This window comes from Vespula pensylvanica, chromosome 4, assembly GCF_014466175.1.
Source record: "Vespula pensylvanica isolate Volc-1 chromosome 4, ASM1446617v1, whole genome shotgun sequence".
Taxonomy (NCBI): domain Eukaryota; kingdom Metazoa; phylum Arthropoda; class Insecta; order Hymenoptera; family Vespidae; genus Vespula; species Vespula pensylvanica.
Window position 1 is genome coordinate 2,690,545 of NC_057688.1, and position 144,179 is coordinate 2,834,723.

The 144,179-nt window shown below is 30.8% G+C and overlaps 10 protein-coding genes and 1 long non-coding RNA gene across 24 annotated transcripts in view; 6 read left to right on the forward strand and 5 right to left on the reverse strand.

Annotated features, from left to right (window-relative positions):
- Positions 1 to 3,931: 3,931 nt before the first annotated feature.
- Positions 3,932 to 5,068, forward strand: LOC122628439 (uncharacterized protein DDB_G0290685-like). The gene is made up of 3 exons (XM_043810744.1): positions 3,932 to 4,151; positions 4,210 to 4,443; positions 4,522 to 5,068. Exons 1-3 carry the CDS (start codon positions 3,954 to 3,956, stop codon positions 4,906 to 4,908), a joined length of 819 nt encoding a protein of 272 aa, XP_043666679.1. The 5' UTR covers positions 3,932 to 3,953; the 3' UTR covers positions 4,909 to 5,068.
- A 7,976-nt stretch (positions 5,069 to 13,044) lies between these two features.
- Positions 13,045 to 31,055, forward strand: LOC122628614 (allatostatins). 3 transcript variants are annotated; one of them, XM_043811057.1, is made up of 4 exons: positions 13,045 to 13,131; positions 13,497 to 13,502; positions 29,584 to 29,846; positions 30,327 to 31,055. In XM_043811057.1, exons 3-4 carry the CDS (start codon positions 29,604 to 29,606, stop codon positions 30,684 to 30,686), a joined length of 603 nt encoding a protein of 200 aa, XP_043666992.1. In that variant the 5' UTR covers positions 13,045 to 13,131; positions 13,497 to 13,502; positions 29,584 to 29,603; the 3' UTR covers positions 30,687 to 31,055. The 3 variants fall into 3 exon arrangements, with proteins under 3 accessions (XP_043666992.1, XP_043666991.1, XP_043666990.1); XM_043811056.1 differs by having other exon boundaries at positions 13,053 to 13,131; positions 13,452 to 13,502; XM_043811055.1 differs by having other exon boundaries at positions 13,073 to 13,131; positions 13,436 to 13,502.
- Positions 31,056 to 32,074: 1,019 nt separating this feature from the next.
- LOC122628563 (protein amnionless-like) lies at positions 32,075 to 35,708 on the forward strand. Its single transcript, XM_043810971.1, has 6 exons — positions 32,075 to 32,535; positions 32,940 to 33,244; positions 33,338 to 33,461; positions 33,656 to 33,890; positions 34,191 to 34,344; positions 35,310 to 35,708. Exons 1-6 carry the CDS (start codon positions 32,272 to 32,274, stop codon positions 35,677 to 35,679), a joined length of 1,452 nt encoding a protein of 483 aa, XP_043666906.1. The 5' UTR covers positions 32,075 to 32,271; the 3' UTR covers positions 35,680 to 35,708.
- Positions 35,709 to 38,715: 3,007 nt separating this feature from the next.
- LOC122628806 (cyclic AMP response element-binding protein A) lies at positions 38,716 to 59,515 on the reverse strand. 4 transcript variants are annotated; one of them, XM_043811473.1, is made up of 7 exons: positions 59,077 to 59,515; positions 56,532 to 56,759; positions 41,311 to 41,650; positions 40,541 to 40,866; positions 39,889 to 40,158; positions 39,665 to 39,808; positions 38,716 to 39,581 (listed from the first exon to the last, which is right to left on the reverse strand). In XM_043811473.1, the coding sequence occupies exons 2-7, from the start codon at positions 56,595 to 56,597 to the stop codon at positions 39,396 to 39,398; spliced, it is 1,332 nt and encodes a 443-aa protein (XP_043667408.1). In that variant the 5' UTR covers positions 56,598 to 56,759; positions 59,077 to 59,515; the 3' UTR covers positions 38,716 to 39,395. The 4 variants fall into 4 exon arrangements, with proteins under 4 accessions (XP_043667408.1, XP_043667410.1, XP_043667409.1 ...); XM_043811475.1 differs by lacking the exon at positions 59,077 to 59,515 and adding an exon at positions 58,470 to 58,819; XM_043811474.1 differs by lacking the exon at positions 59,077 to 59,515 and adding an exon at positions 58,158 to 58,381.
- A 1,571-nt stretch (positions 59,516 to 61,086) lies between these two features.
- On the reverse strand, positions 61,087 to 64,678 carry LOC122628807. Of its 2 annotated transcripts, XM_043811478.1 has the most exons (6): positions 64,419 to 64,678; positions 64,150 to 64,281; positions 63,345 to 63,419; positions 62,905 to 63,223; positions 62,378 to 62,823; positions 61,087 to 62,292 (listed from the first exon to the last, which is right to left on the reverse strand). In XM_043811478.1, the coding sequence occupies exons 4-6, from the start codon at positions 63,095 to 63,097 to the stop codon at positions 61,759 to 61,761; spliced, it is 1,173 nt and encodes a 390-aa protein (XP_043667413.1). In that variant the 5' UTR covers positions 63,098 to 63,223; positions 63,345 to 63,419; positions 64,150 to 64,281; positions 64,419 to 64,678; the 3' UTR covers positions 61,087 to 61,758. The 2 variants fall into 2 exon arrangements, with proteins under 2 accessions (XP_043667413.1, XP_043667412.1); XM_043811477.1 differs by lacking the exon at positions 64,150 to 64,281.
- Positions 64,679 to 65,018: 340 nt separating this feature from the next.
- Positions 65,019 to 73,013, forward strand: LOC122628808. 3 transcript variants are annotated; one of them, XR_006327116.1, is made up of 7 exons: positions 65,019 to 66,132; positions 66,315 to 66,372; positions 66,506 to 66,571; positions 70,236 to 70,389; positions 70,477 to 70,655; positions 70,744 to 71,102; positions 72,433 to 73,013. XR_006327116.1 is itself a non-coding variant. In XM_043811479.1 (4 exons), exons 1-4 carry the CDS (start codon positions 66,091 to 66,093, stop codon positions 68,065 to 68,067), a joined length of 477 nt encoding a protein of 158 aa, XP_043667414.1. In that variant the 5' UTR covers positions 65,027 to 66,090; the 3' UTR covers positions 68,068 to 69,167. The 3 variants fall into 3 exon arrangements, 1 of the variants encoding a protein (XP_043667414.1); XR_006327115.1 differs by having other exon boundaries at positions 66,315 to 66,571; positions 67,757 to 70,389; positions 72,433 to 73,009; XM_043811479.1 differs by lacking the exons at positions 70,236 to 70,389; positions 70,477 to 70,655; positions 70,744 to 71,102; positions 72,433 to 73,013 and adding an exon at positions 67,757 to 69,167 and having other exon boundaries at positions 65,027 to 66,132.
- LOC122628805 (sushi, von Willebrand factor type A, EGF and pentraxin domain-containing protein 1) lies at positions 68,867 to 101,933 on the reverse strand. Of its 4 annotated transcripts, none has more exons than XM_043811468.1 (37): positions 101,410 to 101,933; positions 93,204 to 93,279; positions 90,829 to 90,862; positions 86,557 to 86,638; positions 86,238 to 86,404; positions 85,130 to 85,270; positions 84,550 to 84,779; positions 83,815 to 84,168; positions 83,313 to 83,687; positions 83,075 to 83,243; positions 82,570 to 82,932; positions 82,306 to 82,488; positions 82,052 to 82,228; positions 81,776 to 81,978; positions 81,069 to 81,692; positions 80,847 to 80,970; positions 79,451 to 80,773; positions 78,915 to 79,367; positions 78,616 to 78,833; positions 78,278 to 78,530; positions 77,356 to 78,197; positions 76,384 to 77,267; positions 76,055 to 76,302; positions 75,841 to 75,972; positions 75,592 to 75,757; positions 75,251 to 75,502; positions 74,621 to 75,162; positions 74,332 to 74,544; positions 74,104 to 74,259; positions 73,662 to 73,785; positions 73,339 to 73,401; positions 72,120 to 72,310; positions 71,347 to 71,984; positions 70,726 to 71,075; positions 70,436 to 70,638; positions 70,205 to 70,321; positions 68,867 to 69,893 (listed from the first exon to the last, which is right to left on the reverse strand). In XM_043811468.1, the coding sequence occupies exons 2-37, from the start codon at positions 93,273 to 93,275 to the stop codon at positions 69,862 to 69,864; spliced, it is 10,698 nt and encodes a 3,565-aa protein (XP_043667403.1). In that variant the 5' UTR covers positions 93,276 to 93,279; positions 101,410 to 101,933; the 3' UTR covers positions 68,867 to 69,861. The 4 variants fall into 4 exon arrangements, with proteins under 4 accessions (XP_043667403.1, XP_043667405.1, XP_043667404.1 ...); XM_043811470.1 differs by having other exon boundaries at positions 70,147 to 70,321; XM_043811469.1 differs by having other exon boundaries at positions 70,139 to 70,321.
- LOC122628809 lies at positions 90,834 to 100,045 on the forward strand. The gene is made up of 3 exons (XR_006327117.1): positions 90,834 to 90,883; positions 99,565 to 99,769; positions 99,845 to 100,045. It is a non-coding gene; the product is annotated as an uncharacterized LOC122628809 (long non-coding RNA).
- A 7,970-nt stretch (positions 101,934 to 109,903) lies between the features above and the next one.
- Positions 109,904 to 118,543, reverse strand: LOC122628615 (serine protease nudel). Its single transcript, XM_043811058.1, has 24 exons — positions 118,512 to 118,543; positions 118,319 to 118,439; positions 118,106 to 118,252; positions 116,841 to 118,025; positions 116,535 to 116,747; positions 116,278 to 116,441; positions 116,070 to 116,197; positions 115,531 to 115,965; positions 115,149 to 115,444; positions 114,897 to 115,041; positions 114,667 to 114,797; positions 114,317 to 114,601; positions 113,900 to 114,059; positions 113,279 to 113,448; positions 113,091 to 113,204; positions 112,828 to 113,014; positions 112,429 to 112,761; positions 112,125 to 112,313; positions 111,904 to 112,051; positions 111,642 to 111,807; positions 111,387 to 111,566; positions 111,056 to 111,293; positions 110,721 to 110,837; positions 109,904 to 110,598 (listed from the first exon to the last, which is right to left on the reverse strand). The coding sequence occupies exons 2-24, from the start codon at positions 118,419 to 118,421 to the stop codon at positions 110,298 to 110,300; spliced, it is 5,535 nt and encodes a 1,844-aa protein (XP_043666993.1). The 5' UTR covers positions 118,422 to 118,439; positions 118,512 to 118,543; the 3' UTR covers positions 109,904 to 110,297.
- Positions 118,544 to 125,353: 6,810 nt separating this feature from the next.
- LOC122628982 (neutral ceramidase) overlaps positions 125,354 to 144,179 on the forward strand; it is a 36,604-nt gene continuing 17,778 nt past the window's right edge. The window contains exons 1-7 of one of the 3 annotated variants that reach the window (XM_043811935.1): positions 125,354 to 125,583; positions 127,437 to 127,613; positions 127,812 to 127,955; positions 128,051 to 128,227; positions 128,502 to 128,629; positions 128,914 to 129,112; positions 129,483 to 129,689. In XM_043811935.1, coding sequence (XP_043667870.1) covers positions 127,467 to 127,613; positions 127,812 to 127,955; positions 128,051 to 128,227; positions 128,502 to 128,629; positions 128,914 to 129,112; positions 129,483 to 129,689 — 1,002 coding nt within the window. In that variant the 5' untranslated portion in view covers positions 125,354 to 125,583; positions 127,437 to 127,466. Of the gene's footprint in view, positions 125,584 to 125,605; positions 125,852 to 126,726; positions 126,857 to 127,436; positions 127,614 to 127,811; positions 127,956 to 128,050; positions 128,228 to 128,501; positions 128,630 to 128,913; positions 129,113 to 129,482; positions 129,690 to 144,179 lie in introns of those variants that run through there. The other 2 variants (XM_043811936.1, XM_043811937.1) reach the window with 2 other exon arrangements.
- Positions 134,824 to 139,249, reverse strand: LOC122628988 (cuticle protein 19-like). Its single transcript, XM_043811945.1, has 3 exons — positions 139,104 to 139,249; positions 136,660 to 136,932; positions 134,824 to 135,208 (listed from the first exon to the last, which is right to left on the reverse strand). Exons 1-3 carry the CDS (start codon positions 139,110 to 139,112, stop codon positions 134,939 to 134,941), a joined length of 552 nt encoding a protein of 183 aa, XP_043667880.1. The 5' UTR covers positions 139,113 to 139,249; the 3' UTR covers positions 134,824 to 134,938.

Sequence of the window (144,179 nt, forward strand, 5' to 3'; positions counted from 1 at the left end):
ACTGTAATGATATAAAATAAATTAAAGATTATACATTTGAAGTGCCCGTAGTGATTAGAGAACGCAATATGTTTTTTTCTATAAAATCGATATTTATTCAATTTTAATTTAATATATATTTCATATAAATAAGTTAAATACGTGCTATAAATAACCTATTTATATCTTATAATTTATTTACGAAAAATATTATTTAAAAATATAATAATTATATATCATATTATATATAATTATTATTATATAACATATATTCTCTACATCAAATATTATAAATAAGATAAATATTTTATAAATAAGCGTACATTTAAAAGTTTATTTATAAAATATTTCATGCTAATTTTTTACATAAGTATTTAAACGGTATCAATCAAAACTGTGTTAATACAGTTTTTTTTCCTTTTTTCTTTTTTTCATAGAACGAAGATTAAACAATGCTCGATATTATAATAAATAATATTTAACATTTCTCGTTGTAACAAACGTAATATTTATATCTAATATCTATAAATCGTAATATTTATATATAACATTTATTCAGAATAATACTCACATTAGATATCATATGTAATAAATAATGTTACGCGATCAAATCCATTTTCCCTTTTTTTTCTATTTACAATTTCGCGAGCGTTATTAAACAGACACTACAGCAACGTTCGTTCTTCTAATCTATTATTTAGTCATAAAGCTATTCCTTATATTATTATTTAAAATATATTATATTCGAAAGTAGAGATTGAATATCAAAGAAGAAAATGAGATTTATATAATGAAAAATAACAATTTAATGATCTATATAAATTATTTTAAATTATTTTCTTTCGAGCTTTAATCAATTTTTAAAGAATTATAAAAAGTATAAGAGGTAAATAAGTAAAGATAAATAATAAATAAGTAAATTTTAAAGAATTATAAAAAGTAAAGAGGTAAATAAAATTATTCAACTTTAAATAAAATAATCGAAACAAATTTAAAATTAAAAAAATCTAATCAATTAATAAAAATATTGAATTCTTATGTTTCGCATTTCCGTATATAATTGAAAAGTCTTCAGATCGATCGAAATAATTCTTGTGTAACGACAAGAGAAAGGAGGAAGCCAAATTGATCGATGAATTTGATCAAGCGCAAGATCCTCTGATCGCCGCCACGATCTGCGAAGCTGCGAAGCGATAAATCGCTGTGAAATTGTCGAATCATTCGCGAACGATTTTCTAATAGGTGAAACCAGTTGATATAATCGGCCGGTTACTTCAGGTTCACAGTTCAGTCTTCATTGTGGACTCGGAGGTGGAGTCATGGGAACTTATAGAAGGTCGATGGCCATTTGGCTGTCGCTGTTTCTTTACCTGGTAATATGATTATCGATTATTTTCCGTAACTAATTTCAAATCATCCCTAGTTATTTATTAAATACATGATTTACTATAAAAAATGAAATAATGTTACTTCTACAAGACAGGTCAAATTTACACAATGGCCAGTTAAAGTTTGCCACACAAAATTATAAATCAATTATTAGAGAAAGATTTGTCATCTTTTTTTTTATTACTGAATGTAAACGATTTCTAATGGTAAATATATAAAATAAATGATTATTGAAATATACAGAAAAAAATCTATAGGATTAATTTGGTTTTCAGTGTTACAAACATTTTTAAATATTAGATATGATTGATATAATTTGTTAGTTTATTTTATATATCTCATAATAATTTAATGTTTATTCAAAATTTTCGTGTTTGGCAGCAATTTATGTGCAAATACGTATTAAAATTTAAATTATTATTTTCTTTTAAATCTAATACAAATGTAAATTTTTTAGACAAGAAAAAAGAACAGAACATCTCTGAAAATTTTTCCCCTATAGAGATCCGTGATCTATCAAAAATGTCATTTAACTTTTGAAAAATATTTCTCGCCATCGGCAAGGTAGGATATTCAAATCGTCTGTCAAATAATCCTTGAGTATTCCCACAACGACGAAGTGATTGCAGTCTCGTTGGAGAAAATTATTATTTACTTGTTCCTTGTTTACACAATATGTGTTTATTCAGATAGAAAAATAATCTAAAATTTTTATAGCTGGAGCAATCAAGAACATCAAAAGCAGGACTGCAGAGAAATTCGAAAAACGGCGTAGAAAATATCTTACTGGAGGAGATTGTTCTTGCTAGAAGAAACAACACGACGAAACTTCTCGGTGCAGCTGCCATTGAAAACCCCATCAAAGCAAATGAACGAATCCTCTCTTTGATCAACGGCAAAAGCGACCTTGTTTTCCCGAATTATAATCCAGTTCAAGATCAAAGTATAGCACAATCTCAAGCCATGATCGTTAGCTTGAATGACACAAAGGATTTGGAAAATCTCGATCATGTTTTGGCTTTTAGTGGATATGAACCTCAAAAAGTAAACCTTAGGAAGGACAAACGTAAAATTTTGGACAGCAATGATCAAGGTATCATACCTACTGTATTTAATATTACATTTAAATATAATAAATATATTCAATATTAATATTCAATAAATATTTAAATATTTATTTTTTTAATGTAATTTTTTATTCATTCGAATTAATCATTAAAGAGATTTTAATAGAAAATAATTCATTTTACTTGAGTAACGTAAATTTTCTTTTTGATTTTATAGCCACATCAAGTAGACAACTTAAAACTACAGATTCAACTACGGTCTTACCTTATATGAAAATACAGTACAGTGTTCCTCGAAGGTTACAATCGAATAGAAGAAATTCTAACGAAGGAAATCATCCTTCCACGGCTTTCTACCAGAAAGTGTCACAACCTATCACCCAAACAGATTCTAATGTTATTGTTGTTAATACGGAAACATCGAGCAAAAAGTTCGCAATTAAGAATCCCGCATTGCCTAGAATGTATAAATCTGAAGAAGAATTGAGTAATATCGAAGTAACAAAGCCAACGTACCACGTACCAACGCGTAAAATAAAGAATGATGAAACGAAGATTAAAAAAGATATCGAAGAAAACGTGAGTGTTCGTCCAAAGTTAAAAAAAATCAGAAAGAAAGTGAAAATTTTTAACGTCGTGACATTACCGCTTGTCACAACGCCTTTGAGTGTTTATAATTATACAGTATTAAACAGAATGGTCAATAATCATAAATCATTGTTAGAAAGTCCAATAGTGCAACCTATCGCTTCTCAAAAAATTAATGATATTGTTTATCAAAACGATTCACTAGCGAGCGATAACCAACCTGATTTAAAACGACAAGAATCAGCCTCAAAGTCGGATAGTGAGCTCGGTATATCGAAAAAGTATAACGCTATACCAAGACCTTTTTCCTATTCAACAAAACATTCTGGAAATGTTAAAAAAGTTCAAACCACGTCGATTAATTCTGTAACTCCGAAAAACATTATTGGAACGAAAGAAAGTCTCATAGCAAATGATTCGAAAGTAAATCCTGTGTCAAATTATGAAGATAAAATAAATCTTCTCGATGCTAACCAGGAAACTAGATATAATTACAAGAAGGAAAGTCCAACCGAGAACCAAAGAAAAAATTATGAGAAATTTGAGTCGAATATCAATGATGCGTCATCTTCGAGATCTAACTTAATGAGTGAGGAATCAATTGACAGTGATGAAAATATCGAAAAATCTAACAAACGTACTCAACGCAGAAATGATTTGTACGAAATATCAGAATCGGCATCGTTAGAAGATGACTCTGAGTTTAACTCTGAGAATGCAGATTCTGATCATTCTGAATCGTACGAATTTCCTGAAACATCTAAAAAGAAAGATGATTACTACGATAGTCCCAACAAAAAATATGTAGATCATTCACATGAAGGTGATCAAAATTATGAAACCAGCAATTTAAAAAAAATTGATCGTGATAATAATTATGAAGAAACCAAACATGAAGAAAATCTGGATCACGTTAGTGAGAAATATCAAATGAAAAATAATGACCAAGATGATGATCAAGATGAAAATAGTGCTCATAATTATAAATATGTAAAAAAAAGTGAAGGTAGTGCTGATAATAATGATGGTGGAGGAGGTGATGGTGAAGGAGAAAAAGAATTTACAAAAGGTGGTGAAGTTGAACAAAATGAAGATTATTATAAGAAGCAAGGAAACAAGGAAGAAAAGGTAAGAAAATCATTTAAAACTAAAAAATAGATTTGTTACTATCAGAATATTTTTATAGGCCTACAAGATCTGGCACGAACATGACAAAACCAAGAAAGGTTATCACGACAAAGAACAGCATAATAAGGAGTACGAAGAAAAGGATGGAGAAAAAAAAGAACACGGAGAAGATGGCGAATACTATCAAGACCACTATCAAGACGAGAAGGGTAAAAAGGAAGTAGAATTTAATGAAAAAGGCGAACACAAGAAAGGTCACAATACCAAAGGCGAACATTCGGTACACAAAAAGGTAAGAAAGAATGATATATTATTTTTAAACGATAGAAAATCTGGAATTTTTCACTTACCCATATATGTATTTTTTTAGGATGAGTACGAAAAAAAAACCGAATTCTTTGATGAGTTTCACGAAGATGGCGACAGCGAGAAAGATGGAGGATATTATAACAAGCATGAAGCTGAAAAAGGTGGTAAAATGAAATCCGGCCATTATGACGAAGCTTTCAAAGAAGATAAGTATGGAAACTCGAAAGAATACAAAGAGAGTGAATATCATGATGAAGAGAAGGGCAAGGGCAGTAAGGAAGGCCAGGAAAGTCGCTATGATCACGAAAAGAAGTATAAGGAAAAAAGTGCTCATGAAAGTGGAAAGAAGTGGATGATGGACAGTGGCAACGGTGGTAATGGAAAAGATGATGGTGACGGAGATAGTGGTAATGAAAAAGCTGGTGATGATCATAATCATAGGCGCTAATCATATAAAGATCATAGGCAAATAGTTAACGCGAAGTGATCAATAGAATAAAATATGATTATCGTGATTCTCGATAAATTTGAAATATTTTCACGAACGATCCACATTTATTTTTCTACGTTGAGTGATAAATTTTATTATTATATTTCTTTTTAAATCATACAGACATATATCAGTAATTATGAAATTGATCGAAAGTGAAAAAAAATTAAAAAAAGAAACAAAAATTAAATTTATCACTCATCAATGTTATATTGATCTACATTATAATACCTATAATGTGGAATTATTAAACGAAATATAAATTATTAAATGAAGTATATTACTCAGGCCATTTTCATAATCACTATTTATCATACGTTATAATCGTTGATAACGTTTACCTTAATATCGCATTCTCAGTGCCAAGAGTGACGTAAATTTAATCGAGAAGTTTGAATTTTTTCTATCGCTCTAGAAAATTGTCGTCCGCCGACGGTTAAAATATCCATAACGTCCGTAGTGACTCGTTAACCTGAAACTTTATTCTCCTTGGACGTATTCATTCCATGGATTGCCATCGACTTTTGTTTCAACACACACACTTTTGACGATTCTACGAATATGCATGGAAATAGACATAGTGCTCTCCTTATGACGCTTCTATACTTTCAAAGAAAGTTATTTCGAAATTTTATCAAAGCAAACGCAAAAATAAATATAGTTACATACCCACGTACACATATGATTTTAAGATCTTTTATTAATTGCTAATAAGTTAATAAAGCTATTACTGTTGATCGTTAAATTTGCTCATACGTTTTAATTATAAACTCAATTACCTTTGTCTTTGAAGATAATCATTAAATCCAAATATATCACGACGACATAATCCTTAAATCTTCCTAATCCTTATTCAAGATCTTAACGAAGAAATTCTCGAACAATCCTACAATGATTGGAGTTCTATGTAATTACACGTAGCTATTTAACTCTTAAGGTGAAAACATATCTATACTCCAAGAAGGATTCTATCATAGTTTCGAACCGCTATTATATTCTCTACCAAAGAGAGATATCATATCTCGATATCTTGTCGCATTAAGATATAGTATAAATGTATCTATGCATATATTTATGGAATTATGTGTTGAATTTAACACATGTTACATAGATGAATATAGAATGAATACACGGAGTATTGGTATTATCGAATAACAAAAGCAATGGATACATAGCTACGTTTTGAATGCGTTATGAATTGTATCGATCATGAGAATATAGATTGTAAAATATGTATTTCTCAAGACGTTCACCGTAGTAGATACCTACGAATATTACGAATATATAGGAATATTATTTCTCAATACATTCATATGATCATATATATATATATATATATATATACATCAAACACATATATTCCAACTCGTTTATTGTATTCTCTGAATTTTTCTTCTATAGATCCAATTCTTTCTTTTAAAACAATTCTCTTTATTCCCTTTCTTTCTGTTCGTCTACAAGATTTATTCTGAATCATAATAATACTGATGCATTTATATTTCAAAATATCACTTGAGACAAAGTCACGACCAATGTGCATATATAAGAATCGTTTCATTCATCAATAATAATCGTTATTTTAATATTGAGACAAGAGTTAAGTGGGAATGATAAAAGAAAAGAAAAAACGAGAAAGAAAAGAAAATAGAGAGAGATAAAACGAAGAAAAAACAAAGAGAACGTTTTGATCGATCGTTCTTCGCGGCAATAACCGGACACCACTTTTCAAAGTGATAAAATCAATACGTCAGAGGCGACGAATGTTCCTGTCAGAGGATTTACGATCACGGAAGGTTTATTACTTAGTCAACGTACCGATAATTAAAGGAAAAAAAATAGATAAGGTTCTTGTCATTTTCCATTGATTTACGTTGATATCGAAAAGGTTTCTAATAAGTGAATGTAAGAGAAAGACAGGTAGATAGATAAAGAGAAAGAGAAAGATAGATATCAGGAAGCTGGCTATATTAACATTCGCTTGAAGATCGTTGCGTCGATGAGTATTAAACACTATGCTTATATCATCGTGAGAATGAACGGATCGTGTTGATTGTCGATGGACGTCAAGATCGTCACGTACATAATACAATAAATGATAGATCAACATGAGGATACATTTATTATAGATTTCTAAAGAGTAGGTCACAATTTCTGAAAATTCTAGGGATGACTTTAAAAATCAACTATTTTTTTATTGAAACTTTTTAGAATGAAGATATTTTTAATTAACTTTTTAGAATTAATTTTTTGTTCATATTGTAAAAAAACTTCCTAGACGTGTAGTTATACAATTCGAAACAGGAAAACTAGACATGAAAAAAGTCTCGCAGTAAAATAATTGATCTTTAAAATCAACTAGAGACTTTTGGTCTACTTTGTATTTTATTAGTGTACAAAGTATTGGCAGGATGATAGTTTATAAACTAAAAGGGATTGAAGTTGATAAGAACTGATTCTTCGATATAAACAGAAAATCTTATCGCTCTTTATTGCAGAAATTCTTAATTTTCTTAATGTATTTTATATGTATTTTTTCCTTATTTTATTAGAATAATACAAATTTATTAGAGTAAATTTAAATTTAAAATTTGAATTTATTAATTTATTTTAAATGAAATTATCAAAATCGAATTAATTCATTTAAATTCATCCAAATTAATGTTCAATAAGTATCACATAACTTTAGAAATCTCGTATTTCTTTTTTCTTTTCTGCCTTTTCCTATTTTTTTCTTTTTATTAGTACAATTATATCATCATGACAAAAAAATTCAAGCTTGATTGCAAACTATACGGAGGATTAAAGTGCTGACTTTCACCTACGCGATATAAAAAGTCGACCAAAAAGAGAAGAAAAGAGAAAAGTTCGTCTTACATTCAACACGGTACGTCTATTCTAGTAGGATATATGAGCCTACCGTTTATTTACCAACCCTATCCACTCGAACCTATTATTGTTGCACCCCTTATTTTCTTAGCGTTGCTTCTGATAGTTCGTTTCCTATATTTCCGTATTATTGCAATCGTATATTGTACTCACTGTAGCTAATAATATCGTATTATAAAAATAGAATAGAGAGATTACTGTTTTAAATTAATTACACGATCGATTTTAATGTAATCGAAACTCATTGATTTTGCGATTTAATTTACAGAAGTGCGAAATAATATGAATTTTTGGATTTCACATATGATATTAAATATAATATTTTATAATACGTATATATATCAAGGGATTTAATCAATCAAAAAATTCTACAATATCCAAGTGAAGACGACAAATCTCGAAGCTGTTAATTTTCTCCGGTAATTTTAGTGATCTTTATCTGCTTCTTCTTCTTCTCTCTTTTACTCCTCCCTCTCTCTGTCTCTCTCTCCTCTCTCTCTCTCTCTCTCTCTCTCTCTCTCTCTCTCTGTTCATTAATCTTTCTATTTCCTAGAATTTCATTAACATAAATTGATCGCGAAAATTCGCTTGCAAAGAGATACGACGTTTTTCTAATAAGATAGAAAAATAAATGAATCAAAGAAGATACGAGCGATGAATACAAATAACTATAATAAATTGAAGAGTTTTTGATTTATCTTACTCGGTGTGGAAGAGGGAATAATCCAGCGGATTTTGAATTTGGATGGTGAAATAGTAAATAACGTTTTCGATCGAAATTTTCGAAACAAACGAGAATAGTTTCCGGTCAGGTATTTCTTCTTGTAGACATATCATTCTCAGGAGAGTCGACTTTTTCGATTTCCCTTTATATGAAGAGTTCTTTTTTCGAAGTCTCAATGTCGATTCATTTTGTTTCTCGTTCCCTTCGTTCTCCTATCGTTATCGTAAGGTCCTACTTTCTTTTATTATAATTTTTATGGTATAGCAACAGATACCAAACGTTTTCCAATAAACGACACACAGTATAGACGAAACATGAATACACTCCAAGATAATTGGAATTATAAGTTTCCCAAGAGTTTTAGCCATCATGGAATTTTTACGAGTTTCAAATAAAAATCAGAAGGAACATATGAAATCACAAGGGAATGTACTTATGCGTGCGTACGTGCATAGGTGTGTGCGCGCGTGTATTGTAAGGAAAGAAAAGATTTATTTCAATTTTGTCTTTTAGTTTGTATGTCCATATTTACAAAGGTATATGATAAAAAGTTAAATGAGAAAAAAAATAGAAGAAAGAATATAAAAATAGTCTAATGTTAATATAAAAATAAAGTCCATTACTCTAAAACGAAGTAATGGAATCTATGTAATGGCAGTTAATGTTCGATTCGTGTTGTAACATCTAAACTTTCTTTTTCTCTTTACCTTACTCTCCAGTGTTTTGTTTTTAGAATTTGTTTACTATTCACTTCATGAACACGAGTATACCATCAAGCAATAAAAATGTTAACCTGTTCCATCTCACGATTCCATCTGATTTTTTGACATTTCTCACGATCTAATCCGTTTTAAAAAAAAAGAAAGCAAGAAACAAGAAAAGGAAGGGAGACTTTTGTCGAGTAAAAATTCATGTCCGGTGGTGTGCTCAATTAAGATACCGACTATAATAATATAAAATTAATCTAGCAGACCTCGATCTTAATTTTTTTCCTTTTTCATGCTTTTTCTCTGTCATTCTCCATCTCATAGAAAGGCAAAGTTGTGTTTTTAACGAAATTGGATGACCGCTGCTCTTCGAAAAACTTTCACGAGAAAGTGCTGCCTGTTGAAACATCCTCTTTCTTATTCTAAAGTCGATATCAGAAAGGTGTACTTACGTAGGTAATAATTTACATGCGCGCATCGAGACTTACGAAAAAGAGTAAAGAGAATGTGTGAAAATTTATACAATGCATTTCTAATCTTATTACTTTTTATTTTTCCCTTTAAAATTTATTCATTTTATTGTTTAAGAAAAAAATTTCTCTCTTTCTTTTTCTTTCTTTTTCTAGCCCTGTCTATCTTAATCTTTCTATATATCTACAAATTTTTTTCTTATATAAGTAAATAAATAGCATATGCTCTTTTTTGACTTTAACTTACAATATTCCTTTATAATGTCTTGTCAATAAAGTGCATCCCTTTCTAGTAACATATAGTACAGGTATATAGAGAAAGAATTATTATCGATGGTATTGTCTGTTATCAGAGAAAACCAGCGACCTGTATTCAAAGAGCGTACCTATCAAAGGACGATTTTTCCTCTTTTCCTGTTACATCGTTTGATTTCTATTCTTTTATCGATATTCGAACAAGAAATATTCGATGTTCGGACAAAAGAATGTTATATTCATAGATGTACGAACGTACATATATATATATATATTTTTCTTTTGAAAGAAGATTATCTGAGTTATAAAATTTCACATCAGGCAAATCGTCGAATTACAGAAATTAATCTGGGATAATTGTTATAAATTAATATTATAATTGAAATTACATATAGATATGTACGTACGATATGCGTATGTATATCAAATATTTTAGTAATGCTCTTTGTCTTTGCTGTCGTTGACTTTGTAATGAAACAATGATATTAATTTAATTATTTCTATAAATTCTATAAAAAATTATTTCTATAAAAAAAACTGATTCTAATGAAATAATGGTGTATGTCAATAAATGGGTCAAATCATTTGAATTAATTATTGTTATTTTAACAAATAAATGTACACTTTAGGAAAATGAAATATTTTTATTTTCCCCTGTTAGAAACCTTTTTAACGAATTTTCTGAAACTACGTTTTAATTAATAAAATGTCAGTATTAATTTAAAACAATGGATAATTTATCTGCTACACTTTTCTCTGAAATTAACAGAAAATGATATATTATTACGTAATTATAAAAGAACTTGCTCTCTTTCTTTCTCTCTTTCTTCTTCTTTTTTCTTTCTTATTTGAGATCATATAAAAACTTTCACCAAAACAATAACAGAACTAATAATACTTATTTAAAAACACAAAAAAGTATTCAACTTTGTAACAAATTATAATACTTTGTATTCATGGAAAATTGAGTTAACTTTTAGCAGACATTCTAGTTTGGCGTATGATCATCAGAAATATCTAGTATCTAGAATTAGGAATTATCTCAATTCTACTTCCAGTTTGTAGTTGCTTATAAATATGTAAATTAGCGTTCGTATGACGTCGTGACGATATGGCAGAAATAAGACCCTATATACAGAAGCAACAGGATTATCAGAAAGGATTTTCCTTTCTTTTCGTTCGTCATATAATTCCCTTCTTTTTTATCGTTCGAGATACGTTTACGACATTGCGTAGGAACCTTAAGAAAACGATACCTTGGAGTTCTCGATTCCACGTTTACGAGCACTTTTAATCTCATGGAAATTCGGAAAATCTCATAGCTACACGAACACGATCTATATATGTACGATCAACCTTGCTATAAACGTTTAGACGCATCTTGAATTTAACGCTCCTACGCACTATTATTTGCACTTGTGGCTTTCAACCTTTTTTTCCCCCTCAATATGATCGTTATCCGTTATACAAATTAATATCCAAAGATTGTTATATTTGATATTTAAATCCAAAGTGCTCTGCAAATAATACTATCTACTGTATGTAAAATGTAAAATCGATGTAAGTAATTCTATATCGAGTAAATATTAAAAATATATGTATTTTCAATTCGAATTCGACATAAGTTTAAGGTTATTTTATTTTTAACATTTTTCACAATTATTATCAGAATCGATTCTTTTTTTAGTCAGGTACTAAATATTTTAAGAAATTTTAAGAGATTTAAGGCTGTATGCTAGGCCTAATTCGAATTCACATCATTTGAATTTTGTATTTTGATAACAGATGTAATGAACTAATTCGGAGAAAATCAACAATATATTGAAAAAGTCCGTATGTTTATAACATTCAATACTTAATTTTTTATTTGGATTATTGTTATAATTCTCAGAGAAAAATCTTATAAATAAAATTCACGTTTATTAATCACAATGTGATAATAAACGTGTTGTTATATGAAACAATAATTAATAAGAAAATTAAAATAAAAATGATGTAATTAATGTAGTTTTCATCGAATTATAAATTAATGCGATTTTACGTACCTTTTGATATAATTCTCTACCTGTGAAAATTAAAATCTGAAAGAGGTATATGACGTGCCTCCGATAATCATAAGATTTTCAAAATATACATGCGTGTATGTGTGTGCGTGTGATGTGTATGTATATGTATATATGTATATATATACATTCTATACAGTATGCGTACGAATCCTAAATTTTCCGACAGAAAACGCTATTTTTTTTGAGAAGATAATAAATCTCTATTTCGTACTTATACGATAAAAACGACGAGTTACGTGTGTGCAATGCATTATTTATAATTATAATATAATAGAAAATAAGATAAACAAGAATGAGTATGAGAAAACATCGCTGGTAATTTCGTGGACGTGAAGCAGATTGCTTGGTTGCTGGCTTCGTGAGAGAGATAAGAGTGACGAGTAAATGAAAGATGACGAGGAATAAGGGAATGTAAACAAATTTCGCGTACTTAAATCTTAAGAAAGTGGGAGAAAAAGAGAGAAAGAGAGACAAAGAAAGTTAAATTAAGAAAAGGAAAGAGAGAGAGAGAGAGAGAGAGAGAGAGAGAGAGAGAGAGAGAGAGAGAATAATTGAGAAAGACAAAAAAGCCTAGGACAAAGCGAGAGACGGATAATAAAATTTAAAACGAGAAAGAAGGATAGAGAAAAAGAGAAAAAAAAGAAAGAAACAGACAGATATACATATAATAAAATTCAAAAAAGAAAAGAGAATTAGATAGATAGATAGTAAATAAAATTAAGAAAAGAAAAAAAGTAGTAAAATTCAGAAAGAAAAAAAGAAGAACAAATAAAAAGGTAGAGAGCAAAAGTTAGGAAGAGAGAAGAAAATAGAGATAAAGGGAGGTAGAGAGTAAAATTGAGAAAGAGAGAAAAAGATAGAGACACTGGTAAAGATGCTGAGTAGAAGAGAGAGAGAGAGAGGGAGAGAGAGAGAAAGAGAACTAACGCGCGCGCATATACACGCACACCGACGGCGTATAGGCCACGAATACACGTATAAAGGGTGGCGTCGGGACGCCACCGTCGTCATTCCCGCGTTGAGACAGTACGCTCGCGGTGTGCTCGTATCAACCTAGAGGAATCTTTTTGGAGGTACGAACGAGAAAATCCAGATTCAAAGGACATCAATCGTTTTGCTTTTACGTGTCGTGAAAAGTCATCTTTTCACATCTTTTGTTCTCGGTTTCTTCGCTATCTCTATCTTTCTCTTTGAATTTTTCTTTTTTCCTTTTATTCTTCTTCTTATTTTTAATTCAACAAGTAGTAACTTCGGACAAGTTCGAAGAATTATCGGGTGTTTTCCTTCTTCTCTTTAACAGTACTCTATCTTACATAACTCTATCTTCATTCTATCTATTTATCTATTTATATATCTTATTCTATTTTTATTTCGTTGGTGGTGGTACTATTAGCAAAAGTTGCACCTGCCCAATTTCCAGCGACGAATTTTCTTCCAGCAACAGGTGAGCAGATCCAATAGTTTCTCTGTTTATCTTTTCTTGTTCCTCTCTTTTTCTTTCTTTCTTTCTGTCTGTACCTATGAATCTATTTTTCTTTTATTCTGAACTCTTAAACGATAGATAAAAGAGTTCTTTTGTTCTCGATGACTAAGGTAGTGCTTAAGTCTATCCTTTTTTTCGATGGAAAAAGTTCGAAAATTTCACTGAAACTATTAACAAAAATAAAAAAGCTTTTCTTAATAAATTTTGATGACGATGTCGCTTTTTTTTAGAATTAGTATACACTATTAATTATGTATACCCGAGATTGTAAATATTACTGATTCAATTTTTTTGAGCAAAACTGATCGGTCTGGATAAGAAATTTTAATGTCAAAGAAAAATAATATCTGAATTATTTAATACAATATGGATGGTGATAAAAAAAATAATTCATCCGTAAATACATATAAACAATAGTATAGTAAATAGTATTTAGAAATTGAAAAATATTAAATAAAACTTAAAATCTTAACATAACGAAATTTATGAAATTTAATTGAAAATGTAATAAAAATGTTTAATGATGGACATTCGTAGTTCAACGTTATGAATTTAATTACATAGTTCACTTAAAATCGTGTCTAGATTCAAACATAATTTTATTGAGGTATATCTTTTGAATTACGAACGCTTTTCCAGAAACGCGGCAGCAACAGGTGAGCACTTTATGACTATGCTCGAGTAAAAACGTACGCTTCTCGTTGCCTTACAAGAAAAGTACTTTGTCAAATTCATTAAAGAAATGATCGTCTTTTGTCTACATTTACTATTATTTTATAACACCCTCGGCGATTTAGCCATTTGAGTTAAGTGTACTTAAGTTTATAGCTATTTGTTAAGCGAGCACTTTTCTAATAAATATACGTTTTCTATAATGCGAATAACTTCAAACTTCGATAACTTTTCAATATTTTTTAATCGGCAATAAATTTTTCGAAGAAAATTATTATAAAATTTTACTCATAAACGTTATATTATTCTTTCTTTAAACTTTTACGATTTTTCAAAATATAAAAGCAATCCATGACTATGTTATAATATCTTGTAATTTCGACAATCAATTTTTCTAAGGGAAATAAGATATTAATTAAGAAATTTTATATCTACACTATAAATTATATTTCTTTTAATTTCTATAATTTTTGAACATACAAAATTTGAAATAACCTTCAATCATGTTTTAATTTCTTCTGCTCGAAAATTCACTAATCTAAAAATAATAAAATATCATCGATCGAACTATCAAATTTTACTAGTAGAAAGTATATTCTTCCTTTTTTGCTTTTATTATTTAAACACGTGGGTCAGAAAATAAACGATTCTTTTTTCATCCTGTTACACGGATCGATATACGAGATATTGAAAACTCCTACTTTCGGTATCACGTTTCAACTCCTCGCGCTTCATGTTTCGTTCTACGTAGAATAATGAATATTAGAAGTACGATTATTAATAGAAGAATGAATGGGATCATTAAATTTATTTCCTTTTCGCTGAACTTTTAATTTTATTATTTCTTGAATTTTTGAAAAAATTCATGTAGATTTATTTTCATTATAATATAACCATAATTTTTCACATATATTCCTTCGATGAAACAAAAAATGAAATTTCAACTAAGATCAAAAATGATTTATCAGTTTAACATTAATCCTTTATAACGCCACCTAATTTTATAGTCACATATTCATATTTCTATATTTTGTCTTATTTCATGTTTTCGATATAAAATATATCCTGGTGGATATATAAAAAAATAGAAGTAAAATTTTGATTAAAACAGAATAAATATTCTAATATATACTACTTTATTATATACTATTTCGTTTATGTTTTTAATAGTACAAATAAATTTCATTAAAAATTTAACAATTCTGTTCGAAATAATATAAGTAATCATTTTCAATAAAAGAAATATTTCTTAAAATTTAAAAAAGAAATTTTTAAATCAAGTACGATATTTTCTAAATTTAGTGAAACAAAACATATGTTATCAATTTTCAATACATCTAATTTTACAATGTACTTTAAATATTATAAGTGTTTCTCTAAAAAATTAATAATTTTGACTTATACTCTTTTGCCCGCTTACCAGAGAATTATTAATTCATATCCGAAAGTTAATGTTTCTATAAAAGTATAAGTTATACTTAAAATTAGTATAGTATAACTATGCAAGTTTAATATTACATAATTTTTTGTTAGACATAAAAAGAAAAAACTTGAATTACAAAGGGAAGGATGAAAATGAAAAATAAGGGTTTTTAAAAATTTTTCACGATCTAGTTGGTATCCCCTAAACATCCTACGTTACTTCTTTGTATCCTCCATGACAACATTTCCATTTAAACGACACTCCTTGTTAAGAAAGTTATGAAGTCGCAAGATAAAAGCTCATAAAGGAATAGCTTTGTAAGTGGTAGCTTGATAATCGCTCTTGACGCATATTATTGCTGCGGCCTATCTCATCGTCGACCAGTTCTATCCAAAAGAGAAAGAGATATGCGTTCTAGAAAAAGAAGTAAAGAAAAAAAAAATGAAAAACAAAAAAAGAAAAAAAAAGACATACGTAGAGGATTATTAAACAGGCCAGTTATTACAAAGCTTGTTTGAAACTTAATGATCTTTTCAAACGTTCTTTTTTTCCATTTGACTCTCTCTTTTTTCCTCTCTAAAAATAATTCAAAAAAGAAAAAAAAAAGAGAGAAAAAGTAAGGAGAAACGACGATTAGAATTAGAAATTAGATTGTAATTGCGAAGTCCTTCAAAATGAAAGCCAAAAATATTATGAAATACATTAGTTCCGACACATTCTCGCAGATGGAAATGAAACATATCTTTACCATTTGCATTGCTTAAGCTCCTCAACGCAGCTGTAGGTAAATTAATGCGTGCATGCGTCTAATGTCAAGCCATTAGGAAGGTATTCCTGAAACGATGCTTTCAATTGTTTTCCGTTTTGAAATGAAATTTCTTGAAACGCAATTCACATTGCAACTTCCTACTTCGATTGCGTTTCACGTTGCTTGTAATTAAACAACGAGAAAGATTTAGAGTTAACGATTCTACTTTCGAAAGAGAAATAGTATTATGAAAATTTGTTAAGCTTAATATGCATGAACGGTCTTTATGTACGTAATAATATTTCTTCATTCGTGACACGAGAATCAAATTCGATTACGTTCTAGGAAATTACGTTCGAGAAATTTGTTATCAAAAGATTTGACTAATCGATAATATGGGATGACCAACGAGTAACCATATTAACGGAAATGTTATTAATGCGAAATTAATGTAAAATGAAGCGGAAATATCAATTCATAAATTCGTACGTCCATCCTATTTCGTTTAAATACGAGTTCGAATTATCAATTTATTTCAATTTTTACATATTCGGATAATAAATAAGGTATAAACTCGTATATATTTCTTTCATCGAAACCAAACAGAAAATAAATTTTCTGCGTTTTAGATGATTCTCACGTATTATCTATAATCTTTTACACAAATATTTTCTTTTTTTTCTATTTACAATGGAAAATAATAAGATTTCATTGGAAATATTTTGAATATCTTAAATTACCATGTAACGTGACACGTGATAGTTATATTGAGAATTATTAAATTATTCAAGCCAATTAATGAAAGACAACGAGAAAAATATTCGTCAAATTCGTCGTTTGAACTTTGCTAGTATAGCAACGTCTTTGATCATCGCCTTTGATTATTCATTTGTTTTCTTTTTCTCTTGCGAAAACAGTAAGAGTAGTAACTTCGTTTACTACTGTTTCATTTGGAACGAGAAAACTTCAATTAACAACGTCGAGTTCACATAAAACTTGTAGTTATGGTTGTTCATGCGAAAGGGATACTTTTATAATTAAATCCATTAGCAAATGAAAGGTCTTCGTAAATTTACTAGTCAAAAATAATCAACAAAACAGAATAAACTAAATAAAGAGTTTGTGTATGTGTATATTACATTATTATTAATAAATAATGTGAATTTATTCTTTCTTTATTCACTCAGATGATCTTTGAACGTACTATTTTGCATTTTTTTATTCTCATGAAACTTTCGATCCAAAAATTAAAAACAAAATTACAGAAGTCTTTACTTTTGCTTTTGTAAATTTCTCTTATATTATAGTCGTAAACAATATTTACTTTAATGTGAATAAATTTTATTTTAGTATTGCAATGAATCTAAATTATATCTATTTTTAATTTGACTTTCCAAAAGTTCGAATATCATCAATGTCGTTGTTCAAGTTGCCAAGAATGTTTTATTTAAAAACTAAATAAAAGAGGAAAAGAAAACATTGTTAATCAAAAAAGAAAAATAAACATAAAGATAAATGCTAACGTTCTACGTTAGTAGATGAAAATATTAGATCTTCCCTAGTCAAAGTGATTAGTTAGAAGTTTATGAAAGCTCGTAATGATTTAAGAGACAATAGTTTCTCTTGAACATCTCATTATTAAATCTCATTACTTACGTGGAAAGACGAAAACAAGGTGAAGAGGTATACATGCATCAAGAGAATGTATTAATGAGGTTTCATTTCACACCAGAAGGGATGCTTCCGTTTCTCGAGAAACGAATATCGATTTGACGTTAATCTCATTTCCGTGACTACGGAAGTACTTACTATGCAACATAATCCCTTTGTCTTCTTTCGGTAAGATCAACGATAACAACGAAGTATCTTTTCTCATCCTCTTGAAACTTTCTATAGACAATCTTCAAAGACCATCTTCCGATCGACATTTTCCGAGTTAGGGATTGTTATCAATAATGGTTTCAATCAGAGAATAGCTTGAAATATTTTATGTATGGAGCAAAACTTTTTGAATTGTGTAATTTTTAATAACAATGAATTATTATTTTAATATTATTTCATAAAATTTAATGAATGATTAAATTATATTTTTCCTGAATATACACAACACTTCATAATTCTTTGATAATATCATCTATCAATAAGAAATTTTGTTAAGTTCCATAAAAAAGATTTCTTTGTAACACATGCATGTATAAAGAGCGATTGTTTGCAAAAAAGAATTAAAAAAGTTTTTCGTTGATAGATGATGCTTATCGATGACATTATCAACGAAGTATGAAGTGTTACATTCCTTCAAGTTACATATTTAATATTTACAGAAGCAACCGGAAAAATTTAATAAACGAACTCCGTTAATTAATAATATTCTTAAAAGGAATTAAATAGAAAGTAAAGTTCATAGTAAAATATATACATATTGAAAAATTATTGATATCGTCATTTTATTTAAAAATACAATTTAAAGATCTTTTTTTAAATGATGACGTATCGACGAAGGCAATATTTCAGATTGAAAAGTAGAAAATGAATAGAAGCGAGAAGCATTTAAGAAATACGGAAATGGTGAAAATAGTCAATGTAGTTGCTTGGGTGACGAGAAATGTGAGTAGGAGTGCGTAGGCGAACTGGTTAGTACTCTTTCCCTCTTTAACTTAATAGCATGTCTAATTGAGATGAAGATAAGAGAGGAAAACGTTTTTCGACCAATAAGAAAACGAAGAACCATCAGGGAATAGCAAATTTGTAGCAATTTCAATTTGGTCGTACTATCTCTGACATTGCAGTTCTAATTCTAATCCCGTTCAAATTTCGTTTTAATGAAAACATGAAAATAAAATGAACAATCAGATTTCATATCTTTACAATCGATTCGACGAATGAAATTTTTCTGTTGAAAATTTACATAGTGTTTTAAACTCGTGATATTATCTATGTCTGATAAAAAATCTTTAACTCAGTTTTGAACATTGAAAAAAAACTGAAAATTTTCATTTCAAAAACTTTTGTTTGAAAAAAATGCTTAAACTAGACGGTCGGATCTGAAAGTAAAAAATGAATGAATCGGCGGAAAAAAGGATAAGTCGCATAAGATAGAAACGAATAGAAATAGAAGAATCATTCTAGGACGTTGAATTATATTCGAACATGATTTTCCTCTTTTGCTGAATCGTAATAATACGAGTTAACACTATATCAAATCGAGAATATATATTAAAAAGAATTATTTTCATTAATAGATAACGAATTAATTATTCATAGATTGGACATTGAAATAAAATATTAATTTTTAAGAAGTTTTGTTTAATTATTATTATTTATCCGAAGTGAATAAACCTGATCGATTTAATATTTCATCATTGACTCTCTTCGAAAATTCTTTCAACGGAAACGATCTTCTTCTTCTTCTTCTTCTTCTTCTTCTTCTTCTTCTTCTTCTTCTTCTTCTTCTTCTTCTTCTTTTTCTTCTTGTTCACGAGGTCTATTCACTCAACGAACCATACGTTTTACGAATAAGCCTGAGTGTATTGAAAGGTAGCATTAGAGTGGGATATTAAATCGTAGTACCGAATATACATACGATTTGCACATGAATATCGAGAGGCAACGTTAAACGAGAGAGGGTATCGGATGGCAGACTGATGATGAAGAATCGATTTACGACTAGAGAACGAAATTGAGGGGAATTGCAAACTAAAGTGGACCTTTTCTTCATCCACAGCCATGTCTCCTATGAAGCGTCTCGAAATGTCATTAAAGAACATAAATCATTCTCCTTCATTCTTTATTTCTCTTTCACTCTTTTTCTCTCTCTCTCTCTCTTTCTCTTTCTTTGATGTTTTTAAAGTTGTGTCAGTCATAAAAAAAAAGCAAGAAGCCGGACGAAGGAGAATCGAATTTATTTATTTCTATTCTTACGGAAATAAAAAGAATAAGAAGGAAGAAAATTTATATCGTCACGAAGATTCTTCATAAAGTCAACAAATTCTACGAACTTCATAACTGCAAAGAATACGTATAACAGTGAGAATAACAAGTGGCAATCCTCAAAGAAATAAAATTCTCGACTGAAATCACAAAGCATTATCCAGCTCTGACAAAAGAATTTTGATAAAAACCACATTTTTTCTCTATCTGTTTTCGATCGATTGCATTGCCTTTCTAGACTTCTTTATGAACTCTTTTTTCTTTTTTTTCTTTTTTTTCCCATATCTTTCCAAAGTTTTTAAGAGACAAGAATTAAATATTAAAAAATAATATTCCGAATTTTAACTGTTGCAAGTTGTTACTAACAACTTGTTAAAACAACAAAAAATAAACAACAGAAAATAAAACATTTTCACCAAATAGTAGGAGAAAAATTTAGACTTAACAACTGTTGTTAAAAAGTTTTTTAAATCTAATTAGAATCACAATTTATTTTTGAAAATAATAACAAAAATGTATAACGTAATAATTAAAATGTAATTATTATGTATATGAAAATTATGTGTATATGAAAATAATTACATTTTTTATTTATTTAACTTTTCATAATTAAAGACTATAAATTAGTTGTAAAAATAACACGATTACGAATTGCTTTAAGGAATAATTACAGAATTACTGTTTTTGAACATAGTTACAGAATTACAAACGATGAATAAGAATAAAAATTGCAATAGATGTTTAATATCAAATTTAACTGTTCAATATATTGAAAATAATAACATCAAATAATTAAGACTGATCAGAACACTTTGTCTTTATCTTACAGGAGAATAGATTAGAATTAGATTATCGATCAATTGTCTATAACTACATCAGTTCCGACGTGCTAAAGAGATACTTTACCACGATAAAGCATTTACGATAGTAGTAAGTGCTTTTCGATCTAGCCCAATTAATGGCATCCTTAGCGAAATACTGAAACCACCTTTAAAGTTATTAAAGTTAAGTAAACATAAAATTCTCAACCAAAATTCCTGTCTTTCCACAGATTCTTGTAATTTTCAAAACATTCTCAGAAAGCATACATTTCAGTCAGGACTAAACTTTCGATCAAATACGATAACTATTGTATTCTATATTATTCCCTATTCGTTTTTTATTTTTTTTTTCATATCGTTTCAATTTTGTTCTTAAATACCCTCCTGATAGAATACAAAATATTCTAAATATTAATTTTTGAAAATCAAAAACTTAATCAGAATAAAAAGCATCTTTCATCTTATAATATTTGATTTATAGCTTTTTTATACAACATCCTTATTTTCATCTTTAATAAATATTTCTAAATGTCGAAGTTTTCGATTTTGCTATTCCATAACGATGTTCATGAACTTGTAACAGGGATATAAAGGAAACAATTTATGAAAACTATACACAAAGGTCGGCGTCATTACGTGGTTAATCGTTGCTCTCTGTTTATCGTTTTCTCGATAATATCCTATGAAAAAAAGAAAAAGAGAGAGACAAAGAAGAAAAAAAAAATGAAAAAGTGATAAATATGCCATGGGTATACCATTTCATGAAAAATGCAGTGTACAATTTCAATTACGTTACAGCGTGAAAATTGCGTGAAAGAAAATGGAACGAGATATTGTGCATTGTATTAATACCCTTTCTCTCACTCTCTTTCTCTCTCTCTCTCTCCCTCTCTCTCTCTCTCTCTCTCTCTCTCTCTCTCTCTCTCTCTCTCTCTCTCATACACACACGAATCTATTATTACACGCACACACATGTAAAATATAATATCATTTTCACATCGTGACTTTAACTATGAAATAAAATTCGATATCCGATATATAAGTCGTAGTACAATAATATTAATAAAAATTAAGTAAAAGAAATTCGAAAGTGGTAACTTTTTTTATAAATTTCTTTAAAAATGTATTTTTTATTAATAAATAAAAATTTTTATAAACTTATTTATTATTAATAAATAAAAAGAAAATGAAGATGATCTATCGATATAATTTTTTTGCAGGATAATTGAAATGAGAAGCTTGTTTACTATCAATAAACAAATGACTCTTTTAATCGGAATTTTTTTCGTATTATTACGATATTTTTCATATTGTTATATTTCATGTTTTTATATTTTCACCAAACAGTACGAAAAAAATTTAGACTTAACAACACGTGACAAATATGCATGTTATGGAAGGTCATATGTACGTAGTAGAAACGTTATATCGTAATAACTAGACTATTATGGGTCACTGGGATTTACTGATACTTGTAAGGCATCGGCGAATACTATCGAAGTCTTTTCTCGAATCCATGTAGTAAGATATATTCATCATATCTAACATGATTCAACCGCATGATAAAATTTTTTGCGAAATGTTTTTAGATAAAATATACTTTCATCTTACATTTGCTTTTTACATTATTAATGTAATCCACTCTATTTCGAGGACAAGTTGATTTTCGGTGATGTCAACAAATAAATACTAAAAAAGTATATATATATATAACATTTATCAAATAATAAATAATATATTGTATAATATAATATCTTTACAATAATATCAAAAAAAGAGATATAAAATAATTGATAAAGGAATAATGTAATTCTTATGAGAAAAAAGTTAAATATTACAAATATGCACTGAAAATATATAACTTTTCTGATATAACATATTATGTACAATATAATATATGATATCATATTTTTACAATAATCCTTTAAAAAGAAAAATGTAAAATTCTTAATAAAGAAATAATGTAATTCCTTAGAAAGATGTTAAAGATTAAATATTCCATTACAAGTGAAGAATCTATAAAAAAGAGAAGAAAATAACGTTAACGGACTAAGGTAGATAGTTAGAAAGATCTGATATGAAAGATTTATAAGCTATATACATGTTGTCTATCGATCAAAGAACTGGAGTAAAAAGAATAAGAGATGGACGGCAATAGAAGCTGATATTAATGAAATAGATAATAAGATGAATACAGAACATGAAGAATAACAGAAAAAATAAAAAAATAAAAAAGGAATAAGGTAATGTTATAAAGCGATTTAACGTCATCGTAATTATATGATTGAGATTATGAAAATATTTTCCTTTGAATTTTTAAATCCCACGAGAAAAAAAGTTGTAATAGACATTCGGTTATATCATTTACAATGAAACCGTAAGGGAATCGTAAAAGCATTGATATTGAAAATTCTGATGGTGAAAAGTAAAAAAACATTGAATCCTCCGAGCATTTTCTCTTTGAGTTCCCTTTTCTTTCAAAGAACCACTTGCGAAATTGATTATCGATTTTTTATTTAAATGTCTCTCGAAAATGTGAAAAATACTATTATAACAGATAGAAACTACCTACGTATCTAATCTAATAGCTCTTGGCGACCATTACCTCTCAGTATAAAAAGAAAAAAAAAGAAGAAGAGGGTGAAGGAAATCGAGGGTTTCCCGCGAGAACGAAAAAATTTCATTTCCCTTCCGTAAAGAAGGAAAATATATTTGAAATGAAATGCTTCAAGTTTTCCTAACCTGATGAGATATCACTCTGAGCGGTCCTAAAAAAGAATCTACTCTCCATTTTCACAAACGCACCCTTATGATGACAACTTTCGTAGTAATTACCATTTTTGATGATGCAATCATTTCAAACATTCATTTTTCTCGACCATTTTCAAGACCAAAAGACTTTCTCTTATTTTCTTTCCTTTTTTCTTTTTTCTATCCTTGCTCAACCATTTTCTCTGCTTAAACAAGCTCGAAAGATTATTCAGATATCAAGACCAAAGATTACGAATAATAATCGAGTCAAATTAAGTCGTGCTTCTCTATTAAATAAATCACGAATTTTTCAATAAAAAATATTCATTTATTTATAAACGCTTAAAATATACCTCTCTACGTATTCTGAATAATATATTCTGAATATATATTTTAATAATATTTTTCACAGTTGTTTTGTTTTTCATTAAAAATATTTTGTTAACTTCCGTTTATTCTTCATATTTTTTAACAAGCTTGCTTGTTAAAAAACTTATTACGAATAAAATATTTATAGAGAGATATTATAAATAATAGCAATCATAGTTATTTCAAATTTTACATAAAACATTCATGTAAATGATGATTTTCGAATGATCTTTTTTTTTAATATAATTTTTAATTATTTACATTAACGCTATTATATAAAAGAATACACAAAAAAAGAAACGAATAAAATTCCATTGAGTTCATTTAACGTTACTTCTATGGTTTTTTTACTTTGCGAGAGAACGATTTTGCGATCCTTTGAGAATCGTAAAATGTTAAGAACCATTCGAAAACGAGCAAAGTTCAAATCTTCGTTCGTATGTCCTTAAAATATATCAGTATAAAGAATAATCACGTCATTTCAAGACCATTTTTCACAGTAGAACGCATTTCGCATTCTCGCTTGTTATTTTTGACGATAAACTCGACGATTTTTACATTTAATGATAGAGTGACGTAGTGACGACAAATACATACTTTTTTCTTGTTTATTTCCTCAGCAAACATCATTTTGTAATTTTGTCTCATAAAAGTTCGAGAGCAACGTTATTATTGTACGTCGAGGTTGATCACATGCAAACGTAAACGACAAAATTTTCTACTTTCATGCATTCCCAATTGCATTCGTTTTCATAACGAATGGATCTTCTTTCCTTCTTTTTTTTTCTTTCTAGAAATTTTTTTGCTACTTACAATTTCTCATAATAAATTTTTATTTATTTTATAAATTTATTAAGTTATAATTTGTAATCCTTATCACTTCAATTTATCACATCTATACATTCAGTAATGTTACCAACTACATCCTTTTTGGTTTACGATATTTATGATCACGTAACATCTATAAATATATTTATCAATAAATAATGATCTTGCAAAAGTTATACGGCTGTTCTTTTATAACAAGAAAAAATACATAAAATTTATTCATATTCAAAATGGTTCAATATTCTTGGAATGATAAGGATTAAAAATAACTATTGTTTATTAGTGATAATGCGTAATTTTATTGATAATCAATTAGATCTGCGGATATGTAATAATATCTTTAAAAAAAGCAATTTCAAAAGAATTAAATTTAATTTTCTATTAAAGAAAGATATTAATATGAAAAGATATATCAAGTATATCAAATATAGAATTATTGTGGACAAAATTTATTTACCTTCATGAAGGAATGAAAAAGAAAATTGATAGAAGAGAAAAAAGGAAAGAAAGAAAGAAAGGAATCGACTTTTCACGAAGTAATTCTTATCTGGTCGAAGACGTAGACCATGTATTCGTTTCTTGGATTTGGGGTTAAGCCTACTGTGGGTCAGGGAGATCACGTAAGCGGACAAGTTCAGAAGGAGGATATCTTCATTCATTGGGATTCACTGTCAAATATTTAAGGAACTACCCAATGGGGATTTCGGTTTAGTAGCTCAGGGGAATCGGGGTTAACCATTGCCCAATCTTAGCGGTTTCTCATCTCTAATTCTATATCTTTGTCTCTCTCTCTCTCTCTCTCTCTCTCTCTCTCTCTCTCTCTCTCTCTCTCTCTCTCTCTCTCTCTCTCTCTCTCTCTCTCTCTCTCTCTCTCTCTCAATTGGTTTGATGATTCATCAACCACCAAAGCTTAAGCTTCCTCTGCCCTTCTGATACGAAATGCTGCAAAGTAGTCTACAAATTCAATTATAGACCTTGTAATTTCACGGATTCAATATTTGATCAATGAACAATGTCAAACTCTTCGGATTTCTTTCGTTTATGTAAGCATAATACAATAACCATTTAATACAATAGATCATTAAAAGAATATGTTAAATTTATTAGAATTAGAGTTTTTTGGGTGGAATTTACGAACGAGAAAATCGATAATAATTCGAGCTCGAATTATTTTTCTTTTCTTTTTTTATTCGTATCAAAAACAAGTTCGAAATATTAATGCGAAACATAAGATTGAAATGTTCAAGGTAATGGTTTGTTCGTGAAAAATATCGATAACAACTGTAGACGGTAGGCTTCGAAAAGCTGAGGGAAGAGCAGAACGCGCGACGTAAAGAAGACTGCGATTAGCTGTTCAATAACACCGAAAGCAAATACGACCGATCGTTCTGGTTAAAATTGCGATAACAGATATGTTTTCTATTGACGCGAGTAATATGTAAAGCACTAATATAATGGGGACGCCTATATATAAATCACTCATGAAATTTATGTCTTCATCTCAATAAAATTACGACTCGTACTATATTAGTGCGCGATTAACTACTGTACAACTAACTTCTTTTAAGAAATAATTCATGAAAAATTTAAAAAATTTTCACGCTTAATTAATCTATTCGCGAGGAGTTAATATCTGATTTGAGAAATTCGGAATTAGTATCAGTAAGTTAAATAAATTCTAAACGTAGTAAACGCGTTTGTTCGATTGATAAAAAAAAAAAAACGAAATAATGAGTGTACATTTTTTAAAGCATAGTCGCGAATAAATTAATGCACAAAATTATTGAAGTCAAATCGTGATCTCCTTATCAGCAATTGTAATCCAGAAATATTATGTTGGATCAAATAAAATTCAACTTATTCATTTACGAACTCTTTATTCTTAATAATTCACGATGAAAATTATTTGGCCGTAATACATCCATTTGCGATGTAAACATTTACCTCATACTGGCAAACATTCGACTATACAACAAATATTCGAACATGAATTTTTAGAATCCTATTTGTTTTCCTTTAAAACAAGATATATTTGCATATGATCTCTTAATTCAACCACATCTTTTAACGCGTATAATTAATTCAAACTTCTCTCTAATTTCTATCCATGTAGGTGTCGGTTTACATCATCAACTTCAAAGAAAGAAAAGATGAATGTGCAAATTTAATGAACATCATATTTCGCCTTCCAATTCTAATGAATTACGTGCCACTCTTACAGAAATGTATTATCCCATTCGATTCGTCAAATTGCATAATTTATTATGAACTAAAAATACAAAAAATATACTTGAGTAGTTAAAAACGTTATTAAGCAAATCTGCGAAATTTATTTGCGACTTATTTGCGACATTGTTTTCTTCATAAACATTGTCATTCCGAGGAAGAGTGCTCCTTTATAAAATATGCTTTTCAATGTTTTATAAACCTGATAACCAGAGAAGATGAGATTAAGCTTCTTTTTTTAGTCCATTTCGTGATAAAAAGAAATAAATAAATCGTATTTCTCGTTCGTATTAAAGACACATTATATATTCTCGATTTATTAATTTATCTAATGTTTCCTATCTCCTTCATTTGTATCATTTTATTTTTAATCAAAATAAATTTTATATATAGATATTCCTATACTTTTATCAATCAAAAATCTGCCAAGTTAAAAAACAGATTTAAAAAACTTTATTTTCTCTCTCTCTCTCTCTCCCTCTCTCCCTCTCTCCCTCTCTCTCTCTCTCTCTCTCTCTCTCTCTCTCTCTCTCTCTCTCTCTCTCTCTTACCTTTCATTACTCGTAAAATAATTTTATTTAAATTATACTTTACATACAATTAAACAATAGCACTTAAATTCACAAATATCTCATCAAGCTTAACTTACTGAAGTACTCAAAGAATATCGATATACTCCACATTAGTGATCCATTCTAAGATGTTCAATCTTCCCTCCTTCCTATCACAAGCGTTAATAGATTGCTTAGGAAATTGAGATAAATGTAATTAAAATGAATTCGTCGAATTAAGGGGATGATATGTTTTCGCAGCAAATAGAGGATGTACAAAAAAAAGAAAAATACATGAGGGCTGGAAAGGCATACATTCTGGAAGTATTCTAGTGCATTGACCTGAAACACTTTATGAGAGATGAATGTTTTCAAAAAGAGAAAGAAGAAGAGAAAGAGAAAGAGAAAAAGAAAGAAAGAAAAAGAGAGAGAGAGAGAAAGAGATAGAAACGACTAAAATGAAAAAAAAATATAAAAAGAATGAAAGAAAAAGAGAAGAGAGTGGAATAAGAAGGAGAGAGGGAAAGATGAATAGAGGCAATCGAATAACCGGACCGGATTTTCGTTAACGAGGAAACTCTCGAGAGAAGATCTCATTTATTTTTTTTCTTTCTTTTTCTCTCTCTCTCTCTCACACACACACACACACACACACACACACACACACACTTTTTCTCTATTGAACATAAAGAATTAAAGTACTCGCAATGCATTGAGAATAAACGAAATATCCGATCGTACGTTCTCATTGAATGCGATCCTCAATTTCGTTTCGCGATCAGATTAGTTGAACTTTCTGAAATTTGTAATGCGATTTTCCATATTCTCGGGATAAGCTGGGATCTACGTTAAAAGTATTCGGCACATCTCATAAACCGCACATGTTCACAAGTAAAGAGCAATATCCAACGAAAGGATCCCAGAAACCAGAGAATCTAAGTTTCAACGCAATACACTCGTATCATCAATGACGAAAAAACTTTCAACATTCATGGAAGTTTGAAATACTATTTACAATTTCCACGTGTACTATTACATAGCTTGCTACCATGTACTCTATTAACAGAGAATTGCGGTGGAACGTAAATATTCTTTAGGAAACTTTTATGAGAAACCATTTTTGAAACTATACCTTTTTCGTTTTTATGATAATGAATATGTCCCTTCGAGTCTGTACTCGTCGAAGTATTATTTATCGACATCGTAAAATTTTATGATTTGCACCAATTTTATTATGCTGATTTTAAGCCATTATTTTTTTCCTTTTTGTAAGTAACACAAGTCTATTTTTTAATTATGTTTTATTATATGAATTATAAATAAAGAAATGACATGCCGATATTAAATAGAAATTAACCTTAACTCAAAAATTCTTTTACATTTAATTATTAATTTTTAATTACGAAAAAATAACTTTCATCTCATATATAGTTAATTATGTAATAAAACATGTATTTCATATATATATATATATATATATATATATATATATATATATATACATATCATTCCGAGTTAAAATTTAAACGATTTTTATTGTAGAATGTATTTGACATACTTTTCAATTACTCGTAAAAGACTCATTCTTTCATGACTGTATTTTCGAAAGAAAGGTTTATTGTATGATTGATTCGATATCATTATTAGAAGCCTATCGTATTCAAAGGTTTCCATATACTTGTTTACGAGAAAATCGATGTCGATGTCTGCTATTTCTGGTTCACAGTATTGTCTTTGGAAGAAAAGATGATGACGTTGAACGTGATCATATTCTCCGTATTCACTATTCTCGAAGGAACTGTTCTGGCAATGGAAGAACCCCCTTCTTCTTCATCTACGCACACTCAACGTCTCAGTCAAGCAATATCGGATCTGATCTATGATGAACCCGCGGAAAAAAGAGCATACACATATGTTTCCGAATATAAGAGATTGCCGGTTTATAATTTCGGTCTTGGAAAACGATGGGCCGACACTAACGATGGCAAGGTAACATCTATTATTCATAAAATATAATTTCATTTATTGTTAATCAAATCATTAACGGAATTGCAGATTATTCAATATGCGATTTATCTTTTAAAATAGATTATTAAAATAGATGAAAATAGATTATTTTTATTAACTCTATATAAGAAAGTTCGTACTTATTCTTTTCTATCTTCCATACGATTTAAAAATTGAATTAAATCAATAAATTTAAAGAATGAACATTTATAAAAAATATTGTACGATTACAATCTTATTATTTTCTTGTTACAATATATGCAAAGAACTATAAACTTATAATAGATATAATATTATACATATAATATATTGATAAATTTTGAAATATATATGCAAGCAGAAGAAAAGTGGCACGAACTTTCCAAACAATACAATATTTTCCAATAAACTTTTTAATTCAACGGAACGATGTACAAAAAAAAGAAGAAAGAAAAAAATAACAATTATCTTTTTTTCCATCAGCGAGGACGACCATTTTCCTTCGGGCTTGGCAAGAGAATAAAACCGTACAGCTTTGGTCTCGGCAAACGGAACGACAATCAATTCGAATATCAACCATTGAGAAGGAGCCTAGATTATTTGCCTGTTGAAGCTTATGACAGATACTTAACACGAGATAACGACGACGATCAACTATTGGATTACATTCAAGAGAAACGTGGCAATCGCTTGTACAGTTTCGGTCTTGGAAAAAGAAATTGGGACATATCACCAGCTGACGATTCAATGCCAATTGGAAAACGACCGAACGATGTAACCGGACAGAGATACATGTTTGGTTTAGGCAAGAGAATGATAGAGGAAGAGGATACTGTACAATAGAGAGAACAAGTTTCTCTTAATCGTATTATTCGGTGACGTTACGCGCGAACATTGTTTCTCCTCTCTTTCATCATTGATCCCACATCTCTTCGGATTACTGATTAATTAAAAAAAAAAGAAAAAATCCTAATCGAGCAAAACAAAAAAAAAGAAAAGATATTATAAAAGAAGAGAAGTTAATAAATTGATTGCCCATCATCGATCCCATTTCCCTTTTTTCTTTCCTTTCGATCCTATCATTATCCTTCGCGAGCGCATTAGCCTTCGAATTTATGCTTTACAAATTCAAATACATATGTACATACATAGGATAGATGTATTGGTGAATGATCGCTATAAAAAAGAAATATATTAATGATTGAACAAGTACGATTATAAATGTCTAACCTTATTTACTGATAATTTTTTATTTTATTTTTTATAAAATATTATTAAGTAATTTTATCTTTTTGATTTTATATTTCATGCGCTACAATATAATCTACATATATTGTTTGCAATGTATCAATTAATTCGTTTAAATAAGAAACATTATTATCCCGCAACGATAACGTTCATTTACTAATACTCCCATTCTATGTGTGTAATGAAAAAAACAAATTATTTTATTGAAATCATAGTTATAGAAAGAAATAAAGAGAGAGAAAGAGAGAGAGATACTTGTCATTTGCGATCATTGAGGAATGAAAGAAGAAGAGATGCACGCATCCTTATTATTTTATGTAATAGATCATTAAAAAATCATCAGGTCGTATTGAATAATATAAAGAAAATCTCTCTTCATAATTGTCCCTATTTTTTTATTTTCAAAAGTATTCGATATGCATATAGGTGTGTATATATATATATATATATATATATATATATATATATATTCTTATTCTTATTCTTGTTTACAATTGTTCGTTTAAAAATAAATTAATAGTAAAATACTTAATGCAAATATAACGAAATTGTCGTCAATGTAAATGAAACATGAGTTATAATATCAAAGAAGATTCAATGAATTGATCAAGAATCAATTAAAAATGAATTGCGTGCATCATCTGAAACATAACAAAAAGGAATCATTTTACTTTATATCACAAATATTTCGTAATTTTTATTTGTTTATTCGTAGTGCCAAAAAAATAAAAAATAAAAAAGAAGTAAAGAGAAATATCTATAATTGTATAATTGTATTAACTTATATCTCCAATGTCTATAATAAATCTTATAATCTTCTCTCTATATAATCTTCTTTCCGTCATATTTTATTTCTTCATATTTTTTTGACTATCGCATCTTAAATCGTTTCTGAATTGTTAGTTTAAATGATAAAATTGATTATGAAAATATTTAAAAAATATCGTTTCATCGATTGAAAGCTTTTTCGTTTGAACTGAGTGATAAAGCGATTACATAAAGGGGCTAATAATCGACTATCTGCTACGCCCACTTTCGATATATAAAAAAATTGTTTCAGTCTTTAATTGCTTTGAATCTCGAACCATTTCAAACTCTTCGTGGGACGAGAGAACCTCTTGACTGTTATATTATGATTTAAAAATGAATTAATCGTGAGAAAAAATATATTTAAGGAAATATGAAGTGTATTAAATGTTTACAAATCGTGTTTTTTCTTTCATTGAATAAATTCATCTTTGCTATTGAAAAACAGTGGATAGTAGATTTCGAGTGGCAAAATGAAAAAAATTGGGATTATATACCTAAAATCGATGGTCACGTTATTTTCCCACTTGAAACGAGACATGCCGTCGGTCTTTCTAAATCTGTGGATTTAAAATTATCTAAAATTGACTTACCAAGAGAAGGTTCCTTAGTGTTATTCAGAAATGGTAAACTAAAGGTAAGAAAACATTCAATTTGAAATGCGAAATCTATAAAAATTAAGTTGAATATAATATTAAAGAAACTATCTTGCGTCTCTTTTTTTTTGAATGTATATTATGTAGCATATAAAAAGAGAATTTCGATAGGAGTAACATGAACGAGTTCATTATTATTTATTATTTCTTTAAATCAAAACCACAGAATTAAGCCCTTAGAAAAAGGTTTCTTATAAATACACATATTATGAATCGGTTACCTACAATAAGAAACTACAAAGAGTTTATAGATAACATGCATGCAACATTATCGATGAAGTATAGAGTGATGCATATCTTTAGACGCGATATTTAATGTTTGAATAAATAATTACGAATTAACTTATACATTTGCAAAATTCTCAATTTATTTAAATAATTTTAGTTTAGCGAATCGAAAAATTCGAAAACAAAGATATCGAGATGGTTGAAGGAGGGTAAATTTTTCTGGGTTGATCCTGATAATTGGAATGGTGTTTCCGAAGCAGCACCTCATATGGAACGAATACCTTGTCGTCAAGACGATGTAGTTCTGCCAGGAACAGATCAAACGTTTAATATATATCTACCAGCTAAAGACGTCCAAGTAGAATCCATTAGATTATCGAATCACAAATATCCTAGTACCTGGTGGGATTGGGAGGAGATGCAAAAGAAGAAAGAATTTTTAGGTGGTTTCCTTAGCGTCAAGTATGTATTTTTTTTCTTTAAGATGCCAAGATTTTTCTTTTAGAATTCATTTTATCGAATAAATTATTTTGAAGATATTATACTTTTGTACAGGTATAGTCAATATGGCTGTGAAAAATGTCTTTGTCAAGACGGTTCACAATACGATTATCTCAAAGAGATATGTGCTATTCAAAAGCCTAAATGTGGCTTTGCAGCTTGTGAATATCCACTAAAGGTAGATATATATATTCAATAAAGTAATAAAAAATTTCTAACTATAAATAAAATCAATAGACAGATATATGTATGTGTGACTTTAAAATTATATGATGTTATAGAAAATTAAATATGAAAAAATCTATTATCAAAGAAAAAATGCTATTATCAAAAGAGAAACAAGCAAGTATATTTCAAAATAGAAATTTGTAGATCGAAGGACATTGCTGTCTTTACTGCGGTGGCCGAGTAACTATACCAAAAGGAGCTTCGTTAGCCATGATTCGTTCTTTAGTTGACGAAGTTCTGGAACAACGCGCAACAAGACTTGCATGGTACGTTAGGCGAACATGGACAAATAATATAGAAGTTCTTCTCAAAGAGAAGACTGAATATACCGGTGTTGATACTTTAGTAGCACTAAAGGATCTACAAACAAAACTTCATGGTAAATTCGATTTATTTCATATTGATAAATATGACTCATTTCGAATCAATACAACTTTTTATTAAAATTCTATTTTCTCGATAACGTGAATTCTTTATTAATATTTTTCAATAATTTCTCAAATGTTCGATAACGAATTAATTAAATGTATTGAATTTTTAATTTTTAGTAAAAAATAAAATAAACAAATAAAATGAAACGAAGTAAAACGTACAAATAAAATGGAAATATTAATATTTCACAATTATGTATATTAAACAATTAATATTTAATATTTACATTTTCTTATTACGAAAATAGATGAAAATATTAAAATATTGTATACGGAAAATCCGGGTGCACCATTAAAAGATTCCCGATTGGCCACAATGCTTGGACCATTTTTCGGAGCACCGATAATCATTCTTGTCCTTCTAATCGCAAGTTTTTGGTACTTCGATTATTCGATGAGATAGTAAGTATAATAGAAACTAGAAATATAACTATGTTAATTCAATAATTACTCTAATAATTGAGCACTTAAGTTAAAATTAAATTAGTTTTTAAAGAAAGTTCAACTTTAATTGAACAAACTTCGTACATCTTGTTTAGTTAACATTTCCTGCTAATCGAGAGATCCAATAAAGTGTTCGACCGCGGGAGTTCAATGTCTCTAAGGTCCGTAGAAGTAGAGAATGAAGGGAGACGCAAAAAAGAGAAGAGAAAGAAGGGTAGAAAGAGAAACAGAGAAAGAGAGAGGGAGAGAAATGTCAAGTATTTTAGTTGGCAAAGTACCGGAAATGGAAACGAACGGATAGAACGGCAGATCTCAGTCTGATTTACTATCTCTCTTCTCTCTCTCTCTCTCTCTCTCTCTCTCTCTCTCTCTCTTTCTCTCTCTCTCTCTCTCTCTCTCTCTCTCTCTCTCTACCTCTCAATCTATCTCTATCTCTATCTCATTTTCTCTTTATCTCTTCCCTCTTGCTGAGAAGCTAATTTCTTCATTGCTATATTTTCTCTATTCCTCAGCTTTCTCTCCTCTACTATTTGCCACACTTCTACGAAGCAACCAGAGACGAAGTTTATAACATTTAATTAGTCCGATTGGGATAGACTCCGACCTTTATTTCCCTTCGACGGGCACCAAGCAATTCCAGATAAACCTTGTTAAATTGTCACTTCGCGTAATCCTTTACAAATTTTCCAAGTTGAATATAATAGACGAATAAAATTCAAGATAAGAATCGTCGATTGATTTTAATTATTAATATTCCTTATATATTAATAATTATTTAAATTAATTAAAGACAGTTATCAGATGCTTGATATAATACTTAAATATGATTGTGTAATTCTTCTTATCACTTATCTGTATTATAACATTTGATATAATTTTGATATTTTTTTTATTTCAAAATAATAAATGGAATTTGTTTACAGTGTTCTGTCTGAAATATCGCAAGCATGGTCGTCCGTAAAAGAAAAATCGAATAAGCCATTTAGTTTCGCACGTTTTGAGAATGTCCTTGAGGGTAATGTGAGAATCGATAATCCTCAAACAAGAAGAGATGAACATGAGATGAACGAGGAACTCATTATGGAGGAGGAGGTATTGGATGAAGAAGGCACTTCTGGTGGTGGAAACTTTGAAAATCCTCTTTATAGATCAAAAAGAGACAAGAACTTTAAGATAGAAGAACAAGAACTCATCAACGTCGATCTTCCACTAAGTCTGACAAGTCTGAAAAAGAGAGCAAAGGATAATACGGAGGATGATGATGACGATATCGAGATGGATATTGAACAATAAACTTTTATCATTCTTATTTCTCAATTAAACCGAACGAATTCTGTTCTCCCTCCTACTTCAATTTAAAATTAATTAATTATCAAAACATCAAACATGACCAATCAGATTCTATATGTTCTAATTATACAACATCTAATTGTGTACTTATTTCTTCGTATAAAAACGACAAGAGATAATGAAGTGATATGACATTTATAAGATGAACGTAACCATATCAACCATATCTAACTATTTTGTCTTCAAATAGAAAGATACAATTTATAAAACGAAAAGATATTAAATTCAATTGACAAAGAAAGCTAAAAATAATTTTGAACATATTAGCAAATGATATTAATAAAAATAATATTACTCAGTGTAATTCGTATTAAAAAGGAAAAAATCAAGAATAATCAAACAATCAAGTTACGGTATAATACATAAAAAAGTTTACAAATAGTATTAAATGATTAAGTTATGATAGATATATTAGATAAAAGTGTTCGATTAAATAAAAAATATAATTACAATAAATAAACAAAAAAATATACAAGAGCTATAAATATAGAACTGAAAATTCAACTTATGTTAGGATATCAGAAAGAGGATGTTCCATGATGAAAGCGACAACTGCGTAATTCGTATTATCGTGTATCACACACTCATTTATTTCTTATTGTCAAACAACATCCATTTGAAGTTGACGAGTACCACGTGTTAACTCTGTCACGTGGCAAAATAATATACCATTAGGCGCGTAAGCTCTTACATATAAATATATATATGTATATATATATGTATATAATAGGCTTAACGCAAAGACGAATAGGACGTACATGTATTGTACGTAGGGACTTTGAGATAAATATACATACACATCGAGCACGCAGTACACAAGGGACTCACATAATTTATTCTCTTGTCTTATTTCTTTTGGCGATAATCGCACGCCAATTTGAAGTGACGATAAGTTATAATATTGTAAAATAGTATTTGAAAAATAATAAAGAATAACAGACAACAGCTCTCTCTCTCTCTCTCTCTCTCTCTCTCTCTCTCTCTCTCTCTCTTTCGTCACAATATATATATACATAATCTTTTCTAAATAGAAATATCATTTGTATACTTATTAATATATGTATATATATATATTTAACGTATATATATATATAAAGCTTTATCATAGAATATATTAAACTCTGTTACAGATAAAACTCTTTCTTTTAGGTCAGACTCATTCTATAGAGAAATTTAATCTCTTCTATACTCTCGAATATTTATATTAACGATATAAATGATCGTTTCTCTTTTGCATAACATCATTGATCAACCATATTGACTCTCACATTGACCTACGCTGATTTTATATTATGCGATAAATTATTGGAATATCTTTCGTAGATGAAATAACTTCACTCACATACACAATTATGCAGCTTAAAACTTATAACGAGATATCGATGCGAAAAAAACTAAAGTTCGTCCCCTGAATTTCAATATCTTACGAAATGTGCTAAAATAAGAGAGAGAACGTAAAAAGAATAATCATTTCTAAAAGCGTCAGACCGTAACATACTCGTAACATACTTGTTTATTATTTGGCAGTATCGAAGAACGGAAATGAAGGAAAAGCAATTATAGAAGAAATGATTTCCGTTTCGATTGGTCCCTGTACGATAATTAGATAATGACAATGAATTTACACACTCTCTCTTCTTCTTTCTTTCTCTCTTTCTCCTTTTCTCTTTCTCACATTACAAGAACAATACATAATTCCAGTCCATAATTATGAATACACATATTGGTAACAAAATTGAAATAGAAAGCACGGTTTCGATCCCGTACAATCATAATTTACACACACACACGGATTACACGGCTTCAGCAATCAATACTTAATGTGCACAAATGCGTGCAATTTACTTAGCCTAAACTACAGCCTAAATTATGGAAAATAAGAGAAATTGCCAACGATTGTTTCTCGCATTGTTGGCTTATAGTTTGAGGTCAGTTTAATATGTATACCATAAATACATTTCGTCCTGAAGTTAAACGTTCGATTTTCGAGTTTTATGGACTATGAAAATTATCTTTATATAGAATATGAAATTATCATTAAGGCAATTACACCTCTTTTGTAAACTCTCGTATAAAATCTCTTCACATGTGCACTGATATAAGTATATATATTATTCTTTTCGTATAAATATTCGAATTTTCTGGAATAAGCGAATATCTTTCTATATAAACTCTTAGAAATTATTTTCGTAACTTGATTGTTGTACACTTTAACGTATATAATTCATAAATTCTCCCTCGAATTTATATATATATGTTTTTTTCATAGTCTTTTTGGAATGATTCGTTTATACAACATTCGCACCAAAATCTTAAATGAAAATGAGTAATATTTCGATATTTTCTCATTTTCGTATTATGTTCATTGTATTTTAGATAAAGGCTCTTTTTTGTAAAAATTATATGTAAAATATGTTGGGCATCTCACGCTAATTATTTTGTTACTATTTCAATTATTTTCTTCTCTTGCTCTCTCTTTCTCTCTTTTCTCCTCAATTATATTATTACTTATTTATTATAATTTCCATACATTCGCTCATTCATTCAATCAAAGATTACCATCTTCGTTTTTCTTGACATTTTTCTCTTCGTATTTTTTCTTAAATATATATACTCCGTATACATACATACATACATACATACATACATACATACATACATACATATATATATATATATATATATATATATATATACACACACACACACACACACACCATAATGTATTCTCTTCATAAGTGCAAGTGACTTAACTTATACACAAAAGTGCAGTGCTAGTATTCGTTTGAAATATGACCTTAAATATTTGGACGAATTCAAGAATTCTCGCCATCCTTTGGCAATTGCATCCGATTTCGCTTTTGTTCGGTTTCACACCCGAATAAAAATACGTCATGCGCCGTATGATTTTCGTATCTCATTAGGAAGCCGAACATAAGATCAGAATGCTTACAACAAATGGATTAAAAAAAGGAAACGTTGTCTTAAAAATATAATTGTACTAAAGTATACGATGTCTGCACCTCTCTCTTTCTCTTTTTTCTCCTCTTCCTCATCTTTTCTCACCCTCTATTTGTTGCGATTACAATGAAAAATAAAACATTTAAAAGAATACGAAGGCACTGCTGGCTAGATCACGTATATTCTGTTCAAAGGGTACGACACAATAGTAATCTATAATATACTCTTCGATCATCGTGATTTAACTCGTTTCTCGATAATCTTAGGAAGACAATGAAACTTAAGGAACTCGAAACAACACTTGCTTTCGAGAAACTGTTGTATTTACTACGATCATGACGAGGTCATCAATCATTTATTCACAATTCGAAGGAAAGACTTGACGAGCCTAACAACATTGCACCAATCCCAAAAATTAAATTTTCCATCGACACCAAAATTCTCAAAAAAAAACCAACGAACAGTCACTTTTGTCGTTCTTCTAAGTTTCAACTAAGTTTCAACATTGACGATTATCGATCAACTGCCATTAACTACTTCTAATGTTTTCTCTCATTGGAATTAAAATTTAAACGTAAATATTAATCTCAATCCTATATTAGAAGATAGAGGATAACTTGCTTGCAAAGAAAAAGAACTACATTTTCCCAATCGGCGATAACAAACTAGCAAAATCTTGTTTCTCATCAAGAAAAAAGCTAAGATGATTGGAGCTGTAAAAGTGCTTGAAGACGTTGCAACTCTTTTAATAATTCACGATTCGTGTCTTCCAATACTGTCAATCGATCCCTGTACGAAGAATTTTCGTTTGTCAACATGGTGACTCGCCTCTCTAGACCATCCATATATTCCTTTTTCTTTCTTCGTGATTCTTGTGCCGATATCTAAGAAAAGTAAAAAACATATAGACACAGATAAAATAATAATCCCTTAATAATTTCGTCGATAAAATAAAAAGCTATCATACCTTATTCTTTATTTTTCTTCGTACTTTCTTCAAAGATTTCTCTTCCTGCTTCGTTAGAGGTAATTTGGTAGGTACAGGATAACCCTCAGCTATGAGAGTTCGTTTTTCTTCTTCCGTCAACGTTAAAACTCCGGTGGAACCTTTCTGCAATATCACGATGTCAAAATAATACAATTCATTTATATTTAATGTTATCGATCGATATTTAATTGAACGAGTCTTACTGGTTGACAGGAAATTAAAGGTGTGTGAATGGGCTGCCTTGTTGTATGTGTTGCATTGGTGACATAGAGTCTAGGTGTTAAAAGACCTCTAATATTCTGAGAATGCGATGAATTTTGAGAATCTCGACGTTCGGGTGAACAAGAAGCGGACGCTGTACCTTCGCTATCTGAACTCGCACTGCTGGGTGGAGTTGGAGGTAAGCTTTGTCTAGATGTGCGACTTCCTTCGTATTCTTCACACGGTACACCATATTCTTCTACTTCCATATTCTAAAAAATAATAGAAACATTTTTACATTATATAAATAAAGTAAATACGAAAACAATATATTTCTATCAAACGCAGATTAAAGTGATTTATTTTATAAATACATTCAAATATTGATATCTAAAATAATTAAATTATATCTATATAAAATATAATATAATAGAATATAATAATGATTATATTTTAGAGAATAGAATTCCTATATTCTATATATATTGAATTTTTTTTTATAATAAATTAATACACACACATACACACACATATATTGATTTAATTCGGATAATTAAAATACTAAACTTAATTAACTCATTGTTATTACATATTCTATTATTAAAAATAATAATACACGAATATATCAAACAAATTAAAATATTAATAATATACCTGATAATAATCCTCGTCGTCTTCCTCGCTATCGCTCGTAGGTGCAAGTTGATTCCTCGAAAAGTGTAGATTTTGTGGCGATACCATTGTTATCGTACTTTTATCGTCTATAGTCGTACTCGACGAAGAACAAGGCGTATAAGGACTACCAGGTGCACTGAGCGGTTCGCCCTTAATTTCGGAATAATCGTTATCTTCAGGTACTACATTAGGTTTCTTCAAAATTACGGTCGAGGTATAAGTTGTCTGAAGGGGTAACGGCAACGATTGATCCTCGTTTCGGGATGCATTCATTGAAATTGCTAGGAAGCACTCGTCTTCCATATCTGCAATTAAAAGTCGCGTTTATATTCTATTCACTATACAATAAGAAAAAACGTAACAATATAAATATGTATTATACCTATGTGTAAATATGTATTCCTAGCTATATTATTTCATATATATTATATATTTATTATACGTACATATATTTATCTCTACACGTTCGTAAATACTTTATTATACATCTCTATTTTGCGGATATATATTTATAAAGTCTGTATTTCAAATATACTCTACATACAATCTAATACATACATGCATCCATCCATACATACATACATATATTTATTTATTTATTTATATAAATATGTATGATATATATAATACTTTCATCACAAACGATTCGAGTAAAATAAAATCCTCAGAGAAAAAGTTCCTTAAATTCTTTCCACAATTTCACGCTTTTCGAGTTGAATATAAATATACAAATAATAATTGATCCTCACCATCGAATCTCGGCCGGATATCCAGAGATTTGCTGTGATCCAGATTATTTGAATCAATAGATGAAATGGTGTTGACCGCCATTGTACCAGCCGTACTAGTGGAAGGTACAGAATTCTTCGGTGTACAAGGATTGGTACCAGGAGTTGCTGGACTCGGTGGAGGACTGGAAGCCAATAAACTATAACTATGTTCGGATTTTATAGGACGTGGTCCACCTAACGCAGCATCTGTCATCAAACGATCTCTTAGAACGACACTCAAGGATGACTTGTCCCTGAGGCACAAAACGTTACCCCATTCCTCTTCTCTCGACGTCATTGATACCTCCTGTCCAAGTCCCTGTAGAAAAAAAAAAAGAAAATTTTATTATAGAAAGAACTTTGAAAATGAAAAAATAACCAACGTGTAGAATGACTCACTCATAATATATAATCGAACAACGTGACCAGTTGCCGTAACATTTATAACATCGACCTTATCAAGCTATTTCATATAGGAAATTATACCGATAACGTTTATCGATTGATATTTGAAGTATTCCATCCAGCAGACTGATAACTTTCGATTTTAAGTTTAATCATCTCTTTTTGTTTTCTTTCTTTTTTACAATTCCAGACAATATTCTAATATAATCTCATTATGTTCTAATTCACGAATTATTTATGAAGATTAATTAACTGTTAATGTACCAATGAAAACATTTCTTCTTAATTAGCGACGATACTTTTATTTCGATAGAATTCTAGGCCCAAAAGTAAAAGGATGATATCATTTGTATTATAAATTATTATCTGGTAAAAGAGATAGGATATCTAAATCGAAATATTATATAAATGTTATTTTAAGACCGTGTTATTATTAAACCATAGATTATTACTTGAACTTCTATCATATGTAAAATTATATTTTCTTTATTATTACATTCACAAAAAATCTCGAAGAAATAATTTCTTCTTTATTCAATAAAAAAAAATTTATTTTAACTTTATTAACGAAAGACCATCGATAAATTGGGATAGAAACCAAGAAAGCGATGAACCCACTACTTTGAGGTCAGTGCCCTGTCAAAATGCGGACGATTGCTTTCCACATGGCTCTATTTCCTCTTCTTTCATCGATAAATTTATCCGAAAAGTCTAAATCGAGAATAGAAATGAACGAATCAAAGAAACAGAGAAAGAGAAAGAGAGAGACTTCTATAACATCTGTGTCGAACATAACTTTTAGAACATTTAATCGTGGAAAATGATATAGACGAAGATATAGACGATGGCTGATAGATTCAAAGCAAGATGTCAAGGACCTAAGATTATACGACCTGTTTACGACGTCAAACATCCGCAAGAAGAAGAAGAACGTTGACAAACGAGACAACTATGATGACCGGTCAAGTTGAAGGTCGGACAATAGCCAAGTCTGAAGGAGAAAAGAGGACATCTGCACTTCGGAAGCATTACAAAGATATGCGATACCTTTTTCGTCTTCTTTTTCTTCTTCTTCTTTAGGATGTAGAACTAACTGGGAGACTCTCTTGAAAGAAAGGAGGGGGAACTTAGCCATCACGAGTAGTAAGCAATGCGGAACTCCACTACCTGCCAAGGTCAAAGCTTCTCCCATCTCAATATTTTTTTCTTTCTCTCCTACTCTTTTCTTCTCATGAAACATTTCACAGTTTCTTTTTTAATAAAAAAAAGCTTTTTGCTTGGAACAGACATTTGTTTTTATTCTAGCTCTTTTCAACATTTTTTTTATGTTTCTTTTAAAAAAAAAAAACATTTCATATATTTTGATTTTTTCTTCTCGAAATATACCTGTTTCCAGTGATAATGTTTAATCGTTATTTATGTTAATAATACAGAGACTTTTATATAATTGAAATCGTAAAAAACAAAGTTTGTTTTAAATGAAAAAAATATTTTCTAAAATATTAATCTTAGCCGAATACTACTTTATCATCTTAATTGACGATTCTTTAATAAAAGTCACGGTCTCCGTCTGATGAAGATAAAAAAAAGAAAAAAAGAAAAGAAAAAAAGAAGTTAGGAAACAACTTTCATTTTGAATAATTTGAAAAAAAAATTGTTGTTTCTTTCACCAGTCGACATAAACCGACAATTCCTTCTCATTATCACCAACACGTAACGTAAAAATAATTAGCAATAATTATTCGTGAAATATAATATTAGCAATAATCAGTAATACTTAAAAAAGTGCGTTTATTTCGAGCACATTCAAAGTTCTCAGGTAAAACCTTATTTTTTTCTTCTCTTTTCTCCTGTTCAGCCAATCGTTTCGATTTCGTTACGGATCGTGGGATCGAGCGTGGATCGAGCAAGAATCGGTGTCACTGATCGCGGAGCAGAGACCTTTGCTCGCACAAGCGGACGAAGGAACGAACGAACGAACGAATGAACGCGAGAACGCGCGTATGGAGCTCCTGCATTCGCGAACAATGCGGAAGCCGGCCAGATGCCAAGGTCACGGTAAGGTTTTTGTTTTTCATTTTCCGCTCGACTTCCCTCTCTCTCTATGTTCTTTTTTTCCTTCTTTTTCTTTGATGTATCCTTCATTTCATACGATAAATAATTTTATTTGCATTTAATTGCATACATTCAATCATTTTTCATTTTGCATTATTTCAATTTTATCATTTGGTTTCCCTGTCGATTATTTCCTCCCTCTCCCCTAAAAAATAAAAAAATACAAATTGTCGGTCATTTAAAATAAATAATAATTAAAATAACAATTGATTTTGCTATAAAGAAACTTGGTTTCAAAAATAATTTGCAAATAATTTTATATTACAAAGATATAGCAATAGATAATGAATCTACATCTATATTGTATATTTTTTCTTTTTTTTTTTAGATAGATAATTATGTACGTTTTATTCTATTAATTTTGTATTATTGTCAATTGTTCAATGTACCGGTAAAGCAGTTTCGTCTCATCTTAATAAATTACCTTTTTATATATTCCATATTTAAAAAATTACTTTTTCCTTTTACACTCGTTTTCGTCATTCAGATCTTCTTCTTGATTGCTTCTAAATGCTTATTTCTTATCTTCTACTTTTGATTTCCGCCGGAAACGATATAAAAGCAGTGATATCTGACATTACCTCCTTAAATTTAACACGTTACCGTCCAACACTTTACGGTTATAATGATACAATACAACGTAATAAGATATTATATTCAAATTTAACCTTCCATTTAATTAACGTTTAATAGTAAATGACCTTTTTACATTCCTGTAGTATATAATACATAATATATAATAATGTAATAATATATGTATACTGTATGTATACAATATATAATCTATGATACTTTATAATATATTCCATGGTACATAAATAGTACACAAACGATATTACAATTAACTATGAAATTGTATAATAAAATATAGTAAATAATAAAATAAAAAATGGAAACCCATTTTTATGAGCATCCAATAAAAAAATCTGTTATATATGTATAATTATATATGACCAGACGATAAAATGTTCATAAAGATTCCTTACAGGCCTAAATATACCGTTAAAAACTACTATGGCGACACGTTTTATACGTAAGTACTTACGTACGTCTTCCTACCTATTCCAAAGAAGAAAAGAAAGAATTTGCATCCTCGCACTTTGCATACTAACTCCATCACCTCTAAAATCTTTTTTTTATGTGAGTAAACGTAAGTTCAAAAATAACAAATCATCTTTTTAACAGACAGATTAACCAGTAGATAGATTACCAGCAGAAGATTCTCTTTTTCATTATTTATTATTAGTCTTTAAATGGAATTTATTCATACGAAAATAAAAGATTCCTCTTGCAAAATTCGTATAATTCAATAGATTTAAATTTAACAAAAATACAAACTTTTTCTTTTAAAAATAATAATAATAATGAAATAAATTTGATAGATTAAAATGAAAAAGTGCAAGAGAATAGATAAGATCGTTTTTCCTATAAAATAAAAATCTATACGCTGTAACTATTAAGTTAGTCTATGGAGAAAAAGTAATAGAAAGGCATTTCGATTGGAATCTTTCCTAGCATACAATTACGACTTCGTCATGGCCATCATCGATCTCTAGCAAAGAACATTTCGATGAAATTAGAAATACAAATGCAACGGTAAATTTCTACCAAGCTCTTTCGCTAAATAAACATATTTTCGAATATTGGATTGACTTCTTCGAAAGTGATATCGCAACACGTTAACGATGTTGTAGATCATCTTTTTTACCGACAGAGTAACGAGACAATTAAAGAAATCATTTTTCTTTTCTGACTTTCTTTTTTTATGCAAATAAATTTTAAAAATTAATATCGACTGTTAATCGTCTATAACCGAATTTTTCCATATCTAAAAAGAATCATACAATGTGAAATTTACAGTATAATTTATATTACTATAACTATATTTATTAAATATAACTAATACTTTGCAAAATATCTATGTACCACTATACCTCTATTTTTTAAGTTTTCTTTCATTTTCTTTCATAACAAAATTACATAACGTTATAGACATAATTATTAAGAAATTATGAACAAATATAATTTTCCAGTTGAATAAAAAATCTTTAATATCAATAATAAGAAAATTTTTATCTAATCCTTCGATGAGCAATTAACATTACGTTATCGAATAAATCTACAATTTCTATCATTTATAATTATAATAGATCTTGAAAAAAATTTCACGTCGTCCGTTATAATCAACGTAAGAAAAATAGTGAGAGATGAAGAAAAAAAGAGAAAGAGAAGGGAAGAAGTGATGATGTTTCTGTGGTGTGGTAAAACGTAGACTTTACCTGCTAGTACCAGCCTCGAAGTCACGAAAAAAGGTGAACGGCCTCGAGAATCTCATCCAAACCGTAGTACCGTCACTTTGTCTACTTTCTTGCAGGTTAGATGAGAGGACGACAACAAGTCTTTCTCTCACTTATCTTTCTATCTCTCTATCTATCTACCTTTCTCTCTTTCTCTATCTCTCTTTCTCTCTTTCTTTCCTACATAGATACAACTCGTTTCAAAACCAGATTTCTTCTTAATGTATAACCATTCTCTTGGACGTGAGATATTCTCTCTCTCTCTCTCTCTCTCTCTCTCTCTCTCTCTCTCTCTCTCTTTCTCTCTCTCTCTCTCTCTCTCTCTCTCTTTATTTATCTATCTTTATCTCTATCTCTATCTATCTCTCTTTCTTTTTCTCTGAACATTAAGAAACACAAGGAAACCTATATAACGAAGTCGATCGATCTTTCCCTTAGTTTTCTACATTAGAATTCTATTCCATCGGTGAAGGTCGTTTTCTAAGATATCGATCTTAATGCAAGTAGAATTGTGACCTTTTCGGCTTTTACATGATACTATAAACAATAATTTTCTTTTTTTAATTTTTCCTGTGATCTTAAATTAACAATTAACAATTAAAAAGAAATAAAATGAACAAGTGAAAATAATTTTAAGGAAATGTAAAAGAAAAGAAGATATTTTATGTATATGTACATATGTACTATTATCTAACGATTGCTTTAGTTTTAAATAATTCTTCTTTTCTAATATATTAAGACCTAACCGTCAAATCCATTTAATTATTTGAGTAATAATCAAACATAATTATAGGAGATAAACGTAATCCTATGTTCACAATTTCAAATAGAATTATCAGAGTCAAAAAATGAAGAAATTGTACATTTGTTGACGATAAGATCAATGGTAAAGGGAATATGGTCATTTATTATATTTGAACGATGACTAGAATACTAAAATATGATTACTAAACATACAAAATGAAGTATCGCTTTTATGATCATGCTTAGTCAAAAGGAATCAATGTAAAATGTTTAACTGGCGATTGAATTTGAATAAGCCAAGATTTTCCAAGCAACATTAACATTATTCGTCCTCAATTTTTGTTGCATTACAAAATTCCAAGCGATGAATCATTTAGTAATTCCTTTCCTTTTATTTCCCAATATACCTATCTACTATATACGAAGTTTAACGGATCAGCAAATTCCCTGGCCAATCACAACTCGTAAAAGTATTACAAGCTTGTTTCCGAGGACACGTAAAAACGAGCCAAGCGATCTTCCTGCTTGATTTCCTACGAAGACTGTACCGTTAAGAAACGGAAATACTGACTCGACTTATTAATCGTTAACGGATGTTACTGACTAATGAACGTCACTAATAAGCGACTAACCAGCGATCAGGTTGATCGATAACAAGTAGAGTGAAGTACTTACATGTAGAATCATTGACATCTTTTAAGATAATTAGACTTTTTTCTTACGCACAATTTATTTACAAATAAAATTAATATTTCTATTTCGAGCAAGTTTTTTTTTCATTTACTGTAATCTCCAAAATGGTTACTAACTCAATTGAGAATTATGGAAACACGCTTTATCAATATACATATTCAGCAAATAAAACAAAACTTTATCACATATACGACGTAATTTGAAAATACAAATGCTCTTTATCTTCTTTATTGTGTGTGTGTGTGTGTGTGTGTGTATGTGTGTGTGTATGTGTGTGTGTGTGTGAACATAAAATCTCTTATCATTGAGAAACACGATACAAGTATAAACAACAAACATGCATCTCTATCACTGAATGAAAATATCTAACAAAAATTCGATATATAAATTAATATAATAAAAAAAAATTAATATAATAAATAATGTTATTAATAGAGTGTTGTTCTATATTATCTTTAATATTTATTACTATTTTTTATAATAAATTATAGGTGACATTATTTGTATTAATATAAAATCCTTAATCTATGTGTTTGTAATTTCTCTATAATTCTTACTATATTTATTCAATCCAGATGAAATTATAATTAAATATTTTTTAATCAAAATTTGTATACTTTTTTATGTTTTGTTGAATATTTTTTATGATAAAAAATATAAAGTACCTAATTTATAGCAATACCTTAGTAAATAAAAAAATTAAATTTATAATGTACTCCATAATTCTAAATTGAGAATCACTCTAAAGATCAATTTGAAATTATCGATCTAAATTAATATAAGTGAATGTTGAATATTCTACATATAAAGTTCTAATATGCATCACTACATTAATAAATATTAATAATGCGAAATTTAAAACCTCTTTGTGTGTTTGTGATTTCCCTATAATTACAGCTTTGTTTTAAATATGACATTATGCTTAATGGAGAAAAATGTACTAGTTTCTATATACTAAAAAAATATACTAGTTATAAATGTATATTATATTAAATGTATATTATAGTTATAAATGTATATTATAAATATATATTATGAAGTTATAAATCTATATTGTATAGTGTTAATATTTTTTTGTATCTTTTCTTTTTTTTGTTTCAAATCTTTACATTCAACAGGTGAATGACTGAAAGAAAATAAAGAAAACTTACCGATAAAAACTCAAGTAAAATAATTAAATAAATGCTTAACTTTGAATCACGTGGCGGCAAATCACAATTACTTCTTCTATTTATATTTCGTCTCACAATAGTATACTGCTGTATAGCTTGAATATAGTTCGTCATAGAACAGATTTCTTTGTAAAGTTTCAGACAGTATGGCCGAGCCGACTCAATAATTGGTTTCTTCTTATCAATCGAGGTCAAGCTCAAAGTTGCTACGTAGATAAAGAAAAGAAAAACTCGTGAAAACTTATTTGAGGATAAAACCAAGAGCGATAAGAGTTACGTTCGTTCCAAACGATTATCATTTCTCGCAAACAATTTGTCCTCGCAAAAAATTACTCGTTGCAGTTACATAAAAGTTTTGTAAAGTTCACTAAATCCTCTAATGCATATAGCCAAAATATTTCACTAAAAGTTCATTTTCCAACCATATTTAAGTAATATTAAGTAAAACTAATTAATTTTAATTATATTAAGTAAAAAAAGTTCTTTTAAAAAGTATAATCTCATTAAAATTATGATTCATTATAATCAAATGTGATATATTGTTTCATTATTAATATATGATATTAGATAAAGATATTTGTTTGCTAATGAAAACCTTAGAAGACTCTAATTTATAAAAAAAAAAATATATTATCTACCACAAAAATAGAACAGCAATTTTTCCAGGAAACGACAATGACGCAGTGAGATCGACTTAGGAAAATAACTGGACAAAGTTTTCTTCGAGGAGTTCGATTGAAACTTGCATAAGGAGAGCTATATTGTGGTGCCAAATATATACAACGATCGATGGTGCCATCGTTTCCGGAAGAAGCCGTCTTTCTACGACGCCTAACCTCCTCCTAATGGTATTTTATTGTCGCGCCTTCAGAATTCCTTATACAAGCAGAAGTCGTTATACTCTTTTTACACCTTTATTCTTTGTAACTTAACCCATATATTGGTCAATAGACCCCATAGGAATACTAAAATGATCTTTATAGTATATCAAACTCTTACTCATATTTTAATAGTTTATAGACATGTAGTTTAACGATCCTTAGACTCTTTCGATATTTCCAACAACGATCGAATGAACTTTAACTTTTTTTCATTTATGTGCATGTGTGTGTGTTAATAATTAAAGTTCAAATACTAATGAATAGAATGAATAGAAGAATTTTAGAAAAAAATGTTTATAATGGTTACTAATAATGAAATAATTTATATACAATCTAGATCGTTACTTGTAATGCATGCATAAAAATATAATAGATATCCTACAGTACATTTTTTTGAGAAAAAATCTAAATCTCCATACGTTCGACTTTCTGTTCGGTGAAATCATATGTGACTTTATTCGATAGAAATGGTTGCTCGTTCTCCGAACGTTACAGATGTAATAGATTGGCGTCAAAGGTCACGGTACAGTGAACTCATTGCAAATTCCGTCGATGCTTTCCAATTTGTCGCTCGTAGATTCGAATAAGAGGAGAAAAAGGAGAAGAAAAAAAAGAAACTAACGGTGATAACTGCGACGATAGTAGTAGTGGTGGTGATAGTGATGGTGATGGTGATAGTGATGGTAGTGGTGGTGGTAATAGTGATGGTGGTGGTAATAGTGATGGTGATGGTAGTGGTGGTAGTTGAAAAGGCAGAGCAAAGAATGAACTAAATGGGAAGTGTCAGAATCTAGAAAGAAGACGCATAACAACAACAATTCTTCCTCAATCGTGATTTTATAAGCAGAAACATGTAAACTTCGATCTTTGATCTATCTTCGTTAAATTCAACATCATCTTTCTTTCTCTCCTTCCGAAGAACTAAAAAGCTATTCATTGATCATTCAAAACCTATTCAATGATAACATTTAAACTGATAAAAAAATGTGTACGTATTTAAACATATTTTTCTTAATTAAAGTTTTTTAATTAATTAAGTTAAATATTTCATTTCAAATAAATCTTTTAGATTAAATTTAATTTTACCAAAAAAGAAAAAAAAAGGAAAAAGGAAGAACAAATTTCAAAGTTTCGTTACGTCATTGAAATTTGTATTTATTTATTTCTTCTATTCATTCCCTTCATCTATTTATCTTCGTAATTTGCATTACGTAAGCTGGTCATCGACAAAGGCAATCGATAAATTTTCAATAACTATAGTCGTAACGATAATATACTTTTCCAGATAAACATCAGACACTATTAATCATAATCTCTCAAGCGTCCTTCTCTCTCTCTCTCTCTCTCTCTTGACTTAATTACTTGCAATTTGAGAACCATTCATTAAACAGCATCATTTTTCTTTTTTTTCTCTATCTTTCTTGAAAAAGACTCTTCACCGTATTATCATATTTACGTGGGTGACCATTTTATTTTTACAGAAGGTTCTGTCGTAGTTTTTCTTTCTCTTTTTTGAACACGATGTTTCCGGCAAGCAAGTCGACTCGCAAGTACTTCCGGTTTTGCGCCAGAACTCAGCCAACCGATACGTTCCCGTAGAATCATCAACCCACCCCCTCTTAGTATCCTCATGCAAGTTAGTCGCATAGTCGACATGATTCCGACGTAACTACATATACAACTACTACGCGGACTTTTATCTTTAGCCTAATTAGATTAGATAGAAAATTACAGACTTATATTCTTTGCCAACACAATAGTTACGTATCGGTGTTGGTAATATACAATAAATAATATGTAATAACAATATATCTATAATGTTCAATTCTACCATATGGAAACTTTGTTTAAAATAATTTTAAATCGATTCAAATCAATTACAATCAAAATAACGTAATATAATACAAATGTAACTAAATAATATAAATAGATATTATGTACATAAAATGTAGTTTAGAGTATATTACTATTTTACATGTTATGCAATTGTAATACAAACTACGTTTATATAAAAAATATTATATTTTAGTTACATATTTATTTTACTTATCTACATTTATAATACGGATATTTATACAAACTACGTTTATATTATATATAATGATATAATAAAAATAATTATATATAATAATATAATATAAATGTAGTGTTCTCTCTTATCATATTTACTGAAGTTCACAAAATTTCAAATCCACATAATAAAATCCAAACCAAGTTAGCACCTTATCTAAAACTAATCTTTAATCTCTAAAATGACATTAGTTTTCTTTATTGAAATCGAAATTTCATTGTAACCTTGTTCTTTGACCTGTTAACCGGAAGTATTATTTTATTTCAAACTAAAAAATAAATTATCATTTACATTCACATCGATGAAAAAATATTTTCGTTGTAACAAATAAAAATATATCATTTCTTTTTTCACCTTGTTTTTAAAAGTTTTTATTTAAATTATATTCCAATCAGTTAAACTACTGATTATGTCCATGTCAAAACTAATCAAAAATCGTTTCGATAAACAGATTAATGACATCATCAAAATAATATTCTATAGATAATGGTCAGGAAATTTTGAACTCGGAAAGAGATCCCTTTTTTTTGGCATGACACCAAAAAGACAGATCAAAATGATGGTCACTTAAAATTCAACGACTAGCAGGATGAGAATGTTTGTTATCTACTTGTGATAAATATTCTAACGCCGTGCGAAGGGGAGAACTCATTGCCTTGTTTAAGAAATAGATATAAACAGCGGGAAAGAGCCCGATTATCGTCAACGCCATTTTCTAAGTACTTGAATACCGTAACCTGCTGAACGAACTTCTCAAGAAAAGGTGAAAAATCTCTTCCGTGAGTTTTCCGACCGTCCTACTTTCGCTTCTTCTACGATATTGTCGTCTTTAAACCGATTTCATTATTCCACCGCGGAATCTTCTCTCGCTCCTCTTAGGAATTCCTGAGAATAAAACTCTAAAGTTAGGCTTAAGTGAAAGAACAAACTTTCAATGAAATTCTTGAATTATATACGACTTGTTTGGAATATTTCACAGTCTCTAAAACAAAAAAAATGCAATGCATTTTTGTAAACTCGTTAAACCTACAACGCACGATAGCTAAAAATAACTAAAACTGATTGGAACCTTTTATAAACTTAACAAGCTCTGAATTTTCGTATATATGCGGGAAATGTTGTTTTTTATAATATAATAGCGATTTTAAATATCTTTAAACAAGTGTTATTCTCGAATTTTGCAGTTGTATTGATAATATTTTTTATAAAAATGCACATGAGCATCAGATGTATATAATGCATATATTAAAAGTATTCGATATTAAACTATTTTTTATAACGACTACAAAGAAATTATATTATTATTATTTGTCAATTATTATTGATGTAATATAGCAAACTAGTTTCTCTATACCTATTAAAAATTCATTTATTTAGTTTATACGAAATTTTTCGATTTTAAATAATGTGTAAATACTTTTTTAATTCAGTCGTTAATATCCGATAATTTTATAACAATGGTCATTTGTTTTAACACAAATATACAAGAAAGTGGAACGACAAAAATGGAGATTTTGTGAGAAAAGAGTTTAAAGATGTTCCACTTTGATACGTAATGGGACATCGTCATCGACATTACTGCTTACGTCAGTGCTTACATCTGTCTCGAGAGAGAAAGAGAGGAAAGTAAATTGCTTTGCATCGTCCTGCGGAGGCGGCTAAATCAGATAGTCGGCTTTCATCAAAGAGTTAAACCTACGTATTATTTTTTCATGAATCCAATATCGATCAATACCAATTAAATCTATGCCTTTTTCCACCTACGAACTCATATAAATCTGCTGGTATAATATCCCTAATAAATTCGTTAAATTAATTTCTACATTTTGGCGAATTGCTTAATAAATTATTTAATAATTTCTTACTTCAATTCGATCGATGAATCATAATGAATAATTTGTAAATTAACTGAAATAATAGAAACTTTTACAATATCTACGACATTATTTTCTTTTGATACTTCTTGTAATCAGTGACACATTTATATGACTTCAGAAAATAACAAATATGTTAAATTACTACGAATTGATATACGACTCTATACTGGAGATTACAATTTGAAATTGTATAAATTAGATTCATTCATTAGTTCGCAAAAAATTGTCTCCGAATCCAGATATACTTGTATGTAATATATTGTAGGGTGTAAAAACTCACTCTCTCTCTCTTTTTCTCTCTCTCTCTCGCTCGCTTTTATGTATGTATACGGACATTGCTTTAACAGCGAGAGACATAAAAAGAAATAGAGATATAAGAACGAATCCTCAGCGGTCGATGACGTAATTATTCAAGAAGGGAATTGACTCCCCAAATACGATGACGCACGATAATTTAGTATGCAGACGCCAAACGGCTTTCAATTTCGATTATAATGCAATGATGAACTTCCTTCTACGTTACTTGTTACTTGTACGTCGCGATATATTATTAATCGAGTATTAACTAACGATAATCAAAAGCGATAATAGCGTTTATTCTCTCATATACGATAGAAAGAAAGAAAGTTATAAACAGATAGAAATAGAAAGAAAATGAAAAACTTTTAGAAATGAAAATGACGTGATAAATATTAAAAAAGAATTGTGCTATTAATAAAAACTTCTCGAAAAAGATTATTAACGAAACAGTAATACAAACAATAATCAACAAACGTAAATTACGTAAGAAGACTACATTGATAACAACGTCTAGCTATTGATAATAAAAATCTAAACAGATAGAAGAGGGATCAAAGTAAATAGAAAACATATGTGTTCGTGTATTTCGTAATAGCTAATAGAAGATTTAGAAAATTTCGAAGATAAACCGAAATGTCTCAAGGAAACGAATATCGTATTTAAAAAAAAATTAAAGAACAAAAATTTTTCTTGAAAAGAAATACTCGGAGAATATTATGCGTTTTTTTGATTACTTGAATATTTCTATCCTCTTATATCATATTTAATACATCTCTGTTTCTCTCTATATCTAAATATGTATTTACACGTGTACATCTAAAAATAAATAAAGTTCGCCTGTTTCGTCCAGACTTTACGAAAAGCACCAACCGACTAAGGTTAATTGAAAGAAGGAAATTATTTATACAGGTGTACGAAGTTGTTCTAACGCCATCGGCTGCCCGTACACTTCTAAACATTGAACATGACTGTGTCGACATATTATATAAAGTCATTCTTTCTTCCATCCCTTCCTTCTCCTTGTCATCCGTTTTTGTATGAATATTCATCTTATAATATTTACAAAGATCAAATGAAGTATAAAGGAACACCTACCTCACATGCTTTCATTCTCCCTCTCTCTCTCTCCCCCTCTCTCCCTCTCTCCCACTCTCTTTCTTCCTCCCTCCCTCACCCTCCCACTTTCTTCCTCCCTCCTTCTCCCTACCACTCGCTCTCTCTCTCTCTCCCTCTCTCCCCCTCGCTTTCTCTATACGAGATATATTAAAATTATATTTGTGATAAAAAATTTTGTTACGCAACGTTTATCGAGGATGATAATTCCTCACTTCGGAGAAACATAAAAAAAGGACACTGAAAAATCGTCCTTATCAATTCAGTATTTATTACCAATAGCGAATAAAAAATATAGAAGCGTTTAAAAAATATTACACGACAATATAGAGGTAAAAAAAATATTTATTCTACTGTTAGAAAAATAAAATTTACTTGTTAATGATCATATTATAGATAATTAAAGAACGAATTTGTCAGACCATTATATGACATATTTAACGATTGCATTTTTTCAGCAAAGTGTAGAGATGAAAAGAAAAAAGAAAAAAGGAAAGAAAAAAAGAAAATGTAGATATTAGTATTAGGTCACAATGAATGGACAATTAATAATGATCAAAAAAATAAATGACTATAAATAGTTAAGTATGTACAATGTACATACATATGTCAAACATAATGTAAAGACGATGGAATATAAAAGTATACACCAAGTGCGCCTCAAAAGGCGGGAAAATACGAAATGTCGTAAGAACCGTGCGTTATCGCTTTCGACTACGTACAAAATTTCAAATGTGGTAAATATGTATGAATGTACATATATCTCGAAAGTACTGTTAGGACGTTCGAGAGAAACGCTCGTTAATTACGCATTACTACGAAATACTACCGTACACTACCGGACGAGATACAGTTCGTTCTAACATTTATAAGTAAGAAGTAAGTTGTTGTCTGAATAAAAAGTAAAACATTTCAAAGTAATGCTATCGTTCTCGGTACACTTCGTTAAGCTCGTACATACGCGCACGCACGCGCACACAGAACACTGAAAGATCGTTACGTTCATTTTGATGTGAACTTACGTACATATGTATATATGTACATAGGTGGTAATCGATTAATATCGTATTGTTCTCGATCTTCGAATCAATTCAGATGATGGATCGAAACCCAAGGTCGTAACGATAACGAAAAATATATTATAATTGTCGTAAGGTAATTTATCATATATTTTCTAATATAGATTTCTAAAAAGAAAAATAAAGTTTAAATAAATCCAGAGGTGACGGATGTATAAGGATTTTTAGAATAAAAATAAAAATTTTATTAAAAATAATCACGATGATATGTCTAAAATAAATAAAAAGAAAATAAATAAAAATCAAAAAGAAAGAAAAAAGAAACTTTGTCAAACGAAAGACCACAATATGACATTTATATTGTTTCTGTCATTTTAGATCGCACATAAAATTGAAATCGAAAGAACGTTACGGTCATGATCGCAGAAAACGTGTTTTGCGTTTAATGTTATCTTTCTGAGATGTAATTCTTTTGGGAGAATAAAAATGGCATATAAAGGCCAAGAGACTCACTGGTTCTGTGAGGTAAGACTCCCACAACTCCCTGAGATCGCTGCTTCCCACGTCGTAGAATTCCATGATGGCCGTCTCTTCTATTCGTTGATCTTTCTCCGATCTCCCGGTGTGTTCACTGTCCTCAATCAATCGTACATACTTGAATGCTCATTGACGCCGTTTATAACTTCAAACCACGAGCATCGTGATTCTCCTTGAAAGGACACCGATACTTTCCAACGGAATCTATAAATTAACGAGGAAATAGGCATTATAATTCAAAGTAAAACATCCAATAAAAATCTAATAAACGAAGAAAACTTTCAAAGTCACATATCTTTCTTAAAGATAAAGACAGAGATAAAGATAGATAGATAGATTGATAGAAAAAGAGAGAGAGAAGGAAAGATTTCTATCTAGATCCGTCTTATCGGCTACGTTGTGATCTATCAAGAGATTATAATAAAATATAAACTAGGGTGATTGCACGATCATCGTCGAATGTAAAAAAAATATCAGGTAAATATATACCTTTGATAATTGCACGACATAAATATCATAGAAATAATTTATTACGTTACTTCAAATTTATAGAAACTTGCGACAAATATATCGGACAACTTACGTTGTAATACTTTCATGACAAGATAACAATCTTGAAAATGGCATGAAAATGAATTTTATTTATATATTTTTATTGTTCGAGCGTTTTTGTATTGCATGCCATAATAATAAGCAATGCGTCGAGACAAATCGTAATGCGTTGTAACGAGATCAATGGATCCGTCTTTTATAGGTTAAGTACGACATGATGCCTTTTCAATCCGTCGTAGAATAAATGGGAGAGAAAAATAGAGGAAGGGGTAGTATGGGGGCGGTCTTAAAATGGAGAACGTAACATGAGCGTAAAAAAATCCGAATTTTACGATGTACATAATCTCATCGAAAGTCTCTCTTGTATGGTAAATAAATCACGATTTTCGTTATACCTTTTTCTCTGTTTTCTCAAAAAAAAAGCTACTTCGTTAATTAATCATCGCTCGAAAGCTAATAATAATTCAAAAATAACACTCGCTATGCGTGAGAAAACGACAAAAAAAAACGGAAGAAGAAAAATGGGGATGAAACGAGAAAAAGTTCGATGTTTTCGTCGATGCCTATCTTTCTCTATCGGTAACTTAAGAAATCTAAAAAGTATTGCGGTCAGGATACGTTAAATACTATAATCTTATATCTTTTTCCCTCTTCGATCTGGCTTAACGGAGATGCGAGCACAACATTTCCTCCCGATGTAACTCGTTTATTATAATCACTGAAGAATGACAAGCTCGTTCCACGTGAGAACACGTTCGTTCGCTTCACTAGAATGTACATACATTCATACGTACTATACATACGTATGTATGTTTACCGAAAGAGATTAGGAAAAAAGAAAAGGAAAACAAAAATAATAAAAAGATAAAAGAAAAAATACAGTAAAAATAATACGATAAAAAAAGAAAACGTAAGCGAGGAAAAAATACAATCGAGCTAATTCTCGCGAATATTTATTTAGATGTAAACAATCAATGTTTGTATGTCTCCACCCTCCACACCACCTTCCAAAAAAAAAATATAACACTTGGGATTTGTTGGACCACTCACGATGGACAGAGGTGCGCGTTCATCCGTTCGGTAGCAGAGAAAAAGGTCAACGTGCGAGAATCGTGGACGGTGACCGAGGTGTATGCGCAAGAGAAGACGATTCGTTCCTGGCATATCGACGAGAAACTGATTGCAAGTTATTCTCGATTGTAACGGTGAAGATTCTTCCAGAAAGAATATACGTGATCTCATTCAATAATCTCTTAAGATCTAACGTGAAATAAAACGTACATTTAAATGAATCTGTATGAACCTATATGTACAGTATATATGTTTTGATAAATCAGAGCAACACAATATAAGAAATATTACCGTAACACCTTGGTACCGGAATATAACGGATTACTACGTGTTATCAACATCGCTAGATTATCTCGTTGCCGCTCAAAACAAGTATATTCTTTTTCCAAGAGCAATAATCGCGTTTCAAATCATGGTCCTTTGTAATATCATCGCATATGTGCGTGTATGTATTTAGTGCGTAGTACGGTGCTCGCGAGAAGATTCAAATATCGTCAAATTCGTGACTGGATTCTGACGAGAGATTGAGAGAGAAGGGAGAGTGGGAGGTGGGAGGTAATATGAGAGGGTGGTACGGGCAGATTCGTATCGGATACGATACCACCAGATGGTACATATATATGTACTCTACAAGCTATTCTCTCTCTCTCTCTCTCTCTCTCTCTCTCTCTCTCTCTCTCTCTCTCTCTCTCACTCACTCACTCTGTTTCTTTCTTTCTATCTTTCACTCACTCGGATACGGAGATTTCGCGGGTGTGCGCGCGCGCACACTGGCACGTGCGGCATAACCCAAGAGAGAATACCCAGACGGTACACCTTTCACTATACTTTCCGATTTATCTCAACAATAAAAGAAAATTCAATAAGCTCTTTGAACTGTCGCACGTATAATACTCACCGAAATACGCGCACGAGGTATCCTCTTGCGAACCTTCCCTTTTTTTAAATAGACAGTACGAATCCTCCAGATGGAGGGACGCGAACGCACGGGGAGGAATGTTAGAAGAACGATAAGACGGGAAAGACCGATCGAAAGGACGAAGGCGCCGGTCTGTTTTTCCGAGAAGAGGGGGAAGCGACGAAAGAAAGAGGAAAAAGAAAAAAATAATGAGTAGGGAGAAAGGAAGGGAAGGGGAAGGAGAGATGATAGCGGATGACGCGGATGAATTCTCGTAGAGGTTGCGCGAAAACAGATATGATCGATCCGTCGTCGCTCTTGGAATCAGCGCGCCGCGAATGACCGTTCTGTAACTGGTAAAGACGGCGCCAATTGGATGCGAAACCTCCTTACTATTTCTCTCTCTCTCTCTCTCTCTCTTCTTCTCCTCCTCCTCCTCCTCTACCTCCTCTTCCTCTTTCTCTTTCTCTTCCTCCTTATTTTCCTATTCTTCCTTCTTCTCCTTTTATTTCTCAATTTTCTCTTAACACGCCTAAAGCTATAGACATAAAGCTATAGACAGAGAAGATACGCGTTTTTCGTTCCCTGATGGCGTACCACCGTTCTGAGTAACGCCAATAGACTAACTTACTATGAAGAAAGAGGAACAACGGTGAGGAGGGTGAGAGGATAAGGGCGAACACGGACGCACCCGCCTCCACGTACTTTGCCGCCGCGAATGCGCCTCTAAGCGCGCGCACGTGCTGCTTGTACCGCAGCACTACTGTTCGAGTTAATCGACCAATCGCGTACGACCACCTGTTAGATGCCCGCTATGACGCGCCGACTTACGTGTTACCGACCAATCGTCGTTCATCTTTGACTTTCCTAACGACCAATCGCAATAGTCCTTTATCATTTTTTTCTGATGCTGTCTGCAACGAAATTCGCGGGAAATATGTTTTTCTTATCGAATTTACATAATAAGAAATATTAGTTAAAGTATCGATTGGTAGTGCTTTTTTTGTTTTTCTTGTCTTTTTTAAGAAAATTTAAAACCTGCCAACACACGTGATACTACGAACAGTTCAATTAACTCATTTGCTTTAAAAAGTAATTTCCCGATGACACATTTATCTATAATACAAAAGCGATCGATATACTTTCTTTGTGAAACATACTTTATGCTGGTCACAATAAAATTCGACGATCTTAATGCGGGTATTAGTAATTACATGTCGCATGTTTATTAACTATGCGGGTATCATTCTTACGGGCGTATCAATTTGAAATTTAAAAATGTGTAACTTTTTAACATGATCAATAGATTTGTTATAGAAAAAGAAATATATATTATAGCGCGTCTATGTTAATCCAATTCGTTCGAATTCTATCAAAAAATCTAATAAATCTATAGAAGGGAAAATCGTGTAGTCTCTCGAAAATATGTTGAATCATCCGTGTTCGTAATTAACTTGCGAGACGTTTACCTTAGGTATCGTGTTATCTGGTAAATGATAATCTCTTATCGTTCTTATCGCGATAAAGATATCGATTTCTTAAAAGAGGCTACATTTTGTAAAAACCTTAATGAGTATTACAATGTAATTTAATTTTAATTATATTTCTAAATTCACTAAGAAATATTGATTACATCATATACATTTTACAGCCCAACTTTCCCGTGATCCAAGATCTTGTGTGATTATGATCAGGTTTGAAAATATATAGGACATCTTTAAAGTGAGTAATAAAACTTATATAACGATCTATGTATAGGATAAATTGAAAATTTCTGATTACATTGTTGAAGAAGATTTTATCACGAAGAATATGTTTCCTACTAGGATTTAATTATTTTAGAGATACATATATATGTTGTATGTATGTATGTATACATATATATATATATATATATATATATATACACATATAGACATATATGTTATATAGAATAAAAAGATTTTTCTTTCATGCAGTTGATTTACACTTTTTTATAATCGGTCATATAATTCTTATGTGCATGTGAAATAATTGTTTAAAATAAATTCTTTATTACATGCTCCTTACACATTTACATCGTGCAACTATTGTAATATTCGCACAATCAAAACAAATGTTATCTTTATCGATCTGAAGCTACTCTATCATCGATCATTGTTTTTATATATTTATATATATATATATATATATATGTATATATATAATATTCTTTTATCAGGTACAATACAAGGCTGAACAAACCGTGATTGTGATTTTGTTCCGATTAAAATCGAACGGAAATCTTTGCCGTACGTACGAAACTTGCTTTTGTTTTTTTTTAAATAGTACGTTTCTAAAGATCATGATATTCTCTTAAACTACTAAAAACGTATGATATTATATGCCTAAAGCACTAATTTTAAATGGTTCCCAAAGGCGTGCTCGATGCGTCGTGCTCAATTAAAATATAAATCACGTTTTCTTGCAAGATATAAATCATACCTTTAAACTATAAAATATCTTGACGTCATTCATACCATGCATATATTTTGTTAAGATTAAAAAGAATATATTAACAATCTATTCCCGAAATTCCCATTGATTATAAAAATATTTTAATGTTATCTAATAACATTAAAAGCAATATAACAATGTAAAAAGTAAAAAATAAAAAAAAAGGAAGTGCAATAAGACAAAGTCTACTTGTAAAAGATCAAATATTCAATTCTCCTTCTTTAAAGCGGATTTCAATAAAGCGTTCCGCATAGATATTACCAATTTTTCAAGTTCTTCGACTTTCATTTTTAATATTCTATTATCCTTTTCAAGCTCGATTGCTCTTAATGCCATTTCCGTTTCTTTCGCTTTTTTATTCATTCGTGATTTTCTTGAAGCTTCATTATTTTTTTCTCTAGATTCTCTGTAACTGAAAGTATCTACTCGAGTATCCGAAGCAGTCTCTTCGGCAGATCGTTTTCGTTTTTCCCGTTTTCCATTGGTATATTTGTTATCTACTTTGTTACTATTTATTATCGTCCTCGTTCTTCCGGATCTTCGCGATGAAATTGGGAAAGTGTCTGACGATGACGTTACCGTTGAAGTTGATCGTGTTATTCGACGAACTTTATCGACTTTCATCTCCGTCTCAACTGCATTCTCAGCATTCTGTGAAATTGTCGGTAGGATAGGCGATCTTGAATTGAATATCGTTGATGTGTCCGTGGATGTGCTACCTCCCGGTGAATATGCTTCATCCTGAAAGTTATGATATAAATTTATTAATTTACAAGATATTTGTTGTTTTTATAAATGAAATCTAGAATGCAACTAATACACTCACTTCGCAAAGATATGATAGTAAATCAAATGTATCCGATCCAGTTTGAACTGTATGTAACATATCCCATGTTTCAGGGTGATTATTTTCTGTAGATTCAAAGGTGTTGTTGCAAGCATCATCCAAATCAAGATTGCCTATGCGTTGGTGAGAATGAAGTGGTATATTAACATCAGAAGTGCTCATCTTGCTATTTGTAGCACTGGTACTTGCTTTAGGTAATTTTAACAATGTATTTGACCCATTATATTCTGCTTCATCAAGTTCTTTTTTGCAGTCAAAAGTTGAGTTTGATGAAGGCAACAAAGGTTGATGTTTGCTACCTGAAAGCTCCATATTACCAAACGAATTCATTGTTAACTTTCCCTTTTCTTCATTTACCCCCCTCGTCGCGTTCTTTGATACCCCCTTTCCCAAATTCGAAACGCCCTTACCCTCGTATTTAGTACCTAAAGAGAATTATATTTCGATTTTACAAGAATTCAACCAACTATTGATTAAGTAATAACATGTTTCGTGAACTAACTTACCTGATAGTTTAAAAGGAACCAATTCACCTATAGGAAAATCGCATGGAGTCTGGAATGGGTCCATGCACCAATCGCTTAAATCCTGAAAGTTCTCCTCCCAATCGGGGAATGTTGTAACACTGTCTTCTTCCGCTGGTGTTTTTGTTTTGATTTGAGGAAAAACCCAAGTCTCTTTGAATAAGTTTGACTCCATTGTGGGGCTTAGCAGAGGAATAGTTTCCACCTTTGTATGGGTTACAACTTCTTCCTCCAGTGGCCGCGATCTCACGCCACGAGAAACAGATGATGGATGCGGCAGACGGCTGCATGGCTTAGGAACCTAAAATTTATTTGCTCATGGAATCTAATAACTTGCAAGGCTCCAATACAAGTGTATTCTCCATCCAACATCTCTTTCTCCTTCCATTCAAAACCCAAATGCAGCAAGAAAGGACACTTACGTTATTTACGCCTCCTTCCTCAAATGAAATGTTGCTGGTTGTTAAACTTTCGAAAATAGGAGGGATTTTTAAAGCCTGAAACAAAATTTTCCTACAATATCACAATATACTTTAGCAGAAATTTTAGAATATACATTAACAGTAGATTAATGCTGACGAACTTATGAACTAGTGATTAAACTTGGCACTTTGATTTATATAACAGCATTATCTTTATCTATCGACTAGAAATCATACAATTAATAGTGCAATGCAGTCACTTCAATATAATCATTATAATAATAATATTACGGCACAAAGACTGTTTGATATAAAAAAATCTTACTTGATCTTTATCAGCCAGTTAAACAAACAATTTTTATAGAACAATAACTTCGTATCAAAGATACCAAGGAAATTATCAAAAGATTGTAAATTACATCGTGTTGCAATCAATAATATTAATGTACATTTCACCGAGCTTTATAGATAAATTCTATAAAAGCAGATATACAGAAATAAAGAATAGGATAATATGTTTATTCGTTGTCAAGGTTAACACGATGGAATATAAACATTTACGATTATCGAAGGACTAATTTTTCGGAGAATTTTACTCGGAAAAATAAAATTATACTATCACGGGAAAACGTTATTTCTACGTGATTATCTAAAGTAGGTTACGTAATTCAAAGCGCGAAATGTGACTACATTTTCAAGAGAACTACGTTACATCATGCTTTTAACTCTGTTCAAATCGATAAATAAAGAAAAATAAATTTTTCATTCGTTCACGGAAAAGTATTAAAAAAATCGCTCGGCAAACCTTCGAATAATCTTAAACGAAGAAACTTTTCTCAAGATTTTTCACACAAGTTATGTACTATGGGTGATGTATCGTCGTCCGATCGATTCACGAAGGAATAGGCCACTATTACGTCGCGGCGATAGTTTGCTTCTGAAAAGCATCGAAATGATCGGAATTAATCGTAGAGACGTCAAGATATAATTATATAACGTGTTTCTTGCAACGTATACAATGGATTAAAACAAGAGCGTAGGCGAAACGTAGTTGGCACAAGAAACAATACTCACCCTCCCGGATACGATAAACGTAGTTGCGGCTTCCACTTAGGACGTAAAAAGAACCAATTTGAATATGCCCAAAGTATTTACAGCAGTTCGATCGCAGAACGAATTTCTATTTTCTTTGTCGATTTCTTCTCTCTTCTTTAATTACGATGACGCAGATAAATTCGAACGAATGTTGTACGAAAGAAAGCGATTTCGTATCTTTCCAAAAAAAGATGTACGTCCTTCACTCTCCCTTCGCGGAATGCGACTAGCCACAGTTGAAATCCTAGACTTGTCTCATACCACGTCACACGATGGCGCTACGCACGCTCTCAACCTGTTTACGGACATGCTACGTCATCAGTGACCAATCAATACGCATCTGATTACATCGTTCACCAATCAGAACGTATACGCACCACCCATATGGGGGAAATTGACACGTCATTCTTGAAATACAAGGATGGAGATACTAAGTCGATAAATTGTTTTCCTCTTTCCTTCTTTCACAGCAGCATAGTCCACTTTGTGTATGTAACAAATTTGATTTCTTTTTTCGCTTTCTCTATTCTTCTTTTTTTTCTCCTTCGTTATATTACCCTTTCTCTCTCTCTCTCTCTCTCTCTCTCTCTCTCTCTCTCTCTCTCTCTCTCTCTCTCCCTCTCTCTACTTCTCTCTATCTTCCTTTCCCTCTCCCTCTCCCGCTCCCTCTTCTTCTTCCACTCCCACTCCCACTCTCTTGCTCCATTTCTGTTTGTCTTTCTTTGCCTCTACGTTCCACCAACGTTTCAATACGTTTCATCTTATCTTTCGAAGAAGAATTTTTCTTGTAGAACTACGGTATTTAAAATCTCAAACTTATTCGACTTCATATTACGATATTTAAGGTTTTTCAATGCGTATAATAGTAAAGATTCATTTTCTTTTCGTTCTTTTGATCAACTGCGTGTGAGTGAAATAGAGGTTAGAATAATATGCTTAAGGAAGAGCAGATATATTTTTAAAGGGAACTACTTTTATCCTGCTATTTGTTCACTATTGTTTAGAGTTTGTAATTGCGTATATACATACACATATTTGCGATCACAGATATACAATACGTAAAAGTATTAGTTTTAATACGTTCATCTTATCTTTCGACGGAGAATTTTTCTTATAGAACAACGATATTTAAAATCTCAAACTTATTCAACTTAATATTACGATATTTAAGGTTTTTCGATGCCCATAAAAGTAAAGATTTATTTTCTTTTCGTTCTTTCGATCGAGTGCGTATGTGAGTGAAATAGAGGTTAGAATAATATGCTTAAGGAACAGCAGTGTATTTTTAAAGGGGACTACTTTTATCCTGCTATTTGTTCGCTATTGTTTAGAATTCGTAATTGCGTATACATACACATATTTGAATCAACAGATATACAATACCTAAAAGTACTAGGTAGTTCAACTGTACTGCGAAATAACAAATGAAAATCTACAAAATGATTTCTCTTTGTTAAAATTAAAATTAAATGGTAATTAACATTGAACTGTAATATTCCTCGATCGATTAAAACTATTTTAAAATGTATTTTCAAAGATGTAACATAAAAAAAGAAGAAATAGATCAATTTTCTGAGAAAATATAAAATTCTATCAAAATAGTACTCTTTCGTAATTGAATATGAAGTTAGTTTATTGAAGGTTATTAAAGATGAGTAAAAAGAATTATATAAATTACGAAGATAGACTAAAGGTATGTGAAAGTATTAGTAATCAAAAAACCAGGCTGAACGATCCGAGAGAAAAAATGTGAAAGAATAAATTACGCCGATGACTCACGTATCGATCAAACCTGATTCAATGATCGTTGATTATAAATAATTAAAAAATAATACATATATAATTATATATATGTGTACGTATGTATAATTATAGTTACTTCTTGCTATTATGACTGAAAATTATCATGATGCTATGGAAGTTGGATCTTCAGGTAAGATTTATTCATATACACATAACCTGTAAGTTTCGTAACTTATTAAAAGATAATGGATGATGATCATTACCAATAATTATATTGAAAACATATTATCTAATAAACTCGAAATACTTTTTTCTTTGCTTAGTTTTAAGACAAAACCCGAATGACCTAAGCATTCTGAAAATCTTATCTGCCGTTAAAGATAAAATCGGTACGTATTATATAAGATAATTACAAAAAGTGTCAGTATATAGATTACTTTTTTTTAATCGTAACCTATGTTATATTCTTTACCTAAGTTATATCACATTTTATTGTAATGAAATTATCGAAATAACTAGTTAGGATAATAATTTGGTTTATCTTTATATAATTACTATGACTAAAAAGGTATATATTTCGTAAACCTTATTGATCGTATCTATATATGTATTTATATATATATATATACATACATATACATATATACATATATATATATATATCTTTTTGTAAATTCAAGTACCAATTTTTCCGAGAATTATAGTTATACGTATCAATATGAGATTATATAAACACACGCACAGCTATATATGTCGTGGAAATTGACTTATGACCAGTGGCGGATGTAGTCTTTAAGAGGTCTGAGGCGTTGCAAAAATTTTTAGATTTCTATTAAAAAACTATAATTATTTTTAAAAATATTATTAAACAAGTATATGCTTAAAGTACAATCTTAGTAAAACAAATTCAGAAGAATTATAAGAGAAAAATATAAATTATGTTAATCAAATAACATTTGAAATGTTACAAAATATACGAAAAAATATGATTGCAAGATTCAACATACAAGAAAATAGCGAACATTGAACATGTATTGAATTAATTAAGATATTATTTTTTTTATTATTATGCATTATTTGTAGTAGCTAAATTTATTATAAGATTGTTTTGTATTTTTTCATTTTTTCATGGTCTTTTAAAATTGTTTGCATTTGGAAGTATATACTTTTGATTATATAACTATAGACGTTAATATCTCCTTATTTATTAACATTAGGCATATCTAATTAAATAAAAAAATATATTTTATAAGAAAAACTAAAAATCATTATCATTACGTATTTCGTTTCGTACTCTTAAAATATTTTACACACAAAATCATGAAATTTTGTTTAATATATTGTTTTTTTATTGCTCTTAACAAAAGAGATATTTAATTGAGCCTTAATTTATAATCGACCAGATATTAAATTAAATTTATTATATAATACAAATTTATATTGTCTTGTCGAAGATTTCTGTTTTATAGAGCTTGGTTTGACCGCCTCTATCACCTATTCGACTTAATCCGGCACTGCTCATGACGTTCCCGTTAATTTTGTATGCTTCGAATACGTTATATTTCTATTGTTAGCAATAAACAGTCTGGCGGAGTCTGTCGCCAGTGATTCAGATGAAAACATCCATGATGCAGAAAATATGCAAATAAATTGCGACACGAACGATCTTGATTCCGTTATGGATGATGAAAAGGAGGAGAACGATTTCGTCTCTATAGATACGAACAAGTATTATCAGAGTACAGTACCAACTAAAAATTTGTCCGATTATATCAAGAAATATCTTCTATCTGGTACCGGTAAAGAGGAGAAACAAGGCAGCTTTGTCTTCAAAGAAAAAATGTATCGGGTAATACCCATGAAAATGAACGGGAACTTGATTTAAACATCAAAGTACTATTTTTGGCTCTTTCCTTATGCTTCTTAGGAAATTTACCGTAACATCGATACTCACCTTTGTACCACGACGTTGTATAATATTCTTCCTAGACATATGCGCGTTATCATAATTGACTATCTTTAATTAGATATGTTTTATTAATAAAAAAAAAAGGAAAAAATGGAAAACAATTATCTGTTAAAGAGTTTTAACAAGGTAAAAATGAAAAGTGGCGTTATAGACATCGTTCAATGTACATTACGGTTCTTTTTTTCTTTTTAATTTTTTTTTTATATAGATAATAATGTTTACGAATTCCACGATTGAACCGGACGAAATCATAAGAATGAAATCTATTTATGATATGTATATCATATGTGTGTGTGTGTGTATGTGTATATATATATATGTTTGTAAATATATGTACATATATATTTTTATTGATGCTACGAACTTTGTGCACAATTGATATTGTTCCATTCAATTGTGTGACTTCGCTGTTTGTTCTCCATCAACTTGAACGGTTTGTTCTCTTTCTTTTTTTATTCTTTTTTAATATATACACTAGGGAATAAAGGGCAATATTTTATGCAAATTCTTATAATTTCATTGGATCAACGAACTTGGAACGATTCTAGACAGAACGACTGACATATCTCGTTTTCGTTATTGATTACGTTTATCGATCGTTCTTATCGTATCATACTCTATATATATATGTAAGTATGTTTGTACAATGAACGATGTATACAAAGCTTTAACTGATAAGTATATCAAAATCAAAAGAAACAAAAAGAAAAAGAAATATGGAAAAAGAAAAAACTCTTTTCGTCGATTCGTCTTCGATATACATAGTACACGTTAGAGCGTTTTTCGATTAATAGATGTACGCTAGAACGCTTACGTATCTATTATATTACAACGTGATACATATTTCTAGTAACAAAATATAAATTCACTTATTTATATAATGACGTTAAACATACAAACACACTCTCGTTCGCACCATACTCGTAGGAGTTAATCAAGAGTGTGTCTGTAAGTGTATTCGCGCGTTTGTGGTACTTATTATCTACTTGGTATTAAATTACAAAAATTACAATCTCGTTTCGTAGTCTCTTTGTTTCTTTTTTCTTTTTATCTCGTGCATTGTTACGCGCGCGATTTGTTTCGAACCTCGCACGTATAATATATATATATATATATATATATATATATATGTATGTATGTATAATTATATATTATATTACCGACCAGAACCGTGAAAAAAAATTAGGTCTTCAATCGGTCTCGTAACGCGAGATTAATGATCAATCGATGGTTTTTGTGCTGAAACAACGATTGTTTTATCGATTGTCATTTCAGAACTGAATTATTTCACTTTTTTATATCGATTAATGGGTACCCAGGTTGCGTGTCGTAGACACTCGTTTCATCCAAATGAGTCACGTAATCCGAAGAAAGTAGAATCGTGACCTTTCTTCTGTCATTGAAGACTACGGATACCATAGGATCTTGCGAGACCGTCGTAGATGATTGTTCTTCTCTTTTTTCCTGTTTTTGTTTTGTTTTGTTTACTTATATAGGGAGGTAATAAATAATGCGACCCATATCGACTGAGTAACTTCTCCCCTCGAAAGTTCTCCGAGATTCTCCTTTTGTAGATACTTGGGTTTTTCTTAAACTTCATTCTTTTTCTTTCTTTCTTTTTCTCTTTCTCTCTCTTTCTCTATCTTTTTCTTTCTCACTCTCTCTCTTTTTCTCTTTCTTTCTCTCTCACCGTGGGACAGGGACGACGACTCACTGACCTTCGCTGTCACTATCACTCTTGTCTGGAAAATAAACGTTCCTTCGTCACTAACGTAAACATGGCAAATATCTCTCGATCGGCCGAGCTACATTGCGTAGTAGATTTTCAAGCTTCGATGCGGTAGGATGAGAGAAATGATCCTTTTTCTAGTAATAAAAACGTCGCAATATCTCGGCTTTTTAACGCTAATTATTAGTGACAAAAGTAAAGTGGTCGATCGCCCGTTTTTTTTATTATTTATATATATATATATATATTTATGCTGACCAACGAACCCCTGATGTCCTTTTATTTCAAATTTGGTTCAATGTGTATCTGCATTCAAACTTGTACCTTTCTTCCCTGGATACGCGTGACGCTTCAGCCTATCGTACAGATCGTCCTTGGTGCCGTATATACTCGCGTTTGAACGAGCAAGACTGTTCATCTTTCCTCCATTGTGTAGACTTTCTGCAAGTAAACAACAAAGACCTTGGAAATGTATTCACTCGAATGATTTGTTGTTTCGACCTTCATAGGTGAATGAAAATACGTAATAATATACACGTGCAATTACACACTAACCTTTCATATAAGTTTCATTATAAAAATTGGGCATTTCCCAGCCGTCTTCCTCGTCGTCATAGTAATGAGCGTATGTGCTGTGATGAGACGGTGCTATGGATTCGGCGTAAGGCGTAGGAGCTCCATAATAGAAGTTTACTTGAGAACCATTTTGATCGGTCGCTGGAGTGAGCATTTTCTTAGGCTCCTTTTTACGAGATGCCCTATAAAAGGATCTCTTGTAAGACGACAATCATAATACTAAGATTTATTGTTTGTCACATATTACGTATTCTTATTTCATAACTAACCTAACGCAAATCATCCAGACTAGGAGGACAACAAATATTATAAGAATAACACCTCCTGCGATACCACCAGTGATATAGAAGAACTCGGACTTCTCAGTACAATGTTTCCCTGTGAAACTGCCGCTACACCTGCAAGATGGTTGTCCTCTGGAATCCTTCAGACATACACCCTCGTTGTCGCAATAACCCATGCAAACGTCCGTACACTCCGTTCCAGTACCGTTATATCCTGGTTTACATTCGCATTTGAAGTCACTTGTCTCTGGTATAAGTAAACAATAGGCATTTGCGTCGCAGTGCATTTCTTCGCCGCTTGTCTCGCATGGATTGGTGCAATCGGATTTGCTGGTCTGTAAGAACAAACGTTAAACGTTAAGGTAAGAATATGATTTTGTTTTTGTTAATTATAAGTGGATTTGTAGAGTAGTTTCAATTCGTGAATATTAATAATTCGGGAATATTCGGAAATATTAGTTTAGTTTAATTCGAAAATATTAGTTTAAGATAAATAATTTAAAACACAATAAACAGAAAAGGGGAATTTGAACCACTGATTGCTAGTACTTAAATTATTAGCATAAATACACATTGAGTCTAGGGATATATTAAATTAATACTTACTGCAGCTGGTCCTTTGGTACTGGTATTAGGTGGACAAGGTATACAAAAAGTCTGTTGAGGTTCCGATTGATAAGTGCCTTTTTTACATTGCATACATTCGTTAAGTGTACCATTCAAATGAGTACCGGGTTCGCAAACTGGTAAAGAACATTCTTCAATAGCTGCCGATCCTACATTGGGTGTTGTTCTACCTACTGGACAAGCTTGGCAGGATGCTTGAACACCTTGAGTACGATAGGTACCTCTTGGGCATGGTTCACATTTGCCTTCAACGGCGAGTTGTTGACCAGAACCGCATTCGTCTCTGCATTCTTCGCGAGACACAGCTTCCGCTGTTCTAGTTGTTTTTCCAAGTCCACATAGTAAGCAAGAAAAACTACCCTCGTTTGGTTGATAGAATCCGTGTCCACAGCTACGACACAAACCAGCTGCGTCGTCGTAATATTTTCCTGCTGGACATCGTTCTTTGCAATCGGCAGCACTTCGTGCACCGACTCCAACCGTCACGCTAGGTCGACCAGCAATCACGGGACATGAGCTGCATTTTGTTCGACCTGATTCACTTTGATAAGTACCCACAGGACAGGAGATACAACGTTGGGTCTCTTCTTCATAGTATGTACCCACAGCACATGGTACTGTATAAAATGTATTATTATTGAATATATTTCGAAGTAATGGATCGTTATAAAGAACGTGGAAGAATTTAACATTCTTTAGAGTAGATCATTAGAGAAAGAAATGTTCTACTTTTATTTGAAATAGACTCTTACCACAATCAGGAGCCATTACAACTTGACCGACAGGACAAGCATAATCAGATTTCAATGTTAGAGATGCTGGGTCTGGTACAGTGTTTGGTAGAATGTCGTGTACATCAAATTGGTCTTCTTCGAGTATCAATCTTTCGAGTAAGGACTGTACCGTCGCTCGTTCGTTAGAATTGGCATTCAGAATAGGATCGCTATAAAAAAAGAAGTGGAATATTACTGATCGATACCGTAACTCGAGTAAAGTCACACAAACGGTAGCAACAGGCATAGGATAAATGTATGCGCCAATATATACAGCCGTTATTGTTTTCAGGCGACCGTTCGTTGGACAAGGTTAAACTCATCTCACGGGTAAGCGTGCCTCAAGCTAACCTGCCATTAGTGACAATTAATTACAATTATCCTACGTGTAATTAGAAACTCGATGACATTCTGAAATTTGTATAAATTTATAGTTATAGAATACATATGTACGTGTTCATATTTTCCTATTATGTATTAAAAATAACGCGATATCTTGGTGCAGATTTGCCTATTACTAAATGGCAAAAGGGAAGGAAAAAAGTGGAACTAGCTATAATATCATCTATATCACCTATTAAGAAAACCTTTTCAGAATTGATCGATTTATAGAAACCATAATATTACAATATGGAATAAAACATATTTTTTTCTGTGATCATTTGTTATCATGCAATCATATTATAAATGTTATTGTAAGATAATATTATAAATTAGCTGTTAATCAAATATGTCTGTTACAAAATAGACGATCTTATAATTATTATGTAGGTAGATTACGTAACGTTATAGAAATTAATTCATCTAATATCGACCTTGGATTACATAAAAGTCATTTGTTAGAGGTATCGGGTTATATCATTATTATACTTATATTAAATTTCATTTTTAGCGCAATGTGATTCTACCTCGAGGAAAACAATAGTTTTGCTATAGGTCAGTTAGTAACAACGTGCAAACCCGGTTTTATGCTGTTTTTTGCCTTTATCTATATATATAATCCTTCATCCTTGGTAACTCGATCATGCACCGTGTTAAATCGCTATGTGTATGCAAATGAATCTGTAATAATTTATTTTTTGTTTTTGTTTTGTTTTTTAGAATGAGGGCGTATTATTAGGGATGATATCGTGTTGGTTGGCATTGTTCATTGTATGACACAATTCGCATATATTCACACGAATCGAGCTGTCCTTACTTTATCGCCGGGAACGAGATCTCCACCTCGTAGGTATCGCTGCCTTGGCGCGCCTGTCTCGTTCTATGATGTAACAAGTAACAAATGCTCAGTACTAATTCATCTAGATCTACTTGGGTTTAGAGAGAGAAAAGATATATATATATAGAGAGAGAGAGATGAGGAAGAGAAAGATAGAGTCTACGATTTATGAATGTTGAAAATACGCTGTACGTTTGTTTGTACCTCGAATTTTTCTAAACAAATTTCTAGGCTCATACGATTCCCCAAATTTGGAATTTTATAAAGATGAATAAAAGTAAATCAGATGTTTTTCAACTTACGGTTCTGCTGGTACGACCGCTGATATAATGTACATTCCACCGTCTTCCTCGTTTGCTTCTCTCGTTGTTCGTATGCGATGATCACATTGAACATCGATGTTCAAATCCTTACACTCGCGTGTACCTAAAAGTTATTATCAACATTATCTGTTTTTTAACACTTTGAAAAATATTGAGTTGTTCGAAAAGTTCATGCCAATTGTTTCAATAAGAAACAAAATTAAAACGAATCATTAAATTAAAAAAGAAAAGAAGAATTAATAATAAAAATTTAGTTAAATGTTTTTTCAAATATATGCATAAAATTAATACATTCGTAGTATTGTTATATATGTACTAATGTACTTAGATAAATGTGTATGTATATGCGAGTTGAGAAATGACACGAACTTACTAGATTACCCAATATATTTATATCTATCGAAGTCATTATAAATGTTACCTTCATAAGAATAAGAACAAAAATTCCAATCTCTGTTGAGAGAATTTACAGCATTTCGGACCTTTTGTTTGAGAACTCCTTGACCAGCCTCGTTACATAAAACCGACGTAGGGAAGTTCATTTTAATTCTGAACACGCGTTGTGCTGGTATTGAACCTTAAAAATTATAATAATATAAAATATATAAATAAAAATATAATTTGATAGCTCTATCGTAATAAATCTTACTCGTGCAAGCAGGATAAATCAATGGTAAATTAGGATCATTCGTAGGTCTCCAGAATCCTTCGGCACCACAAGTATAAAATTTAGGAACTTCTTGAGAAAATCGTAGTCCTTGATTACATGAAATTTCGCAAACTTTGAATTGACCGCCAGAACCCCAATCTTTACATTGTTGTGCTCCTCCGATGGGATCAGCAAGTTCAGGGCAGAAGTCGGCTATTCAAAAAACAGGATACAATTGCAAAAATACTGAGGAACGTTTGAGCGTATTGAAAATAGTAAGAAAACTTACATAACACATAGACTTTGAAATTACAACTTGCAGAGTTTCCAGCTTGATCATAAGCCACGTAACTAATATCGTAAGTACCCCATAATAAAGTTTGTCCGGATCTATGTCCACTTCGTTCTTGAACCTTGATTATACCAACGTTGTCACTGAAACGAGGTTCATCCCAAGTGACAATAGAAGAACCATTTTTAGCAATAACCCATAAATCACCAGGACAGTGTTCTACTTTGGGTGGAATTTTATCAGCTTCCAATTGTTGACATTTATTACCACCATAACCAGGTGGACATACTCTTTGTCCACAATGTGATGGAACTACACGTTCAACACCACCAATCGTTTCATCGTATCCTGCCCAGGTCAAAACTAGTCCTTGATAAAGAACTGGTTCAGTTCTACAATCTCTAACTTGTTTCTGTATCTCATTCGTTACGTGAAGTGCACGATTCCAGATTTGTACTTTTGTCAGGTGACCTTGGAAACCAGATTCCGTATAGCCTTTCGGATTTTCACTTTGTGGTTTACCCAATACTGCCCAGGCACTGATAATATTAGATATTAAAATAACATTAAAAATCAAATGATCATTAAAATGGTGTTATGTGAATAAAAAATGTTATAAATACTTACTATGCTGGAAGAGATCTACCACTTCCATATCCATCTGTTTTACTAGCAATTAAGCCTTCCGTGATTAATACAAGTTCACCACCGTTTTCTCCATTCCATACAACAGCAACATGATGCCATTGGCCATCATTGATAGTTGCATATTCTCTGAATGGTAGATAGACATCTTGTAAATCATGGAAGAGAGATACTTGGACACCGTTACTGTGTGCTTGTACCATAGGTCGACGATTTGTTGGTACATGCGGTGAACTAAAATTACAAAAGTTATATTATAGAATATCTAATACTTACTTTAATCTATTAACTTCTACATATTAAACACTGTTGAAAGATTTTACCTTACGGCATAAAGTGTCAAGAAAGTTCCAGCCTCATCTTTTTGCGTGAATTGCACCCACATAGCTACAGTCAAACTCTTTCTAGTTCCAGTAAAGAATGGAATAATTTGTGATGCACTGCTACGTGCCGGATCGCCGAAGTATAAGTCGTAATCAACTTGAATAGCTGAAAAAATTCATTTTTACAATGTAAGCAACGGTAAAAGAAAACTATTACTTTCTTTTGCGTATAAAATTTACACCACTTACATTTCCTGCAATCATCTCCAGTTAAATTAAATGGACACTGACAGAAGAACTTTCCAGTTAAATCAATACATGTTGCAGAGGGTGGACATGAATTATCTTTGCAATCAATAATATCATCTTCGCATGTTTTACCTGTGATTTAAAACAACGTTCGATTTATATCACCAATAAAAAAAATGTTTAAATGCAATTAACATCAAAGATATCCTATTACCAGTATAGCCTGGTGGACAGATACAAGTAAAGCCCGGACCATCATCAATACAAGTAGCTCCATTTTTACATGCGCCAGCTTGGCAAGCATCGTATTCATATTGACAACCAATACCAGTATAGTCATCAGGACAAGTGCAATTAAGACCGGAACCAAAATCTTGACAACGTCCACGATGCATACAAGGATTACCAATACAACGTTCAGGTGCAGTTTCACATTGTTTACCATCAGTTCCAGAAGGACAACTGTCAAAAAAATATAAATAAACGATATTATAAATTGGAATTTGAATACTGTTCATTTCGATTTATACAAATTAGACTTACACGCAGAAGTAATCCAAGAAAAGATCGACGCAGGCTGCATCGTTTTGACACGGATGATTTTGACACATACCGACATCGATTTCGCAATGAACTCCAGTCCAACCTTCAGAACACATACATTTGAAACCCGAAACTTCGTCTCTGCAAGTAGCGCCATTTAGACATGGATCAGAAGCACAATCGTTGATGTTGATTTCACAGGCTGATCCAGTGTAGCCCTCACGACAATGACAAACAAAAGTGTTGTCCAGATCCACACAACGATCTGTGCCAACAGGATTGCAAGGATCACTTTGACATTCGTCGATCTCAGCTTCACATTGAAGTCCGACGAAACCCGGTCTACACTTGCAAAGAAAACCTTCGAGTTGATCGATACACGTGGCACCATTCTGGCAAGGATCCGAAGCACAATCATCGATTGTATGTTGACATTGTTTGCCAGTGTATCCTGGTTCGCAAGTGCAAGTATAGCCATCGATTTGATCGAGACATTGTCCGTTGTTACGACAAGGTTTACTGGCACATTCGTTGATGTTAATTTCACAAGCAGCACCGGTCCATCCTGGATGACAGATACATTCATGGCTGAACAATTTGTCAACGCATATACCATTAAGGCAAGGATTTCCAGAACAAAGATCAATCTTCTCGTGACAACGTTTGCCGGTAAATCCAGGCGGGCAATTGCAACTGAAATCAGCCACAAGATCGGTGCAATTGGCACCAAGTAGACAAGGTCTTTCAGCGCAATCATCCGTATTGATCTCGCAACTTTGACCTTCCCAACCTGGCAAACATTCGCATTTGTATCGACCTTGTTGTAACGCTACACAAGTGGCACCATTGTTACATGGATTTCCGCTAGCCGTACATGGATTTATCTAGAAGGTGAAAATAAAATTTTTGTAACGATTGACGATAATCCAATAATTATTAATCATGGTTATGACAAGGAATAGGATCGATTACCGTTATGTCACAATCAACGCCAGTATAACCAGATCTACATAGACAAGTGTAATTGTTAAAACCAGGCTCATCTTTGCACATAGCTCTCTCAGGACAAGTGTCATTGCTGCAGTCTGATTTTTCCTCTTGACAGTTAATACCAGAGTATCCGTTTGCACATTGACATCTGTAACCTTGAGGAAGATCAATGCACGTGGCGCCATTGTAACAAGGTTGAGAGGCACACTCGTCAATATCAATTTCACAGCGTCTTCCAGAGAAACCAGCTGGGCATATACATTGTACACCATGTCCCATGGATACGCAAAGTCCGCCATGTTGACACACACTATCCGTACATTGTACCGGTTTACATTCCTCTCGACCCACTGATCCTGCTCCATCGGTATACATATTGGTAGGACATTCGATACATGTTGTGGCTCCGTGCTGAGGTTGGAAGAAGTCTTTTGGACATTGAGCACAGGGTGCTAATCCCGTATCTGAGTACATGCCAGGAGAACATTTGTTTCGACAACGATCACGACCTGATGCTGCTGGTTGATAGGTAAAAGTACCAGCTGGACAAGTTTGACAATCTCTGTAACCACCTATTGGTGGTTCGCCTGTGTAACTATTCCTAGGACACTCTAAACATGGCACCAGACCGGTTGGTGAATATGTACCATATCCACATACTGGAACACAGTCATCTATACTCTTGGAACCTTCTTCTTTTGTATATGTTCCGAAAGGACAACGCAAACAAGAACCTTGACGATCACTATTTTGGTAAAAACCTTTTGGACAGGATGTACATTGCTTTTGTTTTTCACCAGCGAAAGTACCAGCCGGACAATGAACTGTAATATTAAATTATTCACGATAACTTCAAGCTGCACAGTATCATTTTATCATTTTGAGTCGATGAAATTGTACTCACGACATCGAGGAACATCGTTCGTGTCCATGTTCAATACCTCACCAATGCTACAAGTGAATCCTCGTGTGATAGTTGATTTTAAAGCACGTAATGGTGGACATTGATTTCCGATAGCAGAAACATTGAGCAAAGGTTCTATAACTTTACTTGCATATGGTACAGAAAGATCGAAGATTAAACCTATGGTGGAACCACAGAGATCATATACTTGTGGTTGACGAATAACGGGAACAATCACCAAAACGAAGTCCATCTATGAAAACAAAAAAGTGTTTTTTATCTCAACTGTGATTTATGTATTATACATTAATAATGTCACACTGATAATGTTAACGTACCTGTAAAACGTTTTCTTCTAATAGAAAAGGCATCGATCTTACAAACGATACATTCATATTGACATTAACAGCAGAACAACGTTGCGTTAAGATAGCGTTTAAGTTAATGTAATATTGAGTCATCAAATCTTGGTATTGTGGTAAACAAGGACGTGAGACAGCACCATTAGCTCGATAAGTTACTGATGCGACTACGTGATAATCAGCTTGCTGAGTATCTACAAATATAATAAATAATTCGTTAGAGAGTCGACCAATTCTTTTAAAGTTTTAAAGAGGAAGAATAAATAGTTATTTACTTTCAGATACACAATCTGGAACAACCGAAGTTGGAGACCAATGTTTGTTGATATCACAAACGAAGGTCTTTACAGGTGCTCCATCGGTAAATCTATAACCATTTTTACACGTTGCTACGCACTGCAAGCCTTTGTCACCTGGCACACATTTTAAACCACCATTAGCTGGAGGTTTCAATTCCCAATCGACACAAGGTGTTGCTTGTACAGATACTTGGAAATGACAGGAGGCTCGATTGCCACTCGAATCTATAGCATATACTGTCACGTTTTCGAAACCACCTATAGGTATTACAGCTCGTTCTGGTACAAAGGTAATTCTTACTGGACCAGATGCATCGGTAGCATTGATACGTCTTCGTGTTTCATTGAAGTTAACCGAATAACTTTCTTGCCTGTCTACGAGTTCGATCACGTAGCTTTGAGGACAACTTAATTTGGGTGGTGTTAAATCTATAATAACAACAAATTAGTCATTATCTTTATCGAGTATTTTTGTTTCAATTTATGTGAAATTCACAAAACGACTGACTAACCTGGCACAGTTATGTTAATTTCGCAAATAGCAACGTTTCCATCGTAATCAAAGGCTACATATTTCACAACGGTGTCTTCGAATACACGAATAGGTGTTCTAAAGCTTTGTGGTTTAACTTCCAATCGAGCAATACTACCACTGTTGTCTATTGCAATAGGTTGGGTGAAGTTTACTGGTAATAAACCACCATCAGTACCCTTTTGGACTACTATAGGTTGTTGAGGACAATTCTGAAAAACTGGCGGTTCGTTATCAACGCATGGCGAAAAACCATAATCGTAACCTAACAATGGTTCAGCGACTGGTTCCTCGCATCCCATGAGTTCGAATTTCAGACAAGCATTATCCATGTAACTGACGATACCAAGTATCACGAAACGAGCTTGTACATATTTTGGTAAAGTTATCATAGCCAATTCACCGTAATTTCCAGGATCACGCATAGTTAAATTGAAGTTCGGGAAATAAACAACGTAATTCTCGCTTTCAGCTTGTTTGTAAAAGAAACGTATTTCCGTGGGTCTTCCAACGATATCATTGGTTACCACACCCTTGACTAGAATTGCCTTGACTCTGTAGACCTGTCCAAGATCCACGTTAACGTAAGTGAAGGCTTCCTGTTTGCCACACCATCCAGTAACCGAGTTCAATCGAATGTTTCTGGCTTCATAGTTTGGTCTTTCGGATGTTGCATTGATCGCTGAATCAGGTATACGTCCAGATGTTAGACCAAGAGGTTTGACAACTCGACATTCTGGTTCTCGAACACAGACAATTGGTCGTGGATTTATTAGGATATATCCTGGTCTACTACATCCAAATTGAACTTCCGAGCCTTGTTCATAACTGCGAGCTACTTGATATCCATCACTTGGTCTTCCAGGGTCTTCGCAAACAGGACCTTCGCAACGTAAATTACCGAAGTCCCAAACTCCATTCGCTTGACAACGTACAACGTTGTCATGTCGATTTGTTTGTCCTGCTAACTTGAAAGTATCTTGACAACCAAAGAAGAAAGATGATTGATATTTTGTGTCAATATATTGACCATATTCAGCACCGGGTGTTGGCAATGGCTTGCCACAATCAGCACGTGGACAAGCTGGCTGTAAACCAGATAGCCAATAATCTGGCAGACCCGGTTTAGGATCGTAAACGCATTGACGAAAACCAGACGTCGCAGTATTCCGTAAATAACGTCCGTTGTTGCCGCATTTCAGAGTAACGTTTTGTTTGAATGGAACCAAAACGCTCGTTTCATCGGTACGAATCACTGAAAGTCCTTCATTTTTGTCGTCCGGTAGTGAAACACATTTGGCATCTATTAATAAAAATTATATTTTCCAAAAATATGAAGGAAATGAATTATAATATTTAAAATTAGTATTACTTACATTGACATTCAGGAGTTGTACCATTCCAAACGCCACTGGAAGTACAAACTACAGCCGATGAACCAGCTAACACGTAACCAAAATTACATTGGAATCTAACTACATCGCCAAAATGATGTTGGTCCTATAAACAAATATTTATATTATATTTAAATGGTAATAATTATATTAACTGTAAGTTATTATTAAAAATTAATTCTCTCATTTGAACTGATTTCTTACCTTGGTCGACAAAATTTTTCCATTGTCCGGTGCAGTTAAGGCAGGACACATTACAGGAACACAAGTTTTATTCCTCTGATACAAATCGCCGTCCCTTTCACCAGTCTCAGACTTTTCAATACTAAATCCGGCGGTGCCGTTACCTTTGTAGAGTTCAAAACCTGTATTGCACATGCATGAATAGCTACCAGGATTGTTGATACATTTTTGATGACAGCCACCATTTTTTGTGGCACACTCGTTTATATCGGTACATTCCAATCTCGTGCAGCCCATTATTTCTAATTTCATACAAGGTGCTCCAACGTAATCTTGCATCCTAAATTTGATGTATCGCGCCTCGATTGGTACCGGTAAGTTCAATACAGATAATGTAGGTTCAAGAATTCGGAATTCAACTGGTGTGCCATCAGGATTGGTATAATCTTTGAAAGTGTCCGTTAGATCATCCGTGTATTGAATACGTACGGCTGAGGTGAATGCAATATTGCCATCGACTCTAGCAACAACTTGTGTTCGGAATCCACGAATAATCGTAGGTGCTTTCATATCAATCATCACCCAATTCGCTCCGGGCTCAACGTTATTACCACACCAGCCGTCACCATTGTTTAAGCGTACTCCCTGAGAAAAATAGTTTTTTTGATAATTATGTACTCATATATCACGAATACAGACTACAGATAAAATAGATAAATATGACTCACAGATTTCATGTAGCCATTCTCAGAACTCGAAACAGTAATGGATTCGTCAGGGATACCACCGTTTATCAAACCTAGGTCACCTATAGGACGACACTCCATGGTTGGAGCAAATCCTGGTTTACACTTGCAAGTGAATGCACCAGGGTTATTAATACACTCCGTAGAAGCTAGATCGCATTGACTGGTTGCACACTCATTTATGTCTATCAGAAAATCGATACTTTTATTTAAATAATCCATATCTGTGTGCATAAAAATTCGTTTTACTTTTATTACCTTCGCAAGTTGGCACATTGTCGAATAGCTGATTAGGACCACATTGAATAATGTTCGATCCTGTAAGTTTGTAACCTCTGTTGCATTGTACTCTAGCCTCATCGCCAAAATAATATTCTCTAGTTGGGTCGACGACGTAGCCGTTCTTTATCATAGGTAACAATAGGCACTTTGCACCTGATGTATAACAATGGATACATAATTAGTAAAATGATTCTTTAGAAAAATATTTTATCTTTTATAAGTCTACTTACGGGAACAAGTTGGCACCTCATCTGACCATGTACCATTGCTCATACAAAGGATCACTGGATGACCACTTCTAACGAAACCAGGTTCACATTCGAATCTAACAATAGTACCATAACTGCGACCGCCTCCATTAAGAATCGTAATATTTGAATGTGGTGCTTCTGGAAGTGGTGCACACTGAGATGCTGGAAAGTCAGTACACAAATGAATACATTGTATGTTGCAAAATAGAATTTGCGTATTTAAAAATAGATTGTTCAACTTACCCAAGCAAGATGGTTTTTTTTCCCATCTTCCATCAGCTAAGCAAGAAATTTTTTCTGTAGGCCTTCCAGATGGAAAAGCAAATCCAGCGTAACATTGATAAGTAGCTAATCCCTTGTATGTGACGTTCGATGAACCGATAGAAAATCCATTATCTATTTGCGGAACAGGTCCACAATATACTTCTTGACATTTTGGTATATACGTAATAGACCAGTTTCCTCCGGGTAGACATTCGGTGGTAATTTTGGGTTTTCCTGTTGCAAATTCTTGTCCCAATGGACACGAGAATGTTACTGTTGTTCCGAAAGCTGTGTCTCGACTTGAGGCAAGAGCTCCTTCGCCAGGTAACAATGCAGGACAATCTAGGAATCGAATATTTGTTATTTTTCAGTAAGTTTTTGAAAATTTCAATAAACATATATATATATATATATATATATATATATTGCCGTAATAGATCATGTTCTTTCATTTGTCATTAATCACGAATTTGCTGAAACGAACCTGCTGAAAAAGCAGCTTGCCAACCGGAACTGCTATGTAAAGCATCAGAAGCAAATCTGACTAACATTTCCCCACTTTCAGCGGTGAGGGTTATTTTTGGACGAGTATTTGAAGTAAAACCATTTCCTGGATGTAATCGAAGTCCATTTGTATTTGGACCATCATATATCTATAAATTTCAAATCAACATATGATTTTAAACATAAATACATAATTTGTAGCTTTTTTGTCAACATACTTGTACGAAATCAGTCTTGTGAACATTGAAGTTGACGAACTTCAAGGAAAGTGGTCTTCCATCAGGATTCTTTACTCTATAAAGACATTCTTGATTATTGGGATAATCATTTAGGCCATAAGAAGGTGATTGTACTGTTCCGTTTCTTGCAATGACTGTTGCCTTGCATCCTTGAGTATATAGAATACTGAAGCCACGCCTCGAATCACCCAGACTCGTTTTAAAATACAGGTAAAGATTATTGCTCGTTGACATAATCACTATAGGATTGTCCTCGGATTTTCCGGTTAGACGAGCGATCGGACGACTCATCGGTGAATCTCCGTCTCGTATGAGGATATAATCACGATTCATTTCTAGATCCAAATCTTCGATCTAAACAATCATTGGAAGTATTATCTTTCCTCATTTACTTAAAATTCTATTTAGCGATTGTTTTATTGGAAGATAACTTGAAATTGAATATTTAAAATGCTATTTACATTGCTGATATTTGACGTACCTCAAGAGACATTATCCTTCCAGGCTGAGCTTGTAGGATATAAAGGCATTCCAATCCACCAGGATAATTCTGCGGATAACCTGGTGATGTGAGTACTTGTCCTTGGGGAGTAGCACGAAGAATACCACCGCATGTTTGCGGCTCGGTTTTCCAAGAAGCACGGAATCCTTTTCTTTCGACCGAGGCATCGGTGCTGAATTTAATGATCATAAAGTTCGAGGCCGAAACGAAAAGCTTGTTGCTGAGTTCTTGCTTGCCAGATAAGGTTGCTAGATTCACAGATTTATCTTCGGTTCTACCGCCTACCAGTATCTGTACTATGTCGAAGCTCTTTTCCGTTTCGAATTCTTGGAACTAAAAATTACGCGAAATATCATCCAATATAAGTTAAAACCATCGATCCATTCCTAGGTTCTAAGCGAATAAACAACTACGTTTAGTTTCGTGATTGAACATCTTGTATGCTTTCTCATGCACACTGATTTGCCTTCTAAAGTAAATAGAAATACAGGTTAAATGAAACGAAAGCCAATTCAGAAAGCGAATCAGTTGGATTTGGCATGGGTACTTGATTCTAGGCTACTGTGTCTTATAATTAATTTCATTAATTCATCTATTTATTATACATATTCTTGAATAAGCTAGAAGTATTCTTCTTTTGAAGAGCATTCTTAGGACTGTTTCTTTTTTGTAAATTAAAAAAATGATGGAAACGACAATTAGATGATTATTAACCTGCAACAGAATGTTGTGACCTTGCGGTCCTTCTAAAGTCCACTTGCAATTTGCTAAAGGTGCGTATTTGTGTGGATAGTTTGGACTTTCAACGACATCACCGCTACTGGCCATGTAAAACTGACAGTTCGTTGGGCAATCGATTTCATCCGAATAATCGCCACAATCGTCTTGTTTGTCACATTTGAATGCAGCGTTCACACATTTACCGTTCGAGCAATGGAAAGAACCTGTAATTTAGATTTTTAATGATCTCTCGAACATACATTAAAATCTATTTATGACGTGACATTCTGAATTGTTTCGCTAGTAACTCTGGTAATTGAGATTACATACACACACACACAGATATAAGATAATATAAATGTGTATATATATATAAATGTACAAAGATTACTTTAATTAATTCGTCGTGATACATATTACGATTACAATTAAAAAAAAAGAAGGAAATTGGATTTGAAATAAATTCTACCACGAAATATTTTGTTCTACATTATGTTCCTGGATTTCGAAAAGTTAAATTATATTTTTTAACAAGTATGGAAGAATAAGATTGTCATGTTTCTATGATACATACCGGCTGGACAAGCTGCTGATCGGCACATGAAAGGAAGCAGCGATTCACAGGTTGTTAACTCCCAAGTTTGACGATCATCCGTCAAAGCAACGTCGACGCATTCACCCGATTGCGGATTTGGTTGCCTGGATGCCCAGAAACCTACATTTTTTGAAATATTTTCTGCATATATATTCTCCGGTTGATCCGTATATTATATAATATGTTTATCAAAATATTTTTTTATATGTATATAAGTTTTTCCAAATATTATATTATATTATATTATATATATATATATATATATATATATATATATATACACTTTATACAAATTAGTTTTATGATATACTGATATATTTTTCAAGATATTCTTATTGACGTATATTTTGCACCAATAAGCAAGGAACATAAATTTATATTACATTTCTTTTGTAATAAAAAATCTGCTAATAGGATAAACGATAAAACCGTAAACCTCTTGGTAATTCGGTAAGAGGGTAACAACGGTAAACGAGTGAAACGCGAACGAGGAAATAGGAGGAACTTGTACCGACGCGGACATAAAACGGAGATGTCTGGGCATTGTTGTGGGAAAAGTGTGTCTTCGTGCCGCGTGCGAGTTCCGCGTTTGCGCGACCTCAATACAAAACCTGCCCTCGTCTATAAACGTTCACTTCTCCTCGGCGTTTTGCTCCTAATTTCCGTAAAGGTGGCCTTCTCTCTGGACTGACGATAACCGAGCAAAGAAAAATCTTGATGTCAATCGTTCCCAATTCATTTTAGATAACAACGAAATCTTTTTTGTCTGCATAAAATTTTTTAAACGAAAAAATTGGTTTATTTGTTAATATTTAATTTTATTACGAAAAGTTATAGTACGACACAGATTTCATATCTTTTTTTTATGTTTCTTGTTACTTTTAATGATCTTAAATTGAAAGAAAAGTTTTTGCTTTTTCTTTCGTAAACAATCTTCATGTGATTTTTGATGTAGATTTTTCAAAAATATTAACAACTTTTTTTTGCGAACAATGATCAGCAAGTTTTAATAATTTGAAACACTGCTCTTCTTACTGAAATTATTTTATGATAGAAGTTTAATGAGAATAATAGATTTTTAACTAACCAGCATATTGAGAGACTAACATTCCTGCGGCGGATTCAAGCGTGTTGGTTCGTAAATCATCCAACGAGGCGAGTCCTAACCAGTAGCGGTCCAAATGTCGGCCGACCATACCCGCAGTCATGTTGTTCTCGCTATAACTTTCCACCACCATAAGCTCGCTTCCGTACCTATAATTTTAAGCATTAAATCGCTTGATCGACGAACAATATTCGTTCGTTAAGAAAAAAGAAAGAAAAATAAAAAAAAATAAAACAAATAAAAAGAAAACAAAAAATTCTTTATTTTACGAAGTTCCGATTGGTGTTCATGGTTCGCTCACCTTCTGCATAGTTCCGCCGCTTTTTCCCAGGAATGCCTGATGTTGAAGAACTTGTAACAGTGTATACCTCGTAATTCCCATCCTGCGTAACACAAGGAAAGACATTAAGTAGATTTTCTTTGTTAAAGTGTAACGAACGGATTACAAAACAAAGACGCCGGCATATTCGAGCAGGCATTCATGCGAGATAAACGATCGAAATGTAGTCGTTCCTTCTTTTTCGTATTTTAAGAAAGATAATGATTAAAATGGAACGTAACTTGTTCCGAGAACAAAGAAAATTTCATTTTCGTAGTAATAGTTTATTGATACTGTTAAAAACTAAAGGAAATTGGGAACTGAGGAATTTGGTCCTGTCATTTTCCTGATCGATTTTCGTCTTTAATTTATAGTTATAAAGTTCGAGAGAACTCATTTGACTAAAGTTGTTGTGAATACTGTAATTATTGAACGTGTGACAAATTATGTGTATTCTGAAAGTTCTAATAATCTATTTTCGTTTAGTTGTAGTAAAATTTAATGAATAGTGATAAATTTAAAATCGAAATAATTTATGACTGAACCAATCGAAATAAGTAAAGTATATTTAATATTCTAAAGGACTGATCGATGAATTTAGAGTCATGATTATTCTACAGATTAATTTATAGTATATATTTAATTTTTCCTTAACTTTCATTCAAATGTGAGAATAAAATTGTCATTGTGATTACGTACAAGAAGAATGAGCACGTGAGTAACGTCAAAATCGTAGTACCGATACAAGAAAGCAGGCTAACTATTGACCCGTATGGACAATGACGGACATCAACGACCTCGATCGTTTTTAGTGCACGCACTCATATATACACACGTGTACGTATATGAACGTCGCGTTGTTTATAGCTCGGTAAACGAGCTTTTACTTTGCGAAAGGAGATCGTTGAGAATCGAAGAATCAAGATCGATCCATATATGATCGGATCACGTCTGTTCGGTTTTAACAAATAATAGTCTTTCAATAAGTGTTTCATTAAATGTTTTTTCTTTCTTCTTTTAGATAAATCATGTTAATTTAAATAAATATTTTTGAATCTTTGTTGTAACATATAGTGTGATCTTTAAAATTAAAAATTATTGATATGTGAAGGTTTGACTGATAATATCAGTCAAATTATCACTATGGTTTTTTTCATACGTTAGGGTTAAAATTCAGGAATAGAATTTTTTCATGAAATAGTGATGTTATTATCGTACTGTCAAGATCGTACGATTTGTCCTTGCTGGAATATTTTCTTTGATCTGTGTCAAAGGTTAAGTTTACGCCACTACTAGTTATTACTTATCATGTAAAATACTGACAAAAAGTATCATGTAAAAATACTGACAAGAATTAATAATCGATACAAATATTTGTCTATTCTAAATAATATATCCATAATCCATTGAAAAACTTCTAGAAAAGAAATCTAGAAAAAAGATAGTATCCTATACTAGTAATCAGTCGTCCTAGGTATGCAAAGATTTTTATGTATCAGGAAAGATTTAAAACGATTGTTTAAATTTAAATGACATTAAGAAAAATAAATAAATAAATAAAAAGAAAACTTTTGATAAAACTTATTGAAAGACTCTATACTTATATAATAAAAGCTTATCTTGAGATTTACAATGAATAAATTTTTGCAAAAATAAAAAAAAATAAAAAAGAAAAGATAGGTAAATACCGATCGTAGCTACGCCATGAAGTATATTTCAACAACTCGATTATTCTCGCATGATAATGGATCCTTCGATGCGATGTGTCGTTGCAATTCTCTTAGTAGACGGAGTCGATCGCGGCCTTCCTTTCTTTCGAAAGGTCAAACGGCTACGCTTCGACAAAGTTGCTCCTACTTCTTCGTATATTAGCATTTCTCGTTCGACGTACTTACATATATACCGTACATATGCGCTAAATGTTTTTCAGTATTACTCATAAAGTGATAATAATGGAGTCGTAAAAATGCTTTAAATATATTATTTTCGACTTTGAGTTTGTAAAACCGTTCAATATAAATAAATACGATATTCCTATCATTTACTCTTTGATTTTCAATAACGTCGATGATCTCATCGATTATTAGCAATATTATAAGTACATAAATTCTTAATTAATTTGATTAAGTTTAGGAAAAGTTTCATTAAATGATATAAATTATTATTTATCATGTAAAAATAAGTGACAAGAATTAATAATCCATACAAATATTTGTATATTTTAATTAATATACGTTATCTATTATATTATAATTTGTAACATTTAATTTGAGACAATATATATATATGTACCTATTAATTATTATATTATAATAATTGTATACTTCGTATTATTCAGAGTAGTATTATATAATTATATAAGAATACACTCACACACAGACTAATATTATATTATAATATAATAATTATTATATTGCACATTCTCTTTCATTAAATATTTTTTTTCCTTCTTTTTTCTAATTATCTGAAAATTCATTGATTACAAAGATCATTTTATATAATAAAGGTTTATTTTCTGTTATAAATCTTTCCTAAATGTCCAGGAAGTACTACATCTATTCCTTTTTTATTTTCTTCATAATGATTGTAATGAGTGAAGTACGAAGCCCTTTGATGAAGAGCTCGCTTCAAAGAAACAACTATGACTCGTAATGGTGCGTTAACACGAGGAAATGAGTTATAGTAAGACGTAAGAAATGAAGGAAGGAATGCGTCACCGGATGTTCTACATTTTGGAATACCGTTCGACGATATATATATACAGATACGTATATACATACTTAGGCAGCTATATACGTACATACGTATATTCATTCATCCATATATATGTACATATACATATATAGATATGTTCACGCCCCCATACACATGCATATACATAGATGTAGAAGTGTATGTACACGTATACATATGTATATATTCGTACAAACATATACATACAAACATGTACACGGAGGTCGTTGAAAGAAGTGGATAACTGTGGTGTTTGCGCATCCGCCTGTAGTGTATTTTTAGGATCAATCGGTTCAACGCGATGCAAGGAAGGAGAACGGAATGAAGGAGAAGAGAGAGAAGGAGGATTCACGGTTTAGGAATGCCGCTCTCCTTCTCTTCTTTCTTTTTACCTTGTGGATCTTTACCTGGTCCACGACATCGCCATAATATCGAGACATTTTCTCAAAGGATATTTCAAACCGTACAAATAATCCAAAAACCGGATTAAACTATCCTCTTAAAAGTTTTTTCGAAATTTTATACGTATGATCGGATTATTTTATCCTTTTTTTTATATACATTTTTTATGTTTATGATTATTAAAAATGTAATTTATTTCTTATTTTGCTTTAACTTTATCTATATTATAATAAGTACTAGAATCATTAAAGTTTAACGATAGAAAAGTTGTTAATATATTATCTAAAGATTTATGTTTCCTTATTTGCTCGATCAGAATTTTATTGGACATGGATAATCTAGCGATAAATAACAGAGTAAACTTTCGTTAACAATGATTTTTAATGATATTATTAAGTAGTTAATTTATTAGATGATCTCGTAAATTCAAATATCATTTGCTTTCATTATATAGCAATGTTAATCGATTACAACTTTCATAGTAGAAAAATCATTCACGTAGAGATTTTCTAATCTATTAAAAAGTAGCAATCATTCGATCATTGTATAAAATTTATCCGTATCTTTACGAATGACCAACTTCACATTCCTCGAGGCTGCCATCACGAAAGTAAAAGTTTCTTAACGAGAGTCAAAGCAATAGCCAAGAGCAATGATGCCAATCGTTCTACGAATAAATCCAACGTAGATTTTCTAATGCTCACGATTTCGCTGGCCATAGGAAATAACTATTTCATGCTTTCACGTCACATCTTGAGATTCTATCTCCGAAAGAGAAAAATGATCAGACAATGATCAGACATTTTTGTTATTTTTTTCTTGTTGTCGCATTAAAAATAACAAAAGTAAAAACAGATCAATAATAAGACATTTGATGACTAATATGATTTACTATCCTGAATATTTATAAGAACCTTATATCAACACTTGTGTTTATTTTGGAGCTATACACACACACACATATATATATATACATCCATTGGGCGTGACCTTTTACAAATAAACAAGGAGGAGGATTTCTCCTTGAGAGAATTATTTTCGAAGGAACGTTATAAGGTATGTTATAAGGAACGTATAAGTTATGAAGGAAGTTAGTTTATTATCTGCCTTCTAACTTACCGTTTGGACAGGTGAAGACGTTCGTTGTAGGAACCTGGAATAAGAAAGAAATAAAGTAAGTTTTAGTGAATCGTAGATTTTAGAGTGTGCAGTAACATGTAAGTACTAGTTAAAATATCCCATTTGTACTTTTTAAAATATAAATATAAAAGTTTTATTTATGAAATATTTTATCCTCTTGATATGATATATAAAGATAAATGATATTAACGTGTTTAGTTGTACATTATAAACGTATAATTTTATTCAAAACAGAAACACACGTAAAACAAAAGTTTAGATGTTACGATTTCCATTTATTTTTTCTAGAAGTATAATTTCTCACGTTATGATTAAAATCAACGTGTAATATATAATTATGAAATCAAAAATATGAAAGTAGCAAATGTCGCGTGAATCATCAATGTAGAATTCCCACGAAAGTCAACGAGGAAGTAACAAAGGAAAAATAAAATAACGACAAAAATGAGAATTACTCTCACTCCATTGTAATGCGAGATCATCGGGAACAATCCGATTACGTATCTTACAATTAGCTTGACTTGCGTTACACGGGCCAAAGTATAATTCAACAATGTTATAATTACTTATACCGTAACAAAATTATGAATGAAATGATGCCTCTATTAGCATAGTAATTTAAGAGGTATGAAGAATTTTGAACGATCGTAAATTTTGGTTCTAAGAAGTCACATTTCTTATTTTCCTCTTTTTTTCTCTCTCTCGCTCTCTCTCTACTCTCACCGCCCAACACATTCATTTCAACTCATTTTATCCAGCAACTTGCCCTTTTTCTATTATGATACTTCCTATAGTTAAAATATGTTGCAAGAGCGAGCATGTTGTGACATTGCCGACTTAAAGAGAGTCGAAGCTCAATTCCACATGTATGTATAGGTGCATGCGTGCACGCGTACGTGCGTGAGTGAGTACATGCCTATCCTGAAATTCACTTTCACCTCGGCTTCAGTATTATATACTACATCAAGTGTGGTAGCCGGTGGAAACGGGTAGGTAGTGTAACTTCCACGGAACACCGACATGCGAATTACTTCATATTCCGCGGTTAAAATTTCCCAAGGATTCTTGTAAAAGGGTAGATATAAAATAAAGAGATAGAGAAATAGAAAGACAAATAAAGAAAAAGAGAAAATGAGAAGTATGAAGAAATAGACAGAAGAAATGGATAGATAGAAAAGGATAAGAAACAAGAGAGAGAGAGAGAGAGAAAGAGAGAGAGAGAGAGAGAGAGAGAGAGAAAGAAAGAGATGAGAGATGAGATATACTCCAATCTCTCTCTCTCTCTCTCTCCCTCTCTGTTTCCCTATCTCTTTCTCTCCGCGACGCGTGAAATAAGAAGAGAAAAGTAGACGCCTACATACTTTCCGTTCTTCTTCTCTTCTCTCTTTGCCAACACGAACGTGTACTTTTATCCGTCGCATCGAAACCGACCCGTTATTCGTCACCGTTATGCCATCCGCGCGTAACAGCGACGCGACTCGAAATCGAATTCAGTTTTAACCGACTTCATCGATCGTCTTTTCAACCCGTTACTCGATATTTTTTCTTTTTTTACCACTTTTCCATGGATGTATGAATATTGGCAAATATTAAAGTTTATTATCGTTAATACTTGTTAAGCTCGTAAGGTGATAAAAAAATTGTATTAATTTTGTATGAAATAAAAATGTCCGATTAAATATGTATTAGATTTTGTAACAAATAGGAATGTATGAAATGTTTATGAATATTTATTAACGTTATGAAAGATTATATACAGTTACAACATTCTTTGTAAACGATATTTTATATTACGTGATTTTCTAATTCATAGTTCACCCTTCACTGATTAATATTAACAACATAATAATTTTTACAGGATAAAATATATATGGCTTCTCTTTTATTTTGTCATTAGATAAGAACACACAGTGACAGTTCATTCACCCATGGCAAATCGTGGCTAGAGAGAACGTGTAAATAATTAATAATGTTTTGTTGTCAGAATGATAATTGATATGCAGTCGTCGTTGAAAACTATGTGTGACTTGTTGCGCATTAGTAAATGACGCGTGACCTTGCTTCGTGAATGATCTATAAGAAAAAGGGCAAGGATAGTGACTGAATGCGAAGATATTATATTATAAAGAAGAAAAAAAAATGCATGAATATGAAATTTTCTGCGAATCATGTTTCGTTCGTATCACTAACCATTCTACGCAATCAGCTAAGAGTTTCGAAATTCTAAGCAAATATTTCTTCGATAGATAGATCGATAGGTAGAGATACTTGGTGAAACTAGTTGGTAAATTTTGCATTTCTATTACGACGTTATGTATAATTATTCTATCATGTATCTTAATTAAAATGCTCACCTGAGACGCCGTAAGCCGTACATGGCACAAGAGGAAGGCGATCAATATGGTCGCCAGCTCTCTTATCAGCATATTTCTGAAACAGAAGAAAAAGGAACGTTAAAAGAATGAATTAAATTTTACATTTTTTAATTTTTTATTATTATCAAAGCTCATAAAGTATATTCAGCAATATTTATGAAAATAACCTATCTCAAAAATTGGAAAAACTTAAATTCATCAAAAGGAAAAAAAGAAGAAAAGAATGTAATATCTTAAAACGAAAAACATATAATATAAATCACTTTCGTAATTATTAACTCGATCAATTTTTCTACTCATTTCAAGTAATTCTATAAATTCTATATAAAATACTGTGTAAATCATTGACAACTGTAAAATATTCGGAATATTTAACGATAAATCATAGATTTGATATTGACAAAAAAGGCACGTTGAATTTTAACGATGGAAAGTATGCGGAAGGTATCGTCGTGGCAATTCACCGAGCATAGAATATATAAATGCATATACACACACACACATATACGTATATACAAATACTCGTAAAATTCCTTACGGTTTCTACGGTTCGATCACTTCTCCCTATCACCCCGTATAACGCATATTAAACTTTGTTTTTGACCCCTCGAGGTTCATCAATAACATTCTTGTTAATACTCGTGTTATATGGAATTCTTTTTACCAATCTATACAACATTTTCAAACGTTAATAATGGCATAAGAACGGTGTTGATCATGACTTAGATATCATATAAAATTTGATCAAAAATATACTTATATTTAACATGTTATAGATCAATCATATTTTATTTATTTATTTTATACATTGATTAAATACATTTCTTAATTACATGAAAATAGAAATATTTTATTATTTATCAAATATGCGATATAAAAATATCAAGTGCAAATGGTTAAACCAATTTAACGTAATAAAATTTACTAATCTTTGAGATCCGTTAGAGATGCGACTAAATAAACTCTCGTATGAAAACCAGCTAGTAGTAAACGACCACCCAGAATAAGGTATAACGGTATTGTTAAAGATAATCGAAAGACCTATATCCTATAAGAGACATATGGCTATCAGGCGTACATCCGCCGGAAAACGTGGCATCAAATCTTGCACCTGATCATACGTATGTTTCGCAGATATTCTAAAATTGGCTGTAACTTTAAATTTATCGAAAATCTAGCAAGGAAGTATCAAAAACAGTCATAATTTATTTTGGATTTTCTAATGGAAAATACTTCATTCGAATCGAAAAACTATTGACGATTAATTTAATTTTAAATTAATTTAGATATGTCAAAGAAAAATAATGAGATTTATATTAATTAATTTTGAAAATATAATACATATTTTTTAAAAGTTCGTACATTTATAAAAATTAGTATATTTATGCAACATTTTTTTTATTCCGAATAATTTATTCGAACAAATTGATTGGAACGAGTTAAACAAATTTTTTCACTTCGTTGTATATACTTTTTAAAAGTAGATATTCTTTCATAATATCGTCGTTTACCGTTAATATCTCGTTATGAATATATAAGGACATTCTCTTCCATTAACGATGCAGGATCAATCATCTTACATGATATTTTTTTTAGCTCGACGAAAAGTTCGAAGAATCTTTATGAAGAAGTAGAAAACCTAGCCTTTTGTGTGAAGCAAAAAAAGAACCTGTAATCGTCTTCCTTGAGCGTGTTTATGTGAAGCTTTGCTTCGCTTCGTGAACAATTTTCCTTCCAACAGGTAGAAAATTATTTTGCACTTAAGATGGATGTATTCGCGGAGTTGTCGGCATTAAAACGTAACTCCTTCGAACATAATTCGTTGTAACAAACGAACCAAACAACTTTTGTTCTTTGATTAAAATCGTTCAAGTTTAACAAAAAGAAGAAAAATATCTCCAATTTTTTAAAAATTGTATTGATTAAAGAAAAACATTGCCAATGTTAAATTATTTATAATGATCATTTTTATATATTGTGGTTTGATTATTTGCAATTCATGAAGTGGTTATGTATAACTATTATAATAAGCAATCAATAAAAAAATTAGACATCTCATCACGGAGATGATTCTTGCATCAATATAAAACCGGATAATATCAAATTTCCGTTCTGGATGCAGATCATCGCTACCAGACGATGAACACTGTGTTGACAATGAATTGAAATATGAAGAGGGACACACGATTCTAAGGTCGCCTCGTTCCTTGTGGTTTTATGAGTAACGTGTGATACTTTAAACTCGTATTATCTTACCACTCTTACATTCCTTTTTCTCTCTCTCTTTTTATATATATATATATATATATATATATATATATATACACACACATATATATACGTATACATTTTTATAAACATAAATATTTATTGTTAACACAAATGTAATACATAAAGATATAAATTATATAGTATGTGTATTTATATAAGTACATATATATCTAACGTAAATATCATACTTTGTTATGTTTAATAATCTGTAAGGCAGATTTGTTTAAAAAATCTTGGAAGTTTTTATTGAAAATAGAGAAAGAGAAAGAGAGAGAAGAGAGAGAGAGAGAGATAATTTTGTTACATTTTTCTTTGTATTTTATTTTTCATAATGCACATATCAAAAGGCAACTATGTTTTTTGTCTAACAAATTACATCGATATTGGAATACACTTGTTTATAATTTGTCAAGATAAAAATAAGCTACATGTTTTGCTCAACTGTTTGTTTGCCTCCATTAGTCACAATTTTAGCTGTCACTAGAGCATGACGTTTCCCACAGTCCATCGTAGTACATCACTAATCATTTTATTACTTTAGGAATTTTATTCGATCGATTTTATCTAACAAGGAAATTCTATTTTTGAATGATGATTTTAAAAAATCATCATGAAAGACAGTATTTGCATAATTGAGTTTTTAAAGCATTATTATGTAATAGGTATATTTGTTAATTTATTATGTATTTAATTATAATTTTTATGTTATATTATATGTGATAGTTATATGAATATTTTAGAATGCATTTCATGTGAAATTGACAAGGTACGAAGTTGAAGTTTTTAACGAACGTAAATTGAAGTACCGCTTGATATCATCCAATCGCGATTTCCTGTTCGTCTTACATGGATTTCCGCTTGTCGACGAATTTGGTGATCGTACAGACGTAATACTTATCGACGACGAATCGAAATACGATTTTTAACGAAGAGCATATATTCACTCGTACAACGGTACGTAGCATTAAGATATGCACTTTGTAAAGATCTGACGTATGCAACATGTCACTCAAACATGGATTCAATTTATCAGAATAATGATGTTAATGTGACATGAATATGAGAAAGTATCTTGCGAACAAGAGTTAGTTTTTCCTAATTTACTGTGACAAATATATGATCTTTTAATGGATCGATGATCTTTCAAACGTAATATATTTCATTTTTGATTTTGCTATTAAGAATTCCTATTGTTTCATTCTAACAATAGATAGTTAATAAATGTTATCTGTTCTAAAAAAAAAAATATATATAATAGATTTAATTTATATTTTTATTATATCAAGAATTTCTCTTTTTTCGATTTTACAATTAATAATTAAGTAAATGTTATTTAGTTTAAATTAAGTCTAAAATAAAATAATATAATTCGTCTTATGATATTTTCACGGACGTTGTAAACATCGTAATATTGTTGACACGTATGCTTTCGCCGGCGATGTAAGTAGTTGGTTCGAGAATTATACGTTGTTACAGAGAACACGTTCACCGAACCCTTGAATCGAAATTAATCGGTACAAGGCTTAAGTTTTATGCGATGTGAGCTTGACTGATTGAATAATGGTAGGCGGAGTATAATAATATAATATATATTCTTAAGATGTATTGATTATATTAGTGAGACTTTTTATGTGATACGTTAGAGTTTTAGGAAATGTTATTTAGGTGGTGACGTTGCTGGCTGCACTTAAATGAAAAAATTTTTGCGTGCACTTTTTAGGATTATTTTCCGACTAACTAAATAGCATAATTTAGAAAAAGAAAAAGGAAAGGAATGATTTCTTATTGGTTGTAAAATGTTCAAATAATCGTAGGTGCGGTTTCTTTTTCCAGTTTGTAAAGAAATAACTATTTTAGAGATAAACTCCAGACAACCATATGATTCGTTTAATTTACAAATTTAACTTTTGTTTTTATTGCTTGACTTTGCACATTTTTTAAAATTATGAGTTTAACTAGAGGTGTCAATAACTCGAACAATGGTAATCAATGTATTTTTTATTCTTAGCGAGTGTCTAATAAATTCTTATAGTCAAATATTCTCCATGATAATATATAACTAATAAGAGAAAATTTAATATCACTAAGAGTACAAGATTGAGCTTCAACGACATTTAACCTTTATTTTTTTTATCAAGAATTTTCATAATTATTTCGTTCTAACAATGTATATTATACATAGTAGATATTTGGTAAAAAAATGAATAATAAAATATACGATCGATTATATTCATAGGATATAAGGTTTATTTCATAGGAGAAGAGGGATTCTTAAATGGTACAATACCATTGTTAGCCTTTCTACGTGCTTAAAGAGGTAGAGATGAAAATGATTAAGACGCAGCATTCATGCGAGAGGAAAAGAACGAAAGAATTTTGCAAGGATCGAGTACTTACGACGACGACGACGACGACGACGGCGATTTTGCTTGTGGGTGCAAGCTTAAGAATAGGTCGTGGGAAAAGTACGGTAAAGGAAGTTCGAGCAAGAACTTGTCTTTGTGCGTTGCAAATCTCTATGAGTAGTTCCCCTTTTACCTTTCATTCGTTTACCACCTAAAGTAATATATTGTAAACGTTTATCAAAGTATTCTCATCATCGTGTTCATGTGCTAACAATTTGTGAAACATTTTCATCTGTTTTTTTATTCCCATAATCGATTTGTCTTTGAAGCGATTTGATCAGAATCTATGAACGTCAAAAAGAACTAAGTTATTTTAGCTATATTTCAATGATGTAATAACTTTATACGGTTATGGGTTCTTATACCTATATTTAAAAAGAAAAAGAATATTATATGAATCCTGACGTAATATTTTTGTCGTAATAAAAGTTTTCATTACCTTCCATGCATACACCTACTATTTACTATTTACTTGCAACTTTCTTGTCTTAGATTGTGAGAGTATCGTGAATAACTTAAGTATTTGAAATTAAAGTGAACGCACGTATGTTACAATATTTAAAGGAAGAATTAATAGATGTGAATAAAAATGGGAGAAAACATTAGAATAATAAAGATCGATGAAATACTTTAATATTCAAAATTTGATGAATCATATGAAAAACATTAAATTCATTTCTCAAAGAAATATTCTTTTTTAATGTTTTTGACAGTTTTGCATATGTGTATTATATTTTTTTTATATGATATAGTAAGAAATTAAATTTTTAATTCAGCAATATTCTTGTAGCTCTTCGACATACTTTTGTATACATATATTGTATTCTTTTTATTGGATTGTAATATTAGATAAAAATATGAAGTTAATATTTAATAATCTTCGATATTATTGATTGAGATTAGGAGTAAAACTAACGTTCGTCGATCATTCGATGTAATAATGTTGAAATAATCTTAGGAATCGAGAAATTCCGTTAGCAACCCCATTAGTAGTAACATATTATGGTATAATCGAGTTTGTGGAACGTCCCGCTTTCGAATAAATCTATTATGTAATTACGCGTTCTATTGCAGTGCACACGTTTTCATTGAATTTTATATATAATTTAGAATTAAAAGAATATCGTTTAATCATAATTTATACATATATATATATATATATATATATATATATATATATATATATGCGCGCGCGTGTGTGTGTTCAACTACATATCGTTATCGATACTTTTTAGTGCATAGAAATTATTATCGCGAATAATTGATTTTTGATTTAATTATCATGTCATCGAAATTTTTCAATCTTCATCATCGATTTTTTGTTTTTGCGATTAACTATTTTTACAGATTTAATTGAATGAAGATTCTTACCTTAAATAACTATAAATTCATTTGAAATAACTTTAAATTAAAATCTCTCGTTGTTAAAATAATTTTTATTGCTTAGTCGTACACATATGTATCTCCATGCTGGATAAATTATTATATATAACCAACATAATATATATCGAGAAAAAATTTGTCGAATTTGTATTTATTTTTATCGACATCGATTTTAATAATCTCATTTTTAACGACGATCTTTATACTCGAATCTTAATTTTTATTATCGTATAGTAACTATATTTCTGATTTTGTTTCTTTCTTTTTTTTTTCTTCATTAGACTAATAAGTAAATAAATTCACATGTGTGTCACATGGTGACATCGCTGGATTTCATGTTTAACATGGTTCGTCGACCGATAACAGCGTCCACCGACAAACATGTTGTCCGCTTCCACGCGCAAGGAAAGTGCAGCAACGTTGAACAGCAAGACTGCGAGAGAAGACGAAGGAAACAGCAGAACGAAATTACGAAGCTGCGCCTAGGTGAATAGCAGGCATACCTACGTACACGATATACTCTACTGTTCCTTCTCTATCTCTTTTTCTCTTTATATCCAGCATGCAGGGCGTGGCTGCTGTTGCCTGGATCAAGAAATATTGGAACGACATACTTCCTATGTTTCATTTTCAATTTCTTCACGGTTGGTACGCGATTATTATTATCTGGTATTTATCTAGTGCACTTGCCCGTGCACAGACATTCTCTCTCTCTCTTTTTTTTGCACGCCTTCTACTATACTTTACATATGTTTGACTTTTAATCCATCATACCGATTGACTTTATTTTTTGTAACTTTAACAACAGCACATGTAGTATGTGTTCAATGTCCTTGTAGAAAAAGTTGCATCTTTCATGTAAGTTAAAATCAATATAAGTCAAAAATACGTTTCTACAATATCATTCTATTTATACACTTTTTTTATTTCTGTCATTGGTATCAGTTACGTGATCGGAATGTCTTATAAGATGTCATATAAGACCTCTACGAAGTTATCGCCTGACGAGCGTGAATTCCTCATTAAACCACGAGTTGGAAGGTCGTAAGAAATACTGGATCACTGGTGTATTTTTTTACGTGGATAGAATTGACTCTATCAAGTGTAATCATGTAAAAATTATATTATTTGTATTTGCTAACCAATGTAAGGATCGGACAACAATTTTTATCGAAAGACAACTTGTTCACTGAAATGTGAACAAGATGGACTTATCAATATTTGAAGTTTGAATAGGGTTAGAACGTAGAACTAATACGTCTTATCCACCTACACAAAAGAACTAACACCTGATGGAGCATCCTCCATTCTTCTATCTATGCTATCCCAACATCCTACCTACATACCTATCTACCTACCTACCTACCTATCAACCTACCTAACTCAACCTACCAGTTGTACACTCTAAGAATTAGATCCGGTATAGTATTTGTCTTCCGAAAGATCTTCCCGAGAACAGGTTCCTTCGAAGATCTTACTTTCGAAATATCTCGAAAAATAATTTTGTATTGAAAAGTCGAAGAGAGTAAACATTTCTGAGATTGCAGATGACCTAATTTTCTTGGAGTCGATCATTCAACGATTATGGATTTAATACTACTTAAAAAGAAAGAAACTATGAAAAATATCTTATGTAATTACGATTAGAAATCAATAGAAATTTGTAAAATCCAAGACATCTGCTGTATTATCAAATATCGAATTTCATATATTTTTTTCACGATTTCGAAACATTTTTATCTTTAATTTCACAGATGGCAGATTAACATGTCATTACTGTAAGACATAAAGAAACATAAAGATTCATACAACGAGGAGGTTAACGAAGTAAGGCGAGAAAGGCCGAAAGAGTCGAGAAGGGATCGACTTTAACGATCAGCAGGAAGCAGTAGTCACGCTTGCGATGGCACATCGCCTCATCACGAAAGGAGATCCCTCGGTCTCTCTTTCTTTTTTCTTTTTTTTCCTCGTCTTTTCTTCCTACGAGATGTAGCGTTCACACAAAATTCCAAGATACTTATACATTCATAGATGATCCGTTTACGCACGTGTACATAGAGATAGATAACACATAGATACATAGATACATATATACAGGAAGATCTTTCGATCTTACTATGACTTACGTTTTCTTTCTCCTCTATGTTCCACGAGACGATCTATTTCCCGGGTACATGTACATATACACCAGCTTGGATCCTTCCTACGGAATCCACTCGACGAAGCGAGTCACTGCACTAACCGAGTCTCTTTCTCTCTTTCCCTCGCTCTCTCTCTTTCTTTCTCTTTCTCTTTCTCCTCGTATTTCGTTAAAAAGAGAAATTCAAGGTTGTGTAGCGAAAACGATAAAGGACCTCGAAATCGTAGAACACCTTTTGAAATTGATTAAGGCAATAACCACGAAGCAAGTTTACACTGAGACGGTAAAAAGAGGACCGGATGGTCTTGGAAGAAAAGATTAATTGGAAAGAAAGTGGAGAGAGAACGCACGTCCGAAATGAATAATAATAATAATGTTAATGATAATAGTAATAATAATAATTATTATAATTATAATTATAATAATATTAATAATAAAACAAATAGAAAGAGAGGTCGAGTAAATTCAGGGTCACGGAGCTCCTTTTCTCCGGCCCACCGTTTCGAGACTGAAGAGCTCCCTAACTCTCTCTTTGAGACCAGGTGAACGGCGGCGTGAGTTAACCTACCTAAGAGGGAGCCTTCTCCTTCATCAAGAAACGAGAGAGAGAAAGAAAAAGAAAAAGAAAAAGAAAGAAAGAGAGAGAGAGAGAAATGGAGAGAGGGAGATAGAGAGAAAGAGAGAAAGGGAAGGAAAAAAAGGAAAGAGCCGTGAACGTAGGCGCGCATAAAAGGTGGAGGAGACGGTCGGTTATCCTCGCCTTTTAGCCGAAGATTACCGAGACGTACTTCGGCTTTCGATTTCCGACGATCTTACTCGAAGAAGAATATAACTCCAAGAATAGACTTCGCGAATGTGAACGAAGCTGTAACCGTGACATTATCTAAGTATAAATTTACTAATAGAATTATTTATTTATTTATTTATTTATTTATTTATTATTTAAGTATCTATAGGAAATAAAAGAATTTTATTCGATGAGTCTTTTAGAAGAAAGATGAAAAAAGTTTTGTTATTTTGCTTTTTATTCTTTTAATTAGTGACGTGAATCACAACGGTAATAAAAAAATTGTCAATGTAAGTGTAATTTAATTTATTTTTGTTTTATTTTTCAATAATTTATGTTTTAATAATTTAAGTTTTCGTATACCACGAAAGAAGGAAAAATTTCCAGTATTAAAGTAAACTAAGAGAAGCAAAGACGTGAACGTAGCGTTCGAGGCCGAGCAACCGGCAGACTCGGTTTCAATGGCGATTGCTCGCGTACGCTAGAAGAAATTCGTGTTATTAACGAGAAGAGGGTATACTTGGCTTCTTCGAGAGCGTCTTATTTGACAAAGGAAAGGAAACGAAAGAGAAAGATAAAGAGAGAGAAAGATAGATGGAGAGAGAGAGAGAGAAAGAGAAAGAGAGAAGGAAGGGGTTCTTTATATTGCATGGAATCTGCACGATCTCTTAGAAATCACGACTTTTTAAAATTACAGTATACTTATTGTTAATGATGTTTTAACGTTTACTAAAAAAAAAGTAAAGATATACTAAGCTTCGCATTAAAAAAAAGAAAAATAGTAGTTGAATATTCCATTAAAATGGAATGATCTGATCACGTAACGTTCCACGAATGGTAACTTATTGACGCCAATGATCCGTGCTGTAGAGAAATAAATGAAAATCTAACGGAGAAGAAAAGAAAAAAAAAAGATAGAAAGAGAGAGAGAGAGAGAGAAAGAGAAAAAATTCATTACCAAAAAGGACTTAGCTTGAAATGATTTTTCTAGAAACTTAACACGTTCACTTTTAAAAGATTGTAGTTGATAATAAGTAGGCGTACAAGTTTGCGAAGGAGAGACATTAATGCTTGAATAAGAAAGGTCGTTGAGCGAGATCGGCTAAGTCGTTCCACTCTTGGCATGTCGATGGGTACTAGATTTCTTTTTCTTGGTAACTTGAATAAAAGCCGTAATTGGACCGGAGATGTGCCGCAAAACGATTTCGTTTAATAAGGTATATGAGTGCGATCTTAATATTCTTTCTATCTCTGTCTCTCCTCCTTCTCTCTACTTTTACCTAACAAGAAGGAAAAGAGAGAAAGAGAGAAAAAGAGATAATTGAAATCATTTATTTAAAAATCTAGGATAGATAATTTCAGGAAAAATCATTTTTGTCGATATGACAGGATTCGATTATCCTTTGTATTCGTTTATCGAGAAAAAAGAGCTTTTAAATATCAGTAATGTTTTAATTAACATCTATATATATTTAATTAACATTTATAATCGTAATTAAAATTTAATGTTTCAATATAAAGGATTAAATTAGGAGAAAGGAAGAATGATCAAAATGTTAACAGTAACCATACAATATTTAGGTATCTAACAAAGTTAATGGTCGTTAAAGGAACGTTAACAGAATTAAAAATTTGATACCATCATATAAAGAACGATATGATATGATGATGAATATTATTTGGAACGAAAAAAAATTTTTCGTAATATTTATTTGTAAAGCTTAACAGTTACATTCAATCATCGTGGCAAAGGAAGTAGATATCATCGATACTAAGTTAAGCGCACGAATCAAGCGACAGCCGGATGGCATACCGATAAAAGGCATTGATGTCTAAGCGCATTCCGTTAGCATCTTATCGGGTCTGTTGCTCTTGGAAGGCGTTCAACCCGGCAACTCATTCGTCGCACGCGAGAAGCTTCATCGCAAGGAGACGAAGGGAAAACTCTCTGCGTTACGTTGCGTTCATAAATAAAACGGAATTATCATCCTTAGCTTGCTCACCAAGCCAGAAAATCTCGAAACCGCGATATTACGCCGACGCAGTGTTGCAATGAGAATTGGTTTCGCTAAGGATGAAAAAAGAGGCTTGGACATTTATCACGACTGTACTCATGTTTTCCATTTTACCGTAAGTGATATCATTAATACAGGTATATACAAGGTTTGTGTATGTGTATGTCTCCCTGTATGTATGCGTGTATATGTGTATACGTGTGCATATTATGCTAATGATCTCCTTGACTTGACCCATTTTAAGTGGAAAGGCAATTAATTAGTATGTAGAAAAAAGACAGTCGATTTTTATGTGACTTTCTTATCATCGAATGATATTTTTACTGATAAACAAAAGAATTCGTTTATAATAATACGAATCTATTGTATCTATATATCTTATTTAATCCGTAACTCTCTCTCCCTTCTTCCTTTTCAAACATCATTAATTTCACTTCATGAATTTTGTTCTAATATTATTAAAACAATGTAACGATTAGTAACATCAGTTTAAAAGTTAAATATTTATTCGGACTATCAGAAGTAAGTAAAAATATTATCATGAAATAGATTAATTTTCTAACATATTTTGTTATAAATGCAACAATCTAAGTTAGTTTAGGATGATATTAAGATGATATTTTTAAAATTATAGTTGATATGATGTTTTGTCGAAGTATCAATTAAGACATTAGAAGTATAATATTTTAAAAAGGAGTTTCATGAGAATTTTAGCATTTTAGAAATGTCCTTGAGAACTACTTGCCCAATTCTATAGCAGGAAAGAGCATCTACATACTTTCCAAAAAACTGAACACGTAGCACCATTTGATTATCATACTTTCGCGACTTTCTTTCGTCGGAAGATACACCAAGGAACAAGGTAATCGAATTCCTAAAGAGTTATTTCTAAGTAAACGTAAAAATGTGATTTTCGTGTGTTTAAGAATATATCACGAAGGTAGCATTTAAAATATATTCCTACAACAAAATATAATGGAGTTAAATGTTATTAAAAGATAACATAGTCCGTAGTCATTTTTAAAATTATTTTTTAATTCTTTTTTCTTTTTCTTTTTTTTATTTTTTTTATTATTTTAATCGTATGTGAAGGGGTTAAGCTATTGAATAGGCTAATAAATAATATTATTATTGCTATATTTAATCGCAAATAATTTGAATAATAGTTTAAATAATAATGTAAATTTATAGGCACTTATATTTATTAAATTTTTTTTCTACGCATTTTTTACCTTCATAAAACAGCAAAAAAAATTGCGAATAATTTAAATGACAACAATGACGGTCAAGTCTGACGACGATTAGACAGAGTTTTGGCAGGGCGTCGACCTGGAGGAACCGTTCGAAAGCGTTTGTCCGACGAATACAGGTGTATGTGTCTTATCGTAACATGTATCGGCCTAACATGCAACGGCGTAGAAGGACATTTTTTGCAAAGAGAATTAACCTTGCTTATCATTTTTATTATTAAAAATTATTTTTAGAAGGACTTGCTTATTTCATATGACTAACACAACTTTAGGATAATGTAAATGTATTTAACGTAATTTTCTTCTTTCTGTGTCGAATGACGTTTCCGTCGTATTATACGTTTCTCGTGTCGGAATGTAAAATAATTTGTTAATGACATCATTAGACGTAGAGTTTAACAGTCTATTCATTCAAACAAAAATAATCTTTTTTCAAGATAATGTAAGTTGTTTTTAATTTGATTATTGTAACGAACCAATTCTTTTTTATATCTAAGAAATTCATATATCTACTGTGTAATTTATAATATAACTTATATTACTGTAACTATATTATAATTATACTATATCATAGAGAAAGAGAGAGAGAGAGAGAGAGAGAGAGAGAGAGAGAGAGAGAGAGAGAGTATAATTTTTTAATACGTTATATTAATATATTATTATATATATTATAGTATATTATAGTTATATTATACTGTACTACTATATAGAATAATACTAAGAAAGTTATATAAAAGTTATAACACATACACATACACATAAGTTATTATATTAAGTATATTTAATAAATATCAACTTTTGTAAGTAAACTAATAATCGATTTTATAGAAATGTGAGAACCCTAATTAATTTTATAAAAAAAAGGAAATAAGTACGTGGCTTAAAAAGAATCGTATGATATTTATATATAAATTTTTATTTAATTTAATCGTATGTCAAGTAATTGAATCGAAGTTAAAAAATACTATTATAACGTGATCGATTACAAATAATCCCAATTATCGTTTAAATAATAATGAAGATTTTGTTGGTTATTAACTTCATGAAAATATCTTATATATTCTAATTAAATTTCTAATTTAATCAGAGCTTTTTTTAAAACTTGAGAGAAAATTGAACCGAAAGTTACTTCGTTAAGAGTAACACTCCGTGTAAGTACCACGCCAGTGAGCAACAACGTGCAACATGCAACGTGGACCTCCTCTCGTCTTCCTCCTCTTATCTTTATCCTCTTTTTCTCTCTTTCTTTCTGTGTCCTACAAAACTCGAAGCGAATTAACGGCTGAGGCATTTACATCGTCCTCTTTTACTCGCGTGCACGCGTTTCATAAGTATGTGTACGTGGGTACGTGCCAAGTTTCGCTGTGGAATGCGAAAAGTCCGGTGAGTTGGTAAAGCCGGCGATTTAAAAAGTACCATCGTCCTTGTCTTTTCTCATCCTTAAAGGACGCCTCGAATATTTCTTTTTTTATTTTTAGACAACGTTGTCTTATTTTAGTACAACGTGGTCTTTTTCGTTCTCCATTTCTAATCGCACACTTGATTCATTGTTATATCGTAAATAAATATATTTTCTTAAGGCAAATAAGAGTTTGGAGAAAATAAAGGAAAGATTTAATGACGATAACAAAAATGAAGATGATGATGTGAAAGAAAATGACAAAACTGATTATAATGATGAAGAAACGATGAAAATGATGACGTACGGAAAAAAAGAAAAAAAAAACAAAAGAAGAAAAGGGTAAGAACAAAAAAAAATTAAAATAAAAAACTCTAAGAAAAAAGAAATAAGAAATGGTAGCGACGTAGGTGTGGCGTAAGCTATAACGAATGCTGTAGTAGAGTCTAATGAAGGAACGCGAAGAATGAGCACATAGTTCAGTCGATGCTTCCTAACTGTAAACGTATAGAATCCAGTTAATCATACGTAGTATGACATACAAAAGTAATATTTTAAATATCGAATGATATGCATGAATAAAAAAAATAAGAACGTTCGTTGATTAATCTAAAAATAAATAAAAAAAAAAAATAAAAAAAGAAGAAAAGTACACAAAAAATATAAAATTTGAATATAAAGATCAATCTTAATTTATCAACTTTACTACTAATTTATAACGTAGGTTTGTATATATACAAAAAAAGATGTACATTTAATGATGTATTCATTCAATCATGAATGAATAGATCGAAATGATGAAAATGAAAGAAAAAATGAAAGAACTCGATTCAATGTGACGTGATCCCATGTAACTCTTTACTGTCCCAGTTTGTCGATCTAGTCGAGTCATTCCTATGATCGAAAAATCAACTGGTAATACATGCGCGTGCGTGTGAGGACATTCGTGTGTGCGTTTTTGTGTATTCATGTATTCACCTCGAGTAAAAGTGCGAGAAGTTTAAAGAGTAGGTGACAAAGGGAGTAGAAGGGAAAAATTGAGAATATAGCTGGGTAAGTGTGCGAAGGATAGTCGAACGATGCCAATGGAGGCCGGCGATCTAACAGGCAGGAAGCTGCCGAGTGTAACGGTACACTCGGACCCTGACTACTTTGTAGCGATGCAAAGCCTTCTCGCATCGTCGATCGTTTCACGTCGTCGGTAAATATAGGCAAACGCGTCTCTTACCCCTTACTCTTCCTTCCCCCTTGTGGAAAGTTTCTTTTTCATCGGACTAACACGATCCGTTATCGGTATCTGCATTATCCAACGATTAATCGAGAAATTTCAATTCTCTTCTTCCTTCATTAGTCTAGATATTTAAAAATAGGAAAAAAAAATATATATATATAGAAAATTATATAATTAATAAAATTAGGTATACGATGAATTGTGTAGATTTTTTCTTATTTCGTTTAATACCTATATAACTATATACTAAATATTTTTTCTTTAACGCGAATAAAGTTTTAAAGTTTTCTTTCTTTCAAGTACTCATGAAATTAACAAAAAATATGTGGTCAAAGTAGGTCGGTATAGTTCTAGTATTATTAATTATCATCTTAAATGTACTGTAAATACATTTCAATTCATTGTAAAACAAGAGATTCAAAATCCATAATTTTTACGGGTTTAATAGTTCTAATGTTAATTATACAGGATAAGTAATCTAAATGAGAATACCTGATTATTTTGTATTCTTTATTAATAAACGAAATGTGTTCTTAACAAAAACTGATTTCAAAAAGAATCTTTTATTACTATAATTACTATTACTATTACATTTTTATAAAATTTTTGTTAAGAAGTATTATTGTGCATCTATAAGCATTCACATATTCTTATTTAAATACCTCACCTTGTATATAATTTTTTATCTGTATCTGAATTTTCTTTAATCATCTATTATTTACGACTTCAACTCTATCCTAATATCAAACTCTTTGGCTACGTCACCTTTGATAAATTCTTGTTTAATAATGCAAATATAATTTAGTTTATCTAACTGAATCAAGAAATAATCGTATTATTATTATTTGTAATTACAGTTAAAGCAATTAAATATAAATAAGAAAAGAAAATCATATTTAAATACGGAATTAATCCCAATAACAAAATCTCGTTCAATGTTTTCTATTTAATACCTGTTAAATAGTATTTAACGCACATGTTTACATTATCTATTTAATATTGAAAAACTAAACTAAATTAAAGAAGATTTTTCTCTTCAAAGATTTTCTAAATTCTTTCGTAGAGTATACATAGTAATTAATTAAAATCGGTAGACGATAACCATCAATCTTAATCTATTATTATTTTTTTCTATTAATCAATCTTCATGAAATTTCATTCAACCTGTTATATTTTCTTTATATACGTGAACGTCATTTTTGTGCGAACAAGGATGAATCACGAGGCCTTAGTAGTTCAGACAGCAAGACAGGATACAGTGGGCATCTATAGTTGCAGATAGAACATCGAGGATACATCTTCGAGGCACGCGCTGATGTAATGTGGGTAATGCATAATGAGGACTTTGCACATTCTTCGCACCATCGACTCGTTCTCGTCGAGTTGGAGAAGGAAAGATTTCTCTCTGGCTTCATGGCTTAGCCTGCGAGCCTTTCCCCTTTTGCCTTTTTCAGATTGGCCACATTGCGTTCTTTCTTGGCAAGCACGTGCGTAACTATGTAACTGCATGTTCGTGTGAACACGAAAAAGAAAAATAATATGGCAGGTTGATAACAAGAGACTAAGAAAATTATTATTTCGATATATTATCTATATCACTTTTGTTTTTTAATTTCAATAAAATATTATAAATGTCACTTTTCAATTTTATATGCTTTTTATTGTTATTTAATAGATCATTAGATCCGTAAGAATTTTCTCATTTTACATTACTGTTACTTTTGATAGTAACGAACCGAAGCTACGTAGAGAGATCGAATAGAATAAATGAAAAAGAGGGGAGAGAGAGAGAGAGAGAGAGAGAGAGAGAGAGAGAGAACGTGAGAAGAGAATAGGTATTTATAAGCGGTGAAGCGAGCAGCGGGATAAACGTGGATCAACGGTACTTCTTGGAAGAAAATTATACGTAGCCAGTGCCGATTACACGATCGACGGTGCCTTGCACAATTAGTAGAGACCAGTATTTTATTGGCTATGCGTTGAAATTAATTAAATAATCGCTGTAACGTCTGGCGAAGTTATTCTATTAGAAGCAGGAAATCTAATTAGCCATCCTTTAAAATGGAATTTATTAACAAATTTAATAAATATTTATCATTTACAAATAGTTTTTGATATTTAATATACAATAAATAATTGTACAAAAATTACTATATCAAATAGTATCTATTAATCTACATTATATTAGTTATTTATTTTGAATTACAAACAATGAATGCACGATAACAAGGTATCCATGGCTTCGTCAATTTTACCATTGGTTTATCGTCTCTCATTGTTAACCATGTTTTGTAATTTACTCTGACTATATAAAAATCGTCGAAAACTGGCACCATTGCACCGGTATCATTTTGTTTGTTCGATAATTTACCGGAAACGTAACCTAATGATTTACAGATCTCCGATGCATCGTCGTTTGTGTTTATTGGATTCGGAAAACATACCGAATGCCAAATACCAAAACTTCTCTGGATTAATTCTCCGATATTGGTCCTATAAAATGATATTTCGTTCAATTAAAAATTTACAATGAATAAATTAATTTTATTTCAAGATGAAGGATGATAAATAATCAAATGATAATCGAAGATTTCATTGCTATGTTAAATACTCACGTATCCTTATGAAATTCTTGTATTTTTTTACATTCTGCTTCATCTTCACCACCTGGACAATCATTTTCTTCGTCGCATACGAATTCTTGTGGAATACATATTTCAGTACCATTGATTCTGTGAATACAATATCATCATTAAATTATATTCTTAAATATTTCCTTTATAATCCTGCAATATTTAATCCATATATTCATTTAATTAAAATGAAAAATAAATTTATTCAAATAAGAGCTTTGATTACATAAATATTATTAATAATATATTTAAATAATTTAATTCTTTAATAAATGAGATAATTTAATAATATAATTGTATGAATAGATTTAATTTACCCGGCACATCTGAAATTGTCATCTTTGCAGAGACACATCATTGGCGATTCATCCGATTTATCCAAACAATTTCGTTTACCATTACAAAGACGTCCCGGTGCAGTCAATCTCAAGTAATTCGCGCAATTGCAATTGGCCATTTCGTCGCTTTTATCAGTGCAATCGAACTTTCCATCGCAAAATACACTTTTTGATACGCACTCGCCATTTTCACAACGTAACTGGGATTGAGAACATTCTGTTCGATATAAAAAAGAGAAAATAATAATAATACTCAAATAATCATTTTATAAGTTGATCGATAGGTCTGTCGAATATTACGATTACATACTAATAGGCTTTATGTTTTTCTGACGGAGTTCCTTTAATTTTAAACAATTTTTTATGTTCTCATCGAAACCATCTCGACAGTCTGGGACTCCGTCGCAAACTCGATCATAAGGAATACATTGGCCAATTTTACAACGAACACCGTCGCATGTAGGCTCTTTATATGGCTGTATTTTATCCTCTGAAAAATAACAACTGTTGGAAAAATGTGTATAATAATTTTTCACATGAAATAAAAATCATAACATTTTCTTACCCATTGCTTGAGTAAGATATGCATTTAAATAATCAATGCTTGTTAAAACTTGCACTCGTTGAAAACTGCAAGGTGCATTTTTTTCATGAAACACTGCCGATGGATACCAGCCTTTGCCTCCGTGACAAAATATAACTCCATTCCAATCGTTTGACGTATTATTTGTCTAATAAATGTGTACAAAAATTTGATTAATTTAAGAAAAAGAATTGAATAAGCTTTATATATATATATTTTTTTTTTAATTAAAGATGAAACTCACTGTACAAAGATTGCTCACAGCATTCACGAAACAACGATGACACTTTCGACAGTTTTTCACAACTGGTCTCAAAAATACGGAATGAATTGTTAATTCGTTATCCGTACCGACTGCCATACAATTGTCCTTAGTATTTGGTGGGTAAATTCTAAAAAACACAATATTATTTATAATAGATGTATAACATTAATTGTTATTTAATATTAATATTTTATACGAACTTTTTCTCAAGGAACAGTGCTTGTACATGACGCGTCATATTGATTGATGTCTTCAAATGTATAAGAGATGCACCTGTGTCGTTTAAAATTTTGATTTCGTCTACAATTGACACTTGTTGATGAGGCCCATCCGCGTAAAGGAACGACGGAGAATAACCCAACAATACGGTTGTGTAGTTTTCTGATAATCTACATTATTATTGTTTTATTTATATAAATTCAATTAAGAACAACTAAACTTATTGTATATTTACTTGAATTTTATAAATGAAATATCTGATTGATCTTTTAAAAATAAACATACCTGATATTTTTGGTACATGTTGAACTAGATAATAGCCAATTTGGTTCTAAAAGAATTGCTGAACAACGATAAAGACCATCGACGAAGATTGCAGCTAACCACGGCCAGATATAAGTACGACTTCCGGTTTTCGGATCGACAAGCAAGTGTACATTTGCACTGCTGCTTGGAACCGGTCTACAATGAATATAAAGACCTAGACACGTAGATAGTACCTCGCTAGGAGCGACGTACGTCGGCATAGACTGGTAATAAGTCGTGTTGGTTCCGTTTATATATTTCAATTCTAGATTCATGTTCAATACTGGTACCTCTTCAACCTTATTAATGTTTCTATGAAAATTAATCTCGTTAAATCGATTAAAAATTGTATTTACTCGTTTCTTCATTTCTACTTACTGGAATCCAAAATATTCGCACATATTATTAGCGATAAATATAGATGATGATTGATTACGGACTGTTATAGGATGATGACAAGTTGGATACCATTTTTTATTTTGATTTCTGGTGAGGACACCCTCGATATTTAAAATTGGACGTCCATCATTGTCCATATTCACGTACTCGCCATTACTTAAGATGACTAAGAAAATTAGAAAGAAAAATGTTATGATCGCTGAAAAATTATAAAATTTTGTGATTCTTTAATTGAAACTTACAACAATCTAATTCGTCCTCCTTTAAAGGACAATCGTATTTCGCATCGCATTTTTTTGACAAGGGTATACACGTTTTACTTCTAGTACAGAGAAACTGATCGTCCGAACATATCTCTGAAAGATCCAATTTTTTGGATAAGTATAGAATATATATGCAGATAAATTAAAGAAACTTAAAGGAATTTTACTGCAATCATTTTCGTCGGTTTTATCTTCACAATCTACGTATCCATCACATATTGCTTCTGGTCGGTATTGAGATAAAGTTTCTTTGCATGTACAATTAAGTTCATCTGTTCCATCCTCGCAATCGATTATTTTGTCACATCGTTTACTTATATGTATGCTTTGAAGTAATCTGTAAATTAAATTTTGTACTGTTCATTGATTTTTTAAATTTATTTATGTAAATATAGAATATTGCGCCTGAAAATATAAAACAGTTTTTACTTTGTCGATAATGTTGCTTACAAGTACCATCTATCAATAAGAAACTTTTTTTAGCCCCTAAGACAAGATAACACATATGCAAGTTTGTAAATGTTAGCGATTACATTAAGGGGCTTGAAAAAAGTCTCTTGAACTTGAAAACAATATTATCAATCATTTACGTAATGTTGTCTACAGGCTGAACATCTATATTAATTACAAACAATTGATCAATACATATTACTGATTACTTTCTTAAATCAAGTAATAATAAAATTAATTATAATGCACCGAACAATTTCGTTGTTTTTTGAAAATGATATAAAACATAAATTATTTTTATTATTGCAACTTTATATAAATTTATTACGCATACGTACAGCTGGCATGTAAATACGAAAGAAACAGGATTTTCTGTGATTGCTGAAATAGAAGTTAGTTCTGTGTTCTTTATAGTTGACGAGGAAGTTTCAGAAATATCAGTATATGCACTTGTTTCCGACGATGACCATAAAATATTTTCCGTAGTGCAAGGAGCTTCTGTAAAGAAGAAAATCATAAAACGACATCAATTCTATTTTTATAATATAATATATCTACCTAGATTAAATTATTCATTAAATTATACAAAATATTTCATTTCAATGGGAATACTTGCATATCTTATGCCGTTGATTAAAAGGCATGATATATATCTAACAAGAAATGACGTTTAAGGATAAATTTTAACATCTTTTTAAAAGTTGTAATTTTTTACTTTTATTTTACTTTTATATTTAATATAATATAATTTTTACCTGTATCTGAACTGTCAATCGTGGTTTCATTCATATTGGATATATCAGTAACAACATTGTAATATGTATCATTATACATAATATATTCATTATGAGATTTGTTTTCGGATTCTTTGAATAATTGAAAATCAGTAAAATCGTTACAATTTTCTTCATCTTCGCCATATAAACAATGTATCGTTCGATCGCAGCGTTGGTTATTTGGCAAGCACTTTCCATCGTGACAATTAAAACCAGGACATTTTCTTAGAGGATAACCTTTCCTACGAATTGTCGATCGTCCTCCTACGTAATGAAATCGATCGAGTTAATAGTAATACATTCATATATAGCAGTATAAAAAGATTTACCAGAAATTTGGTTGATCCAATCGACGAAATAGCTAACTTTTGTATAAATACCAGGTTTTCCTGGACGACCACAACCTTCACCATGACTAACTATACCAGCTACGTAATAAGACAAGTCCACGGATGGATTCCTAAAAATAATAAAAATATGTAATCAATTATACATTTCGTTTCTTTTATTTTTCATACTATATATGACTATTTAATTATTTATAAATAATATATCGTACATGCATAATAAAGGACCACCACTATCTCCTTGACAAGCATCTCGACCACCTTCCGGATATCCAGCACAAATCTCAGTTATATTGTCATATTCAACATCAGTACATTGTGACAAAATAGGTACTGCAACTTCTCTCAATTGGTCAGCTATATATAATATTAAAATTGATTTATAATATTGCAAAATTTAATATCCATTGATATAAGTAATTCTAATGAACAAAAGAGAGAGGAAGAAGGAGAGAGAATCTTACTGTCAGGACCTCGTTCCATCCAAGCACCCCAACCCATAACCACACACATTGTATCAACAGATGGCACTTGTTCCCAAATCGAACCCAGTATATTTTTATTTGGAAAACATGCAGGACGAACCCATCGATTAAAATGGAGTGGGGCATCTAACATTACCATCCCAATATCATTTCTCATCATATAAGGATCATAGTTAGGATGTATTACAATACTTTTTGCGATTCTATTTTGTGTCATAGGCGAGAACGATAAACGTCGTAATACGCCAGCTTGTATTTCATAGTAGTGATTAGCTCTAAATAAAGGATTAAAAAATTTATAGATACTTTCAACAAGATTTCAATTATATAACGATGAGAAATATATTTGAAAAAGTCTTACTGAAGGAGACAATGAGCAGCAGTGATTATCCAATATTCATTTAAAATAACACCACCACAATGGAAATTGCCATCCCTGTACATAGCAATCAAAAAGGGCCAAGCTTCTGGTTCACTAGCACGACCTCCAACTATTCCTAGGATCGTATCAAATTCTTCGTTAAGTTTTGTAACTATTTCTCCATTCGATTCTGTCGAATTTCTTGATAATTTAGCCTGGTCGATCTTAAAATTATTTCTTATTTTATCTTGTTCAGAAAGATAAGAATTATACTCTTGAGATTGATGTGTTGCACCACAAGGGTAAGGTGGACATTTAACATACACTATGCTCGTGCAAGTATCGATTATTTCAACCTTGTTATTTGTTATTGTCAAAAAGGACCCCTTAAAACCGCTCCAAGGTATTGTACGGATTTCAATTTTCGGTTTATCACTGTAATCAGTAAATAAAATATAAATATTTATATATACGCACATATCCTTTGACGAACAATAAATAATCTTATATTTTTTTTTCTTGAACTCGCATAAACATACATTTTTTTCAATCTTAATTCACTCCTACAAGCTTCTTCAGCCAAAGACGTTTCTTTCGAACAAACTGGATACCATTTGCCTTCGTAATTTTTGTGTAGATAACCCTCAGTATATCCAACCACGTTAATCTGAAATAATAATCAATTAACTTTGCAAAATCTATCATGCGTATCATAGAAAAATAACATCGTTAAATTAAAAGACATACATCTGTACTTTTGGCATGTGTTGGTAATAGTAAACTACAATCCTCTTCGTCTTTTCCATTTAGACACTGTGGAGATCCGTCACAACGTTTAGAAAAAGGTACACATCTATGATCTATGTTTCCGTATTTGGAATTAAAACAACTAAATGAATCTTTTGGACAATCTACAAAAATTTTTAACACATTTTTTTTATTAGAAAGAAATCAATGAGATTCGTACTCCTCATCGACAAAATTTCATTTTCAATAATAAATACCATAACATTCCATTTCGTCTTCAGCATTAGGACAATCGACATATCCATCGCATAATCGATTTTTTGCTATTCTGTCTTTACAGCTGCAATTCTTTTCATCGCTACCGTCGAAACAATCAACTTGTCCATCGCATAATTTTAATTTCGAGATACATTGATTGTTTTGAACACATAAAAATGCATTTACTGGACAACGTAAAGATTCATAATTTTCTGTAAGATAAACAAATATTATTACAATATATCGTATTAATACATTGAATTTATTTCTAAAGACAATCAATATATCAAGTTTATAATTATTACCTATTTTCTTTCCTACATGTCTAAAATCTGGTACGCTTGGAATATTTGAGGAATGAAACGACGGTGCTGGCAAATACGTACAATAATATTGTAATAATCTACCAGATCCAGCCGGGGAAATTTTTTGATTTGGCATAGATAGCCAAGGAACAACGTTCTCAGGAGAAGGAGGAAGTAATTGTACATTTTGAGCTTGAATTTGTAAGAAATTTGGTTGAGACGGATTTGATGATTGTAAATTTCCAGAAGATGGTATAGTCTGTTGAGGAATTTGAGGATAAGGACCAGATGGATAGGATGTTGGAAAGATAGGTGAATTTAGATCATTAGACTGGGGAGATTGAGGTACGCCATAAAAACATGTAGGATATGGCATCCAAGTATATGTTGGCTTTAAATCAACTTGACTCGCTTGTTGCATAACTTCAGCAGTGGGTAAAATTATTTGAGAACTTGACGATGATAGTTTAGATCCATAATCAATCGATCTCTCGTTAATTGTATCCGTTGATTCTTTAGCAATTGTTCTTAGAATGTTATCGACCATTTGACGTGTATGATCTCTTTTAGCTTGACCAATCGACGTCTTTGTTACAGGATCTGGCGTTAAATTCATAGTTGCAATATCGTCGGCTTCTCCTTTTTCATCTATACTCATTGAATCTAAATCAATCGTATCGTGCTTACCATCTAACAAATTAATAACAATTTGAATATTCTCATCTTCGTCTTGTAAAGACATATCATTATTTTCGTTGCTCATTGGATCAAACTCGTAACTTTCAGCTGTCATATTTTTACACTCTAAACATCTTATTATTTCCAGAAACTTTGAATTTTTATTTTCTAGATCATTTAGATCGAAGCCTATATTTTCGAAGAAATTCGACAAAGAATGTTTAGTGTTTGTAAGTATTTCAAGAAATCTGTTTACCGATTCGCAGTTACTCGCTGTTTCTTGACAATTTTCAAACGATATTTTTGTTTCGCGTTTAAAACGCTTTTTAATCTGATCGTCAGGAAAAAAGGAATATATCATTTCCAGTGTATCTTTGTTAAAATGTTTGAAATCGATATCAGAAGTTTGATTTTCATTAATTCTTTTTTGAATAAATTTAATCGGCGTTTCCGTTTTATCGACGATATAATCATGCTCGATATGAATCTTTTGATACGCAGAATCTGCTGAAATATTAATACATTCTTAAATTAATTGTAAATGCTTTGATGAATTCAAATATCCTGAAAAATATTTTTTTTTTTACCTGTATCTAAAGACACGATGTAAATTATTGAGACGAAGACACATATTATCAGAATCATGAAAAGAAGTACAGTTGTAAACATCTTTTTCGAACGTTCTAATGTATTCAAACATATGAAAGGAATGTAAATACATCGATTGGAATTATCTAATGTTTAGAAGTAAAATTGATTATCAAGTATAATTTATATATTTCTATAAAAATTCAGCTTACCTTTTATTACAGTTGTTACTAGACTCTCGCAACAATATTGCCGATCGATTGGAATATTTTGTAATTTTGTAGGCAAATCTTGCTGTTTATCACTTTCATCCATTTTTGTTAAAAAGGACCACTAGAAAATAATGCGTCAAATTAAACTTATGATGTTAATGATAGATAAAATTTTTAATTATTGATTTTTTACTTCAACATTAACTGTTTGATATAAAAACGATATGAAAAATAACACGATATTGTTGTATCAACTGTGATCCTTCAACTCGATGGTTTCAAAACAGAATAAAGAAGTAATACACGGAGCAATCTATTTGAAACTTACATCGAATGTGTCAGCGATAAGTCTTTCGAATATTTCGACATTCGATTGCGTGCAAAGGACTTACTCGATTTGCACGCATTGTTCTTATCTTTCTTGCAAAATTTGCAAAAAATAAGTGGGTAGAAATTTTTCCATTATACGTAAGCCTATCAAACGCATGGAAATTTCGAAAAGTGTAGAATGTTTGGAAAAAGACAATTTTTATGAATTTTTTAATGATTTAAAAATAGACAATGGCTTTTAAAAAAAATTCTATGTGATAAAAATTAGATAATGATATGAGAAATAATCGTGACAAATTTCATTTAAATCAGTTTAATAGTTTTCAAAATATCATTGGCAATGATTTAATAAATATAATTTTTAGTCAACAGCCTTTAAAATTTAAGGTACATGTAAATGCGAGAAGAATATTCTAGTTTCTGTGAAGTTTAGGGAATTCGACAAAATCGGCTATAATTTTATCAATTTTTGAAATGTTATAGTAAAATTAGCAGAGAATATTCTTAAAGGATAATACTATCCAATCAAAATATTTTTTGAAAGATCAACCTTTTTGAACTATCTAGGTGTATGTAACCAGTTAAAGTACTTTCAATTGAAGTTCTCCGTTCCACAAGTAGCATTGAAATGTGATAACCGTGTTGCTTATTCTTTCGATTTCCTTTGGAATGTGCAGACTAGTCGATTAGTCACTTCGTGACATAGTTTTCGTTAATGAAATGCATTTGCAAGTTTAACAATACAAATGTGAACAAAGTAAGAGGAAAGAAACAAGTAGAAAGAGAATAGGTTTATCTATTTAAACATGAAACAATTGTTAAAATTCCATATGAAATTTTAAATGTAGATTTGTGATCACGCGAAATTTATTGAAAGAAGAAAAAAAGAAAATTCATGTAATAATGATATTTGTATAGAGATTTACCTAAGAGAAAATCGAATATCATTTGAATGTTATACAGTAATGTAATAATATAACATATATTATTCTTCAATTTTATTTTACTTATTGTGCCTAAAAGTAGGCAACATTCCTTACTTTGTCGATAATGTCATTCCCTCGCATCATCTGTTAATAAAAAACTTTTTATTATTAACTGGTAGTAGATAATACATTTGTATATGCTTATATGAAAAGGAACAACTATTATAAGGCTCTAAAAGATATCTTGTTAGGAGATGGCGCTTGAAAACAACATTATCGACGGAGTATGAATAGTTCCCTGTTATTAGGCGAGATATTTAAATTCGCATAAATAAAACAATTTTGATATAAATGTCATATATAATCATTAACAAATTTAAATTAAATAACAAATAAATTAACTATATTGAATCATGTATTTTTTTAACTCTCGCAAAACTCATAAAAACTGCATTATATAATTTTTATTTATATAAGAGAGTTCCTGAGTATAAGAGAGAGATTCAACTTAGCTAGCCGACTCGTATATTACGTACTGTTTATTAATTATAGCGGAACAATCAATTGTATTTTATTATTTCCGTGATGGAGATAAAAGAATTCGTAGGATGAACGCGAATGTAGGATAACCTTTGTTGTCTATAATGAATCATACTGGAACTGAAGGTCAGACGTTCTTTAATGGAATATGATTTACATTAATTATCATATGGAATATAATATAACGATTTATCGACACTTTTAATAAATACTTATTTAATTAATTTTTATTGATGAAATTACAGATAATAATATAAAAAAAACTATATCACGATATAGTTTCAATCCGTTCGATTCCATTTTATTTATAATTTTTAGAATAAATTGGACATTTAGGATAATCTGATATAACATTTTATTCTACCACTTTATTTTTCATTCATTAAGTAATTCTTTTATAATGATCTATGTTAACAATAAGCACAACCATAATTCTTGATCGATTTTGATGAACAAGATCAAAATCTTTTTTTCTAATTATAACTAAATATTAAAGTACTGTTGATGGACTTTGTTTATTCTAAATTAATTAATTGATACTGTTTGATCGAATAATAATAACGAAAACTTTCGAGTAATAACCAATAGCGTCGCTTGTTTTCATTTCTACAGAATTTGATTAATCTATAAACATAATCAATAGGCTAATAAAATCATTTATATTATTGCACAAAAGTTTATTAAAAAAATGAATTATTGAAAAATAGACGTTGAATATAAAATATGTGTTGAATAAGTAAAGGGGAATCAGTATGCTGATTCAAATACGACGAGTCAAGAAAAAGAGAGAAAGAGAGAAAGGGTCATGGCAATAGAATAGCCTGATCGTATTTTGTGGCGAATGTCGGTTATGCAATGTTGACTCTTTTACTTTCTCTCAGCATGTCTGAAGAATATGCTGGCACGAATGTTAGTGCATGCTCGTTAATGTACGTTCAAACACGTTACGTTAAAGAATAAATCGATGGATTTTCTATATAGAAATCCGTGTTATCAAAATATCTTATAAATTATTTTTAGAATATACTCAATTTATTTATTTTATCTATCGAAACTTTCGTGCAAGTATTTCGATGATGAATTTTATTTCGCTTCGAAGTGCTATCAAATTACTTGTGTATAAAAAGAAATGTTGAAAATTGGCCAGTGACGTGACTCATAAAATTCTGCGACAACAGGTGTTTCGTAGTTTAGTGTATTATAAAAAATAATGATATGAATGTTTATTTAAATCAAAGAAACGTTTCGAAATAAAAATAGAATATATACGCGTTTAAATATGTCGTGACAATGATTTACAATAATATGCATGATTTTTAAATGATTATGTCTTAACATTAAAATTAAATGAAACGTGAAAATTAATAAATAATTCGTATAATGTTATGATAATAGAATTAAATTTGGTAAGTGTATTATGGAAATAATAAAAATGTAATTTCAACGTTTTGAAATATAAATGTATTTTCACATATCTCGAAATAATATACAATAATTTCTAATAAAGATACTGAAGCTCTAGGATTTAATTTTATTTAATCTAATGAACAACCAAATCTTAATCTTTTTTCATGACATTCACTGAATTAAAAATTTCAATTGTTTCATTTCATGAAAAATAGAATCTTTTAAGGTAAATAAGGATGTTAACCTTCTTTTTAATAATTCCGAATGCATATTCATGCATTCTATTAATATCGTTCTTTGCTTATGTATAATATTTGCATATCTTTTCTTTTTTCTATACAAGCTATTAATCTGTAATATAGAACAACATTCGTATAAAAAGGGATTAATATACATTATCAATTAATATAAAATTATAATTAAATATGATATACAGTAACTTTTCAATCAATGTATGTCATATAATATTTATTTCTTATTTATTCTTTTCCCTTTTCCTTTGATATTTTTATAATGCATAAATTTTCCGACTTTACAAAATGTAAATCAATGTAAATCAATGTAATGATAAGCGTTTATGTTCTCGATTGCAAATATAATATAATATACTTACGTTCAAGAATATTGTGTTAGAAATATATATGCTTTTTTACTATTCGAATCGTAAGTATACATAACATTACAAACAAGTTATAGAAGAGAGCCTTTGATATGCAATATATAATATCGAAGAACTATTTCGATTCTCGAATTGTAATAATCGAAATATTCCCTTTAAATCGTGCAATAATGTCTATGTAAAAAAATTGTCTCAGTAATTTTTATAAATTTTGATTTTATTTATATTTTTTTATTTCATTTGTATTTTTCTTTTAGTAAAATTAATGGAAAGGAAGAAAATTAAAGGGGGTAGAGAACAAATATGTGATGGACCTTGACATTGGTTAAGGACGTGAAAGAAGAATCGTGTAACCTTTTAATGCAAACGTTTACAAAATCATCGATATTTCCTAAATCATTCCGGAAGTCAAATTAAACTAGTAAAATCATGCGAATGATTTCTATCGACATTCGATGTTCCCATAAATTTCTGGTAAGTAGTAACAGATTTATAAAAATATTTTCTTTATTTTTTATTTCAGTCTAATTACGATTCACGATAAAGTAATTAAATGAAATAAAAAAAATTACAAACGTATAAAAGTATCTTTATTGCTCTTCTCGTAACGAGTAATCAAATATAATTCTGTTTAATGAACTGATATGTACATTGTTTAATTAACACGCACTCGCAAAAGATCGAATAGAAGGTATATGTTTAATTAATATGTATAGCAAAACTAATAATGTTAATTATAATAATTATAAATTAATAAAGTCGTATAGGAAATAAACGTGTATTACGTATATATATGTGTATGTGTATATATATACACATATGTGTGTATGTACCGGGCGTCTCATTCAAATCATGATATGGCCAAATCCTATTAGTTTTATAAACAAATGTTTCAAATAGAAATTATTAGGTTTTTTTTTATAGAAAAAGCAATACTTATGGTAATTATTTAATAATCAATGAAATATTAATGAAAATATGTAAATAACTGTAAATGCATATGTAAGTACTCCTAGTTTCGATATTGTATTATCGATATTTTTTACAACTTTTGTTAGCCTTAAAATATTAATTTCCATTAAAAAAAAATATTACAACTTCCATATCTTGACAGCTGCACACTTTACGAAATAGTAATAATAAATATTACATTCTCTTCTTTTATAAGATCAGAGATATTTTCAGCATATCATTTAAAATGAGATATCTGGTATAGTATACATGCGATTTACTTTCTTTCGATCTATCGGCTTTAAACGTTCTCAGTTTCACCATTCAGAATTAAATGCTCTCAGGAGCATTTAATTCTGAATTAAATGATCAGAAACAAAAAGTCTTTGTAACTTTTAAATATAGTTTCGATAAAGTTAGATATATGAATGTGTTTTTTCATTTTTATTTTTTTATATAATATTTTTTATAGTTATCAATTATAATTTGTTTAAAGTAAAATATTGAGTAAGTTCTGTTAACTCTGGTGGAGATAGTAAGTTAAAGATATTTTCCAACTAGTGGTCCACACCTTCATTAGTTCACTTCACTGGCATAAGCAAATGTTGGTAGTAGAGTGGAATTGATTGCGTGTTGTTAGATCGAATTAATTAGCTGTTGTTAGAATCTTCTTGGGTAGTCTTCTCGTGATATATTTAGTGTATAGATTGAATGCTAAGTTAATGCTTTATATTCTAAGATGTAACGAACATAACTTGTACGAATAGATGAAGTTTAATAAATTAAGCAATTACGTATGTATTTTATTTTTTCTTTACTGAACCGCCTATATCTTATTTTTACATTTTATTAAATATTTAATAAAATGTAAAAATAAGATAAATGTGTGCATCTTTATATGTGATTTTTTTTGCAATAGTCATAAATATACATTACGTTAGCATTAATTCTAAATTCAAGATAGATATAAAATGAAATTCGGAGAAACGTGAACGTTTGTCACGCTTATTATAGTGTATCATTCTGACACATCTCAGAGTAAGCTTTGTGTAGAAGCATTAATCATATTATAAAAATACTTACAAGTAACCTAACTTAACCATTCCATGATTGATCAATGTTTCTAATTTTAAGTTATTCTAATACTATCGTACGCCATAAATTAGAAGTAGATATTTTCCATTTCAATGAAAGTTCTTTTTCTCTTGTTGACGGTGATTCTCTTAGCAAATATCGAAATCGACTTTCTAATATAATGTTCAGGAGAAAATTTTATTGTTCAACTCTCACAGACATTTCTCATTACTCAAAAATGATTAATACAAACCTTAGTATGTAGAATGTAATATGTACTATTTTTCTAACGATGCAAAGCAATTTTGTAACGCAATTTCGGAAACGTTCATTTTCTTTTTTTCTTTAATATTTTTATCCAAAGATTTAATCGACCTTAAATTCTATTGAATCTTAAAATGTGTTTATCTATTTTTATTTATTTTTTTGTATTTGCAATGTTCAAAATTTTTCTAATCGATTCAATCTCCATTATACTTTCAATTTATATAATAAATGCATACACATTAGACATAAATTTGTCAGACATAAGCCTGAATTCATAGATTCGAAATATTGTTTTTAAAAATTCTTTGACTATTTGACCCAGTGGTCAATTGTACCAGAGATGCAAGGAAAGATCATTTCGACCAATCATGTGTTTGAACAAACACGGACTACCTGTCGCTCGACTCACGTGGTCCAGAATGTCTCATCTAGCTTGTTTCTAAGAAGGGACAAGAGACTGTGTAGAGAGAGAGAGAGAGAGAGAAAGAGAAAGAGAGAGAGAGAGAGAGAGAGAGAGAGAGAGAGAAGAGAAAAAAGAAAAGAAAAAAGAAACGAAAGAGAGAAGAAGAAAAAAAATAGAGTAAGAAAGAGCGACAAAGAAAGAAGGATTGAAAGAATGAGCGGGAGAGAAGGAAAGAGAGAGAGAGAGAGAGAGAGAGAGAGGGAGATTGAAAGAAAGAGCGAGAGAGACTGAGAGAGAGAGACGCAAGAGAGAGAGAGAGAGAGAGAGAGAGAGAGGGAAATGGATGTAGGCAGTATGTAACTGACGATAGTGGGTTAGAAAGAGAGAGGTAGAAAGGAAAAAGAATAAAACCATGGAGGTCACTAAGCGAGTAGGAATAGAAAAGAGGCAGGGATGGGAGGGAATAACCATAGAATCGTTTCCGTTTCCCCTTCTCGATACGCATCACGGTATGTGAGTCGAGCAACGTTTGACACTCACGAAGGAGTGTCGTTCGTGAGCAGTTAAAAGAGACTATTATGATCCGCTCGTGTTCACGTATCTGATGCTTTGACATCGCTTCGTACGGTCGGATTTCGAGAATAATCTTAACTGATTAATCGTAGCTGATTGGACGAGAAGAATATTGACTTCGAATTGGTCAATGAAAGAATGGTGAGTTTTCTTAACTCTTTTTGTGTCCATATAGGTATGTATTTTCGTAAATAAATAACGAGTTGTTGTTGTGAAATCGTTACTCTTGTTATTTTCTAACGAATCTCGGAATTTCATTATTACGAGCATCGGAGTTATACGAAAATATAATTATAACGAATCGAAGCAAATTCGCACGGGTTTTAATAAAAAGTGAAAGCTTCTATTTAATTGGTCCGTTCGCTGATGAAACCATCTCTCAAATATATATATGAAATTTTGCAACCAAAGGATCTCTCTGTTCGGCTTGGATCTTCCTCGGAGTAAGTAATCTTTAATTATAGAGTTAAAAAGATTAAATTCAATCGGTAATATCACTTTTTTGTTTTTCAAACGATATATTTTTTTTCTTTTCCTTTTTTTATTACGAATCGGTAATATTGAAAATTGTGTTTTTTTTTATCATTGATTGAATAGTTTTCTATATCTTCAATATTTCATATATTTCGTCTGAATTCGTTCTAATTTACTTTCTTTTTCGTTTGAGAAGAATAGAATATAAGAAAATATATATTAAATATTATAATAGTAATAATTATATTAAATAAATTTAGAGTCGTTGTTTTGAATTTCTAATTTAAAAACAACAAGAACAATGTTATGCAAGGCCTTTGTCTTTCAGTTTGATTTCTAATATATTTTCCATGTTGAATTAATTACTGCTCAATTAATATTTATGACATATAACTTGTGACATTTAACAAGCATTATGTTAACTTTTGTCAATACAATGTAATACAATAGTTCTATATACTCGCTTAATAATTAAAAAAAAAAATAATTGATTAAAATATGTAATTAATTAGAAAACTATAGTGTTCTGTAAGAATAATTAACAACCATTAAATTTCCAATTCAATCGAAAATTGATTATTTTACTTAATATTATGAAAATATTTAACATGTGAGATTATGAAACTTTATTTAATTAAGTAAATACTTCTATATGTATTAAAGTAGAGAAACAAAATATATTGTAAAAGTAAATATATTTCATATATTTAATTTTCATATAGGAAAGAGAGAGATAGAGTATGAATTCTATATCGATAACAAAATAAGATTACTTATCTTTTCAATCGAGATATAGTGTCTGCGATAGTGATTCATTCAAAGTCGCATAATGTTACGTCGAACGGCAATTTATAATAGAAAAGAAAATTAAAGGAACAACTTAAAGTTTATATACATTATTAAAATAATGTATTACTTGTTAAAACCATCATATAGGCGTTAAATTAATTCATTACCTTTAAATTTTACAACAGGTTTGTCATATTATTACTACATTCTTAATTTTTGCAAAGTACGCATATACATACATATACACACATATCAGTTCGTTATCTATCAGAGAAAAGGAGAGAATAAATATTTATAAAAATTTTTGTATATTTATTTAATAAAAGAGAAAGTTTAGGTTTGTTCTTCGTGTTTACAATTTATGCATTCAGATATAAAATTTGATAATTTGCCTATGGAAAACGTTTGTGACCTTTTCGATATTTTATTTAGATCTAGTTTTTATCTTTTAACCGTAGACAGACATTCAAAGTATTTAGTTTTTTTTCTGTACAAAGATTAAAAACTCTTAATTCTAGATTAAAAAAAAAAAAATGAAATAAAAAGAAAAGAAAAGAAAAAGAAAAAGAAAAAAATACAAATTCGAAAGCTATTCAAAATGGAACAAAAAATTAAAAAGATATGAAAGTCTTTTGACGAAGGTCATAACAGATAAGAATTTAAATAATTATCAATGGTATATAAATTAATCAAATGTATATAAATTCTAAATGTAAACAAATAATTTCAGTCAGTTGATTTCGCTAATTAATAATTTCATTTCAGTTTGAAAAGCGGAGAAGTACAGTAAGCTGAATGGATACGAAGCGCTTACGATTTCATGATTTATCCACATTATGGATCATCTTACTTACGTTCATCCTATCTCCGAGCTGTCTAGCATCGTACAGCATCGGAGTTGGCATAGCCGATTCCACCGGACCCGTTGCAGAAGTTGTATTTGTAAGTACCCATAATTTCTGTGACATATATTTATTACTTGTTTATTAAGGCATTTCAACTGTTTTATGGGTTCCTCCCCTTTAATTCGTATTCTGAACATTTTTGAATATACTTATAGAGATATATATAGATGAAATATGTGACCATTAATATCATCAGGATTAGTTTTCGATATTTTCCTTTCCTTTTTTTTTTTAGATGGGATATGCAAAGATGGATCAAAAAGGATCAGGAATACATCTTCGAACCTTCTCACGTGCGTACATCATCGACGACGGTGAGGAGAGGTTTGTTTTCGTCAGTGTCGACAGTTGCATGATTGGAAATGAAGTTCGAAAGGCGGTACGTTCTCAGAAAGATTAATTTTACAATGACGTTATCTTTGTTAGGTTGTATCTATAATTAGTTAGAAAGATATTATTCTTTTTCTATTTTAGGTACTGCATAAACTGCAGTCACAATATGGAAATTTGTATACGGAAAAAAACGTGATGATCAGCGGTACGCATACGCATTCTAGTCCAGGTGGCTTCATGATGGATGTACTCTTTGACCTTACCACGTATGGTTTCGTCAAGGAAAGTTTCAATGCCATTGTAAACGGAATAACAAGAGTATGTGACTTTCGTTTATCGTTGAATAAGATCCTTGTATTTTAACGTCACCAAGTGTTAATGATCGATCTTTTTCTTGATATTGATCTTTCATGAATATTAATTTAGTTCGTCAATTTTATATTTATTATCGTTAACAAAAGAATGAACTTTGAATTATTATTATTATTATTATTATTATTATTATTATTATTATTATTATTATTATTATTATCATACGATTTTAATGTACATTTGAAATATTTGTTACTATATTATTTTTGTTTTTTAATAGAGTATCAAACGTGCTCACGAAAATGTTGTACCTGGAAGGATTTTTATCACGCAAGGAGAAATTTTGGATGCTAATATAAACAGAAGTCCATTAGCTTACCTTAATAATCCAAAGGCTGAAAGGGATAAGTAAGTGACTCTTTCTTTAACGTGAGTTTGGTCCTGTTGAGAAAAAAGATTTAATATTAGAAAAGAAAAAAATTCAATACCTCAAATAAAAATTCATACAACGTTTACGAAAGACATTTACATTAAATTGTATTCTATTAACATTTTATTTACATATTTTTTAAATGAACGTATTCGAGTAGAATTTTTTATAACATCTTCTATAACCATTAACCTGTTTACAAGTTGACACATGATATTATTAAGACCTTGTGAATTAATGTTTTATACACACTATTTTACAGATACGATAATAATGTAGATAAAACGATGACGCAGCTACAATTTGTCGGTGCTGATAACCAACCGTTAGGTGTCATCAATTGGTTTGCTGTTCATCCTACCAGTATGAACAATACTAATCATTTAGTATCGAGCGATAATGTGGGTTATGCTTCGATACTTTTTGAAAAAATGATAAATAAAAATGCTATGATCGGCAAGGTGAGAAATTAAGACTTAATTGAATTTATGATTGACTCTTCGAGGATCTTTATAAATTTATATATTGATTCATACAAACCTATAAGTGGTAATTTTATATAATAATTTTATAGTACAAAAGTAAAGTTTAGTGGAATTTATTTTATTGTAATACAATTTGATAACAATTATTTTCAAATTTTATTACGAGAAAATATGAATGAGTTAATGTTTTATTGTAATAAAATTTTAAAAGTTAATAATTATAACTTCTTAATTATAAAGGTATGTATTTATGAATCAATCTATAATAATATGTATTTGGTTAGATCAAAGTATTTAGTTAAATACTTTTCTTTGTAATATATCTTATTTGTATTTACTTATTTAGGGTCCTTTTGTCGCTACGTTCGCTTCTACAAATTTAGGCGATGTTTCACCGAACACTCGCGGTCCAAAGTGCGAGTTTTCCGGATTGAACTGTACCGATTGTTATACTTGCCCAGGGAAAAAAGAAATGTGTTTTGCTTCAGGACCTGGCAAGGATATGTTCGAGAGTACCAGTATTATAGCAAGAAAAATGTTCGATAAGGCGGCGGTGAGTACTAAATATTTATATACTACATCTTTTACAGTATTTTCTTTATAAATTTATTATCTAAATTAATCGATTCCTCATATCTATTTCTAATAGAAATAATATTTACTTATGGTAAATTTTAAAGCATGGATTTTCAAATTTTACCTCAAATATGAAAGTTAGACCATTAATCGATCTATCGAATTAATTGATCTCGAATTATTTTAACAATATTTTTAGATAACAAGAATAAAAATCGCGTATAATATTTATCTACTATTTGTTTTATTATTTATTTTAGATATATTAATCTATTCTAAGTGATTTGACAAATATTATGTACACGTACATACATTATCGAAATTTTTAATAATCTTCAATTAATTCCATCAGTTCCAAGGTAGACAATCGAAAACCATGTTATATCCATTTAGTAATGCTTCTCATATTCGTATTCAGGGGCAATATACTTGACGAGTGGCGTAGGATGTACAGCTTGTCCGATTTTTTTGACAATAGCGTTGAATCCATTGTGTGGGTCGGATGTATAATCGACTACACGAATTGTACCATCAGGTTCGTTTAAACTATAAGAACCCTTAACGACATCACCATCACGAACTTCCTCTTGTTTTTTAACATCACCAGTATGAGGATCATAGACGCCATATTCGAAGGAGTATTTTGGATAAACCTAACAAATATTTGAATATTCATGTTAACGTTCATTTTATTTTTATTTTTATTTTATCGTACGAATACTCACATATCCTTCGTTATGATCGTACACTCCATAATTTTGTCTATAAGCTGGTACATCATAGATCACTTTATTAAGAACAGGAGTGATCACCGAGTGTGAAACTGTTGTTCCGTATCCTTCGTAACCTCCGTATCTTCCATATTCATGTCCAACTAAAATGGCATTACAATTCATAGCCAATAAAACTATAGCGAGTGCAAAAAACATCTGCAAAGAATGATTAATAAATTGAAATCTTTGTATATATCGTTAGACAATGTTATGCTTATAAATTGATATACTTTGTTTAGAATGTTTCTAGGAAGATTTGAGAAAACTTAGAAAATCATTAAGGACAATATTTAAATATTTAGCAGCGGATTAATTTTTTTTATGTTTTTTTTTAATCTCTTCTTTTAATTTAAAATGAAAGAATACAATTTTGCTATAAAATAAGTTCAGTTAAATTGTAAATGTAGTAATACAAGAGAACAAGATATGTCAACGAATATAAGTAATGGCTCACCTTTGGAAATATGTTGTTGTTCACTGGTTGATTGTGAATGATAAATTTGAAGTACCGTTCGGCTCCTTTATAGTTGGACTTCGTCTGAACCCCCTAATGATTTCTCTCGACTTCTTGCTATGACGGTAATTGTATAAGAACCAAGGTCTTTCTCTTTTCGTGACTTACGTTCCATTTTTTTTTTTTTTTGACAAAATGAAGGTCGCCGAAAGAGTCTTAGAAAAAGAAAAAAATCTTTTTTTTCTAGCCTATAAACCTAATACGTAATGTCGAAGTTCGATAAACAGGGAACCAGAATTTATTTTCTTTCTGAAAAGAGAAACGCAAAAGAGAAGTAGAGAGAGAATCAGTCGTCCTTAAAACAGGGCATTCCCTTCGATGTATTTTGTCTGTATCTTTTAAAGGAAAAAGGTTTGAAGGATGACTTTGATTTTGATAAATTCGAAATATTCGTGCGTAAAACGATTTGATGGTTGGTAATCGTCTTATGTCATATTATTCAAATAAACTGCAGATTTGAATGTAATTATATTCGTGGAATATAATAGGATTTTTATAAAGCATTTATATTAGGGATAAACTTGATTGCTCTAATTATTTCTATTCATTTAATAGAGAATCATCATTTCTTTAATGATGTTATCAATTTTTTTCGCGTATAGATTTGAAAGATAATTATATTTTATATTACATTAATTAAATATAATAACCTTGAGAAGATTCAGTATTGCAAATTAATTTTATTCGGTTCGTTTTGTTCATACAATGTTATAACACTTATATAATATATTTTTTCTGTGTAAGTAGGTTCGCTAGAAGAAAAGTATTCCGAAGAAAAAACATATATTGTTCTAATAATTATAGAAACGATTAGAGTGATTTGTGTTATGCGATTAGAAATTGTCGTAGTGTAAAAATTAAATTATCTTGATGTTTCTGTTTTTGTTCATAACGAATCATTAATTAATTTTAATCTTTTTTATCTCTCTATTTCTCGAAAGAACAAGTGTAGATGTGCTTGTAAGATTTCACAGTTTTCGTAAAATATTACACATAGAACTGTCGAGATGGTATATACATACATCATATACGAGACGCAATCGATAGGCATTGGTGTATCACGTAACTCGTGATTCGTCACGCGAAGAGTTACGTTATGAACGTTGTAAGAGTCAAAAAAGAAATTGACGGAATTGGAAAAAATTTCTCCACATTTTTCATTCTTATTGTGTTTGTTATAGCAACATGCCTACCGTACGGGTTTATAATAATAATAATAAAATAAGGTAGGATGAAAATAAAATCAAAATTATATAGTATATAGAATTATATATATTATATATAGTATACAGAATTATATATAGTATATAGTCGGGATAAATTTCATACGTACATATATATGTATATTATTTTATTATTTATAGAATTTTTAGAGAAATATAAAAGACTTTGGAAATGCAATTTAATCAAAAATTTTATTTATGCATGTAAAAAGTTTTTACGTTCGAATTAGATTAATATTTTTTTTACTAATTTAATTTGAAACAAAAAATGTATACAGTGTGAACCCATTAATTATGATACAATTAGGAAAAGATTGATTCTTTTTTAGAGAAATAGAAATTCTAATAAAAATTTAAATAGAAATTCTAATAAATTTAAATAGAAATTGTATAGAATACAATTTCTTTTATATGTGATTTTGTTTTCAAGAATATCGACTTTAAGTATCAGTGCAGTACGGGTTTATGTAAGTTAGGTATTATTGAACGAATCTTGATAGAGAATATCTTGTTTACAAATAGTGTTAGTATTACCTATATATAATCTTGATTACTTAATAGTGTCAGTGAGCTGTTATCAAATATTTGTAAATGAGATATAGTTTGTATTTGATTGACTTAGATACATACGTGTTCGATTAACAATTACAATCAATTTTTTCACTTAGCGTAAAAAGAAATTCTATTTTATAATTTTTATTTACTTTACCAAAAGACATCAGCGATTATTGAGACACTCTATATGACAATACAGGATATCAAATAATAATTAAAATCAAACGTTAATAAATTTTCTTGAATTAAGCGATAATTAATTTTATTTCAATTGAGACATTAATTCAGTTGTAATTTTCTTTTCTATAATAAAACTCTGATTAACATTAAAGAATTGCTAAAACTTTCTTCTTCATTTAAATTTTTAATTAATTTTCCGGACGAAAATGGACAATTAAAGATGATACCACGAAATATGATAATTTCAAACGAAAGCGAAAGTTTTCTCTTTCCTTTTCATTTTCATTTACAAGAAATTATTATAATGATTCATTATCCACACAATGAACAGGAGATAAAAATCATACAAGTTGAGCAACAAGTTTTTTTTTTATTGCAGAATTTTATCTATCGACTTGTAGTAATCGTAAGAAGAATATCATTTTAAAAGTGATATGTATAAAATGAATCTACACTTGTTATAATCATTTTTTTCATTTTTAAGATTAGTAAACATTGAAATTTAAATATCCAATTCTAATTCTTACCTTTTAAAAAGTTACTTTACGACGTTAAAAAACATTAGAAATTTTCTTCTTTTTTTTTTTCAATACGGAAGGATAGGTTTTTAAGTGGAATGTAAATATCTTATAAAGCAATATGTAATTTTATTTACATTAAATTCATTCAGGTATTAACTTAACGGCTTTCGAAAATTAGATTTTTTTTTAACGTTTACCGTAGTACGTTTCATTCAAGGTTATTTCTCTACTTAGAAATCCTGTTTCGGTTTTTATAGACTTAGATTTATATACTATGTGTCTATATATATATATTTATATATATATATATATATGTATGTATGTATGTATGTATGTATGTATATACCTTCTCATCTTCTTATCTACGATGCAAACTCTCTTCGGTTTCACGCTAAATTCGTTCTACGTTTCTACGGCGTTGGATCTCTTCGATTCCAGCTTTATTCCGCTCGAATAACGAAATCAAAACCTCTTCTCTGAAGGGAATTCTTTCGTGAGGAAAGTGATGACTTTTCTATCTCGAAGTAAGGTACTTTTATGTGTTGAAGACTTTGTCGATTCTATCGATCGGTCGAAATATGATATGAATGCATACAAGAGCGAAAAACGAGTTTTTTTTTTCAGGGAAGAAGCTAATGACCTAATGCTTTCTAGAATCGGGTTGAAAAAATCGCATCTTCGTAATTTTTCCTTTTTATTATTTTTCTTTCTTTCTTTCTTTCTTTCTTATCATTATCCTAGTCTCATCGAATATTATGACTTAATTCTGTGAGATATATTTTCATATGTCCATGAGTAATTAAGATATTTTTATGTTAATATTTTGTTTGGATATTATATTAATCTTTCATAATATTAACAGACATTTTCATAATCATTTAGATATATTATCTGAATCGTTGATTATGGAGTCAAGCTTATATAAAAAAAAGATGATATAAAATCAGTTGAAAGGAAAATAATACTCGTATTTATTTAAAATAATTATTTTCATATTCGGTGAGTAGAAAATGACAATAAAGATGATTTTGTATTTTCATATAAATATCATTAAATATTTATTTATTCGAGGTAAGAAAAGTACGTTTCGAAAGATTCTTATGATCTTTACGATGGACGAATAGTTAAACGCTCGTACGTTACAACTTTACACGAGGAGAACTCTACTCGAGTAGTCAATATGGCGGACGCCTGTTTGAATATTTGGCGCGAATTGAGGTACATAAAGAAGAGAGAAAGAGAGACAGATGGAGATAGATAAATAGATAGATAGATAGATAGATAGATAAATAGATAGATAGATAGATAGATAGATAGATACGATACGATAAAGAAAAAGAGAGAGAGAGAGAGAGAAAGAAAGAGAGATGGAAGATAGTAATGTTTCTTCAAGACATTGTGGACTGATTAAAATTAAATAAACAATCTCTTAATTAATTGTCTAAAAATAATCGGTTTTCCTAGTCGTAATGATTGTAATAAGCTGGCGATGAAACGTATTTGGCGATTGATACAGATTTCGGGTGAATCGCTGGTCCAACCTTCTTCACTATTGCATTGAATCCATTGTGATCGTCTGCTGTATACTCGACGATTCTTACGCTTCCATCAGGCTCGTTCACGCTATAAGAACCGTGAACAACATCACCGTCACGGACCTCATGTTGTGTTTTCACGTCGCCGGTGTGTGGATCGTGTACACCATAGTTGAAGGTGTATTTAGGGTGCGACTGAAACGAAACGTGTTTGCGTAAGAAGGTAATGTTGTTGCATTAGGTGCGCCAGTAACTCGATGGATCAAACGATTGATTTTTCCCATTTCAAACTTTTATTCTAATATTATTTATCGTATATTATTAGTCTTGAAGATTTCTACTGATATTCTACTATTAGACAAATAATGAATGGATTTTTTATTTTGTTGAATAATTCTTATCGATCACTCATTGATTTTTATATTTCAATTGACAAATCGACGAATATTGGGTTTGTCAATTAATCTCTATAACCCTATATCAATTAATGAATGAATCGTAATTAATTAATTAAGTATTTAAATTCAACCTCACTTCGTAATTTTAATTTCAATATTCACTTTCGAGTGATATAATCTTTTAAGTGAAACTAATACAACGAAAACGAACGGTTTTAAAGAAGGGAAAACGATGAATGAATGAAAATGTCGTGGGAAAAGTTTCTACGATATTTTTCAATGTATCTAACAAGTCTATATAATACAAAAAGCCGAAGCATCGTGTGTTACTCTCGAGACGATAGTTCGCCAACGTTGGGACGATATTTCGTTACTGGTATTCAATTAACATCGCGAGAAAGCGACGACAATGGACATCGCGGAACGTCGACATTAGAAATGAGATGCAGCACGGAAGGAGTTACAAAACAAGAGAGTCAGTCTGCCCAATCTCTCACTCTCTATGTATGTTCTTTGGTGACACACTGAGGAATCTCTATTTAACATATGTGAAAACGTGCGTTTTAAAAAAGCATACAGACGACATGCAAACGTTATAAAAAGGTGACTCTTTGCTTTGTTTGTTATATAGAAAAGGAAAGAAAGAAAGAAAGAAAGAAAGGGAAAGAGAGAGAAAGAGAGAGAGAGAGAGAGAGAGAGAGAGAGAGAGAGAGAGACCAACAAAGCGTGTCGTATTTTAAAATTTCAACTTCTGTAGTACAATATTTTTGTATTACCTGTTAGAGTTACGTTGATTTCGTAAACGTGATTTTATTCATTTTTTAATCTCACGTAGATATCGTTGAAAAAATGTTATTGATCCGTTGATTATACATAAATAAGATAATAAAATAATGCTTATATGTAGTTTTTCGAAGTGTAATCATTTTAATTCGATCAAATTCAATAACGATAGAGATTTTATATATATATCTTAGAAAGAATAAAGTAAAAGAGATTTTAATAAAACTAATGAAATTTCGAAATTATGAATTTATAATCTTTACGAAAAATACAATATTAATAGCGGTAAAGCTTATAAATTAAAACTGAATATTTTCAATAAAGATTTATAAATGTCACTTAGAAAAATGTTTTCGATGTACATGAGTTACATAATTACCATGATTTTAATTATACAAACTGATAATATTAATCGACGGAAATAGATGGAGTATCGTGAAAAGAATGAAAAAGAAAAAAACTTACATAATAATCGTGGTCCTTGTCGGCGTGATGCTGCTTGTAGGAATGGAAAGTATGATCGAAGGATGAATCGGCGTGTAACGGTGCGGCCGAGACCGCGTGCACCGGAACTGCGATCGTTGGCAGAACGGCATGTCCCTCGTAATCCGAAGATCCCGCATATCCCGCGTCGAGGCCTTCGTAATCAGCATAAGAAACCGTGTGACCGGCTCCGTTGTAACCACTTACGAGAATCCCTTCGCACCACGCGAAGATGGCACAAAGCAGGTACAAAATCTAAAATGAAAAGAGAAAAAAAATGCAATCGAAAATTTCTCTATTTTTTTTTAAATTTTCTTAAAAAAAGAAAGAAATATTCATTTGTCCGTCATTTAATGACAGATAAAAAAATCTGTAAAAAGTTTCAATATACTTGTTGTGAATTTATTTGTCGTATATTACGTACATACGTCTATGTATATGAGTGTGTGTTATGTGGACTTATTATTACTTTTTTGGTTTTTCTCTTAATTTTTGTTAGAAAAGTTTGATATTTCTACACGAAGAAAAATATAGAAATTGTAATAAAAATATAGAATTTATAATACTTGGATATATGTATATGTCTTCTATGAGTGGATTATGACTTTCTTCTTTTATTTATTTTTTTTTGAAAAGGAAATTTATACTATCATTTCTGCACGCAAAAAATGTAAATAATTTTTTTACAACAATTTACATTTAAATTTTAACAATATATAATTTACAAATTTTTAAACAATTTATACTTAATGCATTTATTTTATACACACATGTATATAGTTATATTATTATTATTATTTTTTTTTTAATCGATCTGGGAATCTTCTTAAGAAGATCGTTCTCTTTTTCTTTCTGCAAGTGATCAAAGATATGATATTTATCGATCCGTGAAAAAGATACGCTTGTAAATACACGATAAATGATGTATAATGGAAGCTAACAACGGAAGGGAAGAGTTTCATAAATTTCAGAGTATTTCCTCAGAGTCTACTACTTCGAAATATGGATGAAAAATTCTCTTCTTCAGAAGTCTATTTACGAAGGCATTAGTTTATCCATTTCCTTTTTTGATTCATCACACACTTTCTATGGATTCGTATAAATCTTTCGCAAAAGAAACTTCTTTATTCGTTCTTTTGAAAGTATAAAATACATTTTCGTACTTTGAGATGAGACTGCGTTTTTTTGTTTTTCTTTCTATCGATCTCTTTTTCTCTGTCTGTTTGTCTATCTATCATTTCCTATTTTTCTATCGAACAGATGATAAAAACGAAGAAAGAGTGGAATTACAAAACAAAAAGAAATTTAATTTCATATCCGTCTTTATTATACTTTAATCGAACACGAACTTCGATATAAGTTTGGAGAAGTCGAGTAGCCATTCTATTCATTCTTTTCATTGTCTCATAGGAAAAATCGTAGAAAATTTTCTGTCGCAATTTTCCAAGAACAACGAGGACCTTGCACTTTCGATCAACGCGAGAGATTTATTGTTTGCATCTTTCTTTTTTTTCTTTTTCTTTCTCTTTCCGTAATATAATTATTGTTATATACGTAAAGGTCTAAGTATAATCGTAAAGTAAATGAGAAGAAATATCAGTGAGAAAGATTTTACGGAATTTCCTTTGGCTATTCGTTTGAAATTCTAATGGTTCAAATACCTTCTAACTCTTTCTCTTTCTTTTTTCTCTCTCTCGTATTGTATTATTGCTTCTTATTTACATTTCCATACCATAAAGGGAGCACATTCACGAGTATTATGTATCTATGTGTATATATATGTATGTATGTACGTATCTATGCATGTAAACATGTATTTACGTATAGAAGAATGAAGTTTGTAAAGAAATAGTGAAAATCTCTATTCGAAGTTCTGTTTCCATAAAGAGTTATTCAAAGAATCTGATAAAAGTGTAGAATTAATTATGATATATTAACCAAATTTTTTTACACAGACATTTAGAATGAAAGAATAGAAGATAGGATATCAATGATATCACTGATCTTATGTTATTTTCTCGAATAGAATTTATTGGAAAGATAAAGTGAAATAAAAAGTGGTGTTAAGGAAAAGAGGAAGAACGGAGAAAAAAATATACATAAATAATAGAAAAACGACGATATATAGTATATATCTAATAGAATTTGTATGAGGAGAGAGAGAAGGAAATAGGTAAAGATAAAGCACGAAGTATTATATCGGTAAAGTAGAAGGATCGAAATAACTACAGGCGAAAACAAAACGAGAGTTTCTGTGTCAGAATAATTGACGTCTTTCGTCACCCACATGCTGACACATTAACGTAATGGTATATAATCAAAATTTGCAAAAAGAAAGAAAGAGAAAGAGGGAGAGAGAGAGAAAAAGAAAGAGAGTGAAAGAGAGAGCGAGAGAGAAAGAGAGTGAAAAATGAAATTGTTCGTACCTTGAACATAATGTTTCTTCCACAAAAGAACAAAAAGTTCCAATCTTAGGTTATTTTATGCGAGAGAGCACGAAGTCACTGATAGCATTATTCTCGACCGATGGGCTTATATCCATCTCCCACCAACGATGCTTTCGTTCCGGGCAAAAGCTCTCCTTCGAACCTCCTCGTTTTACTCCCTGCTTACCATATCTTTTCTCTCTCTCTTTCTCTATATCTCTATCTCTTGCTCGCAATGGTAGCCCCTCTTTTCTACTTCTGTAAAGTCGTTAGAGGCACGTGCTACACGCAACTACTCGAATACTATACCTTCTTCCTTCTCTTCGAACGGGGAATGATTGAATGCCTTTATTTTTCTTTTTCGTTTTCTTTTTTTTGTTTTTATTATCTTTTTTATGGAGATTTTCTCTTTTTTATTATAGAGAAGAAGTCAAAAAATATTAACATAAATAAGAGAAAGAAGAATAAGAAGAAAAGCTGAAGTGATTTATTCAACATAATTGCATTATTTTGATCATGTAAAACTTTGATTAATTTGTTCTTTTTGGCATTACATCGAAGATTACATCAACTGACACATCAATTCGTAAATCGATCTTTTTTTGTCGATTCAATATAAATGTAAAAACGTCATACACATTTAATTGGAATAATAAATTACATTTTGAAATAAGGACTAATATACATAATATACACACGTTTTCACTCGTAGAAATCGGATTGTAATTTACGAATGTTCGAAACGATCTCATTAAAAATCGGATTAAATTAAGATAAAAGATTTTCTTTACACACATTGATTACATTGTAAATTAGTTGCTTGTAAACAAAAAGATGAAGTATGTTGGAGTTCTCGTATGTAATTTCGTTCGAATTTGACAAACTAACAGAAAGAAAAAGAGAAATAGAAAGAGAAAGAGAAAGAGAGAGAGAGAGAGAGAGAGAGAGAGAGAGAGAGAGAGAGAGAGAGAGAGTTCTGTTAACATATATTAGCCAATAACTCCTACTTATATTCATGAATTTCGAGTTAGTCCAGGTGCTCCACTTATTGTCTTTAGAGTTCTCGTATCACGGCCATTCCGTAACGACCGTGAATTTTGTAATTTCAACAAGTTTCGAGACACGGGAAGAGAACAAGCAACGGTGGTTTCGTTTCATGATAAAACTTTGTATATAGTTAATCCCTCCCACTCTATGCTATAAGTATATGAGTAGTTCTCATTACGCGAATGACATTGCCTGACTCTTGTAATTGAATGTTTCAACGTTTCCGCGAACGATTTCGTTAACTTACAAGAAATATTACCAGCTTTCTTTCAACGTTAGCCTCGATAAAGTCTTCCCCTCTCATTCGCTCTCTCTCTTTCTTTTTCTCTCTCTCTCTCTCTACTCTCTTACGCAGTTACTTATTATCTGTCAGTGTTCTTGCGTCTTGGGGCAATCATGTTTCATAAGGTACACAATTCACTCGCATATTCCACCGAATTAGTTTCGACTTCGTCTCCGTAACATCATCTCATCCACTGTTTTTATTCTTTTCTTCCTTTCTTTCACCTTGTGCGTAGACAAACATGTTCGAGAAAAAGATATCATTTTCTATACCATTTTTCTTTCACCTTTTTCTAACATTCCTCTGATTTTTTTCTTTTTCTTTCACATATTGATCCACTTTCGTCAGCTGAAAGTATCATATCACTATAATATAATTTCAGACTTGCGACCTTCGCAAAAATTCAATTGTTGATAGTGGAAGGATTCATCGAGTGGAAATCTAGAAGAAAATGAAAGAAAGTGGAGGGAGAGAGAGAGAGAGAGAGAGAGAGAGAGAGAGAGAGAGAGGGAGGGAGAGAGAGAGAGAGAGAGAGAAAGAGAAGTTTTTAATCTCTGAAAGGAAACTTCTTCCTATATTTAATCGAACTATTCACTCTACTTGTCTCTTCTTTATTCGTGAATTTAATTAGTAATTTTATATTAATCCTACGAAGACTGTAGTCGGATCTATTCTATTCGATATATCATGATAATGTAACGATCATTATTCTTTATATTAATGGGATATCTTGGATGAGTATTATTTTATGTAATTTTGCAACTTCCTTTGCTATTATTCATTTAAAAATTCGAAGATTGAAATTTCCTAAAAGGCATTCATTTCTCGTCTTACCTAATAATTTGCATTTTTAAACTCAACAAATGATGTATCTGCTTTCATAACGATTTAAAATCAGTTCGTATCAAAGGCAGGAAAACAGTGGCAAAAGTAACTGGTATATTCTTCTTTAATGACTACCTCACACCAATGTTTTATGGATATTATCTCTTTTAACTGCTCGTTAAGTATACCCAACCCAGATGGCAATGTCCTTGCATGAAGATCGAGTAATCGCTTCCACGTTCACTCGACTTTGTTCTAGAAGGAAAAGATTCATCGTAGGCAAGCCGTGCCTCTTGTCGCCTCGAATCTCGTGAACGATTCAGAGAAAAGTCTCGTTTGCCATTCAAGTCTTTACTTTCGAACTAACCGCGAATATAGCATAGGGGTGTGTATAAATCAAAATTATCGAGATTGGCTCTACTAATCTTGTTTTTTCTTTTTCTTTTTCAAACGAATAAGAGATATTTGTAGAGAGATTCATTTAATATAATTTTATTACTTGAAAAAACTAGATATTCTTCATTTTACTCTTTGATTTAACGAAATTTCGTATCTGTAAATAACTAGAATTCTAAAAAGTAGAAGCTTATAATTGACTGTAAAAAGATTTCATTATTTTTTTTTTCATAATCATTAAGTTTATTCGTATTCTCTGTATATAAATATCTATACACATATAATGTCATTGATAAAGTAATTCTTTCTTTAAAGTTGTATTTCTCATTATCTGTTGCTTTTCTAGTGAAAGAGAGAGAGAGAGAGAGAGAAAGAGAGAGAGAGAAAGAGAGAGAGAAAGAGAGAGAGAGAGAGAGAGAGAGAGAGAGAGAGAGAGAGAGAGAGAGAAAACAAGAATTCTAACGCGTTCTTCGAAGTACTTATTTGAATGAACATAGAAGAGTCTTATAAATATTAATCATTATACGGATTTTCTTAGCTCGTCGCCTTTCGTGAAAGTGTTTCATTGTCCGAGCATTAGCCTGACAATAAGAACAAATGTAACGTAGACGAGGTGTTTGCCTTCGTCATTTTCAATTTCGCGAACGAAATTGTTTTTGTACTTTAATTTTTTTTTAATTATCATTTTTTATTCTCTCAGAGTAAATAAATTCATCGATTTTTGAACGAATTAAACGCGGACGAATTTCCGCGGCCGTGAAAGCGATTTGAATCCACAAGATGTATCGTATGTTTCCGTATCACGTTCTCTATTAAACATGTGTATGCACTCAATCATTCGCACGTACGCAGGTACGTATTGCGGTATGTCATCGAAGAAACCACTTTCGTGGTGTTCCATTACATGGGATCGACTTGGAAAGAAGAAAAAAAAGGGGCTTTTACGTATGCTTTTATCATCAATGTCAATGCCCGACGACATAACAGCATCACTGCTTGAAATCCACTTTCATTCAAGACTTCATTGTGAAACGATTAAAAGAACTTTATTTTCCTTATTCGATATCGATTGAATGAAATAACGTTAGAATACACATATTTTCGAATTAAATTAATAACGTTTGAATGCATTGTTTCCAAATTTAGATATATTTTAAATATATTTTGTGATAGGAATTTTTGAATGATTTACAGGATATGTATTAAGAAAAACATATCTTCCAATAAAATTGATAACGTACGAATAAATTATTTTTAAGTATAATTACATTTTTTGTATGTTTGAAAACATCAATCTTTGGGGATAATTTAGAAAATATATACAGTAAGAGAAAAATATCTTCTTAAAAATTGAAATTTCAATTCTGATTAATCGGTAATAGGAAAATTAATTAATTGTTTTTCTATATATTCAAATTTTCGTATTTTTCACGATACCTTTCTGAATATAAATTTTTTCCTAATAAAACATCGATCACGTTGCTACGTATAATATGTAAACAAATTTTCACGTCGTGATACATAATCATTTTTCATTCGTAAGTTATTTCATAGATCGGAAAGGTAGCGATGGAATAAAATTCAGAATTTTCGTCGATCGATTTTCTCTTCTTCGAGAAAAGTTTAAAAGTCACTGGTGTTGTTACGGTTCTAACAACCGTGAAAGGTTGCTTCGTGATCATAATAGAAAAGAGGGAGGGTCGTAGTCATAGATATAGTCACATATCGATAAAGGCAACGTGAGATGTGTGCTGAAGACGTATGCATGTACTTAGAGTATTTAGTATGTATGGCGAACTGCACCATAGCTGCGCCAACTTCAAATGCATACATCTCTCTTCCTCTCTCTCTTATACACAGACATATACATATACATACACGTGCATCATGGTAACTATATAGGACCATGGAAAGCTTTACTCCCACGTTGCATTCAACTGTATAACGTGCAAATATATAATGTGCAAATCCATTCCATTTTTCTTCTTTTATTATTTTTTCATCTGTCCGATGAAATATTCCGTTTTATAGGATCGTGAAAATGGACGGTATAATGCATCAAATAGTCGAGTAGCATAACTTCAGTTATGCTGCTCGTTTTCATATCACATTCGCGATCAAAACATTGTTTTCAATCTAATGACTCGATTGTACGAATCAACGTAGGTAGACCGATTAATGATAGAAAATAATTATACCACGATTTAATAAATTGTTAGATAAGGATATGTCTTTAAACGTTGATAGTACAGCGAAGTTGCTGGAGTAACGTTTAACGGAAGCAAATATGCGTGTAATATCATCATGTTGTTGTCTTTCATCTATCTGTCTTTCTTTTATTCCTTAGAAATCGTATCGTACTATCTTCCTTGCACTAAAGTCGATTGGACGTTAACTGAGAGTGTCGGTTGGGTTACGTAATGCATTGTTTAACAGAGTGATTTCAATACAATCGTGTGAAAATGAGAATCATCTAAGAGAGAGAGAGAAAGAGAAAGAGAGACATAAAATAGAAGGAAGGAGAA

Bases quoted from the DNA above. Each gene is read 5' to 3' on its own strand.
- LOC122628805 (XM_043811468.1), bottom strand. From the start codon at position 93,275: ATGCTGATAAGAGAGCTGGCGACCATATTGATCGCCTTCCTCTTGTGC. The intron at 85,271-86,237 runs GTTAGTTAAAAA...CAAAAAATGTAG, and splicing joins GTTAGTCTCTCAATATGCTG to GTTTCTGGGCATCCAGGCAA. The intron at 73,402-73,661 runs GTAAGTTGAAAA...GTTACATCATAG, and splicing joins GCGGTCGTACCAGCAGAACC to AACGAGACAGGCGCGCCAAG.
- LOC122628563 (XM_043810971.1), top strand. From the start codon at position 32,272: ATGAAGTGTATTAAATGTTTACAAATCGTGTTTTTTCTTTCATTGAAT. The intron at 33,462-33,655 runs GTAGATATATAT...AGAAATTTGTAG, and splicing joins CTTGTGAATATCCACTAAAG to ATCGAAGGACATTGCTGTCT. The intron at 34,345-35,309 runs GTAAGTATAATA...ATTTGTTTACAG, and splicing joins TTCGATTATTCGATGAGATA to TGTTCTGTCTGAAATATCGC.
- LOC122628439 (XM_043810744.1), top strand. From the start codon at position 3,954: ATGAAAAATAATGACCAAGATGATGATCAAGATGAAAATAGTGCTCAT. The intron at 4,152-4,209 runs GTAAGAAAATCA...ATATTTTTATAG, and splicing joins AAGGAAACAAGGAAGAAAAG to GCCTACAAGATCTGGCACGA. The intron at 4,444-4,521 runs GTAAGAAAGAAT...GTATTTTTTTAG, and splicing joins AACATTCGGTACACAAAAAG to GATGAGTACGAAAAAAAAAC.
- LOC122628806 (XM_043811473.1), bottom strand. From the start codon at position 56,597: ATGGAATTCTACGACGTGGGAAGCAGCGATCTCAGGGAGTTGTGGGAG. The intron at 40,867-41,310 runs GTGAGGATCAAT...TTTTAATTGCAG, and splicing joins TATCCGGCCGAGATTCGATG to ATATGGAAGACGAGTGCTTC. The intron at 39,809-39,888 runs GTAAGACTCGTT...GTGATATTGCAG, and splicing joins CTTTAATTTCCTGTCAACCA to AAAGGTTCCACCGGAGTTTT.
- LOC122628807 (XM_043811477.1), bottom strand. From the start codon at position 63,097: ATGGAGTCAAACTTATTCAAAGAGACTTGGGTTTTTCCTCAAATCAAA. The intron at 62,824-62,904 runs GTAAGTTAGTTC...AATTCTCTTTAG, and splicing joins GGTTCCTTTTAAACTATCAG to GTACTAAATACGAGGGTAAG. The intron at 62,293-62,377 runs GTGAGTGTATTA...CATAACTTTCAG, and splicing joins TACTATCATATCTTTGCGAA to GATGAAGCATATTCACCGGG.
- LOC122628615 (XM_043811058.1), bottom strand. From the start codon at position 118,421: ATGGATGAAAGTGATAAACAGCAAGATTTGCCTACAAAATTACAAAAT. The intron at 111,294-111,386 runs GTATGTAATCGT...TATATCGAACAG, and splicing joins GAAAAACATAAAGCCTATTA to AATGTTCTCAATCCCAGTTA. The intron at 110,838-111,055 runs GTAAATTAAATC...TTGTATTCACAG, and splicing joins GACAATTTCAGATGTGCCGG to AATCAATGGTACTGAAATAT.
- LOC122628808 (XM_043811479.1), top strand. From the start codon at position 66,091: ATGAGTAAAAAGAATTATATAAATTACGAAGATAGACTAAAG. The intron at 66,133-66,314 runs GTATGTGAAAGT...GTATAATTATAG, and splicing joins ATTACGAAGATAGACTAAAG to TTACTTCTTGCTATTATGAC. The intron at 66,572-67,756 runs GTACGTATTATA...TTCTATTGTTAG, and splicing joins TGCCGTTAAAGATAAAATCG to CAATAAACAGTCTGGCGGAG.
- LOC122628988 (XM_043811945.1), bottom strand. The intron at 135,209-136,659 runs GTAAGTTTTTTT...GTTTCGTTTCAG, and splicing joins ACAAGGACCACGATTATTAT to TCGCACCCTAAATACACCTT.
- LOC122628614 (XM_043811057.1), top strand. From the start codon at position 29,604: ATGATGACGTTGAACGTGATCATATTCTCCGTATTCACTATTCTCGAA. The intron at 29,847-30,326 runs GTAACATCTATT...TTTTTCCATCAG, and splicing joins CCGACACTAACGATGGCAAG to CGAGGACGACCATTTTCCTT.